The sequence below is a fragment of the Coturnix japonica genome, chromosome 8 (genome assembly GCF_054131305.1).
Source record: "Coturnix japonica strain WE chromosome 8, WE-NBRP24, whole genome shotgun sequence".
NCBI lineage: Eukaryota > Metazoa > Chordata > Aves > Galliformes > Phasianidae > Coturnix > Coturnix japonica.
This window is the reverse complement of record NC_140670.1, coordinates 5598105-5700598: the sequence shown is the minus strand read 5'-3', so window position 1 is coordinate 5700598 and position 102494 is coordinate 5598105. Positions and strand designations below refer to the sequence as shown.

The window sequence follows — 102494 nt, the reverse complement described above, 5'->3', positions numbered from 1 at the left end:
CAAATAAAACAGGCTGATCCTCAAGCACATTTAATCTTTCTTGTGTAAGTGGTCAAAATAACCAATTGCCTCATGGTGACATCAAGCATTGGACAGCCTGGAGATGGCACCTCTGGTAGCACAATGACTGGGCAGAAAAGGGTTGCTGTGTGTTATAAGGTGTAAGGATACGGGTCCAAGAGAAGTGGTTGAACCAGTCTGGTAGGCTGTTTTCCAAGGAGGTGTATCTGCAAAGGAACACTGGGCAAGTTTTTTATCTTGAACTATGACTTAACATGGGTTATCACAAAAGAGAATTGAACTTTGTTCACTTCCCTTTGGAAGCGAAGGAAGCTGAATCGAATCAGTTACTGTTGAGGAGTATCCACTTAAGATTTAGATGTATTTTACCTGTATTTTACTATCTACTTCAGAGATGCATCAGGAAAACCATCCTGTGTGTCTTTATTAGTAAGGAGTTCACTTCTGCTTTGATGCACGCTGTGCCTTCAGCTGGAAGTTGATGGAAAGTGCTGAATGTGTTAATTTCTTCCTCTCTGCAGAATAACTTGGCACACCAAATACAATAAAGATATTGTATAAACCAGCATTCAATCGTGGCAAGAAGTGTGTTTTGCAAAGGTCTGAAGATTCACATTTTGAAAATTAGAGGTTAGGAAAACTGCTTTGAAAAGCTAAAATTCATTATTGAATGATGACAAGGTTTGTTTTTAACAGAATGGATGGGATCCGAACCAAAGCATCATAGAAATAAAATAATAGGAGGTGCTGCATGTTCTTTGTGTAATGGATAAGGTCCTGAAAAGGAGAGCTAACTGTATCTTCAGAATGCCTGCACTGTAAGGTAATTATTCTGTTGGAGTTCTAAGCCATTCTTTACCTGTTGCCTTGAGGTATTTTATAGTAGAACAGCATTAATAAGATGTCTGGAGTACAAATATTGTAACTTAATCTATGTTGTGAATGAATATCGTATAAATGGAGTGGGATTTTCATTTGTAATTACTTGACCTACAGTAAATATGGGCCAGAAATTAAGGGACGTTATGTGGACAATCAGAACTTTGATTTTTGAGGAGAAAGGAGGTTTCTAATTCTTTGCTGTAAATCTCTGCTGAGTGGCATTTAGACTTCATTGACAAGGGGAAATGGTTGTAAGCTGAAGGAGGGAGGGGGAAGTTCTTTACTATGAGGGTGGTGAGGTGCTGGAACAGCTGCCCAGAGAGGCTGTGGGTGCCCCGTCCATCCCTGGATGTGTTGAAGGCCAGGTTGGATGGGGCTGCCCCCTTGGGCTGGTAATTAAATGGGGAGGTTGGTGGCCCTGCCTGTGTTGGGGAGGCTGGAGATTAATGATCCTTGAGGTCCCTTCCAACACAGGCCACTCTGTGATTCCGTGATTGTTGATAATGGCAATTCCCCGTGCTTTCGTGCTGAAAAGAAAATCACCTACTGATTAATTGGGTTCACCAGGCCTTCATTTCATCACCTCCACATGCACAAAACAGCCAAATCCAGTAGATTGTATTTAATAACGCAACCAATTTGAACCTTGTTTCTGCTATCTGAAGTTCAACCATTTGATGACAGGCAATCGTGAGGACCAGGTTTGCTTTTAAAATGAACATTAAGTACATAGTCAGCCAGAAAACAGATAACTCTGATTGTTTCAAGTTTTTGAAGTCTTAAAATTGTTTATCAGTGCGAAATCTGGAAGCAATGAGATGAACGTGCACTTTCTGCATTGCAGCTTGGGGCAGCTTTCTGACTGACAACAGGAACCTCCTTTGCCTACAAGGATAGCTTTTGGCTCTGGTAATTTGAAAGGTTTCAAGGCTAATCAAACTCTTGCTCGCTGTAAACAAACATTTGCCTCTTTTCCCCTCAAATCTTGATTACACGTCACCTTCAGATAGCCTTAAAATAAATTACTTTTAGATTGGCTTCTATTGCAGTCCAGTAAAAGCTGCGTGTAAAACTGTACCCATGAAAAATGATTTGTCAGTGGCCAAATAATTCATGTATGTGCTTAAATGAACGGGGTAAGGCTTTGCTGTTATGAAAATTTGTGGACAACATGAGGCAGCAGGTGGTCAGTGACTTGTGTGAGTCACCTGCTCAGAGTTCATGAGATTTAGGCAGTGCCTGTTGTGTATAAAGGTAAAACTCACAAGTGTCGGAATACTAGACCTCAGGGATGAAACCCACGCATGTTTTGGCTCGTGTCTGAGTATGTGTTAATTCCCTGTGAGTCTTTGTTTGCAGAAATAGCTCTCTATATATCCTTGCACTCCGATCTGATGGCCTCATTGCCACTCTCCTGCTCGGCAGTGTCTAGCCAATGATCTCAGCTGTGGCCTGCAAGGTTCACCCTGTCTGCACAAGGGATCGTAACTCAGCTTCCTGCTCGCTCTTCCAAGCCTCTACTGCATGCAGAGCCCTGTGGTGATGGTATGTGTGGACTACAGAGTGAACTGTTTGCTTCAAGCTCATCTACGTAAGGCTTGGGCTAATCAGAGTCCTCAAAGGGACTGCTTCATGTTAATGAGTAGGACGAGTCCCTTTGGCTTCAGGCAGCAGGGCTGGAGGGGGCAGGAGATGGAAGAGGAAAGTGTTAGAAAGGAATTATGTAGTTTTAACTGTGCAACAGGTTTGGAGAGCAGCTTCAAAGGATCCCATCAGGAAAACAGACACGGTGCCAGAACAGAAGTAAACAGAAAAGGCTGTTTAGTTGTTGCTGCATGACTCGGTAGGGACAGTGCATCTAAGAGAACTTTAGCTTTGAGGCACAACATGGTGTTGATTAGTGCAAATAAACCTCTTCAAGAGTCATCTTTCAGCAATTACAATCAGATGCTGCCACTGTAGCTTCAAAAGCTTCATTAGCAATCCTTACTCCCAGGGAAAGCTGCAAATCTCAGGTGCCCTGGAAGTTTGAAGCGACAGAGAACTCTCTTGCCTCGTACGTAAGATAATTACACATTCCTCATCAGGACAAAGAGCATTAAAAATCAAAATAGATCCTCCTGAAGAAAACACAGCCAGTGGTATAGACTGAGTGATGAGGATAATTTTCCTGTTGTGTGTGATGATGTCGGGGTACCCTGATGTTTTATTTTCTCCTAAAGGGATGATCTATTAAAAAATAGGTCCTAGATGCTGGAACCCACTTGAGCCAACTAGAGCAAGCAGCACAGGATATTCTCTGTCTCTACTGTTAGGCCCAAAGCGAGTCCAAGAGATGGTACTTCATATGTGGATCTATCCATTTACAGTTTTAGACTTAACTTGTAATAAACACATTAGGAAATAAAGTAAAATGGAGTTTCTGTGCTTGGCTGAAGGGAACTTCTGATAAGCGTCGTCTCCAGTGAAATTACTGGTAACAACGAAGAGTTGCCAAAAATACATAAATAAATACATCTATCTCAGGAGGGGAAGCTCTTAATGAGATTGTCCTTCTCTGAGTAATCCTGCATCCAGACCACCTCCTATGAGATTACCCTTTGAAGGAACAAACCTACTGAGAAGTCATGCTGTGTTACTGAGAGAGTTGTGTGAAGCAATTAACCTCGGGAACCTCAGTGCTGATTGCAAGTTGGTCCGGCAAGGAAACCAATGTACCAAACCAAGCAAGGACAGAGGCAAGGCATTACAGTCACAGTGCTGGACAGAGGGAAAATAACAAATCAAATAGTGCAACAGTGTGACTGTTCAGGATGAAACAAGGATGGTGTGTGTGTCTTCCTTCAGCGGTGAGTAAAAGGGAGGGATAAGCAAAGAAACGGATGCATAAATGGGTGAGTTCAGCTAGAACTGTGAACGGAAGCATTACAACTGGAAATGTACCAAAGGAGCAGGGCCTTTTCACTGCAATGGTATTCAAGGTCACCTTTGACTTTGGGTTTCCCTCTGAAATGGGAGGTCTGCTTGTCTTCACCATCATTTTTAATTGAATTTACATTCACTCAGCATAGCACGATAGCTCTAAAGACTGTTTCTGTCTGCTCATAATAAGGTTAAAACTCAATTAGTAGATGCAGCAACCAACAATACTTCACCACTTGTAGAGGCTCGGCCAGCACCTGCCTGTCTGCAAGTACCTGCCTAACACACATAACACTTCACAGGGCTGATGAGCCCCCTTGTGCAGCTTGGCAGCCCCTTTTCTGCCAGCCCCATCTTCTCTGTTCTCTGCTGTTTGAGCTGAGGAGCGCGGAATTGATGGATATCCAGGATGAACCCTGATATCTCGCAGTGATCCCGACCCGCCCAACATGGCGCCGTGGTGCTGCTGCTGTGGTACGGCGTTGCCGTGGGCGTGGCCTGGGCCGCTCCGGTGAGCGCAGCGCTGGGACCGCGCCCCGCCGCCCCGCCCCGCCGTGACCTCAGCGCGCCCACCGGCACCGCGCCGTGACGCAGGTAACGGCACCACCCCGGCACGGTTCGCCGGTCCCTCAGTGCGGCCCCAGGTCTGGCAGCGCGGGCGGGGGGCGGCTTAGAAGGGGTGAGGCCTGTGGGGGTCGGCTGGGTGCGGGGGGAACGGGGAGCCTGGGCTGGGCTGTGAGCCCGGCCTTCCCGCGGGGCGCTGAGCGGCGGCCGCCGGGACGAGGCATCCCCGGCGGCTCCGGGCTGCGGTGAGGGGGCGCTGGGAGAACGGGGCGCTGCCCCTTCGTGTCCTTGTGGGGATGGAAGGGGAGCGGCCTAATGCCCTGCGGCCTCAGGAGCTGCTGGCAGCCTGGGCTCGCTAACACTCATCGCCTTGCTCAGTCGTGTGAGGTACCCCCCTGGCCCAAGGCTTGCCCTGTAATAAATATGTGCCTGGGAGCTCCTTCCAGCTCTACTTGGTTGGACAGTTGTGTAGCATTGCCTCTCTATTCTCAGTGATCCCTGCCCTTGGAGGTGTTCAAGGCCAGGTTGGACGGGGCCCTGGGCAACCTGGTCTAGTAAATGTGTATGTTTGGTGGCCCTGCCAGGCAGGGGGGTTGGAAATACATGATCCTTGAGGTCCCTTCCAACCCGGGTCATTCTGTGATTCTGTGATCCACTGCAAGCTTTTGAGTGTACTTCATTCATTATTTTCATTGCTTTATTTCCCCGCTACTAGCCTCGTTCAATTAGAGTTCTTTTTTTTATCCAAAGAAGAGCTCTCAGAGTGAGCACCATGCAGTACATAGGAGATTAACACAGTAGTGGATGAACAAGCATTGGAACAGGTTCTAATGAGTATCTATTAGCATTGGTATCAGCGCTCTTTAGGTCTATGGAAGCTCAGTACTGGTGCTGGCAGTACCAGGAGAACATCAATACATGTGTGACTGTCTTCATAACATCTTTGTTTCATGTAATCTAGAAGAAAGCAGAACAAATACCTTGTTACTGGAAGTGTCTTGCTGGTTGTTTGATACCCTTTAGAAACCTGTCTGGAAGAATTCATGAGGCTGCCCTTGACATTACATCATGGCTTCGGAGTGCCAAGGTGAAAGCTGGCTCACATCCTGAGACACTCACAGTACTGCAGGACTGTACTGGAGAAATTCACACAGCTTTCATTTACTTTCACTGTTCTAAGGGTGCTTTGGTGCATTAAATATCAGGTTCTGGTTCATTGCTTCTTTCTTATTTATGACCTCTGGTAGAGATTTAATTAATATCTTCCTGTAGGTTGTTTCTTGCTCAGCATGATTCCATGTCAATCACTGTTTCCATTTCAGAGTTGATTTAGGAAACATAGCAGAGTGGAGCAATGGTAACAGCTTCTGCATGCTGTCCTGTGTGATGATTTTGGACTCACAGTCACAAGGCTGGGTGGGCTGGGTTGGTCTATGAACATATCAGGGGTCCCTGATATGCTTGGAATAAGGTCTGTGATAACTGTTTTAGGCACCTTTAGTCAATTAGATAATAATGCTATATGCAGAACTGGCATCCATTTTCAAATCTCCCTTATAATCTATTTTGCTGAGTGCTAGAAGACATAGACACATCTCCAGGCAGGCATTTTAGCAAGAAGAATTGTGAAATTACATGTACTTAAGAGGTTTGTCACTGTAATACAATGAAAATGTTCATTTCATTCCTTTTTATCTCAGCAAAGCACTTTAAATGAGAGCAAGTAACCCTTCAGAAACAGACTCCCACCCCCTGAGGTACCTGTGCAGATGTTTGGTGGTAGAGGATGAGATTGATGTGGAGTAAGGTGTACAAGAATAATTACAGGCAGGATGGGCCTGTATATATTTTTTTTCAGCCACGGTTCTTGTGAACTGTGCCTTGAATTTGGCTCTGTAAGAGGTCGCGTCTTTCTTCAGCTGCGTGACTGTGGTTATGGTAACCAGGAGCTCCTCTAAAGTCAATGATTAGCAGTCGTGTTGATTCCCAGAGACCTTGTGCTCAGGGTGCACGCGGTGCAAATGGTGTTGTGATGGCTTTTGCTTTGGGAACCAGGGCAATGTTACCAGTTACAGGACCTGGGACATGAGCTGCTCAGTGTGGGGGACAGACATCAGCATCACTTCCACGGCTATAAGTGTAGCTGTACTGATGGCCATGGAGTGGCATCTCTCCTGACAGTGATTTATGCCTACATGTGGGCTTGGTTGAAGAATACTCCAGCCAGAAACTTTTCACCGTGAGACTGAATGTGTCTGTAATTCATTTTCTGTGTTTAATTTTTTTTAATTAGTTTTTTTGTTTTTGTTTTTTTGTCTTATTAATAGATTTGGATCTTCCATTTAATAAACAAACATGAGTCATTTGAAGCTGTTTGCAGCCATGGTGAAGTGGCATGGCATTAAAACACTGCGAAAGCCAGACATAACTGGAAGGGTGTTCTCCCATGGCCGACGCTATGTCTCATCAGGAAGCTCAGAGCCATTCCTGAGTGGAAGTAATTCAAGTTATGTGGAGGAAATGTATTACGCGTGGCTTGAAAACCCTCAAAGTGTACATAAGGTGAGTGAAAAAGTTAACTGCAAATGATACTATTAGGTTGAGTAGAATTGATTTTTTTGGACTTCTTATAAGGCAAGTTAAAAACAGAAGAAAAGCCTTGTATGAAATGAAAAAATGTGAAACTAATTTCCCACATATTGATTGATCTAAGATGTGATATTGCAGCAAAACAAAGGTATGGAGGAGCCGTGAGCTCGGTGACCTGAGCTGGAAGAATGAGAAGTCCATTTGAGAAGTAGCGAGCTACTCAGAAACCTTCAGCTTTTTTCCACATGAATGTTGTTAAAGCAGATTGTGAAGTTATTAATCAGACCTTGAGAAAGAAATGTAATAACTTTAACTTTTTAGCTCATCATAATAAGTTTATATCAGAGGGTACAGTGGCTTATGGGCAAAATACTTGGACTCACTCTTGTTTAATAAGCTTTCTGCTGACAAGGAAGGCTCCCTTACGATGATACATGTATATTATTATCTTAAGAAGGAAATGAGAAGTTAGATAAATTCTAAGGCAAATGAGTCATTTTCTACTGAAGGAAGCAGTATGAAATGTATTACCAAATTGGTCGTGTGCTGCCTTATTCTTGAGGCACATACATCAAAATATCACTTAGAACTTGTTGCTGTAGGTCATACCATTTCTCTTTGATTCTTCGTCTTGTCGCTGCCGGTTACATCGGCAACCAGCGTAGAGCAAGGCAGTGTGTAGTGTGAATGTATTGATTTTAACGTATGAGGGGGCCTTCGCCTGGTGTTGGTGATAGAGCTTGTTACCAGCCCTTTCATTGTGAGCATGCTGTGCGTATGAACACGTTCCTAAGTGCTGCATCTGATGCTGTCTTTATATAGATATCTATTTAAGTTGCATCAACTTCTAGCAACCTTCTTGCCGAGCCTCCGGGAGCTGTCTGTGGTGCTGAAACGGCCGCGCCGCCGTGTTTCTGCGGCTAGGGAGCCTCCGTGGCCCCATCGCCCTCGTAGTGAGAAAAGCCGCCCATAGGACCTAGGCTGTTGTTCTGGGTGTTCTAGCTCTGCTTGCTACTATTCTGATCCTTGCGGATGGGCAGAAATGCTAAAAGTCCTACCGAGGATCTGTCCAGTTCATCTGACAGTTATCCCATAGATAATATGGATCCTGATAAGATGCTGCAGTTTGTAGGTTGAATGTCAGCAGATAAACCAGCAGAAACAAGTTGGCGGAGGGATGGAATTATGCTGGTGGAATGGGGGGCAACCTAGGGAGCAAGGCTGTGTTTTAAAAACGTCTGGATTATTTTCCCAGTTAATTGTACATAATATAGTCAGCAGTAATGAACTGAAGTAATCTGAGTTTGCTTGGTCTATGAGTATAAAAGAAAATGACTGACAGAATTACTTCACACACATTCATGCTTTAATTGTGGTATTGTTATTTATTTATTTATTTATTTTCCTGTTGAGAGAGGAGATTAATGCTGTAATAAGACATAATTTTTAAATTTTAGTTTCATCAGTGAATTTCATTTTTGGTTTCTTGAAAATTACCTGTATTGACAGAAGTTGCTTAGGTGAGCCTCTGAAAAAAAGAAAATGCTGAGAACTCCAGTCACTTTATTTTCTTAAAAGTAAGGAAGATGTATGCCATCGTTGTATGGCATGAGTTGAACCTCTGATTTTGTCATTCTGTTACAGAAAATAGTAATTTCATTATTTGTCCATTATGTTCTGCATTGTTCAGAGACACAACTTCTGCTAAGCTTTTAAATGTTACATTCTCCTTCCATTTTTCTTCCCCTCATGGATTCCTTCTTCTTATCAGCAGTGCTGTTTCTCCTTGTTAATGAGCTGAAAAGGTTTCTTTTACTTCTTTCTTTTCTTTCTTTCTTTCTCCACCCCTCCTCCCCCCCTCCCCCCCCCCCCCCCCCCGGGCTTTTAAGATCATGTTATTTACTTATACATAGAAGCTCCAGTTAGTCAAGGCTCCTCAAGTTATTTCCCCCTCAAAAAAGAATTGATTAGTTATGTCTTGCCATGTATGTTTATTTAAAACATTCTTATTCCTAAGAATGTCTCCTTTCTTTATATAGCATGCATATCTATTTGCTAATGTATATTTATTTCATAAGAGCTTCTATTCCTTGTAGAAATAAATTCCTGATGGTTTCCTTCTCTTCCTTGTCTTTTGAATTTTCCCATCCTTACGGTAGCCAAAACAACAATCAGGATAAAATGAAGTGGGCTTTGAGAAAGGCATCATTATTTCTGCTTGAGTTGTGGTGTCAGAGCCATAGATCATAAAGCAGAAGCTTGACAAGGCTCAGTTATAACTATCACATGATTAATTACAAATTGCACGGTTGGATGTTGAGTACATAATGTCTTTCATATTATCCTGTATGCAGCTGCTCTACCTTGAGCATGTAATCACCTTTTTGTTGTGTGTACTTGGAAAAAGGGTTGTTTTTTTCCTCTGTTTGACTGTTTGTTTTTTATGCAGTGATGCTCAGTGTGCATCTTTCTAAGGATTTACTCTCTTTAGTGCAGTTGATAAATATTATGTCACTAGGAAAAAAAGCCCAAAACACTGGCAAGGTAACAGATGTTTTAGTTGCTCAAGTGTAATGCTGTTTATTATATGAGTAAAATATTGCCACTTAATCACTTGAACTGTGTGGAGTTAATTGAGAAATTAAAATAGTGGTTAACTGCAGTAGAGATTCGCTGTCAGGAAAAAAAAAAAAAAAAGCAGAAGAATATATCATGTATCACTTATGTGCCACTTTAGATTTTTTTTTTCTTCATAGATGTGTTCTTCTATTATAAGTCATACCTTATTTTAAAGAACATCACTAATTTAGTTGAGAATCTTTAGATACGCCCTGAGACCAAGTTTATCTTCAATCTTTTCAGTCACTTGGTAAATGCTGTTGCAAGAAACTGTCGTTGATACGCAAGACTTGAGGACTATAATCTGGTATCAATCTTGAAAGGCACCACAGAAATTTTTAAAGGCTTTGATGGATGTGTGTCTAGAAAAAACTAATTTTCTGTAGCCAAATGATGTATTTTCCCTCCCCTCTGATTAAATGTCAAACCAGCTCAACAAATCAATAAGTTCAGAAATGCACTAAGAAATAGTGTAGCTTCCTTCTCTCCTAACTGACGGTGTCTTCATATTTAAGCGTTTTGAAGGGATTTATTTATATTTGTGAATTTGCACACAGAAAGGCTCCTGTGTTTACTTTTGACCCGGTAGCTTGTTGGGTAGGTTTGCTTGGATTTTATTAGCAGGTGTCTCAGCAGTCCACTAGTTTAATATTCAGTTTTTCAGTGGGCACATGCTGTGAGAGAGATACGGGCATTGCTCCTGGGAAAAGAAGAACCCTAAGATAAGCAAAACGCATTCTTGATTAAAACCTTGCCTGAATATCAAGTGTCAGATTTGTCGTGGTTCCAAATGTGTATTAGGAACTTACTAATATAATGAAAGTTAATGACTGAATTGCCAAAATAATTCCTCCAGTCTAAGTAGCCTTACTTTCAATTCACAGATATTGTATTGGTTTACCGTAGTCTGGGGTCTGCAGTCTCTCATACTGTGTGCTGTGTAGGTGTGGAATAACAATATGGTTCTTAACATGTTGTAAGATATATAGACAGAATACCAGAGGCAATGTAGTTGGACTAATAGACTCTTGAAGGCCATTCATAGGATGTTATATAAATTCGGACTTCTAATCTAATTGTGACAGGTAAGGTGTCAAGCAAAGAAGAGTAAAGATGGTAAGCATGACTTATTTCCTAAAACTAACCACCACGTATGATCCGCCTGTATTGATTAAATAAGGCGTGTACAAGTGAGACTGTATTACATCAAGCCTGTATAAGAGATGAGTGAATAATTAGATATGTTTATCATTTTTGTGAGGTGCCTTAAAAGAGTTTTTCTGGCATTGTGCTCATGTTCATGGAGGAGTTTGTGTTCACAGGTTCAATTAATGCTGCCCCCTCCTTCTGCAACTTAAACTTGGAAAACTGAGTAGGATTTTTCCCCCATAGGTTGGCCTGCTTGTAGTGTTCCTGAATGCCTTAAAGCCTGCAGAAATGTCAGTATAAAGACTGTCTTTATTCAGGAAAAAAATAGTTTTAGAAATATTTTGTTGTTGCCTAACTGGTATTTGTATGGTTTCTTCAAGAAAAGTTCTTAAGGACTGAGTCAACTTATTCACTATCTTAACTACTTAAGCATAATTAAAGGAATGGTTTCATTTCAATTATTAAGGTTTTCAGTTTTTGAGGCTTGATAACTCTTTATTAACAGCATGATATTATACCTGTTACTTGTTATGTGAATCAACTTTGCCATTAAAAAGAGCTGTTTGAATGAATAATGTATCAGAGTGCTCGTAAGTGTTGGAGTTTTCCACTGAATAAGCTCATTCTAAGAAGACAGATAAGAAGGCTTCCATTTAAGTGAAAACATGAGGATGCTGCAAAGGTGTGGAACATAGGTATATATATATATGTATATGTATATACTGGACTTAATGATCCTTCTTGGCACCCTCCCAACTTGGTATATTCTGGTCACTTCTATATATCATTGCTTATAATGTTACAGAGACAGAAATGATGTAGCTTTTATCCTGCACTGAATGTGCTCTTTTGTTGCTGTTAGTTGTTCTTAATACTGTTGTGCAGTGAGATACAATGTGCAGCTTGAAGTTGCTGCTTTTGATTGAAGCATTCACCTGAGGTAAGGAATTTTCTTCCTTCTCTGTCCAGTCCTGGGATTTGTTTTTCCGTAATGCGAATGCTGGCCAAACGTGTGATCCTCATCTACCAGACCAGTTGGAAAGAAAAGCATCATTTCTTCAGAGCCAAGGCCTGGCCCAAACACCAGGGAAAGCTGAAAAAGTTGTTGAAGATCATCTTGCTGTTCAGTCTTTGATAAGAGCGTACCAAGTAAGTGTACTATGGGGAAGGGGCGAGAAGTTCATTCCTTTGTGACCATCCTTTTCCTTCCTTTTAATGTTTTCATTTTTCTTCTCATTTTAACATCTGCCTTTTAAGATTTTTTTTTTCTCTACAACTTAGTTAGTTACTTGACCAAATTGAAATGCTAAGCAATAATTACCTGAGCTAATTTTGCATCTTTTGAAAAGAGAGTTGAGCAGTACAATCAGATATGTACAATAAAATAAGGACTCTTTTCACTCTTCAGCAACAAACCTTTCCACAATTCAAGTCTGTCTTGAGCTGGAAGCTGCTACAGTTCTAAATACTTCAGTCTTCTATAAAACAGGAGGATACGTGGTTACCTTCTCACACATCTAGTGTGAATGTTGAGGTTTTTTATATGAGCAGGATTATTTGTAGGGAAAGAGAGAGGAGAAATAAGGAATGAAGCAGAGACTGAATTTTGGCAGGCTTGAAGTACTGAGTTTAGGTCAGCTTTGATGAATTTCTTTTAGAGAAGCTATTCATCAAAATTGACTTTATTTCACACTCTGATTTTTTTTTTTTTTAAACCCTTTTATTAAATTAAGAAGTAGCGTAATTTCCTCTTTCCTCTGAAAGAAAAAAGGACTTTGGATGTGACGCAGCAGTTTTGGTTACACGTTTGCTAAGTCTACAACAAGTTTAAGTATTTCTTTTTGGTCTTGTGTTTAGTATCTTAATTTAATTAAGGGCTTAAAAACAGTGTGAAAACTTACTCTTCTATATCTATTGCCTTGTCACCGTTGATTCAGATGTGAATCCTGTTAATCCAGTTTTTGGAGAAATATTGTAAGGGAGTAGAAAGGTTTGAGGATGCAGAGAAAATACAAAGCTTACTTTGAAGTATTTCTGTGATAAACAACTCCTTCAGCCTATTAACTTCTTCTTGCAACATAATTTTGTTGAAGAATTGGAAAAAGTTAGGGAATGTTAAGCTTCTTTGATAACACTTGCTTGAAACTCATTCAGGGATTGCTGTTCTGTTTCCTTAGTTTAAAAGCATGTGTTATCTGACTGAAATGATGGAATAGAAATGTCTTTATAAATGGCAGGAACCTATGTGTCTGTGACAAACAAGGAGAGGGGATTACCTGAGGCAACTGTCTGTTTTTAAAAGGTATTTAATACCCTCTAAATTCAGCGTTGAAGGGATTAGATCAATTTGTGACCTTCCTTTGCCTGATAATGAAATGAAATTGAGAAAGATACAGAATTTTCATTTCTCAGACCTGTCACTGTTTTATGGTTTTTGTGGTAAACTGCTTTGTGGTCTGTTGAGCAGGTCTTCTGGAAAGGCAGCTAATCTATTGCTTTTCTAATGCAAAGCACGGGACGCAATGAAAGGATTTCCAGTAGAAAACGTTTGCTTAACAAAAATGAACACAGACATTGAAATGATTTTAAGTTGTGTATCTTGGCTCCTCTTTTATTTAATTATTGTTTATATGGAATCTGTGACTAGAACGGTGTTTCTGACTCCTGCTTTGATGCATTGTGATTTAGTGAGATGTCCATGGGGGAAAAAAAAGAAACAAAAAACACTGTTTTGATACAAGTATCAACAATTGTATTTTAATTTGAAGCTGAATTGGGTGTGGGGTTTAAAGTTCTAAACCAGTGCATAAAAGTCATGGATTTTTGTTTGATATTTGGAGCAAATAGTTGAAAAATTCAAGTAGGTATTAGCACAGAATCATCCCTTTTGGCATCCTGTCTCCACCACTAGCGCTGACTCAGGTGTTTTGGCTTGGCTCCTCTGAGTTTGTCTCTTCTGACCCTGAATGTGTCTTTTCAATATCATTTAACTCCTACCAAATGAAACCAGCTCAATTAATATATAAATGTTAGCACCTCTGCTAAATGTTACGTGATTAGGATGCAGCAAATGAGCTCATGCTGAAAATAACTATATTCTTAAACAGTGTTTTCATAAAATGACACAGAATAAAACTAATTAGTCTTGTAGAGCTTGGTAGATCATACAGTATGGCAGTTCATTATAGACAAGGGATAATTTTTCTTAATTTTTTTCTTGTAAGATATTACAGCAGTAATATAGAGTAGCCGTATCCATTTGACTTTGTTTCCTTTCATTTATGGTTTTTTTAAGCAGAGTTTAACGCTGTGGTTACTGCAGAAAGCCTTCTGGAGGTGTGGAGGATGGTGTATCCAGAGCCTCTGTAATAGGAGGCAAGCGCTTTGATTTGAGAAGTGTTGAACTGAGAAAGAAAAGTATGTTTTGTTAGGTTGAAGAAAAAAGAACATCCTTTTCAACAGCAGTAAAATGCTTCAGGAAGATTGATGCATTGATGCATTAGCCATGTAGATGGCTTGCAGAATGTTGACTTCATTTACAAGGCATCCTTTATTTTTGTTCTTGTCATGCCTCGATCTCCACTAGCTGATTTTCCTTCAAATTAGAAACACATTTCTCTGCATGTTCAAGGATCTGCAAAGGAGAGTGGAAATACCCAGTCCCTAAATTATCCTGCTCTAAAACAAAAAAAAATAATGAATCTTCTTTGCCACAAGCTGCAAATTGCTCTACAAATGATATAGTCCAAGTGTAGTACAGAAATACTGTAAATTTCATTTGATGGTCACAGTTACTGCATAGAACAATATATATTTTTAGCTGGATGGCTTTGTGATGCTTTGCAAGTTGCCTGTTAGGCATAATACTAATACAATATTTAATTATTTGTTAGAGACATTGACAACGATCAGTCATTTCTGTTTGCCAGTTTCACCTAGCTTTGTTCAGTAAAGCAAGATGCATGAAATTGATTGTGCTAAGGGGTGTCTATCAGGGGACAATCTACAAGCCATACTTACATGATATGCTGTCCTCAGCAGTAACTGGTAGGTTATTTAGGAGGTCTTTTGTACAAACTCTTAGTGTGAAAATGTCTCATGATCTCAACAGGATCAGGATTTAGCCCTTAACGTTACCTTTAATAACTGGGAGTCACTTGCATGAATCCTTTTGACTTGAGGAGATGTGTATATTTTCCAGATTAAAGAATTATGTGATTCGGTAGAAGACAGATTTGCTAAGCTTGGAAATGGAGCACTTAGAGACTGTTTTATCTCGTCTGATCAATCTGAAAGATCTACCTTTCTTGCTTTCTTGCTTGTTTGCATGTGTTTGCTCATGTGTGCTCACTCTCTTTTTTCATGTTTGCTTGTAATTTTGTGCTCGCTCATCCTTTACTCTCTCCTTCACTCTTACCCTCTCTATCTCTTGTGAAAACTGGGCACAATGGATGTTGAGTACTGTGTTTTAGTTAAAGACCAAACTGCTTCTGGCATGTAATATGGCACAGCGCTTTACGGATTTGCTCTTATGGGTTTTGGCATTCTTACTAATAATCTTCCAGCTAATACTGCAGAGCAGATGTAGCTTTGGGAGGTGAATTCTTTCCTGTTGATGACGCTGGAGACAGAATTGTTTGCTTAGTTCCACTCAGATAGACTTTGTGCTGCTGTAAACAATGAAGTGGCACAGATGTTGCCGTGGGCATCATTTTGCCTGTCAGAGCTTTATTACTCGTGATTCATGGGATGCAAAGAGTCTCAGAGGCCAGACTGAATTTGCAGGGCTGGTGGATCTAAAAAAGATGCCTTATTTCTGTTTGTTTGCTTACGAGTGGAATGGATTTTGTTGTGAAATCTTCGGCAAATACAGAAGGTATTTAGTATACAGAATACGCTTTTGTAAGTCGCTTCTTATAGATGAGCCACACTTCCATCCCTCTCTATTACACTGTGATGTAAATTATTAACATTGCTGTTTATTAATATAAAGAAACAATTAAGATGTTAGCGGTGTGAATTAAATTCTACTCCTGTGATCTGAATATCTCCCCGGAAAGTAGTAAGGAGAAAGTAGTCATATATTCATCAATTAAAAGCTTTTAATGAGATAATATGACGTAGGAGTCTCCTGCATAACAGAGGTAGTGTGAAAAAAAACTGAAGCACTTGTGTGTGTCTCTAATGAATTAATTAGTTCTTTCTTCTATAGTATTGTTGTGTGTTAACATAAGGCACTAATCTATAGCAACTTATGGTGTATGTTGACAGCAGCAATCGTGATAACTGAAAGCTGACTAAACTCCGCACTTCTTGGGTGTTCTTTAGTATCTTCAGTATCATTCACATCATAGACTGAATTCCCCAGGTTTCTCAAATGAGAGTAGAGATCGCTCTGTGATGTGAAGCAGGGCTCATGGACGCTGATCTTTTCACTCCTGATATAAATTTGTTTTTCATCAATCCACTTTTTAAGGTCAGTAATACCATATTTTGGTATTCTGCTTCTTGTGAAAAGAAGATTCAGGCAAAAATACAAAATAACTGCAATAGAAAATGATATAAATTATTTTCTGAACTTTATCTGGGGGTTCAGATTTTACCATCCATATCAGTTTTTTTTATTTAGACTTCCGTGTAATTCTACTTCAAGTTTTAAGCCAAACAAAACAAACCCCGCATTTTATTGTGTATTCAGCAGTTACTAACAGGGATAATATACTTATCTAGAGATATTAATGATGCCTAATACTTGTTCTATAGGGGCAAATTTAGCAAATCTGACTCTCTCTTGACTTTGCAGTGTTTGATTGTTTTGACTTCATGGCTTATCTACGAGCTTTGGAGAGGTAGCAGTGACTTATTCCCTTTGTCTGACTTTAATTAGCGTGATTTTGTTTTTCTGTCACTTTCTGTTTTCAGATCCGTGGCCATCATGTGGCTCAGCTCGATCCTCTTGGGATTCTGGATGCAGACCTGGATTCGTTTGTTCCATCTGACTTAATCACTACAATCGATAAACTCGGTGAGTACACAGCGTACCTTGTTACTTGCAATGGTTACTTGTCTTCTTTTATCTCCTTAGGCTGAGGTGATTGAATAAGACATTTCAGGAAAGCTTGTAACTTTTTTTGCTTGATGGTATCACAAAATAGTTACATATTTGAGTCTCTGTAAGGAGATTCAAACTTCACAAAGATAAAATTTCTATGCTGAGGTCACTGCTAAGGTTGCTGTGAGTTCACTTTCTGGTGGGTAATGGTTACAAACATAAAGTAAAATAAAGATATACATTCTTACAATTTTTAACACTGGAATTTATTACTAATCAAGTGTCAGACCAAGTTTCTGGTGACCTAAATCACTGCTGTGCCTTTGTGCTTGACTCCTTTTTTTCATCCCGATTAAGCTTCAGATGGCCCCAGACAAAACAAGCAATAAGCAGAATGGTGGATAGGGGAACGTGGAAGCGATTTCATACCTAAGTTGGATTCTAGCCTCTGGTGTTTATCCTTTCTTGAACACTTGAAGAAGCAAAGTCTGAAATTATCAGAAGAAAGCACGGGAATTACAGAATTCATGAATTGAATGTATTCACACAATGATTATTTGCTGGAAGAATATAATAAGCAGGTATCTCCTTTTGCAAGGGTTTTAAAGGATGAGGGTTTCTGCTTGTTAAGAGGGTATGACTTTAGGAAGTAGTACCGACTGGTTTCTTTATTCCTGCTGTACTTGAGTAGGAATTTCCATGACTAGGTTAGAAATGATCTTAATGTTGTCTGCCGCAGGAATCCTTGAGTGTTTCAGGCAGAAGAGCGTAAGAACAGCCTCAGATAGTACAGAAGGTGTTCTAATGTTTTATTTTCGTCTGCATTTTCCTTGTCCCAACTTTGTGGTAGGAAGTTTCTTCTGGGAGTTGCTTTTAAAATGCACATTCTGGAATTACACCGAGGAACTCTTCAATTTTACTAAGGTTATGGCTCTTTAAATATGAAGTGATGCTTGTAAATATGCAGTGCTGCAGTAGAAAGCACAGGTGTTGTATGTGTGCCTGTGAATGTTCTGTGTCTTTTTATGACTAAGGATGAAGAGTCAATGGAGTCTGGCAGACAGCAAAGGAAAAGAATATAGAATGGTAGCACTACTTTGTTTCCAGAGAAACTGTTTACCTCCCTCCCCCCACCTTTTTTTTTGGTGTTATGAAAAAGCAAAATTAGGCTTTACAATATATTGTATTAATTTTAAATACAATTACTGAAAGTGCTGGATAATAAGAGTCTTGCAGCACAGTCCTTTGGCCCGTTTCTAGCTCTAAATACTAACTTCTGTGGTTATTTAATCTTTAATTGCCTTTCTTTCTTTTATAATATAAAAATTAACAGAGAACACAACACTGTTACATGAGGATTTGGAAGTTGTGTGATGGCTTTTAGATCAGCATTCACGCGGATGCCTGCAACTTTTCCAGATTAAAAATAAAGATTTGAAGATTGTATGTATTTTTTCATTAACAAGACAAGTTTAAACATTGCCTCACAGAGTCTTTAACTTGCACTGATGCCAGTCTTGTCTGTGCTGTATTTTGGCCTTTGAAACTGCATGATGGTTAAATATTTTCTTTGATTGTATTCTCATCCATGGATTTTGTATAGCTCTAAATCAAGATGAGATATGTTTGAACACCACTTTGTTTTAGAGGGATAATCTGCTTTATAAATTGCTTTGGAAATAGTGCTGCACAGGTCATTTCAGTGTTCTATGAAACTAACTTCCCCATGAAAAGGCTGGGGAAGAAGTACCTTGATAATTCTACCTGAGTGTTTTGGTAGAGTTGCACTGAGTGTGTTCTGCTATTATAGTTATTAGTATAGGATAAATCAATCTGGTAGGCATTTAACCAACTGGTTAACTGCTTCTGTCTGTGAAAGCTCCTTCTTTTTGGTTTGTTTTTTGTTGATGCTGTTGTTTTTTCCCCACAAGGAAGAGATCCTAATCATGACAATTAGTCATTTCACTTAACAGTGAAGTACAAAATACAGCACGGTGCATCAATGAGTCAATGACAGTGTTTACATGATAAAATTAAAGAGTGTTTAAGAAAGAATGGTTTGTAACTCCCAATCAAACTGTAACTATTTAATGAACACATTTCTTTAAAATACAGAGTGAAGTGCATTATCACAAGGAATGCCTTCAAAATATTCACATTTTCAATTCTTAATCTTTCTCAGTATTTATTAAACTTCAGCTTCTGGTTGTTTGAAAAACAATTCTGATTTCCTTTTTGCCTTACACTTTGCGAATTGATAATGCACATGTTTTAGGGTTTTACGGCTTGCATGAATCAGATTTGGACAAAGTCTTCCAACTACCTACAACCACCTTCATAGGAGGAAATGAGAACAGTCTTTCTTTACGAGAGATCATCAGACGGCTGGAGGTCAGTATGACATCTTTGATTTGTGACTTGTTTTCTTCCCTGCAGAAATGAACTTTTTCCAATTGTAAGTCATAGAGAACTTAGCTGTCATTTATTAATACAGCATGTGTGGAATTCAGATGGCAGAAAAAATATCGCCTGTACTGTTTATACTGATGGTAGCTCCATTAGTTTCATCTAAAATATGTAGATGAAGGATAAGTATTAAAAAGGAACACACAGAATACTAATTCAGGCTATAGTTTTGCAAAAAAGAACTTAGATGGATTGAAACAAACAGAACCTTTATAACTTGTGTTTATTTGCTATCACAGATAAAGCACTTGCAAACAATACTTAGGATGTGCAGGGATTTCTCTTGGCGTCCTATCTTCAGTGAGACTTTCATCTGAATAAAAAATAGGAGGGTTGGGTGCCAAACTGATGAAAGCTCAGCTGTAGTTTGTAGATGGTGATGATCGTTGCTTCTATCCCCAGTCATCTTCTTTGAGTTTTGTTTTCTGACCAATAATACAGCTATGCCATGTGAAGCCATCAAATTGCCCTACTTGGAAAATCTAAAGGAGAATCTTTGAGTACAAAACTATTAAGTGTTATTTTGTAGAGAAAGCTTTCAAGTTAATGAGGCAAAAACTGCATTCAATAAAATCATTTATTTGCCCATAGGATTAGTGTGAGGAGAATCTAGGGGAAGAGGGGAGAAGACAAGGCTTTCATAAGTGTAAGAAAGCATAATTTTTAAGTTCTACTTGTTTTTTCATGTCCCATGAATTCCTAAAGCCTCCCGTATTGGTGTTTTTATACCCTAGAATACTTACTGCCAACACATTGGCTTGGAATTTATGTTCATCAATGATGTGGAGCAGTGCCAATGGATCCGGCAGAAGTTTGAGACACCAGGTGTTATGAAGTTTACAAATGAGGAAAAAAGGACTTTGTTGGCACGGCTGGTGCGCTCAATGAGGTATGCTGGGGTGGTGCTGGGAAGCTGTTCTGTGACTGCTGGCATGCACTGACACACGATGATGTTGGGCTCAGTAAACGTGGGATAGAGGCCAGGAGTTGAAATGAAACCTGGAATGCAAGCATAATGCAAGTTAACCTGGCTATGTTATCAAAGGAGAGCATGCAGTGTTAGGTTTATCAGGGTCTGTGTAGTCATTTTAACGTTCTGTTTTCTTCAATGGGGAGTGATGATCTTTAACAGACACGCAGATGTGAGTGGCAAATGTGGCGGTGTTTGCATTACCTGCTGGAAAAATACCAGGGAAAAATGTCTCAGCAGATTAGTGATACCCATGTCAGAACATTCATAGCCTGTTTCCAATATCAGGTGTCATAATAAAGTCCATTTGACCTCTAAGGATTCTATAACAACAACTTTGGGTGCTGATATTCTGCCATGCATGTATCTTTCTGGTAGCACATGCTCAAATGAAATCACAGTAACTGTGAATTCAGAGAGAATTTTTATATGAGCGGAATGTTGACATGAGTTTGTTTGGCTCAATGGGATACTAACAGTCTATCTGGAAAGTTGTGTCAAGATGGGACCAGATTTGAAGGGCATAATGTTATTTCAAGTCCAGTTTTTGCCCTCTGCCTTTTGAGGTGCACTGAAATGTGCTGGACTGATGCATGACCTGGCAGCAAGAGTTTTGTTCTCTGCAGTATATGAAAGCATGTCTGGAAGCAGCTCGTTGATTACTCCCATTGTGACTGTTTGTATAGAAATGTTTTATTTCCAGAGTCTGAATTAGATTATCTTCCCAGGCATGATATATATGTTAGCTGGTATGTTTCGAAACACATTGCATATCCCTTGATAAACACAAAAATTTTGCAGTATTTAAAGGCAAGTTTTTGGTTAAGTTTCTCTGTTCAAAGACGTAAAAACAAAGCGTCCATTGGAAGATAGTTTGCCAGGCATTTTCTTTGCCAGTTTTGTAACAGGATTGTCCAGTTAAAAGTTAAACAGAAATAAGTCACTGGTCAAGTGAATACTGTACTTGCCTAAGGTTGTTTATCAAGCTCTCAGTCTAAATAATCTCCATTTCTCCAGAAGCAAAAAAATTTCGCTGTTATTCCTGTTTGTTTGAACTATGGATGAGTCTGCAGTTTCTGGTGGCATGAAGCAGCCAAATGTTCATCTTTTACCAAATTAATTTTCTGATGTAAATGGAAGAAAAAGGTTCTACTTAATTTTCTATCCAGCTACCTCTAGCATGTGAGTTTTGTCTGAAAATAGACATGAAAAAAGGAAATCTGGTTTTGTGAACAACTGATTGTGCTTTTGAGAAGAGTTTGTAAAGAGACTTCATAAAGCGATATCAGTTTGCTTAGGGATGCTGTTATTAAAATCGTTCCTTCCAAGTGCATGCTTCAGGTACTTGAAACTGCATTTTAAAGCAGGATTTTTCTCGTTCTTTGTGATGAATACATGTAGTATTCCTCAGAATTATGGCATCATGTTTTAGCTGAGGTATTCAGTGTTTACCTAAGGAGAGTCTCTTCATTTCTCTTCTCAGTTTCATTTTGAAGATGTAGATGTCAGTGTTTTAAGTGAGGAATAATCCATGTCTTAATGGATTATGGCAGTGTTGTAAGCCCAGACATTGCAAAGATGATTTTATACAGTTATTTTAATGAAGATATATTCTCTCTGCATTTTTTATCTCCACGCTTGACAACATATGACTCTTTCAGTATTTGCTGAAAGGTCCTTTTTAACCACTTGCACTGCCTCTGGTCCAAATGCATTAAAGAATGAAAAGAATTGCCAAGGATTGATGTCTTTATCCAGATGCAGTTGGGCCAGAAATTCCAGTATCTTTGCTCTTGGCAAGTTACCAGCCATTACATCAGGCAGTTTGTGGAGCTCTGCTATTGAAATAGGCATGCTTTCTGCTGCTATTTGCTTTGGGCATTTAACTGTTATCTCCAGAAAATCCAGATTCTCTATCTTCTTCAATCCATAGAGTAGACTTCTTTTCTAGGAAGGATTATACATGGAAAAAGGCAGCGTTTAACTTGAGTTTTGAGCAAGGTGGAGACTCTTCTGCCTATCCCTATTGTTTCAAAATCAGGGTAAATACTTCTCAAATTGATGAGGAAGAAGACTTAATTCTGTCTTGTCTTCCTCTCTCTATCCCTTTCCCCAAAGTGTGACTAAGCCTATAAGCATGTGTTCATAGGTGTTTTAAAACAAAGTGATGTAATTTTATTTGCTAAATGATTTTAACAAAAAGTGTTTGCTACATTTTTGTAATACAAATACTGTTTCTTGTTTTTGTCTTATTTTTTTCCTTTGCTGAAGATTTGAGGACTTCCTTGCTCGCAAGTGGTCTTCCGAGAAGAGATTTGGTTTGGAAGGATGTGAAGTAATGATTCCTGCACTTAAGACAATCATTGATAAATCCAGTGAAATGGGAATTGAATACGTCATCATGGGGATGCCTCATAGGTATTGCCAACAGAAACTCCCCAGTGAATGGATTTAGTCTTAATGCAGGCTTTGAGCAGATGAATTTTATTAATAAAGTTGATGTTAGGGAAGCTGTGTAAGCAGGAGGTTGTTATAGTGAGCAGTGGCTATGCAGAAATGTAACAGACGTGTCAGTGAGAGCTACAGACTTCACAGGTGAACTTTCGCACTGAAAGCAAGTGTGGCAGCAGCTGGGATATTTATCCCATTGAGACTAGAACTGAGAAAGTAGGGCAAGGTAGACATACTTTTGCTGTCTATTAATTAAGAATTAATATTGTTAAAACTGCTAGATAACTGCAAAATTCGTTGCTAATAGTTGGATAAGTAGATGTTCAAAGCATTAGAAATGCACTGGAGATGGATAGAATGTTTTCAAGCTCAGTAGTTTAAAGTGAACTTCTGAACTGCAAATTTCTGACAGAGATGTCTTACAGTTTTAAATGTTTTATGCTCTTGACTGTTCAATTAGCATTTTTGTGACATAATTATTGTTTGTTTTCTTAGAGGTAGGCTGAATGTATTGGCTAATGTCATCCGAAAAGAGCTGGAACAGATCTTCTGTCAGTTTGATCCCAAACTTGAAGCAGCTGATGAGGTAAGGAGCTTCTTCAGTAGAGATATATAGAGAGATAAACATTCAAGGTAGTTTTCAGATGCTTTTGGACACAGAATCATAGAATTGCTCAGGTTGGAAAAGACCTTAAAGATCATTGACTCCAACCACAACCTAACCTGTCATAGTTGTTGTAATAGCATTATCAGCTGCTGAAATGCACTCTTTTTCTCTTGTACAAGGGCTGTCACTTGATAAAATTTATTAATAAATTTGAAGACCGTACTGTGCCTTTAACATACAGAAGGTGTCTTAGTTACAGAGCCTTTAAAAAATGAGTGAACTACACCAGCAGAGGTGATCCACTGTCACAACTGCTGAATTGCACCCTCTACTGCTTCCACCATTTGGTCTCTATTAAATGTTCAGCAAGTGTTAGTGGGCACTTTTTTTTATTCCACATGGAGGAATAAAATTCTAGACCTTTGCTTCTAACACACTTCCGTGTCAGATGCTGCTTTGTGAGACTGCTCATCTGCTGCCATTTGTTGTGCAGCAGCAAAATTGGATGGAATATTCATGGAATTTTCAACCATTGTACTGCCATACAACCAACATCCACCTCTGACATCATGAGCCAACATGTAAAATAAGAGGCATTACTTTTGGAGTGGCCCTTGTGTGTATGAAATGAGAATCAATACTTTATAGGTATCTGTGGTGGTTTCACACTGGCAGCTAGCTAAGTTCCATGATCGCTCTCTGACTTCTCCACTCAGCAGAGCAAGAGGGGAAAATGCAATGAAGCAAAAGCTCCTGGGTTGAGATAAGGGCAGGGAGATTACTCACCAATCACCATCACAAGGAAAACCAGACTCGTCATAGGGAGATCAATGTAACTTATTGCCAAGTACCAACAGACTTGAGCAGTGAGGAGTAAAGGCAAGCTAAACACATTTTCCAGTTGATCCATCCTGTTTGGCCTCCCCCACACACACAGCACAGGGGTTGGGGTCCGTGTTCAGTCCATAAAATGGTAGCGCATACTGATACTAAATTAGCTTGATCCGTTTCTTAGAATGAAGCCCAATTTTTAGATGTAGTTTGTATGTAGATGCAGTTTGTATGTACAGCGTTCCTGAGCTTTGACTACATCTTGCACATTAGGGATCTGGAGATGTAAAGTATCATCTGGGAATGTATCATGAGAGGATTAACAGAACAACAAACAAGAAAATCACTCTATCCCTGATGGCTAACCCTTCCCACTTGGAAGCAGTCGATCCTGTTGTGCAGGGGAAGACAAAGGCTGAACAATTTTATCGAGGGGATACCGCAGGGAAAAAGGTAAAGGTTGTTTAATGTTATAGTAATTCTCAGTAGTAGGCTATAAAGTATTTTTAATAAAAATGACTTCCAGTTTTGTATTGCAGTCTTCCTTTCTGCCCCCTTCCCAGAAGGGATACACGGTAACCCAGATAAAGGTCTAACTAGATAAAGTTTTCAACATGGTCCCTTAAGGGTAACATCAGAAAGCAGTCTTAAAACCATTTCATTTGAGAACTGAACAAGGGCAGCAGAATGCTGTCAAGTCTGTGGTTTATTGTAAAAATACAATGCAGGATGCTGTTATAACTTATTATAAAAATACGGTTCTATTTCATAAGCACTACGGAAACACAGAGCAGAGAAATCCTGCTGAGAATTGGAGTTTTACTTTCTAATATATGTGTGGTTTTGTGCGTACAATCCTCCATCTTAGGTTATGTCCATACTGTTACATGGGGATGCTGCCTTTGCAGGACAAGGTGTGGTTTATGAGACGTTTCATCTTAGTGACCTTCCGTCTTACACAACAAATGGGACTATTCATGTTGTTGTCAACAACCAGGTAATAAATAGAACATTTTCTAATCAGTTTGTATACTGAGTGTTGCATTATTATTATTATTATTATTATTATTATTATTATTATTATTATTATTATTATTATTATTATTATTATTATTATTATTATTATTTTGCTAGTGTATTTATTTATTCTTGTTTATTAGCTTGTTGTCCTGTGTGCTCTGTTCATTAGAATGGCTAGAATGTTCCTGAAAACAATTGCAGTATGTAGTAACTGACTGGATAACTCTTCATCACCTTGCTTCTTCAGGGCAAAAAGCTCATATAGATAGCCAAAATGAAAAGCTAAGACTACTGTTGCATAAGTGATTGTCAGAAGAAAACCAAAGTATTCAAAGCAAAGTAGAGGGTGACACCTACATCATTGTAATGGAAGTTCCTGGATTTTTTTAGATTGGCTTCACCACAGACCCCCGTATGGCACGTTCGTCTCCATATCCTACTGATGTTGCTCGTGTGGTCAATGCTCCCATTTTTCATGTGAATGCTGATGACCCCGAAGCAGTGATGTATGTGTGCAGTGTAGCTGCAGAATGGCGAAACACATTCAACAAGGATGTGGTTGTTGACTTAGTAAGTCTTGGTTTTCATAACATTTCTTTCTGTGTAGTATGTATAATTCTCTTAAGTATTCTGTGGCCTAGAAGACCCATTCAAGAAACATAGTTTGATTTGAATGACTTTCAGCCTCTTCTTTTTAAAAACAAAACAACAAAAAACCCATCTGCAATAATCGCTAAACATTTTTATACCAAATGCTTCTGTTACTCTGTAAAACTATGAAATTGAAGAATGTCATTTTACATCTTTCTTCACCAATGGAAACATTCTTTCCTTTTGTAGGTTTGTTACCGTCGTAGAGGGCACAATGAAATGGATGAACCAATGTTCACCCAGCCCCTAATGTACAAGCAGATTCACAAGCAGGTGCCAGTGCTGAAAAAATATGCTGACAAACTGATCGCTGATGGGACTGTAACACTGCAGGAATTTGAGGTACAGTGTATCAGTAGAGTTAAAAGGAACTTACAGAACTGTTAGCAGGAAGACACAGCTGTTAGTGCATGTTGTCTGCTTACAAACCTTTCTTTCATTACTATGATTGAGCCTTCACCCTTTAACACTTTCTGATCCAGTTCAGTTTGCATTTTTATGTAAAATACCAAAGTTTAAAGCTCATTGCCACAGAGGTGCAACTTCTGTCATTTGTGTTACTTTAACCCTGGCTTTATGATCTTATTAGGACCAAACTTTACATAAATGTATGTGTGTATTCCTATAACAAAGAAATGGAAAGTACTGTGAAATAATTAATACATATAATAGGAGAAAAAAAAATTGAATCCAAGATTAGTAGAAGGTGGGTGATATGCATTATCACCTGCTGGAGATGTTGGAAATAACAGCAATTTTTCATCTCCAAACCAGCAGTAAGATGGTGTTGGAGTGCTCAGAGGTATAACTTGTAGCTTCGTGTTCATCACCAAATGGCAGTTATAATCAGTCAGCAATAAAATAAAATAAAATAAAAACAACGATTTCCTTGCAGTTACTCAGATATTCAGATACTTAGGTTCAGACAGAGATAACTTGAAATGTTCCAGAAGGATGAAATGTAGGTTCTGATGCTCCTATTGAGCTAATTAAGTCTTCGCTTTGATCTTTTTTGAAAGGGAGTCCATAGAGTGCAGATGAAACAAAGGATCTTTTGAGAAGCTGGTACTGAAGTTGAACTAAAAATCATTCTGTTATTCATAAGAATGCTTACAGTTTATGCAGAACTAGGTATCTTTAATAGCTCTAAGAGTGGACCACTGCTGGCATGGACTTCAACTGGTTTCAGGATCCTGATTGGGTATTTTGCTGTGCAGACTAAGGTCTGCATTGCTGTTGATACTTCCAAGATGCAGTAGTTCAATCACTTGGATGTGGTTTTGAATTGAAATGTGGGTATTGTAGAGCAGTTTATTCTCCCTCAGAGTACAGTTCTCTATCCGTTACCAGTGATGAGTGTGACTCACAGATTCTTAACTAGAATGAGGCTGCTTTCTAGGTGGTTCTTTTCTAGTCTTTAGTAGTATCTGTGGACTGAAGTAAGATCTGGATAATGCTGATCTGGATTATATTCAGTTCTGTATTTAAGAGTACTGCTTGTCACGTTGTCTCTCAGTCCTCTCCTCTGTCCAATAAACTAATCAATTTATTCAGAGTTATGTGGATAGGCATTTTTCTAGAAGACAGTTTTGTCCTAGATAAAATGAAATGGTTTCCATAATTTTAAGTAAGTTTTGTTCTGAAGTTAAATGACTGCATGGTAGGTGTCATCTGTAAGATGCAAGGATGTTTTAAAAAGAACATTCTTGTTTTACAGGAAGAAATTGCAAAGTATGATAGAATATGTGAAGAAGCGTATACTAGATCTAAGGATAATAAGATTCTACACATTAAACACTGGCTTGATTCACCTTGGCCTGGTAAGGACTGCCCTTTTATATAACCGGCTGTTAATATGATTATGCTTCTGTTTTGAATCCTAAGTCTGGAACTCTTGTTTTATGTTTTATCAGCCAGTATTTCTTTAAAATAAACCTTTGTTTTGCCCACGTTAACAGTAACTGAAACATTCTGCCAGATCAACTTGAAAGAAGGTGCTTTCTTAAAGAGAAATGTGCAAAGTAAGATCTGACTCTTAAAAATCCATCTTCGGTTCGCAAGGAGGAGAAGAAATATGTCTCATCCTCTTTTTTTGAAGTGATTTAAGTGCTGTGGGTGTTTTATTGTCTACCTATGCCCACGCAGTTGGACCTCTTTCACAAGAAGTGGAAATAGAAATAAAGCAGATCATTTTGTGCCTTCAAGATTAAGTATTGTTGTCATGCAGAAAATGGGAATACAGTTGTCTGCTTTTGAAAGAACAGGTTTAGGCTGTTACTTAGAATATCTGTTAATTGCTGAGAGTTGATGAATAAATTGTATAAAGTAAAGAAATCTCTTAATCAATCCCTGAACAACTCACTAGATCTTTACTTCCAGGATTCTTTAATGTGGATGGAGAACCCAAGAGCATGTCCTGTCCTCCTACTGGCATTTCAGAAGACCTGCTGACTCACATTGGCAATGTAGCTAGTTCAGTGCCAGTCAAAGACTTCAAAATACACGCAGGTCAGATGGAATCTTGTTTCTTCTAGCGGCTGTATTTCTTGCTCAGATTTTGTTTTTCTGCAAATGAATTGCTATTGGGTGTTTTCCAAAGAGGAAAATGTGACTTGTATTTCACCTCTTTTACCCTGGGGGGAAAGGAGAATGTGACAGTGAAGGTTAGAATCATAGAATTGCTCAGGTTGGAAAATACATTCCAGATGATCAAGTCCAACCAAAACCTAAGCATACTATCATAACTCTAACAACCCTTTGCTAAATCATGTCCCCAACCACCACATCGAAACGGTTTTGAAACACAGGTTCTCACTGCTTGTTCTTTCAGTGTCACATTGCTTCTGTTTGCTAACTGCTTAAAATAGATTTTTCTTTGAGGGAGTTTAAACTCTTCGTAACATGCAGTTAATAATCCTTCAATTTGTCAAGTCCTTTTGAAGAAATGCTGCCTCTGTGCAGTATATTGGTGAGACTTAATGGGAAGTAAGGCATCCATCTCAGAAAGCACCATTTATGTTTATACAAATGCTAAAAGCAGTGTTAATTTGAGGTTCACTTAAGACACTTTTCTTGTAGGTAGGTAGTTTTCTGCTCAGAAATACATCTTGATCTTTTCAGGCCTGGCAACACTGCTGCTATGAAATGAGAATAATTTTAGTGCAGCTGAATGAACTCGGTGTGGGCAAATTCAGACAGTTTTCTTTTCAACTTAGCATTCAGTGTTGATAGCATAAATCTACCTTCTTCTTACAAAGTCTTAACTCTTGGTCTGAAGGGACTCAGTTCTGAATTTAGCATCTATTGTAGTAAAAAGCTAAATGTGCCTGTCACACCGGGGAACTCCTGGCGTTGTGTCAAACTTTTGAGTAAGTTCTGCTTCCTAGTCAGATTGGAGTCTAGCAGTTCTACAGGGAGCAAAGACACGTTCTTTCCCTGGTGGAACATGGAACTGCTTTGCTGGGGGATCTTTTTTCTTTTATTGACTAAGGAATGTACTTAGGATGAAAAGAAAGAGCTATTTTTTGTTGTTGTTGTTTTGTTTTCTGGGAAAAATCTCCAGATTCTCTTTAATCTCCAGAATCACCCATTGAGGATTAAAGTAATGAAACATGGTTACAAATAATGATAATAGGGCATTCCTAGTTATCAACTGCAGGCTTATTGAGCAGATACAGCTAAAGCTGAACTTTAAAACTCTTCTACAGATTTGCATGCTGTGTTGGTGATGCTGTAATTTTAAACTATATTCAGCCAGTAAAATTTAATATGAAAAATTCTAACTAGAAAGGCAGCCTCTCCTTATTAACTTGACCTTGACAGCAAGTATTATTTGCCATTATAATTATTCCATGTGGGCAAATAATTCTCTAACTTTGGTCTTCTAGATTCTTTTAAACAGCTTAAAAGGCCACAAGAGAAAAGAAATGGGAAGAGCACCCTCAAAGTGCTTTGACCTTCAACTAGAAAAAATATCTCCTGGTCTTTCTGGAAAAAGTGAAAGCTGATTTAGTTTTCTTGAGTGTTCTGTTGTATACTCTGTGGAAGAGACAATTTTCAAGATTTCTTAATTTAAATAGAGACAGATTCTAAGGGAGTAGTTTTACGTGTGTTTTTGTAAAAATTGGGAAAGCAACAAAGGAAAGAACAGGAAAATAGCAAATGGAATAGCTTGCTAAACACATCAGTGCAAATAAAATAGTGTTAAGTTAATGCCAAGAAAAAATGAGAGTGAGAAAGACAAAAGAACCCAGTAGATGACATTTTCAGTCTTACACAAAACAGTCCTTGGTGGTAGATATGTGAAAATAAATGTTTAATAAGTATCCGACCATGAGTCATTCTAATTGTTATCAGTAACTTCTGGTAGCCAATCTTATTTTCTTCTGATAGAGCAAGGCATGAACAAACCTTTGCTTAGGAAACAAGTTATTTTACTTTGCTAGCGATTCAGACCTAGAATAACTAATATGGTCTACAAAGTTAATGTCATTTTAATTTCACTACAGCTCTTCTGCATTTCATGAAGATAGTGGATCAGCAACTAAGACTAAAGGCAGCAATCTTTGAGTTGTCCTGATGGGTTCTCCTCTTCCAGCGCACTGTAGCCAGTGGGGAAAATAGTGTATGTAATATGTGAATGTCAAATATCTCTGAAGTAGATGGACTGGTTTCTGATCTTTATTCTAATAGGACTCTCCCGGATTTTGAAAGCCCGCTCGGAAATGACCAAGAACAGAGTTGTTGACTGGGCCCTGGCGGAATACATGGCTTTTGGTTCTTTTCTGAAAGAAGGGATTCATGTCCGTTTGAGCGGACAAGATGTAGAGAGGGGTACGTTTAGGTGAGTACTGAGATGACTGTTAAAAGCTGTCCCATACTTAAGAAACTTGTTAGCAATTTTTAAACAAAATGGTCTTTGGAGGGAAGAGGGAAGCTGAGGCTTTTCAATATCAGTCTTAATGTCATAGATTCTAGCAGTTATCTCCTGTGTCTGTAAATGGAGTATTTTAAAGAGTAGTATTTAACGAATAAATGTTTTTAGATATTCTCTTCCTTATCTGACTGAAAAGCAGAAATTTTTTTTGTCTGCTTTTCAAGTAAAAATTCTGCTACAATCCACCTGATTGCAGAAAAGTAAGAGAAGGGCGTTTGTTGCTACAAATACTTAAGTCTTGAAATACCTTTCTAGTGGTGGCTTCTTGAAATTCCACTGTCCTGTGAACAAATATCTTGCCAGTTGGTAAGGTTCTTCTAAATGAAACCAGATCCTTTGTACTGAGGCTCTTATAGACTGTGGTGCATGAATGAATAGTAAATCTCATCGCTTGATAAAATATATACAGTTCTGCTGCTTTACCTGCCTCTCCACGGAGTAAAATCTTAATGATGTATTTAATTGAACCCTTCGATGCGAACCCTGTTGCTGGGAGTGAGTCAACTAACAGCTTCACTAAGTTTAATTGTGAATGCTTGCGGGGAAAAAAAAATCTTGGCACCTGACTTCTGTCACGCAGTGCAGTGTTCTGTTTCTGTGTTGAGCTTCATTTGGTATCCAGTAACTGGACTTCTTTTTTTTTCCCCACTCACATTCTAATGGCAGTGTGACAAAATCCTTCAGACAAGGCAACAAAACAAAGCTGAAAACCTGGAGATTCTCCTCTTTCATCCTCCCTGATTTCAATACCAGGGTCTTATAAATGGCAAGCACCTCCTAGGGGAGGAATGCATGTTTATTGTTCAGCAAGCTAACTACCTAAATCTGGTGAGTGCTTAGTTAAGTCTAACATACACCTATAGACTTGTCTTAAGGAGGTTGATTCTTTGTATTCCCAGTTCTCCAGCTGGTGGAAGAGGATTTTCCAGACCTACTGCCTAGACTTTCTCAGCGCTTGAGATGACAATAGTTTGTTGCGCTCACAGAAATACAGAGAGAACACAAAACAAATGTTACAAATAAAAGCTATTTTGACTGACAAAGACTACCTGAAAATTAGTGTCCTACCTGGATTTTATTCTTCAGCCTTTAAAACAGAATTAAAAATGAATTAATGTAATGAGACTTGATTCTGTACCTCTCTGATGTTAGCAACCTGACAACTTTGTTACAACAGCAAAATGTGACTTGCATGTCTGTACACAAGGGCTGCTCTGAAAGTAATGCCTCCTACTTTATTATATTGGCCCATAATGTCAGAGGCAAATGTTGGTGGTAGGACAGTAGGGGTTGAACCTTTCCACCAGCATTCCATTACAATTTATTGCTGTGCCTTACAAAAAGGCATCTGACATTGAGTGTGTATGAAGCAAACATGTGGAACTGAATTCCTGTGTGGAAAAAATGGCACCCATTCACACTTGTTAATGCTTGCTGAATGTTTTAGAGACCAAACAGTGGATGAGAGCACCTTTCTACCTCTCTCTCTGTGTTAATCTTCAGAGGCTCTGCCTTTTGCTAGTTTTATTTTGTTGACTTCTAGGTAGATTTCAGAGCTCTTCTGCTAGCATTCATTATAGCAAAGGGAAGCACAAGAGTATTCAGTCTTCAGTTCTGTATTGGCAGCTATACAACACACAGTAGTTGTTACTAGTATAATAACTGTCCTTCTGTTAGCAGTCATAAAGCTGGACATATTGGTGTGATTCACTCAGTTAGTCTGCTCAGAGAGTTAATGGATTGCAGTAATTACTTCAGTCATCTCTGTTTTGATAGCGCTCCTTGGTGCCCCATTCTAATGCTGATTAATGGTGTTCCGGAGAACTGTAAATGGTGTGAATGGAAATAGCAAGAAAGAAGATGAAACTGTTTCAAGTGTTGGTGCGCAGATTAGATTAGGTTTGTGTTGGGTTTTTTTTTTTTGTGAGAAAGGTAAAGATTGTCCTAAGGAAAAGATTAATGACATTTTCCGCAAAGGAGAGAAAAATGTTCAAGTAATATTTTTCCCTTTTGATTTCTGTCAGTCTAAAACATTGCATAACGACCCCCCGCCTCCACTGCATTGCCCTCCTGTTCTGCTTGTGATGATGTATTTTGAATTTCCTTGAATGACGGATAACAGACTCGATTAGTCAGTGAAAGTCTGTATGCAGTAACTGTATTTAGACAAGTTTTCAACCAAACTAGTGTGTTATCAAAACCAGAGATAACTGTCGCATGCGTACTTTCTAGAATGTGGATTTGAAAGTTTATCTTTGAAAATAGCACTGTTAAAACCAGAAGTGTTCTCAGCTAACAGATTTCAACAACTCTTTGCAGCCATCGCCATCACGTGCTTCATGATCAAGAAGTTGACAAAAGAACGTGTGTTCCCATGAACCACCTCTGGGAGCAGCAGGCCCCCTATACTGTGTGCAACAGCTCCCTTTCCGAATATGGAGTCTTAGGTACGTCTTGGGGTAACTGTCTGAGACTTGCTTATGTTTAAATAGGTCTCAAGATGTAGGAATTGATGACTGCTAATTTTTTTTCCCCCCCCCAGATTTAGCTGTAAAGCAGTTAAGCTTCTTGGTCTACCAAATTTTGCGTTGCTGCTTGAGATTTCCAACCTTCAAAACAAATAAATGGCTCTCTCTGCTAGTGACATTTAAAAACAAACTTTGCTTTCAATGTATTTCAGTGTTACTGCATCCATGCAAAAATCTAGCCTAGCCTCATCTAAAGTGCTCTATTGAATATGCTGTACTGAGAAAACAAATCCTCGTTACAGGTGGCATTAATCATAGTGGAGTATGGTGCTGGTACTGGGCAGACATTTTAATTAGTGAATGGATGACCTCCTTCTGGCATGAGAAGGGTGGCAAGAGGAATGTGAAGTGCAGGAGAAGTGTTAATTTTATTATGTTATTATGTTATTGTTCCTATAGATAAATAATGAAATACAATTTCATACCCATTTCATAATTAGTATGAATGGAGAAGATGAAACGTTGTAAAGATGGTAATTCATAACTGCTTCCTTCAGGGTTCCAGAAATATTCAACCACATAATTATTTTTGCATATGCTCCGTGTTACCTGTTGCTAATAATATTAGAATTAACACGGTTTAAAACTGTAGGGTTGCAGCATGGGCTGACAAAGTGACATCTTAAGGTATTTTTCTTAGCTCCTATGCAGAATTGGCATGAGGAGAACTTTGTATCTCTTTGAACTAGTGTATATTATTTACATTTAAACTAAATGGGAGAATGAAAGAAAGGATATGTACAAAGATAAGAATTTAGCACAGATAGAAAGTGAAAATTTAATTTCAGGTTTCTTTTTTCCATGTGGTTGTTTCCAGTTTCCTATTGTTTCTCATATTTTTGGCCAGGGGTTCCTTAATTTGAGTGTGTATACAGTGCTTTTGCAGCTATTATGGGTAAGTGGTTTGAGATAATGTATACGAATTTGAAAGTGACAGACGTCTAAATACAATTGAATTGTCATTTTGTTCCAAAAACTGCCTCTCTATTGATTGCTCTGGGAAGTGTTGATATGATATGAAGGTTCTTATTGCAAGAAAATAAAAACAGAATTTGTGTTTATTTTTTACACCGAGGACAGGAGCGTACTATTTCTGTGCAATTCTGCTTCAGGAGATGTAATAACGGTTCCTGATATTTTTAATTGCTAAGAATTTTAAATCCCTCATGTATGAGATCTTCTCTAACAGTAAAGGGCATTAAATTGGCAGAAACAGCTGAAAAGAGGTTATTATTTGACTAAATCTGTTCTGTTTCTGGGTTGAAATGAGTTGATAATTAAGTTTGTGCTCCCTTGCTAACTTTTATCCAGCCTTCTTGGATATGTTTGTATTTGTGTATTGTGTCTGTACAGGGATAGCATGAGATATACAGTCAGTGTGTGAACATAGCTCCTAACTAGAAGAGACCTTGGAATTGTTATCTGTGTAGCTGCTGTCATCATGGTTTTAGTATCTGGAGGGGTGAGTGAGTGCTTGCAGTTCAAGGAGTCGATTCTTTATGGGTAGTAAAACAAGAAGGGAAAAAAATAACAATACTATTTTTCACGTCTTGTTATTTCTGCTGTGTAAGAAGGGTGTTACAGAGAAATAGTTTGCAGTCAGATGTTCTAAAGTATTTGGAGGAGGATGCAAAGCAAGAAAAGCACTAAGATTTTAATTTGTGACCGTGTAAACATGTCGTACCTCAGAGGCATTTTGGGATTTCCTTTTGTTTCTGTGAATTAAAGCTAAGTGGAAATTGACCTAATGGATTGAACAGCTCAGCATGATAAAACTGCAGATTATTTCCTTGGAAGATGGGTAAGCCAAGAGCTGGCAGCTGTTCAGAGCTGTGAGCTTTGCACCAAGTTATTGTTGAGCTGGTTAGGAACTCCTGGAGTGTAACCACTCCATTAGAAATAGTACTCTAACAAGATAGTTTCCTCTTAGCATACAAAGGCAGTCTTGTTATAGCTCAAACAATTGCTTATGTTTAGTATACGGGAAGCAATGAAGTGTTTATATTGAGGCATATTGTTTTTAAAATAGAAGACTAAGGTATTGTTTAAAATGTTTTCTTTGCAATACACTGGTAGGATGGAATGTGTAATGTTACTACTCATTCAAAACAACACTGTTTTTTGTTAGGACTAACAGATATTGCTGTCTGTCAGAAACTGGGTTGGGAAATAGGACAGCAATCAAGGAACAGGTTCTCAGCAGCACCTACATGGAGCTCTAAGGCAGAAGTCTTTCATTCTATAGAGTTAGCAACCAGATAGGTATTAACTTAAATTTGTCCAGGGCTATGCTCATGTTTTGAGAGTCTAATGTGCCTATATTAGTCCTTGTGCTTGGACTCTGCAGTAAGTGTAGCACATACTTGTCTTTGTAACTTCTCTCACGCTGCCATTTTATCTCTGCATTAACAAGCCATCTATGGCTGTTAGTTAATATTCGTGCCTTGAATCCTTTTGCAATCATACTGAGTTAAGCTGCGGCCTTACTTACGTCAGCTGGAAAAACTACAGTTCTTATGACTATGATGCAAAGTGCTAGGGGGAAAAACAGCGTATAATGCTGTGTAAGCTGCCACTTTGCTTGAAACCACCTCTTTCTCTGCCAGAGTGACAAAAACAGTAAGGGAGCACAGCAGGAACTGGCCTAATAGAAACAAGCATTTCTGCTATTCTTGTCATCTAGGGACTGTAATGAACTTCAGCAATTAAAACGTTAGTTTTGCAACCTTAGTCAAGTGCTGTATATTCTTCTTTTGTGTCTTCCTCTCTGTTCAGAAGATTACCAAACTATTGTGTTGGGTCTTGGTCCCCTGTGCCCTGATATGCTCCCAGCCCTAAGGGGCTGCTGGGAGTTAAGGAGCTGGCTGGGGGCTCTCCACCACATTTTGGGTAGTGCAGATTCTTTAGCTATTCTTCTTTGAAAGCTGCATCCTGAACCTGATTCCCATGGCACTAGGTTTCCTCTTAGCTTCTGCCTGTTCTCTGGGTGTCTAATTATATAAGAATTAATCCTTCACAATTACAAAGTTTGCATAGAAATGTGAAGAAATGTTCAGTTCTGGGCTCTGCAGACACAACAGTACAAGTCACTGCAGCAGTGATCTTAGAAATCACCTGGTAGAGGTTATTAGCACACAATGAGCAACCAGATAGGTAGTGAGAAATGGCATTTTTTTTTTCCATATAGAATTTTAGGGGTGATTTCACTTTGTGAAACAGAATTGTGTGTGTGCTTTGACCCAGTTTCACATTCACTTATAACTCTATTCTTTTCTGAAAGCACTGCGTTATTACTGATAACTTGAAGTCAGGACTTCAGGTTTTTCTTCTCTACAAGTCTAGATTACACCATTCTTACAGAGAGCAGCATATGCACAAATAAGCCTTGAACATATTGCATATTTTTTCAACCATGTCGCCCAATCAGTAGAAATGGTCTCTTAATGCTTGCGTAAAATTAGAATGGGATTCTATCCTACCTAGGGAAATCTGTTTTTCAGATACCTTTGGGAATGTGCGTTGAAGGAGTTGTGTAGATTTTTTGTTTTAATGTTTGCTTTGTGCCGAAAACAATAGATTGACACAAATGAGGAGAACAGAGATATAAAGTATTTTGTATGAGTAAGGCCATTCAAGCGGTTAGGCCGAAGGAATGGTCAGCAAAAGCCATGCAATGTCTTAGAGATGTTAAAGCTCAAAGACAGTCTGGCGAACTTCTCAGTCTTTTGGCCTCATAATGTACCCGTTTCTTTTTGGTGAGAACATGAGCATATGCTGGTGTCATGGATGGACTGTTCAGAGTTCACTCCTGAAGCTAAGTGACTCAAAGATTTCATGCCACTGAGATGATAAACAAAATGCCGGGCTGGAATCACTGAGGAGTATGCTATGAAGACTCTGTAAGTCCAGTATGTTAGAACTTCCAAGAATACACAATCTCATTTGGAGCTCTGGTTGCTATTTCTCTTGTGCAGTTAGTTTATCCTATCACTGTCCATCTACTAACCTTTCAGGAAAGTTTGCACACTGACCATGACTGAAGAACCTGGCCCCCAGACAGAAGTTAAGCTAAAGCAACTTCAGCCTCGTGCATAGATTACCAGTGTCAAAATGTCATGTAAAATGTTGGAAGGATGTTCTTGTAGTTAGTGTTAAGAGAGGAACTTGTTTATTAGTTATTAGTTTTGCTGGGTTTTTTTTAAGTCTTTCTTTTCTTATCAGGTGTTCCTTTTCTAACTCTCCTGCTTATCTGGTTCTTAGGTTTTGAACTTGGCTTCGCTATGGCAAGTCCGAATGCCCTGGTGTGCTGGGAGGCCCAGTTTGGTGACTTCCACAACACGGCGCAGTGTATAATAGACCAGTTCATCAGCTCAGGGCAGGCTAAGTGGGTTCGTCACAATGGGATTGTTCTGCTCTTGCCACATGGCATGGAAGGAATGGTAAGGGACTCTGACTCTGATAGTTTCACAATGATGGTCAACTAAACTCCACCACACCCTCAAGTCCCATCCTCAAAGGAAGAGCAGGAGGGGAAGAAATAATGATGAAATAATGATTTAAAACAAAAAAAGCTTATGGTTTGAGATAATGGTAATTTAATTGAAGGAAGAAGGAAGAGAAAAATAAGCAGAGGCCATGTAGAAAGAAAGCAATTGTTCTCTACCTCACATTAGCAAGCAGTGCTTTGTCACATCTTTGTCACATCCAGGGCATCAGAGATAGTTCGAGAGGACAGATGTTTTCATAATGAGAGCCCCCTTTCCCAGTTTTTTTGGCTGAGTGTGATGTCCTATGGTGTGGAATGTTCCCTTTTTTTAGTTTTGGTCAGCTGCTCTGGCCATTTCCCTTCCTCTCTTCTTGTCCGCCCCAAGCCTACTGGCCTTAAGGGATTTGGATGGAATTTTGGTGCAAAGCCAGCACTACTCAGCAGCAGCCAAAATAGTCGTATCCCAATATCAATACTGTTCTAACCACAGGTATGGAGCACGGCACTGTATGGGCTACTGTGAGGAAGAATAACTCCATCCCAACTCCATTACTCTGTAAAACCCACCACTGTTGTGGGGATTCTGTGGTGATATTGAGGTGGAGCAGGGGAAGATGCTATTTATCTGTTGGACTGCTTCATTGCTACAAAGATTAATTTGGATAGATGTGACACTGAGAACTAGAGGAAATAGGGATATATTTCTGATTGCTTAGCCTGGTGTTCTGTGTTGTGGTGTGTACCATGTTATACGGAAAAATTAATCTGTTAATGGATAGCAGCACATGAATACTAAGAAAAATTGTCTGGTTTTGCTGTGCATTCCCTCTCTCTCCCTAAGAAAATACCTCTTTAGAAAGCTGGATTCTTAGTGTGCAGTAAAAAAATGTGTGTCTAGCAGCACTTAGTTTTATTTTGCATGAAGCATGTCTCTCTTCTGGAAAGGAAAATGTTTCTGAGAGCAGCTGACTCCCTTCTTTGGTGGCTAGCAGTGGGGAATGTGCCGTGTCTTAGAGGGAAAGATCATAGGCTCTAGGTATAATGTACACAAAGTTCTTATCAGCGGTAGACTTGTTTTTCAAATGTTGAAATTATTTTTCAAGGTTATAAATGCACCATGAGAAGCTAGGGTAGCGTTCTTCTCAAATATATTGACATGTGTGAATTGAAGCATGTATATTTCTGGTTTTCTATTAAGAACAGCATCATATGCCACAGCAGCAGTTTCTGTCAGTAAAAATACTCTGGATCCTTTCACTACTAACTGCTTCGTTTCCATTCTCACAAACAATTTAGTTTTATTTCAGTTCAGTTATAATCCCATCCTCAAATGCTGGGTTGCATTCATATGCTATGAATGGCTTTTCATCCCCATGCGTGTGTATGAAATGAAAGGTCTCGTGCATTTCACAAGAGATTTGATAAATATGTATCTTTTTTTCTTTTTAATATGAATCAGGAGGGACAGCCTGAATGTGCCCTCAGCAGGGAAGTATGGTCCTCTGCAGAGAAGCACTCAGCTGAGAGGAGTTGCTTCTCTGCTATTTACAGTACATTAGTCTTTCTTTTCCCATAACCACTTGGCAGCTAAGACTTGCCCAGCACTTCTGAAACATGCTTATTTTGCTGCTAGTGTCAGGTACTTTTAGAATATTTAAGAATCCCACCAGGCTGTTGGAATCTGTTGCCTTCTCAAAGGAGCTTTCCATTACAGGAGTGTTATTCTCTCTGAACTACAGTGTTGGGGACAGAATGATTTGGGGAAGGGTTCATAATGGGATATGGATCCCTTCACCTCTAGGTCACGCGTGCACAGGCAAGTTGGCTGTGATTGAAAGACTCTGCTGCCAAATGGCTCCTTGGGGGCTCATCTGGAAGTAGCTAATGGATTCAGTATAGGTCTCACCAGAGAGGTGGCCACAATAGAAACAAACCCGACACCATCCCAAGTAGCTATAGCTGGCAATCTGACTGGCAGTGTCAGCAGAGAAATCAAAGATGGATGTGAACACTGAGGCTCTGGATTGAGGTTGTTGCTGGGGTAACATGTGTGGGGGTAAGTTAGGGAAGCCTCTCATGTCACTCCTGTAATAGTTTTTTAGTAACATCCAGCATTCTCCATTCAGTTTGGTTGTGAAGCAGTGTTTTTGTACATGTTAAGACTGTACTCAGTATAGGATTTTACAGTTTTAGGGTGTCATAGCAGTGATTTTGAAGAGCATGCATGACTGTTTTGACACCGGGAGTTGTGATAACACACAAAGACACACAAAGTAAAAAGCATCGTTAGCTTAGAAGCCATGGAGAGAGTTGAGAGGTGTAATAGTTCGTCTTCAGGTTAAAATACTTGGAGATTGTCTCCAAAATGCAAGTCTATCCTAATAGTAACTGGACAAGCAAAGACTGCCAGCATTAGTGATAAATAAGAAAGCACACTGCATTCTCCTCCTCACAGCTTTTTCTCATCCATTACTAATGAGGAGATGAGAGGGGAGATAATGTTCTATTACACCTCTTATTCTTGATATCGTCCATGATCAGCATGCACTTTTTGCTAGTAAAAAACTGATCTAGCAAGATTTGTGTATTAAAAGAAATTACCTTGGGTAGTTCTAGTGAGAAAGCAGATCTGAGTGTACATTGCTTTGATAGAATGCAAAATAGCTCTTGAGGCAGTAATTAATCACAGGCTAATTTGGCAGTTATGCTTACATGCATTTTGATCTGTTCTAGCTGAAGCATTCATTAAGGTCATCTCGTCCTGCACTGATCACTTAACAGTGCTGAGAGAGATCCTGAGCTTATGCTGGTTGCTAATATAGCAAAGACTTTCAGCAGCTAACTATGCATACAGGTGTGGTTTTCCCCCAAAGAAGTGAAAAACACTACAGTACTCTAAAGCACAGTGTTTCTCCTCCTGACTTTCCTCTTTCACATTTTTGTCCAGCGTTAAGTAAGGGCTTTTTTTAATATATCTGGATAGACCTACTGCACTTTCATGGTTAAAAGCATTGGAAATACATTGAAACCTAGCCTTATCCTATTAAGGTGTTCTATGGGAAACAAAGAATTGCAGTCCTTCAGTGTATCCTTCATCTCTTCACTGCTGCTACCAATGATTTGGGGGCAGATGTGCAGCCTGGTGCAGAGCTGCAAGGGTGAATGGAAGTACTTAAACAGCGAGTGGTCTAAACTGATGTCTAACTGCTGATTTGGCTTTTTAATGTTGTTTTAAATGATGTGATTACCAGGGTCCAGAGCATTCATCAGCCAGGCCTGAAAGGTTTCTGCAGATGAGCAATGACGATCCTGATGCTTATCCAGTAAGTAGATTTGCCAAAAGCCCTGTTCCTTTTTTCTTCCCTTCACTTTTCAGAGATTTATTTTGACTCAGGCTGTGCTGGCTTCATCATTAGAAAAATCATTTTATTGCCAAAAATCGTGCTGTTATTTGCCACAGAAGAGAAAAATCAGAGTGTTTGTTTTTGTTTGTTTGTTTAACCTGAATCATCCTTTTTTTTTTTTTTTTTTGGTTTGGAAGCAGGATAAGATTTGGCTACAAGAGTTAATGTAACATTAACTTGATCCCAGTAAAAATAACAGTAGTGCACAGTCTAGGCTGTTTCATCTTAAAGATGAGATCATAGACAATTAATCTCTGGCAGTGTGATCTCTTTATGGCTGTTCCTCAGGGCCAGTGATTCTGCCCGTATATATTGCTGTGCATACTGCAAATAAGTGTCTCCAGCAAATTTCTAAAGGAGGCCGTATGAAACTACTCCTGGCTATTTGCACTGGAGCTAAATTGTACTGCTGGGAGCATGACGGTAGGGCCAGCTTCTAAATTTAATTCAGCTTGGACCTTCGTAGTCCGATCATTCATTTCTACAGATAAAATACGTGACTCTATAGGCTACTGGGCATCCACTTCCCACTGTGGGTTTTCTAAGAAGCACTGTTAAAAATAATTGAACAGCTCATCGATTGAAAAATAAATGTGCACATTTCAGTTTGGGCTCTGATTTTGTTACCTTTGGAGTAATGATAATTCCAAAGCAATGTGCCTTTTAATGTAAAGGTGGTTTTTGCCAGTGTACTGGCAGAATAAAGACCTGTTTGACTCAGTATGTGTAAGGACAAATATAATTGCATGTAATAAGGAAGTTGTAAATACTGTCATAGGGGCTAAATAATTATTTGTAACATGAACCAGGATGTGACTCTGTTAGATGCTGCTTCCAGCTACACTGAGATTATGATAAGATTATTATAAATATATGCTTACCTATATCCATTTGCGCATTTGTATATGTATATAAAACATATATATGTATAAAATAAATACAAAATATGAAGTTTGTGTACTAAGGTGAGAGCAGGGCTCCTACAATAAATAAAGGGAGAGGGTTAACTATACTCTCAAAAATTAAATTACTGTTCTAAATCTTTCAGAGAGGTTCTATTTTGTGCCTTAGGCTTACTGAAGTCATAGTTCTCCTCATCCTTCCTTCACAGACTTCCCAGCTTGCTGAAATTAAAAGAAATGTTTTGGCTTTATTTTTCTGTAGTAAAATCATGAGTGTTTCATAGGGATGCTTCCCAAGCTAATAATATAATCTCAACAGAGCTCTGCTATTTGAGCTTTCTGAGAAAGGGAGTTGGTGAGTCAGAAATAGAAAGATGACTTTCAAGGTGGTTTTTTTTTCATCTTTTTTAGATGTTTTTCTAATGGCTTTAATGTCTCTCAGGAGCTCACCGAACAGTTTGAAGTTTCCCAGCTGTATGAATGCAACTGGATTGTGGTGAATTGTTCAACTCCAGCCAACTACTTTCATGTCCTCAGAAGGCAGATCTTGCTGCCATTCAGGAAACCGGTAGAGTTACTCTAATGGACTTCATTACACTAGGTGTATTAACCATTGTGTTAAGAAAGGATCTTTGTTTGCACTTGCTGTACTTCTGAAAGGAAAATGAAAGGTGAAAAGCCTTAACTGCACACAGATTAAAGGTGTTCAGTTTGGTGGAGTGAAACTTAACTCTCACTTGAAGTCTAAAACTGTGTTTTCAGCTTTACTTCTTTATTCCTGTGCAGTCCATTAGATGCGTTTGTCAAGGCACTGTGTGGCAAACAAATTGCATAATTACTACCTGCATGTCCAATTGCTTGTGCTTCAAAAAGCCTTTGTCTATTTGTGTAAGCACTGACTGCCGTCTTGAAAACAGGCTCTTGGTGTTTGGAGTCATAATGCTTTCTCCACTCCAGTGCCAGACCCTTTTTCTCTGTGCTTTTGGAGAGAAACCCACACAAAAACTATTGTTTGCTATTCAGATTAATTTGATTCATAGTATTTTCATTTTGTGTCTTTTGTATGAACATTGTTAAGAGTATTGCAAATAATAACGTAGATAAAGCATTTTTGTTTTGCAGTTAATCGTTTTGACACCCAAGTCACTGCTGAGGCATCCAGAAGCTAAATCCAGTTTTGATGAAATGGTGTCAGGTGAGTGGTGTAAAAGTGTTATATATCAGCTATACCAAGTTATATGTCAGATATGTTCTGGTTTCTGCACCCCATAGATGGAAGGAATAGGCTTTAATCACAGTGTGCCCATTTTGAAAAGCCCAGGTTCTACTTCTTTCTACTGCCGCCATTTCTGGGGCTGAGTTGTCAAACCAGAGATCAACATGAGTTCATTGCTGCAGTGTGTTCAGAGCTATACACTACTACCCAAAGCTGCTGTTGGCAGCACCAAGAGATAATGTAGTCACTGCAGATATGACATCAAAAAATAAAGGAGTAGATCTTGCCTTGTGCTGGCTAGAATATATTAGAATGGCATGAGAAAAGCATAGTAAATGATGAAAAATAATTGCTCATAGTGAGTGTGCTTAGGTGTGGTGGTCTGCTTCAGATTCTAGCTGGTGTCTTGATTGCTGTCAGAAAAAAATACCTGCTCAGGTTTTTCAAGGCATGTTATAGCGCATCAACATATGGAAATGTTGCAGTGTCACCTTTTGGTAAGTGAATGAAGTTTGCTTTTCAAGCAAATAAATTTTTGAGTTTCAGTTACTGCTGAAATACTGTTTAGAATGAGTCCAATTACAAATGTGTGCATTGTGACTTGTCTCTTTGTTTAATGAGAGCCCCCTCTACTTCAGGAGTAGGAGGAATAACCTTCAGTAGTTGCCAAAGCACTCAGTTAATATCCAATTCTGACTACTTTCATGTTCCTACTGTCTTGTTGACAGCAAGAAGTATTGCTGACTCTCCGCTCGCTTTCTGCTTTGTTTTGGACTGAAAGCTGAGACAGCTGGCCCAGTGAAGCACATATTCAGTGTTTTTTAATGATGAATTCTGCTGTTCAGTGAGACAGGCTAATTCTGACATAAATCAGTTCCTTTTTGCATGTTTATGTTGCTGCTGTTCTCCCCCCAAGATAAATGGTTCTTCAAACAGTAACTTATTCTCCTAGTAAGTGGGTGTGCTTATTCAGACTGGGAGGTCATGCTGCTGCCTGCTACCTTGCAGCTGGTTAATGTGGAAATCATTTTAATCAATCATAGCGAGGACCAAAGAAAAGGAATTTCTAGACTCTCAAGTCCTCCTTCATGCCAGTGCAGGATCACTGTCTTTCATACCTTCCATTTTCATATATCCTCAGCAAGCTGTTATCCTGGGTATACCATAGAGGAACAGATTCCTAGCAGTCAGTTTATGCATCTGAAAAAAAAAAAAAAAGAAAGAAAAGAAAATAATGAAGTTGAGATTAAATATATATATATACTAATTACTAAGTCAAAAAAAGAAAAATTTAGTGATTCTCCCCTGCCAGATTCCTCAGTGTGTTAGTTTTATATGGTGTTGTTTGATAGGTGTTATCCCTTGTCCACTGTAGGTCAGCTGTCCTGATTCTGTTCCCTCTCAGCTGCTTGTGTTCCCTTACACTCCTTGCTGGCAGAATGACGTCAGGAGCTGAAAAACTGGAATGTCCTTGGCTCTTTGCAGTGCTGCTCTACAACAGCTAAAACATCAGTGTGTTATCAGCATTGTTTTTCTCCCAAAGCCAAAACACAGCATCGTACCAAATGCTGTCAAGAAAATCAACACCATCCCAGCTGAAACCGGGACAGTCAGCTATCCAATCAACTGGAAATTAAAGCTCTAAAGCTCAACACAAAGCTAAAATATAATTCTCTGTTAATGTATTTCTCCATCATCCACTTTTACTGAGAGTGCTTTTCTAATTATTGCTCTAATTAGGTACCACTTTTCAACGTGTGATTCCGGAGAATGGACTGGCAGCTCAAGCACCACATGAGGTCAAGCGAGTGATTTTCTGCACAGGAAAAGTGTATTATGATCTTGTGAAAGAGAGAAAGAATCAAGACTTGGAGAAACAAGTAGCTATAACCAGACTTGAGCAGGTGAGCTCCCTGATCCTTCCAAAGACAGATGCTGGGGAGGCATTTAGCAAGGGCTCGCTGTGTCTTTAAAGATAGCTCTTGCCAGAGATGATGTTGGTAGCTGACTTTCATACAGCACTTTGCAGCTTACAATATACTGTCCAATATACTGTCAAGGTTATATGAGTTACCTTAAAGAATATAGGCAAGTAGTGTGATACTGAATGGTTAATTACAATAGTTGGTTATAATACATGATAGGTGAAAAGATTTACTACCGGAGGCTAAAGCCATATAAGAGAAAGTTTTGCCAGTTATGAATCTCTCTTTCCAGATCTCACCATTCCCGTTTGACCTGCTCAAAGAAGAACTTGAAAAGTATCCAGGCGCTGATCTAGTTTGGTGTCAGGAGGAACACAAAAACAGTGGATACTACGATTATGTCAAACCTCGTTTCCGCACTATTGTGAACCACACTCGACCTATTTGGTATGAGACAGATCTCCATCTACATTTCAGTTTTCTGGAGAAAACAGTAGTTGTAAGAAATACATTCATTCAATTAGCTTTGCATTTACGGTAGGTGATTACCTTGAATCTGCACATGCAGCTGTTGAAGGAGCATTTCGTTGCCAAGAGCAAGCTATCTAATTATGAGACAGTGTAGCTGTCTGCTGTGGTGAGGTGGAGAGAAGATGCAGTGAGGGAGAAAGAGGTGGAAGCTGACTGGAAGGTGTAACTGATGGTACAAATTAGATTTGATTATATTTTTTTTAAGAAAAATTGAATAATAATTTGTTCAGATCTGCTGAGTTGACTTGAATGCATTTTAGCAGCATGCTCCCGTACTGGTTAGTGTCAAAATAATCTCTCTTCTTGCCTCATTTGTCTGCCCAATTCTTTTTGTCACAAAGGTATGTTGGCCGAGAGCCTGCTGCTGCGGCTGCCACAGGCAACAAGAACACACATCTGGTGTCACTCCGAAGGTTCCTGGATACAGCTTTCAACCTAGAGGCCTTTGAGGGAAAGACATTCTAACTGCAGGACACTGACTCATCTCTATCTACAACTGTCTCAAATTTCAGCAGCCAAATGAAGAATTAAAAGTGAATGGGAGAAATGCTGGAAATTATGTAAGGATCCAGCAGCTAACATCATTACTGTACACTTTTCTCCCAGTTTCTAAGAAAAAAAAAAAAAAAAAAACCCTCTAAAAAAGCAATTTCCACCATTCTGTGTCACTTTTCTATTTAGACTGGGAAGTCTTTGGGACTCTGATCGCAGACTGGGCATTTTCAAATCACTATAAGTTGGGCAGGCATGGACAGCATGATGCAACTGTGCACATCCCCAAAAAAGAGGAAAGTGAGTTTGGAAGCCATTAAAGAAACAAGATGCATGATTTGACAGCAATTTCTAGACATAATGGAGAAGAGTAATAAAACCAAAAAGCAAAGATGCTGCCATGACACTGATGGATTATGGATTACTTAGGTATGGAAATATACTGGGTGTGGGCACTAGAAGGAGATGGTAAGCTGATGTGACGAGGCTCGAAGCAGGGAGTCAGGGCTACGAAGTCAGTTAACTGTGGGTGATTAAAGAAGTGGTGTGGATTATTTGGATATAAGATAGAGGCACCACAATGAAGCTGACCTCAGCTGTCAGAGCAGTGGCACCCCTACAGGAGAGCTGAGCAGCAAAGTGGCAGATAGATGAATTCAAAGTAAGAGATGACAGCACCAATTGCTTCCATTCCTTTGGGTGTCTGATTTGATGCCTTACGGTATGTAGGAAATGGGGGGGTCCTGTGAACATCCTCATTTTGGATGACTTCCTTCCCTTGTCAGATGCGCTGTTCCATCCACTCCAGGAGAAAGAGGGTGAGCCTTTTGGCTGCAGATTCTGCAACACTACAGCCTGTGTAATGGCAAGAGACTTTGTCCTTCTGCAGAATGGCAGAGGGAACTGCGCAGTTAAGAAAATAAGGGGTGTGGCAGGAATCAGAGGAATGGCTGTGCCTGCATCGGGGCAGGAAACAACAGCAAGCTGCGTGAGGGCCCCCTGACCCTGCAGTGCCTGAGGGTTGTGCTTGATCTATTCATAACAAGTGACTGGAAAACACATAGAGTAGACCTCTGTTTCCAGTTCCCTGTCCTGAATGTTCTCCTGGGACATGCTCTTGTTCCTGGAAGTAAGTTCTACCCTACCATTGCTGTATTGGCTGTGACATAATGAGGTTTGACAGTTTATGCTTGATGGAAATAGTCAAGTGATGCTGAAAAGCATCTTGTCAAAGTAAAAAGCTCTATTAAAAACTTGGATCTGTGATCACAAGCAGGTTACCAAAAGAGGATGTGCACCTCATGCTGTCCCTTCACTTGGATTGGAGATAGTGTGGTAAAAATAGAATATACTCTCATATCAGAGCGTAAAATCAGTGTGCTAAGGTGCTTTCATGGGATCCAGAACCCAACTTAGTCTAATGTTTATGAAAAATCAGTGGCATCCTTTTAAATCAGGCTGGTTGCCTTGGGCTTTCTTCTGTCATTGAAGCTAATTCAATCATTTGAAACTTAATGAACTTGGAAAATACTGCGGTTGACAGCAGTGAAGATGGTCTCCTGTCCATTTCTGCAGTTCAAAACATGACGCTGATAAGCTGTAACCATCGCCCAAAGTATTTTAATGCTGCTATGAATCTGTGTTTTTGTGGCAATAATTGAATGTGCCTAAATATCGCTGGCACTGTTCATTGTGCTCTCAGTCTGCATAAAGCAGGTCAGTGCTGCATGAGATACGATAAATGCACTTAGGCTGCAGCGTATGCAGAGGTAGGAAACAAAATTAACATAGAAATTTAAGCAGTGAATGTCAGGTTTCCATTTTCATTGTGTATCACAGATCGTGGCATAACAGTTGCATAAAAATTCCATCAGAGAATGTAAAAATAAAACAAACCAAGCCGAATCAATAAAATATGTAAGAAAGGAATGCTTTGTTATGCCTGTTCTGTTTGACAGCTTCTCCTTTGAAGGCTGCCATTAGCATCCATTCACGTTGCAGCCATGTGTTGCTTGGTCCAGCTTTTTCCACTGGCACACGTGACTTTGAACGTGGTGTAGAATGTGAAATCCAGGCACACTAAAAAACTGTGTTAAGCCAGAAAGTCATAGAATCATAGGATGGCCTGGGTTGAAAAGGACCTCAAAGGTCATCTAGTTTCAAACCCTCTGCTATGGGCAGGGTTGCCAACCACCAGACCAGGCTGCCCAGAGCCACATCCAGCCTGGAAGTACCTTTAAAAGTCTGCTATTGATGTGTGTATTGGTTCAGCAATTCATAAGGAGGTAATTTTAAGGACTCCTCTGCTGGTCAGTGCTGGAGTAGCAGCAAGGGGAGGCGGGTTAGGGCACCAGGTGCTAACGAGTTCCTCAGCACAGGTGGCCGCCTAATTACGGTTGATGGAACAGGCCTGTGTGGAGGTGGCTGCTTAAAGCTCAAGGCTTTGCCCCAAGCTCCTGGCTTTACTTTCACTTTGTCTCCTTTCATCTTTGTTGAAAACACCCCCTTTTTTTGTCCCGGAAAGGAGGGCTGTAGTTGGGCCCCTGGTGATTGGTGGTGGGGCAGAGGACCCTGCCCAGGTACTTGAGGTTTTGCTCCTGAAGAGATGCGAGCTGTGGTGTTACACTGAAGGAGGCTGAGGTTGGCTGTTGCAAAAGGTGCTCTGGACAAACAGGAGGCTGCATATTCCCAGCTGCTGGTGTTTCTACAGGCAGGTAAGAGACAGGGCTGGTGGGAATCGGCCTCGGGTGTGGGGATTTGTGCTGCTTTCAGAGCTGCTGGGGGCTGTGAGGCCTAGGGCTGAGCGCGGTGTGATGGGGGCTTTCTGGTGCAAGCAATGGGCAAAGGCATCTCAGGATGCAGAATATTGCTGTTTGAGGTGTGAGAGCGGTTGGTCTTGTGTGGAAAAACAATGAAACTGTACTAATGAAATCACAGAACGTTTTAGTGCACCAAATCCCTGCAGATGAGGGTCGTTTCGCATGCATCTTTCTGTCCTTCTTGGGCGCTAAACGTTAACGAGCAGAGTAACTACAGCCAGAAGGTATTGAAGATTTCTGTTAGTTCTGGGTATTTGGTATTTTTGTGCTCCTTTTGATCATTTAGTGCTGCAAAGCCCAATTGTGAAGCAGCAGGGACTTCGCTGATGTAAGAAATGGGTGTGCAAACCAAGGGTAGAGATTAACTGCCTTTGTTTTGGCATCATCATTGCAAGGTGTAGGAAACACCATGCAGGCTGAAAGGAACTGAACGCACCTGAAAGATATATTTGCCTAAGTGTCTCCACTGCTGTGGACAGCAGAGGGATAAAGTCACCTAAAGCACCTTTTCAGTGTTGATTATGTTGGGAAGGTTGAATGGAGGATGGTTTTTGCTGTGCATGTCATGGCCCAAGCCGAATCCCATTCTATCAGACCTGTCATTGTTGCATCTGGACTGAAACGCTGTAGCTTTTTAAGTCTAGAACAATCTTGTCAGTGCAGTGAAGTTATATTTTACTCTGGATCTATTAGTCTCTGACACTAACAATCAGTTTTGAACAAGTCAAAGTGTGCTTTTTCTGGTGTAATATATCTGACAAAAGCATATACATAAAATATACCACAGAAGCCATCTTCCTTCCCCTGAGCAGCTTAAGGTATCAAAAGAACCATAAATATCTTGCAAATTTACACCCTAAGTGCTATTTCATGCCAGCATATTTTGTCTAAATTTACTTGGAATAAATGATTGGTTGATCAGAATTTCAAACTATTGTTGTCTTAGGATTGATGAAGAGCTGAAGCTCTGTGTTGCTTTGGGATTCTCTTCATTGCAACAGCCCACTGCCTATTCAGAAGGAAAGATAAACAGAAATAAAGCAGCGTAATCTCCAGTGATTCTAAATGGTTCCTAGTTACACTTAGATAATTAACTTCTCCCATGATGTGTTTGTTTAATAGATATCTGGTCATATGTGACAGCGTTTATTTAATGCCTTCTGTGCTATTTATACCACGGTACACCCTGCTCATTATAAACCAGACATTCCTTAATTTATTTACACACACACAACACGTTCTGAAGCTGTTTAGACAAGGTTCTACGGGCTTTGGGAAAATAGATCTGAGTCTGTGTGTCAGCCTATGGCTGTATGTGAAGAGCTTCTGCCAGCAAAATCATATGTATATATATATTCTTCATTGCTGGTCTGAATCCTTACATATTAAAGATGTAAGGGTGTGCTATCTGAAGTGTGATTTTCATTTGTTTGACCTCTCAGCTCTCAGGACCCTTTTCAGACTTAGCAGTAAAACTGTTTTTCATAGTGAGGGCAATACTGTGCAATGTGTGTGCTCAGCAGATCTGTGTGGGTGTAACTTCATGGTGCTTATCTCTTTAACATCTGCAAGGGCTGTAACTTCATGGATCCTATCTCTTTAACAAAAGCCAATGGGAAGTGAATGGAGAGCTCTGTGGCGTGTTCTTGTCCTCAGGGTTTATTTCAGAGCCTGTGATGAAAACTGATGTGTAAGACTTTGGTCTTTCCTGAGTGTAGGTATGTCTGTGTGTGTAGGTGGGTTAATATATATCTGAGTAGTGCCTGTGTGTGGGTGCAGAATAACTCTCTGCCTTACGAAATCAATCAAAACTGGAATTTGAATGGCCACCTTCTGAGTTCATCTTAAATTAGTGATGCACCTTGTCTCTCACTTGAGTGAGCCCATCCTGAGTAAATGGCTCTTGTAAATATGATCCTTGACAGAGCAGAAGCAGCCTGTGTGGGGCTTGTGATGCTGCTGCATGTGTGAAGGCATTGGGAGCGATGGTCAGGAGTGGAGTCTTTAGAAATATGCTCTTCGTGTGAGGAGAAAGCTTCGTCTGTGTCTTGTTTTCTGTGTTGCTGTTTGGTTTCAAACAATATTAAAGAGCTTAAATTAGGAAAGTGACGCTCAATGGAAACCTCAACTGCTTGGTGGAGATGCCTCTCCCCATCAGTTACAGAGGTTGCCTAGGGCAAGGCAGCTCCTAAACTGAGAGTTTCAATAAAGCATCTGCAATTAAACGTGACAAACAGCCTTTGGAGTTGTGTTCTGTGTGAGAAGTGGACTGGGTGCTGCTGTGCAGCTCTTGTCTGGTACAACTGCTGTCATCTTCCCTTTAATGCATCAACTGTTGTTAATTTATTCCTTGATAGCTTTTCTTGGTTTTATTTTCCCTCCCGTTGTGAAGAAGTTACTGGAAAAACTCAGATTTTGGAGCATTTTGCAGTACATAGGGGAAAGTACATGATAAGCTCAATCACATTACAAGAGATGGTTACTCTGAAAGGCAAACTATTTTAGTTGTATTGTGTTATTGTGCCATTAGTACCATTTGACTGCCAACCGTGTAACCGTGGGGCTCCAATCAACAGGAGCCTTTCTGTGCTCTCCACTGCAAATAGCGCCGAGGAGAGGAGGGAGAGAAGCTCTCAGTGTTACAGTGTTTTTTTCAGTGATTAAAAATACTTGAGATCCATTTCAGTGATCTGAAATGTGTCTTAATGAGACAATTAGTCAAACCCTAAAAGCCACGCGGCAATTTAGTTGGAGGAACTACTGGAATAATTTGCTGCTGCTGTTTTCTTTCCCCTGGTTTGACTTCATCACAGTGGTCCGACTGAGAGTCACTGCAGAGAGGGCTTGCAGGCTAGGTCTGCTTGTGCAGTTGTACTCAAACAGCTGTGATTATCTGCTGGGCAAATAATCCCCTTAAGAATGAGGGAGAGTTTGAGGAAAAAGTGGTTATTTCACACATTGAAAAGAATATCGATGTAAGTACCTTTGTCCAACTGGCTACTCCTTCAAATACCCAGTGCCATGGCAAGTAACCACAGTTAGTGGATGGGGGATAGGTACCAAGCCAAAAGGTCTACTTAAAACTTTGCGTATTTTTCCTCTTCTGTTGCAAAAGAGCAACTTGTCTTGAAGTTTGTTGCTTCTCCTTCATACCTCAAGCCTCACATCTCTCAAAGCTCATCCCTTCCAGCCCCTGCAATTCTGTGACTCCGTAACTAAATGTGGGCCAAGCTGAAAATGGTTCTGGCATAGAACTACTTGCTAAATGCTTGGTCAGTAGCATTTTTTAAATCACAGAATCACAGAATGACCCGGGTTGGAAGGGACCTCAAGGATCATGTAGTTCCAACCCCCCTGCCTGGCAGGGCCACCAAACTTCCATATTTACTAGATCAGGTTGCCCAGGGCCCCATCCAACTTGGCCTTGAACACCTCCAAGGACGGGGCATCCACAACCTCCATGGGCAGCCTGTTCCAGGGCCTAACCTCTCTCCTAGTGAAGAACTTCCCCCTGACATCCAACCTAAATCTACCAACATCCAACCTAAATCTATCCACTTCTAAATGAAGTGGAGATTGAGGTGTTGATAAGTTGGGAGCAAAAAGGAAACCTCAAAGCCTACTTACTGAGAGAGATGGGAAGAGGAGTAAGCAGTGTTAAGTTTTGATATCTTGAATATTAGTAGTGATAACATGCGGTCAGCTTTAACCCTGTGCTTAGAACCAAGCTGGCTTCCCTTCTGGCCATACCTGTGGGCTGTGTCTAATGATGCAAAAAGGTTTTTAGGTATTGTTGTGGCCAAGAGAAAACCAAATTGGTACTTCAGATTGAATATGTGTGGATTGATCCTCAGCTATTACTGACTTTGATTATCTTTAGCACAGCAAACTCTGGAAGTTGAAAGACTGCAAGATAGCCAGGAATTTTGTTCTTTTAATTAAAATCAAATTGTTAGAGCTATATGTGAGTCACAGTTCTATATGAATTTGTGGTGTTCTGAGTGCTAACATATAACAGGTTCTGGAAAAGTATTTGTATATACTCTTAACTGGAAGACACATTAGTGTTACAAGTAAGATTATCTAGAGCTCAATTAAGTGAAGCATAAAGAGCCAACTGTGTCCTAATTTGTTTAACACTTGTGTAATATAAGTAAATTTTCAGACTGAAAACCAAGGGAAAAGAGAACGTGAACCTGTAGATCAGTAAGCATTTATCACTGCTTCTCTAGCTTCTTCACAAAGTGGATCCAACTTGCCATCACCTCCTAAAGCACAAAAGCACAATTTACGTAGATATCCAAGTCATTTTTTTCTTTATATTCCTACTCCATATTGTGGTGTCCTTGTTGCATTGGATTTCACCCACTGTAGTTCAACCCAGTGTGGCTCTACTCTTGTTAGCTGCATAGCCTGAGGTTGATTCAGTTTTAATTGAGGTTTGAAATGGAACAGAAAGAGAATGCAGCAGTGGAGGTGATTCAGCAGGCGGTAATATAACACAGGTCTATGAATGGGACAATGAAAGGATATATTTTGTTGGAAGAAATTTCAAGGAAGAGCAGTGCTGGAACCCTCCAGTTACTGGTCTGTGTCCTTCCTTGTGGGAAGTTCAAACCAACCATGCTGTGGTGCTTGAAGAACAAGCGATTTTAATCAGAGACTTCAATGAGGGACTTTATACTTAGGAAATCCAGGCCAAGGATGTTGCAGTGACAAACAGTCTCCACATCAGTTCTGTAGTATCCCAGTCTGGGATCTCCTTTAGAATCATTTGGTGTCCACCTTCTTGCACAACAGCTGGAAAAGGGCAAAGGAGCAGTGAGCAATACCGTGTTGCTTGCTTTGCTGTGAACTCCTGGTATATCCAAGTTCTAGTGCTTATGGGAGCAAGAAGCAAATAACAGTGTTAATGTAGCGAAGTACTGTACAGAACTCCCCATAAATCCTATCAGCTTTAATCTCTGGCCTCTCTATTATTACGTTAATGGATCTCCTTTGAACGAAGCCTCTACCCTCCGTCATTTCTTGTTCTAACAGTAAAAGGCAAGAAATTCATTATGTACTTGTATTTGCTATTAACTGGTGCAGCAGCTGTAAGAAACGCAATGTATTTATTTGCAAGTACCATGGAATAGGACTGAATTCAAAAGCAATCTCTGATAAACATTAAGATGGTGCTATAGAACAGCTGGAACATTAAATGAACAACCTTGATAACCCAATTGTTCATTGACGCATAATTCATTTCGCTTCTGCTTAAGGAGTAATTCCTCAGTATGTTCAAAGCCCTGACAATTTGTGAAGCTTAGAATCGAGCCAAAAGGGACAAAATCTTACCTTAACCTATGTATTTCTTTAGCTGAATTAGGTGTGTTTTGGGTTTATTACAGTACTTTGTGTTGCCGTAAACTAATCAGAGCAGGGGGAATAAGAGAACTTGTTGGTGAAGCAATTCCAGCAGCACACAAATGCCACATGCTTCTGCATGGGACTCTGTTGATTTTAATTTAGTTTTTTGTTGTTAAATTTGTATTATTCCATCATCTTTTATTCCTCAGAGGAAGCAGACTCCTGTATACTTAACATTCAGGCTCTTGCCTTTTACACGTTTGTTGGCTAGGTGCTAAGGCTAAGCCAGTATATATCGCTCAGAAAGGTAACTTAACCACATCCACCTGCAACAGCTGCTTTGAGTACTGTAATTTAAGCAACCCAAAAAAACCCCAGCAAATGGCTGAACAGGGAAGGTTTACAGTTTGGATGTGGTGCATGATTTGGTGGAGGGTTGTTAGTTAGGGTAGTATAGTCAAGTTGCAGGGTACGAGCACTGAGGTGTCCGAGACAGCACTTTTTGCTGTTCTGTGTGTGACATGGAGGCTTTATGAGATTGTGTGTGTTCATTTCAGGCTGAAAACCCTTTTAATGGAGACACAAAGAGGCCATGAGCTCATTCCGATGGCTTTATTGGCAGCATGTTGAGCTGAAGTAGTATTTTCCAGCATTTACTTCACATCAGATACATATATTCATATAGATACACATAAACATGTTTCCATAGGGCACTAGACTACTGAACCGAGCAGGCTATAAGTAAACACGTTTGTCATAAATCTATACTATTTTATAAAAATAAAAGTATCACTAAAATATTTCTGAGTCTTCTGTCCCCCACACTGCAGTCCAGGCACAGGCTGCAGGCTCTCACACCCTTAACTATATCAGTTTTGAAGTCAGGTTTTACTTTGTTTTGTTATCGCACAAACAAGTTTATATAAGCACCTAAGGAAGCTATCTATTTCCTGAAGTCCTTAGTAAATGCAGTGCAGCATGGGCTGATAAAACATAGGTGTAGGGGACTCTGTTAGCTGTGAAGAAGCACAGTCCCCACGAAGCTCCTGCTGGCAAACTGGGAATGCCCTGGGCTATACGTTTTACTTATCTTAACCTTATGCAAGACTGTCCAGTCTAAGTGTACCAGGAGCTGAGCCTGAGGTTTCTTAAATAGGTACCTATAAGTATTGGTACCTCTCAAGCTAGGAATACAAAATGTAATTATACATTTAATTAGAATCAAATTAATAAATAATCAAGTAACAGCTCACAGCATCATATACTTGTAAAGTATGGCCATAATTGTGAGCAGTTGTATGGAAAAAATGGTGTGATTGTAGTGCTGTGTTTATGTTAAAAGAGCAGAATATCTTTGTTTAATTTTGGGCCGGCTTTTATGTGCTAACTTAAGAAAAAGGAACCCTATCACTGTAAATCACTGTAGCTGATTTGCTCCACTGTAACTGACTTGCTCTGATTGATTATTAGGCCCACTGGGCTTTCACATGTGGCACAGATAGCCTTTATCCAGCAGAATGCTTAATTGAATGAATGTGACTAGAAAGAGGGGATAAAATAAGCATGGACATGCATAATCTACTGGGTCAGTATCTAGGTTTCTTAGACAGAAGTGCATTGCAAAAGGTGATACATAGCATCTGATATTAAAATATAAAGTATAAATCCCTCCCAAGTGGGATGATGCAAAGCTGTTACGAGTACTGGTACTCTTAAACTGGTATTTATCGCTCTATCTTAGAGACTTCCTTATCCTGCAAGTTTGCCTCCTTATTCTAGTTATTTATTGCTCTTTGATTTTCTGTGGTTGCATGTAGCTCTCCTGCTGGTCACACTGACAGAATTCATTCCTATGCGAACAATAAACAAGATTTAAATAGAGTTGAATTGTACTTATGCTTTGTGCTTTGCTTCTCTGTCAGACTGGATTTTGCTCGCTGTCAGAAAGAAATGATCAAGTCAATTCATTACAGACAAAATTCTCCTAATTCTCTTTGATGGATTTTATCTCCAAGGTGCTGCTTTCAGGATGGCACTGTACTTAAGGTCAGTGCAAACCAGAATTAAGTGTAAACCATTCTGCAGCATTTCTGATAGAGGGGAACGTACAGACCCTGGTCTGATTTTACAGAGGTCTGTTGCTCTATCTAGAAATACACAATGGCCACTATTAAAGATGGTCTGCTTTTGTAACATTGGAATTAGTAGAATATTAATAGTTAGGTGTGCTTTAGCATTTCATCCATGCCATATACAAACTTTCAGGGTTTTTCTTTTTAAATAAAGTGGCATAAGTCAATTATAGTTAGATTTGATACTACAATCCTACACGCTTTACTGTCTCCTTCATTTCAGCCAGTGAAACCAAACCTTCCCGCTGATCCTCAAGCATGACATGTAAGATTTCACATTTACAAATGCTAGCAACAGTGTAAAAGAAATGGTGTTTTTGTTCTACGCTAATATATCACTAGCACTATCTTGCCTTAGAACAACTATGTCATTTATTCCTTCTTACGGTGGATTTGGTATAATAATTCCCAGTGCATCTCAGAGTTTGCGGTCACTCTGCAACTGTGTGGCTTCCTCTTGTTTGGCAAGTGACTTTGCTGTCGAAGAGCTGCATTTGTTGCACAGATCTCTGATTTCTAGGAGACTTTCTTCCACGGCTTTTGCAAGCATGTCTGAAGACGTTTCCTTACAGTCTTTAAAGCTTGAAATGCAGAATAATATATGCTCTGGCTGAGGATTATAACATGCCCCATAACCATCGGGTACCACGGGCCCGTAGCAGCAGAACATTTCCATAGTCGTTGGAACCTGGTTGCAGGGAGAAGGTAAGGAATGATTTCTGATTAATCAGGACACCTGAAATCAGCTGCTTAGGAGTAAAGTAAAAGGTAAACAAATGCTTGAAACGTGGCATTTGTGGCTGGTGACCCTGCTCATAGCAGGGGTTTGAAAATAAATGATCATTGTGCTCCTTTTTAACCCAGGCCATTCCATGATTCTATGATAGAGAATCCCCTCTGTAGAACAGCAGTTCCATCAGAGGTCTGGAGCTGGTGCTTGGAAGGTAAAGGCTGCTCTGTGATCTCAGTATGGAATCTGGCTGCTCTGTTTGTCTTCTGGTATTTAAAATCTGGCACAATTATGAAGGGAACTTATAATTCACTTCTTTATTTTTCATTTGCTGTAGGTCTTTAACAGCTAGATGCTACGTTTCTGGTAGGTGTGGAATTTCTAAGGCTATATGCAATTTTGATCCAGATCAATATGCATAGAACTTGTCTAAGATTTTCATTTTCTTGAGGTTATCTTAAGGTTATGTTAAACTTGTAGCGCAAAGAGTATAATTGATTATAGGAAGTAGCATCATCCATCTCAATATTAATTTACATTCTAATTCTAATCTTCATTAAAAGTGATGCAGTATAAAAGCATATTTTAATGCGTCTGGGTGCTATATTTCTATTACCCCTCAATTTAATCATGGCATAATACAAAAATGAAACTCTTTCTACTAGAGAAAATAAAGGATGTGATAGAAATCTATGCTTCAGACTTTGTGTACGCGGGCCTTCACAAATGACATTTGGCTTTTTAATGGTGTAGAACAAGCCATTAGTCCTGCTAATAGAGCCATAGAATTGTCAGATAAATTTGCTGTGCAACAGCCGAAGGCCATAAAGCTATTCAGAAACACTCTTTGCTCACGGATAGTTTCTTGGAGAATTTATGTAGTAGTGTGTCGGTTACATTCACTCATGTCCCAAGCCTGCAAACATTATGACAAGATCAAATTACTTATTAAGGTTTTATGCTGCAGCGTGATATTGTAAGTCTTTTCTGTTGCACAGATCCAATCTATGCACTTGGGTTTGTGTTTTTTCAGTACATGAATTCATATACAGATTTCTTCTTTCATTAGCTCTGCTGCTTCGTGCAATGAAACATTTTATTTCTAGGATGTATGAAACAAAGGACATTTTGTTATTCAGAAGATTAAATATATGTCATGTTTGTTCTTAAAGTATTGTATTGGTACAAAGCTGTAAATCCATAAATGTCTAAATCTAAGGTGCATATCTGCATGGTTTGCAGTCTTGCACAGAACAACTGAAGGCTCTTGAAGATTCCAAACGTGGCTCCTTTCAAGAATAAAGTGTCCCCATAGTGCTGGGCTTTTCCTTCTCAGAGCGGTAGCCTGTCTGACTTGGGTTTGTACTGTCCCTGGTATAAATAGGTCCTGCTACAGCTGGCACCTATCATTTTCATTGTGAGAGACAGATTTTGGCAGAACACAGATCAGTTACTCTTTGCTTAGCAATTAAATAAGGAAAAACTCACCTGGCTGGTTGAGAGGATGAATCTATTGCTTGTCAAATATGTCTCATCTGTAAAGATCTCTGGCAGCTCCTTGAAGTGTTCTCGTGCCACCTCTCTCAGCCCTAGTAGGTGATTGTCTATTGCCATTCCAGTAATAGCCTGTGTACGACAGGATAGACACCAGCAATCAGCTGAGTATGGAGGTGCATTCCTGGATGCTGCCGCCTTGTTTTCTGATTGACTAACTTAGTTTGAGTGATGTGATGCCTGTAATATTCAGATATTAGTTGGAGTATGTATGTTGTTTATGCTCAGTAATTGGTTGTTCACGAGGTGCTTCGGAGTTGTGGAAATTAGGAAGGGGATGATCTCCAGATATATTATGTGTTGATATTATCTGGAATTCTAGATGCTCATCATTTCTCAGAACAGAATATGATGGAATGGGCTTCCGAAGTTGCTGAAGGGAGCATAGGAGATAACAGAAATCTTTAAGTGTGTTTTGGAATCAGCTGTGCATCACTTGGGTTATATTTCAAAGAAGAAAGCTCCACGCTTTCAAATGAGAGCAAGATAATCTTTTGATGCCTTGCAGCATGGATCTCACCCTAGAAATATATATCATTCAATGACAGTAGATCCAAAGATCTAGTAGATGTCTACCACCAGATCTATTAGGAACAATTTAATTTGGATCGGACATCTGGAGTCTTTCTTTTTCTGCTATACCTCAGTGCAGGGCCAATATGAAATGATCCCAATTCATGTATAGAATGGTTATATCTACCAGTGTTCCATCACAGTGTACTAGCATCTCCCACCACTTGAGGGGTAGGATTAGGGATGCAAATGTCTTCTATATTTAATTGACAGCCCAAGTGCTCCATTTTCCCTTCCGCTGGGCTTTCATTGCAGAGCTGAATTATCTTTATTTTAGCCTTTGTTAATATGAGACAACTGAAAACAACAGCTGTGGAACTGCACAGAGGGCATGTTGGTGGCCAGCTCTCAAGAACTAACTGCTCTGAGCCTGGAGTAAGCCTGTCCCCTGGGGACTTACTGTGCTTGTGTTTCTCTGCTTTATCCAGCTATCTGGCGCTATAGATTTAGGGAATTCGATTAGCTTTAAGGCTTTTTTTCTTGCTAGAAAATGTGATTGAAGAGGCCAGTGGGATCACAAGTCTGTAGAGGGAGCAGACGGACAATTAGTCAAACAGTACATTTCCAGGAATTTGTTTCTTTGGAAAACGAAGTAAAAATGTTGGCATCTGAAGAACAGCATTCAGCTGCTCCAGCCAGGCAGGAATTGCCTCAGATGCTCGTTCAGTTTGGGCTTACTCTTGCTGGTAAGGGCTGATTTAAGGATGGAGCTTTAGTTCATTCCTAGGTGGGAGGCTGATGTCCTACAGGAAGGAAATGCATAGCAATGGATGTTATGCTACACTGACAGCAAAGCAGACACCCTTATTACACAGGTCCCTTGTAACAAGGGAAACAAGTGACCTGAGAGAGAAGGTAGAATTTAAGAGAACACAAGCCTGTTTCCCCTCTTGAGGGGGGAATTAGAAGAAAACCAAAATCACAAGCTTGTTCTTCCTCTTGAGGGGAGAATCATTTCAACTGGCAATAAGTGCCTGAAGCACAGGGCTGGGAGTGCATAATCTTGTTTGGTTTATTAAGGAGTAGACACCCGTTGGTAAAGGGGCTATTTGTTCATCAGCCCAGACGGAGCAAAGATGCTGCAAAAAGTAGCATACATCAAGGCGGTGTATACGTTGTTTTTCTCATAGAGGAAAACTGACTTTGGTAATCAAAGGAAATATTTTGCTATCACGCAAGATTTATAAGGCTGTTAGCAATGACATTTTTGCAACATAGATCAATGTCATGTCTGAAGAGAGGCCGAGACAGGCTAACAAAATAAACCGTGAGTCAACGCATTGGAAAAAACTGTGCTAAATTGAATTTTAGAGCTCCACATTTAAGATAGCAATGCTACTAGTAAGCCCTAACAAGGGGAAATAAAATCATTAAATTGCTTTTTGCTTTATGAAGTAGACTTTTTTGTTTTGCTTTTCTTAGGAGCTATTACATTGCAGTCTGTTATACCCAATTTAGTCAGACCGTGGAAGCCTTGCCCCAGTTTAAAGACACACCAGTTAAATTCTGCTTCTGACAAAGGAAGGGGATCTTGGTAGAATACCTACAAGTATTTTTAAATTTAAAATGAGTTTATTTTCTTGCTGTGATTTTAGTGTTTTCCTATGAGCTACAATTGAGGCTGAATTTTATAACATTTTCTAGAACTGAAATGATTTGGAGGGAGGATTTTGTAGGAGATAAACATTTTTAAAGCAGAAAGGCACAGAAACTCTACTGGTTGTGACCTACAGTACTTTGTGCTCATTGTGCAATTATTCTGAGATCGTTCAGGTGAGATGGTTACCCCAAGGTAAGACTTGCCTCTGTTTTAGAGATCATTTTGAGTCTCAGCTTCAAAAATGCAGTTTCCTAGCATTGAAACAAAAACTGCTTTTCTTTTCAGCTTATTTAATTTCACAATCCTAGGAAAAAATCCCACCTTAGAGCAACATTTCACCTCTCCAGTGCTCTGACTATTCCTCTGGAAGTTAATGATTTCTTGAACATGTGAGTATTTAATCAGCGATCAGCAGTGTGGGTTTGTTAGGCAGTGATCTGAGGCAAAACCATGGGTAGAAAATTCACTTAACATAGCTGGTTATTAACGTTTATTAATTTCACGAGTGGTTTGACTGAGCTTTTGGTAGAGGAAGCCTGCACTTTGTCTTGGCACAGCGTGATACAAAACATTACTTAGGCTGAATTGTCTCACGTTTAATCAGCGGAAAATGAGTTGTTTTTCATACTAAACTGATTTATTCAGTGGAAGGTCCGCCTTTCTTTTGTTAGAAATAACATTCAGGTCTTCAAAAGGGACCTTAGTCTAATTACTTCCTCTTTGCTGATTAGATCTGTTACAAATTACAGTTTGGGTCTGCTTTTCAGTATACAAGCCCATCTAATGAGCTGTGCTCCCAGCTTCTGGTCACAGACTTAATCTAAGTGACTGCTTTTGTCAGATGAGAGCATCTCACCTCTAGGGAAAAGAAATGTAAGAAAATGTCCACTTTGTTCTGGGGAGGGCAGGAAGTTTCCAATGTTTTACAGCTTTCGTGAGCTTACATGCAATATTATAGCTTATGGTTCTAAGTACCTGTAAATGTGGAGGGTCTAGATTTTGCAAGTGCAGTTCTGTCTTTCACGTATTACACAGCAGCGAAGTCAGTTGATTTTAAGCCTTCCTGACTTTTTGCCTGATCAGTTGTTCTGTTGCTGTTTCATCTTAGAATAACCTATTGACACTTGTCTTGGCTATCTGTGTAGATAACATTTCATGGTGGTCACAAGGAGCTTACTATAGAAAGGTTTATCTCATCTGAGTAGTGTTCTGTTTTGCAAATCCTTCAGTACTCATTATATTAAAAAGAAACCCACCAAAAAGCAACACAATACCAACAACATAAACTCAACAACAAAAAACCTTTGTTATGTTTTGATTGCAATCTCTTTAAAGCCACTTCTGAACTGTTACATCGTACAGTGCAAAGCTTAATGGAATCCTAATTCATGGCTGAGACTCCTAACTATGACACTAATACAAATAATAACTGTTTCACTGATGCACGTTACCCATGAATGAGATGGATACAAAGTGTTATGTTCTATGAAAGTTCAAGAGCAGTGAGATAATGATAATGTGCAAGAGTGGAGGCTTGCCACTAAGCTTTCTGTAAGATTTTAGTTTTAATCCTTACCAGGAGGTATTTTTTTAAGTAAGATTGGTTAAATATGGCTTTTTGGAGTTGATGTAGTTAATGATTGTATCCTCATGCTTCTATTGGAAGGTAAAAAGAAGTTCTTAACCAAACACATCAGCATTCTACTTACCAAAATAGTGTAATTAGTTTGAGCTGCAATTGCATCCTTAAATCTCTGCATCTTCTCAGAATCCTGTTGGGGGAATTAAAATGTATCTCTTATTGCCTGAACTCTCAAAGAGATCGTATTTTCCATCAATTAACTGGCAACCAAACAGCGAGCACTCTCAAATGTCTTTGCTCCTTGCTCAGGTGAAAGTATTCTTCATAACTGAAAAGCCAGAAGGATTCAGTGTCCTACTCAGTAACCATGAATGGTTGTGCATGGGTTGAACAAGGCAGTTGGTGGTTGGTTGTTTGAGGCCAGAGCAAGATTTGTGGTTCCGTTCCATGGATTTGGGGCATGTAGATTATTACTAATTGAATTACTGCATCTGAAGTAAGGAAATAATTGCTTAATGTAATTCAGCATTTTCAGAACAGCCGGGCCTCTTTTCCAAAATGCTTTATCTGGACAATGGCAGTGATATTAATGACAACTATTACTGGTATTTTACTAGCTGGTCACAAAAAACCGAACCACTCCCCTGCATGAAAAGGCATCTAGAATTTTTCAAGGCTGTTCTACCCTCCATAGGTGCCTCAAATTGCAGATAACAGGCTTGTAAATTTCAAGTCCTGTCAAAAGTCAGGCTTTCATGCCAACAGAACGATCTGAAGAAATGTTGCCCTGCTGTATGTCAAGGCAGAAGGTGCAACACTGGGAGGCTCTGAAACAGCCAGAAGAGACTGGGTCTCCAGATGAACTGGGGGCCTTCAGCTCCTGTAGATGATAAATGGTCTTTTTAACAAAGAATTCATTTTGGAAGCAATTCAAGGCCACCATCAGGGACCTTCAAATACAGAGTCTGATATTTTTTTTCCATAGGGCTAGAGGCAGGCCTTAGTTCCATTATACAGATTAAATTACCACGTGCAGTCTTTAAATCTGATTAATTTACAGCTAGTCCAGCAATCTCTGCAGTGTCAGATGCTGCCTCTTTTACAGCAAGTGTCAAACACATGAGATATTTCTTCTGCTAGAGAATGAATCTGATTTGATCAATCTGTGGTGACCGTTCAAGCTATCATTTGAAGAGAATTCTTATTAGAAAAATATTTTCACCTTGATTTAGATTAATGGCTATTAGCAAAATAATGTTCTGAGGAGTCCAAGGCTTCTTAAACCAAGTGATGCATCTCTTTATAAAACATATATATGTATCAGAATTAATCCCATCCAGAGGCATTCTGTAGATCTAAAGAAATCATCTCAAAGTAGTTAAGTGAATGTTGTTTCCATTGGTTCTATGATCATCATATATATGTGTTTTGGATGGAGAGATGCTAAAATCAAAACAAAAAATTTCTGTATTCTTTAAGTTTGTGGGATAGAACACTTGCCAGCTGTTTTAAATGCCCTTTGCATCTCTCAATAGACAAGGGCTCATGGATTGGTTTGCATTATACTTGTAGTGTTTGTTTGGTTGTTTTCAAGAGCAATGGAACATCATTCTCACTATTTGTTACTGCTAAAGTGTGAAGCATCAAGATTTAGAGGGTTAGACTGAGCTCCTCCTAGACTGGCTTGATGTGTTTCTGCTTGTTTGTTTGAAGCAGTACAGCTTGGGATGCTGTCAGATATTGGCAAAGTCTTACCTTTGAATGGTAAGACAATGTTCCCATGTAAGATAATATGTTGAAGGTTTGGGAGACCTGCAGAAGTTGTTAAGTTTTGGACCAAGGAGACTGGAAAGAGATTATTGGAGAGCAAGGATCTGGCAAAAACATCCCAGGAGCACTCTGGCTCCTTCTAGGAGTGCAGGCATGGGGTTGCCGCTGGGAACCTGAACGTAGAAGGAAAGATGTTCAGAGTTGGCAGCAGCTGATGGAATAGCAGAAAGAACCTTGTTGTGGGCAGTCAGACAGGACTCTGATAACAGCATTTTCTTGCCTATTACATGGTGGCCACTATTATGTGTAATAGCATGGTCGCATTCTGTTCTGAATTACTCACTCAACAGAGGAAATTACCTCTGCTTTCCTTTGAGCTATTGTTATAACACTGGAGCTTTTCAAGTCTTCTTCATTGAGAGCTAAACTCTAGGTATGGTAACCAGAAGGAGGTCAAAAAAAGCCATGGAACACTGACTACTCCTCTGGACAATTTTTCCCCTCATCCTTTGGGGTGTTAGAGCTTGGTTTACACCATTTCAGTAATTTATGCTTAATTCTACAGTCCAGCAGTATTTCTATTGAAACTATGCTAGATATTGAAGAACAGCTAGGCTGGTTTTGCTCTGCAAAATAGTTTATGCTGTGGCTGCCTGTTGCAACCCAACAGCCACCTGGAAATTCCCTGTACGGCAGTAAAGTGCAGTGAGTGGAAATGGCACACAGTGAGATGCTGAGGGAGGCTCTGCAGGGATGATGGGCACAGAGCTGTTCATGCAGCTATAGTTTCAGCTCTGTCAGCTGCACCTCTTTGCACAGCCATCTAACATACAGAGTATTCACTCTCCTGGCAAACAGATGGTAGCATCTCAAAGAAAAGTAAGCTTTTAGTTTTGCAGAGTGATGTCAGGGCAGTTTGGAGCATTGTTTTATTATGATTTGTTTTATCATGAAAGCTTTTCCATCTTAGTTCAGCCCTCTTGGAGGTCCCCCTGAAAACTAAGTGTATGTGGCCGAAACATGACTTCAAAATCAAGAAGATGAGCCACAACACATCCACTGGAATGAAAATGTGAATTTATGCCACATCACACATTGTGACCTGCCACTGGGCTACCTGCTGCTGCAAGGGAGCAGCCAGGCATTTATAAATGGAGTAGCAATGTAATAACAGCCATGAAGTTTCCATGTTCAGCCTAGATATTTAGATCTGGTGATAGGTCAGTTGGACAGCAATGTTAAGTCTAATATCAAATGTTGTTTGTTTCAGTGTCATGTCTAGGCCCTAGAATCCTTTGTATGCTCAATTAAATCAGCAAGTATTCAGATTAATAGTCGGTTTGCACAAAGAGCAAAGTCCCATGAGACCAGTTGCTCTGTGCTATGCCTTTATGTTCTCAGTTAACAGTTAAAAAGTGAGAGGAAGGGCATCATGAATGTATTTAGTTGCTTAGGGTTTTGTTAGGGAAGGCAGAAGGAGCCGGACCAACATACCGACAGAGCTGGCTTGTCATCAATCATTGCTTTCACAAAAGCAAATGCTTCTGACGTAGCAGACCTAATGTTGTCGACTCTGCCCTCATCAAATCGGCGTATGGAAGCACTTTCATAGGTAGGGACAAGTCTCCTGTGGCACCTGAGAGAACAAAGTAAAAATAAATCCAAAGGATAATTATTTTCAAGGAATCATAAAGATTAAAAGAAATACAAGCTTGGTAAATTTTATTGTTACAAGTATGATTTAATATTTTATATAGTATTCATCTGAATGCTGATAGAATTGTGTAAGAAACTTAAAAAGATGAATGCTTGCTCCTCTCTGATTTGAGGAGCTGCATGCAGCTGTTCCTATTTTAGTTATGCATTGCCAGTAAAAAAGAAATGGCTCGCTGGTGAAAGCGAGGCGAGTAAAACTAAAATCTATGAGAAAGATCTCAAAGAATGTTTTATTTGTACTGCATCATAAAATAATGGTCTAATTAATCACAAGAGTGAAATATGCTTTATTTACAAACTCAGTGCGACAGTTGCAATAGGAGGAAAACACATTTATTGAGACTGAGCTGGAATGACAGCCTGCACTGCAAATAGAGCATGGGTTGTTGTTTAATTGGGATCCAGGTATGGAGCTACCTTGCCTTGCTTCAGGAGACCTGCTGTGCTTCACCTGCTTTTTGTGGAGTCAGGGCTTTCAGTTACCTTATAACTGTCTCTCAAGGTTGTGGTGGTGGTTTTGTTGTTGTTCTTTTCACTTCTAAATATGTGGAATTTAAATTACAGCTCAGATCCGGATGAAAATCTTAGACCAGGCTGTTGCTGGAGTTTGGTTATGGAATGTGGAAAATGGGTGTATGACGAATGTTTATAGTTAAACAAAATGTGTTAGGCATCTGTTCATTTTGGCTGGGTAAAGACCACTTCAGGCTTTAATTTGACATGATAAATAATTATTTGTGTAATAGGATGTTCTGCAGGAAACCATGCAACCAATCTGTAGCCTGGAGCGTTAGCTGTTCTGACAAGGTGGAAAGCAGCTTTTAACTTCGATGATACCATGGAAATTAGAGGATATGATCAAATTTTGGGATGCCTCTGGAGAAGGAAGTAGAATTGCTTACTGCCTTGTGTAGGAACTCTGTTCTGAAATCCTTCTGTAGTGTTTTTTTTCCCTGTGGCCGTTTAACGCCTTGCATATAGATGCAGTGAACTATGAGTTATTGCCATGGCTCCTTCCAAGCTACCCACAATGGCAAGGGAGTGGTTCTAACAGAGACTTAGACTGTATTCCTGTTCGTGTCTACCAATCCCTGATACATCTTGTCACCTCTTTTCTCTATGCTAAGCCCAAGACTACTTTGGGGATGTTGATGGAGAGGTCAGAAGACAGGTACGGGACAGCAGAGTAAGGAGCATGAAATGGAATGAAAGCAGGGAGAACTCTATCTCAGAACTGCGTAGTAATTTCTGTTTTACGATTGCTAAGCAAGATTAATCATTTCCATGCAGCAGGCATTAATTTTTTTTGGCTGCTGAGAAAATAGTGGACACTGTGTAAACAACTGCAAGATCACTTGTTGTTGTGGTTTGAATTAACCTTACCTGTAAAATGCCAACTGCAGTGCTACTTGAATGTAAGCATCTGGGCTGGTCTTCTGTTTCTTAATGAATTCCTTTCCATAGTGCACAAACTTGTAGGCAATGAAGTCCAGATTTTTCACTATCCTGGAAAACAAGAAGAGGCAGTTAAGGGGGGGGACGTGGAAGACTCTCATGTTCCATTATGCTCTGTGGATAGAGCCTGGAGAACCATTCCTGCTGTACCCACAGAGGTAAGAAGGCTCCTGCTCTGCAGGCAGTTCTGGCCTTTGGTAACTTGTTCCTAGTAGTCATGGTTATTCACATGGGTTCTAAAAGGGGCTTGTAATCTGTCTGTTGTTGTGAACTGTGGTGCTTAAGTCCTTTTGTTTGTGTTTGAAATGGTTTTGTACTGAGACTGTGGTTTAGGTTGGATATTAGGAGGAAGTTTTTCTCCCAGGAGTGGTGATGCACTGGAACAGGTTGCCCAAGGAGGCTGTGGATGCCCCATCCCTGCATGTGTTCAAGGCCAGGCTGGATGTGGCTTGAGCAGTCTGTTCTGGTGGGTGGTGATCCTGCACAAAGGAGGGCCTTGAAACTGGATTATCACTGTGGTCCTTTTCAACCTAGGCCATTCCATGATTTTATGTCTGCTCTTCTAGGTTAGTTTTCTACAGAGACTCCATTTCAGTGTGCAGACCGATGATCTAAATAATTTGAAACAAAATCTCTCCTTGCCTTCTTCCCCCTGATCATGCAAATCTTTTACAGTTTGGGAACAAAACTGGAAGAATTAACCTTTGTAGGAGCAACACGTGCATTTGTTGGATGTAAGCAAATAACATTTTTGAATTCAAATTGCTTATTCAAATCAGTTGTAGGTTACTGCTCTATACATACTTTCCCGTTGCTTTGGCCTCTGTTTTAGTCAGGTCAAACCCATAAAATGCACCCACATAAACAGAAGACCTGTACCATTTGCATCCTGTGCAAATAAGGACTCCTCCCCTGCCCTTAGTGTTTATGTTTTCTACTATTTACATGAGAGGAGAATGATGGTAATACAATTCGAGAATACCATGAAGTAGCCCCAGCCTGTGAGTGTGCTGTCCTGCAAGGAGATACTAGGTGTGTCCATGCTAGATATGTTTGAGAACAGGAGGAGCAGAAGGGTAGGGAGAGAAAATCCACTCTTGCACAAATCATGCTGGGTAGCTCCCGGCCTGTAGTTGATGTTGAAAAAAGTGAGAAGTATGTGATACCTTTGGAGTTTTTCTGCTGATGATGCCAAGTGTGCCTGAATTTCAGGGGAGCATTTCCATCTTAATCTCCGTGGAGCAGGAAGCTCGCTTACTGAATCCGCTCGGAGTAGTTTCTTGGAGCTTTCTTTCCTATTAGTACGTGAGGACAAAAGAAGGCATTAAGGTCACGGTAAAAGTCTGCTTGTCAAGTGTGCATTTTTTAGTGGGTAAATTACTAGCTGGACTTAGTGGCTCTTTGCTCCAGGGGAAATTGCAGCTGTCAGAAACTTCCCAGGGCTAGAGCAAGAACAGTACCTGTACTGAAAGGGGACTCACATGTGCTTGAGCAGGTGTTCAGTGCACTGCACCAGTACGATGCCATCGAAAGGGGAATGTTCACACACAGTGCCACAGACTCCATCTCTTCCTACCACAAACTGCAAGACATGAGGTGAATAAATGCTGTTGGAGTAACCTAAAAGATCAAGATTTTAGGCAACCTAGAAAGTCATGTTATTATTCTGCTATGGTTTTCTTATTGCTTGCATCAGGTACTTCCTTGAGTTACAGATACTTGTTGTGGGAGACTTTCTTGTCTTGTGAATGGTATTATGCTGGATCCCTTTCAAGCTGCTCTTCTGAACTGAGTCTCATAAAAATGTGAACTTCCAACTCTTTCCTATGTGCTTCAAAGTGTTCCCTTCTACAAGGACAACTGAAGATGTTCACCACGTGCAATATCATAGTACTGTAAGGTTTTTACCTGCATAGGTTTGTCATACCAACGGTTGGCACCGTTTTTATGGTAGCCTCCTCCGTGTAGCAGTTGCAACGCCATGTTTGTATCGTTGAGTTCAACCCCACTCGGGCTGTCCAGGCACACCAGACATATACATCGTTCAATCATGTCAAGAGAGTCGCGATTAGTGGAGTCTAGGGATAAAAGAGCAAAATGTTCATGTATTCTTACCTGTAGTACAGGACTGGCCAGGAACCTTGCTGCCCTGGTCAGCATTGAATATCTGACCCCGTCTATAACACGAGTTGGTGTCTGCAGAGCTCTGAACAGCAGAGTAACCTCAATGCAAGGAAACATTACATCAAGGTGTTCATTTACATATCGACTTTTGCTTGTTTCTGTGACTCTTTAATGTGATTCAGTAACATTCACTTTCATATTCTGAATGTACATATGAAGTATAATACACTTAATTTGGATATAGCAGTGACAAAGTTGCCTTAACTTTTCTTGTTTTTCCTGTCACTGATCTTTTTTTGTTCCAATGTAAATAATCCCTGGACTGAGTATATTGCCATTGTCATGTGGAAAAAGAAACATCCATTGATAAGGCTGTGAGATTTAGGTTTTGGACACAGTTCTGTTCAAATCACATTGCCACCTGCCACTTTTTCACTTGAGTGCTTCTGAATAATATATAACTTTTCTAACTCGCTGTTTCTTTTTCTTGTCCTATCTCTCTTGCTTCTGTGGGTAAAGTACAAAGATCAACGTATTCCTCTTTGTTTATTGTGTCTGTATGCATTTTTTTTCCTCAGATCCTTTAACTCAAATATTATGAAAGTAAAGGTTTGCAGTGCTTCTGAGTTTAAGGCCTAGGATTTGCTTAATTTTGAGGACTTAACACAGCTCTTAATGGAAAGGATACAAGTATGGAACTTAAAACTAAGACTTGCTTTATTCAAAAGCACATAGCATTGTTAATTGCTATTAGATGGGTGTTAACGAGATCAAAGGAGAAAGGGCTTTTAGACGTTGACTTAAATTCCTTCCACTTTCATCTAGTTTTGCCAGATTTTGGTGAAAATATTTGTTTGAGAATGTTTTTAACTAAAGATGTGAATTCAGGTTGATGATAATCTCTTGCAAATTGGTGCTCAATCTCAGGAGACCATTTTAGCTGAAAGAATGGGAGAAGTATTTAAACAGCCCTTGTGTTTGAAATAGCTCTGTATTTCAAGCTGTAAGTATTCTTTATGTTTTGCTATTACGGAAAGAATGTTTCAAAGCAAGAAAATGTGTACCTATGTGAGTGAGTAACGTTGGCTAGTGAGGAGCTGGGAAAAAAGGTATGCTTGATATCTTCCAGGATCAGATCCGGTACAGTGGAAAAAGAGCACAAGTATGAGAAAAGGGAAGATAATGAGAAGGAAAGGTAAGGAATAGCAGTGCTGTGAAAGAAAAAGAGGAGGGCTGTGACTTCTTAGAGGTTATAGAAAGATGACATCTTTTGTTGTAGCTGACAGGCCATGTGGGGAGCCTGAGCTTTCTGCACCAGATACTGGTGGTCTACGTCTCATATAGAACACTGCCTCTGTGAATTGTCTTCCAAGGCATTCAGAAGACTGATAAGGAATAGTACATCTCCCTGTGCTCTTGGCCATAAAGTTCTTTTAGTACACAATCCTTGCTGGGCTGAGAGTAATTGTATTTGTGCCAATGATGCTCTGAGTACCCAGATGCAAAAGCTGAGAAGATCTGCATGAATGGAAGTTGATCTGTATATCTTAGCTGCTGGTATTTGCGGACAGGCAATTCAAGGAGAATTTGAGTGGTGATTTACTAACTGCTCACAACTTGATCAGTGTCTTGTTTTCTGTTATCTGATGGCTTTATAGATACTGCGTTGTAGCTGCTGCCCACGCCTTACTGACAGTTACAAAGCCCTCTTTCTGATGTATGACTTCAGGGTAGCTTGGCTCTAGGTATTAGAGTGAATAAAATTCAGATCTGCTAAAAGCAGAAAAGTAGTGAAAATATGTCCTTACAAGAAAAAAATATGCTCAGAAAACTGATTAAACACAGACAAAAGTATCACATAGAGCCAATAATGAACTGTGCAGGAACTCAGAGCCATGACTTGGGATGCAAAATAAATATTTCATTAGGAGTTGAATCCAAAGATCATTTGTATTGGAAGGAATCAGAATAGCACCTGAAACCCTGTAAGACATTTCTTTTCCTTGCTTCTTTCTAATGCATGTAACTGACTTGGCCAATCAGCTTTTGCTTTGTTGGGGTTTTTATCTTAAAAAGGAAAGGAAACATAATGAGAAGATCTGGATCAAATTCAGATTTGGTGTGCATAATACAGCAGCCCTATTGTTGTATGAATTCACTTCCTCTGCTTTGGAGGTTGGGTTGGTTCTACAGTCTGAATGCAGATAAAACACAGTGTTTGTAAATCAACAATTGCTGGGGTTATTAGGATGGCTGTTCCAAAAGTAATGTCTATTTCTTTTATATTGACCCAGGACATCAAAGGCGGATGCTGGTGGTATGGCAGTAGATATTGAACCTTCTCACCAGGGTGACATGTTGTTTCTGTGTGATGGGTGGCAGCAGAGGGGCAGTCTGACAGAATAGCATCTGACATGGAAGTGTGGATAAGGCAAAGGTGAGGAATTGAATTCCTCCACGTGGAAAAAGATGTCATTCATTGACATTCATTGATGCTTTCTAAACATTTATGGAGACATAACAGGGGACATGAGCAGAGTAAGGCAGTGGACTGGTATGTTTCAGCAGTGGCAACTGTGATATGAAAGACAAGTCACGTTCTGGATGGCCATGCAGGTATCTATGAGCATAGCATGCAGGATCTTGTTCATTGCTGGCAAAAATACATAGCTAACGCTGGTGACTATGGTGAAAATAGTGTTTTTTAGCTGAGAATTTGCTCCATCAAATTGTGTGATTGTTCTTTTTGCTATTGCATCTATGGGAATAAATAGGGGGTATTACATTCAGAGCAATCCAGGTACTGCTCCTTTGAAATTTGCTTTCTGCACAGTGAAATTGCCTCACAGAATTACTATCTGTGTAGACAGCTTCTCAGCTCTAAGTAACTAAGAAGGTAAAGTGGGTTAATACAACAGTGAAAAATCACTACTCTTTTTGGCACTGGATTTACTCTGTTGAATTCACTGACTCACAAAATTGAGTTCACTGACTGCAAGTCTGGTATTTGTTATAAGAACTAGTAATTTTATTGTCTTGCTCGAAGTACATTGTAATCAAAGGGTGAGTTATTTGATGTGAGTGCAAAGCAGTAAAAAGAGATAAAATGGTAGGTGTGAAATGCATAGAGTATCCTTGGTATCTAAGCAAAAGGAAGATGCTAGTTGTCTTTTAACCCAGGCTCAATATGTGTAGTGAGTGGAAATTAGAAACAACAAATGGACATGAGAACAAAGAAGAGCAGGCATGTAATGAAAGTGTTTATGATCTAAAGAAAGCAAGGTGTTGTGTGTTTTTTTTGTTGTTCTTTTTTAAATGCTTTCATTTTCCTAAGGCTCTGGCTATGGGTTTGTTGAAGCTGGTGATATTTCATTGGAATACCTCTGGAATCACTGGATAGTGGTTACAGCTTTAATGATGATTACATTTTAACCAGCCAAAACAGGGCTTAGGTATTCTATCTTATGTATCTATTGATTAGAATACAAATCAATCTCCAGCAAGACCACAACTAACTGGAAATCCTCTGTTCTTTAAAAATACATGAATTGAATCTCACAGAATGACTTGAATCAAAGAATGTCTAGGGTTGTAAGGGACCTCGAGGGTCATCAAGCTCCAGCCTACATTTCTGCCATGAATGAACCCTGTGATATAGGATTTTAGGTTACATAATGTTTTGTGATGAAACTGGACACTGTCTTCAGTTCCACCTTAATTCATCCTCATGTTGATGTGATCTCAGAGAAGCTATGACACTGAGGAAATTCCATCTATCTATAAAGAACATTTAGAAGAAAACTCTGAATCGTACAATAATTTTTTTTCCTTTTCATAATTCACAGGATCCTTATACCAAAACATGTAAATATTGAACCCAGTCGGAGAAGAGAGGTGGTAATTTTGAGTTTTAATGCTGATTGTTCAAAGTTATGACTATCATCTTTAAGGGCAGAACATGCACTAATGCTTGCAGGTAGAGGGGCTGGCTTTTACTTGGATAACACCTTCGTGAGTCATCAGGAGCTGGACTCAGCCAGGAAAATGCATGCAAATCTGAACTTGCACATACGGGGCAGGAGCAAAACGATGTCTGCACGTTTTTCTGCTCTTCAAGGAGTAATATGTGGTCAAGTGCACTAATGAAGGCTGCTGTTTTTGAAGGTTCCTCTTCTAGCCTTGTCTGACATTCTAAGTTACTCGTCATGCAGCTCCCCTATGATGTTGCCTTAACCTCTCCACATCTGCCATTTTGGGTTATTTCTCTCAGATTTGTTGGATTGGACCTTTTTATTCTGCTTATTACTTGGGAGGTACAACAAACAAACCTTTTGCTGGATGGGCAGAGAAGTGTAGAACTCCTAAGAGTGAGAGCTCTGCCAGCAGGGGGTTTGATAACAACAGCACCTAAGCAGTTAGACAGGGCCTGGTTGTGCAGAATTAATGAGCTTAAAAGAGAATGAGAATCTCAGATAATCAGATTATTGCTAAGAGTTTTGGAGGAATGATGTCCAGTGCCAACCCAAAGAGGTGAGATTCTTGGACACGAGTGCATTTTAGTTCTGATGAATTATGTCAAACTTTGCAGCTCTGAATATCTAATTTCCCTGTTCACAGAATGTGTCTCATCGCTTTAAAAAAAGATCAGACAGAAGCTGCCTCTGAGTCAACTGTCTAACAAGGCAATATTTCTGAGCTTTCTTAATTGTGAGTGCACACACACCAGAATTCATCAGCTCTAACATTCATGTGTGCAGGGAGTGACCTCCACTGTGAACTGCTCTGGGTTGGGAGCTTGTTATTTTACTAGGGGGAGAAAAAAAAAGCCATAAGATTTTCTCCATTATCATTCTTTAAGCTACTGTGATGCGAACTGACATTCAGTGTAAGGAGATGGGATGTAAGATCTGTGGTTCCAAAGTGGATTTTAGGAAAGCCAGAGAATCTTCTGGTTTATGTATTCTGGTGTCATTCATCAGTGAGAATTTTAATAACCTCTCACTATTTCTTGGCTTTGGAGCCTTTCAGAAGAATTACAGTTATAGAAGAATTACAGTTATATTTGGTGTCTGCTGTTCAACTGTCACATCTACTGTTAATCTAAGAGTAGGTGTATATAGTTCTATGGATAACATCATTGTAAAAAAAGTCCAGCATCCAGGACTGCTGAATGTTGCCTGCTGCTGGAAGAGAGGGAAAACTAGTCCCAGATAATGACCGTTGTCACCTCTCTTAGATATTTACTTAAGATTTGGGTAAATCAGTCTTGATAGTTTCTTTCTCCACTGACCAGAGAGAGTGCACAGCCAGATTCAACAGATGCTCAACTTTCACATGCATTTGTTAGAAAAGGTAGAATATATCTGAGAGTTGCCAAAAGCTAAGGAGGTATATCATTCCTATTGGTACATGATGGATATGAAGAAAGAGACGAATCACAAAATCAGATGTAATGCAATTTATGTGATGAAGAACAGAGAATAAAGCGAGCACTGTTTACATGGAGTAACACTTAAAAGTACACAGCCACAAGGTCAAACTGCATCTGCTGCTTTCCTTGTAACGTCCATCTGAATGATTACAAGCATGAGATATCCTCCTGCCAGAAAAATTCAGCAGTGAGGCTGCACATTCAGTCTTATGTTTGCTGTAAGGTTCACTCCCAGCAAAGAAAGGCAATGATGGTGAGGAGGAAGAGGGGCAAGAAGATGAAGAAGAGAAAGCTGGGATTGCTGCTGCTAACCTTTCATAAGGAGTGTCCTGGCCTCTGCCCACTCTGTTCTTCCGTCAGTCGTCAGCAAGCCAATTGGAGGCAGCATTTCCTCTTCGTTCTCTGCCATTCTGGAGATCTTTTGTAACTGAGTGAACAGATCTCCCTCACTGAGACGACGGAAATTAATGACAACGTCCAAAACAAAAAACTGCAAAAAAGAAGTCAGAACAGTCACAGATGAGTTGGATCATTACTGGTCTGACATTTTGCCTTCACTAGGTATCCTTAATGTGCTGAAGTCCTGCCTAGAGAGCCAGGCCTGAGGACCACAGAGAACAAAACCATTAGTTCTCAGCACTGCTGGGCTTTGACAACACTGGCTGTAGGGGATTTCACAACTGTGTTGGATTCAAAACATTTGCTATATGAATAAACCAGAAAGCATCTGAGGAGATAAAACCACAAAGTACATCAATAATTTGCATGTTGTTATTTGTTTAAAAAGAGCCTGAAGAACTTCCTATTGAGGTGAAGGACAGGACTTCCTGAGAAAAGGTGAGCATTTAGCCCTTTGAATAAAGGGGGCCTGCAGGCAAAGTATGCTCCAGCACTACACACTGGCTGAGTTATATGCTGCTCTGCCCAGGCAATGTACTCTGCAGCCAAGGGGTTTTAGTGTTTGCGGCAGACTCAGATTTCTAACACTTCAGTATTTCTGCCTGCTCCTGTGCTAACTTCTGCAGGCATAGCTTAGTCCCCCCTGCATGGGCAGGAGGTATGTATGTCATTCATTGTGTGCCAAGACTTGACTGTCAAAAGAAGAGTGTTTCCAGTAAATGCATTCTAATAAGATTTTCTTCCTCTGTGGTTTCTTCTGTTTAATAAACATTTTTGTTTCAGGGAGAAAGCAAATGAATTCTGCCATGTTCCTCTTTTCTGCATCACCGTGCTTGGAACATAACGTGGGCTAAAGACAAAAATGCTGCAGAAGCATCTTTTGGAAACATTGACAGTGAGTGTTTGGTAAGGAGAGAGCTCATACATAGCACGCTAATCGTGTTTCTGAGCAGTAATTAGATTAAGCTCTTCTTGAGTGAATTTAAAGAAAGTAAGAAATATAGAAAGGCATTAAAAGAGAACACCCATTTACCTGATTGTTACAAGCAACAATGATGTGCTCTGGTTCTGGCATTACACAGCTTTTCTGGGCCACAAGGGTGTCTTTGGTATGTCCTGGAAGACGATAGGAAGAAAAGAGTCCATAGTATTGCTTCATACAGAGAGGCTGACCAGACAGCTGTCCACGAGCAAAATCAACAGGTAAAGCATGGCTGGAGAGAGAGGAGGAGGAAAACAAAGCCAGAGAAAAAGAGGGGAGAGGGGGGAGAGAGGGAGACAGAAAGGAAAAGAAATCTAATCTGTCCTTTGTTCTGTTACAATTAGATCAGGTATAACACAAATTGAATAATAAAACGAGATTACAGTGTAAGGGAAATAGATGAATTCCTATACCAAAGTTAAATACATCATTCCTGGCAGCCTCATGCATATTCATTAAGCGGTTGCATTATCATTTGTTGTTGTAATGGAAAAATAGCAGGTCAGGAGCAGCTTTGCAATGGAAGCCTCCCAAGAAGGGACCCCGGAAACTTGCCCAGACAGAAGCCAGCAGCAACAGAATGGCTGGAAACAAATGTAGCACCTTAAAAAGTAAAAGCACCGATGAAGTTCAGCACGAATGACAGCAGCCCTGCACTGAGCATGCGAGAGAAGGTATCTCTTCAGTCCCCAGGTCCACACCTGATGAACAGAAGCAGCTGGGGCAATGCAGAGGTCACATCTGTTTTCCAGAGAGCCTCACTTATGTGCTGACCATTACTCACATCTATGGGGAAATAAATGCTGAAAAGCCATTCCCTTTTTAATGGTAAGTATGTGGAAACCACGCTTCCTAAAAGGCTTCTTTAGTGGCAAGAAAAAAACAAAGTGTTATCACAATTATGGTTATGGATTGTAAAATATTCCACTGACACTGCATCAAGAAATAATGGTTCTGCCACTCAGGAGAGGCTGCAGAAACCACAGGGGGAAGAAAACGTTGTGATGGAGAGGTTTTCCCTCGGCAAGAAGGCAAAGCTTCAGGCCTGACAGAGAGGGACCAGAGCAAAGCATACGAGGCCAGGCTGGATGTGGCACTGGGCAGCCTGATTTGGTGGTTGGATACTCTGTAGGTGGCAGGGTATTGAAACCAGATGATCATTGTGGTCCTTTTCAACCCAGGCCATTCTGTGATTCTACGAAAGCAGAACACTAGGAGGGTTGTGGTCAAGCAGTGTCACATCTCATGCTATTTTATCTTGTTTAGCGGCCCTTCGGAACTTCAGTTCCTGGCTGTTGAAGTCTCTGTATCGCTTAACTTCCTCAAAAAGTTGCTTAATTTTTTTGTTTCTCATCAGAAAAATCAGGTATATTAGTGTTTCCCGTTTTGTATAATGCAGAAATCTCCTATTTAACACATTATTTAGCATGAGGACTGAAGGGTTTTAAAAAGCATCTATAATAATCAAAAATAGTGAATTAGTGTGGTAGATTTAGATTAGACAATCTGTATTTGCAACAGTTAAGAAAGGGATTATTGACGTTAACTGATGAGACTGAAAAATCTTATGTTGATCTAGATGTGTAAGATCTTGTGGCTGTCTAATGGAGCAAGTTAGGCTTGCTTTGAAAGACTTTATCCTGACAAGTGCATGGAATATCTGCACAGTTAAGATTAAACACCTGGGTTTGGAACTGTGTGCTTTTACATGTGGGATGACCCAAGAGAAGCCATCAGTAGACTCACTGATGTATGTCTTTAACAGCAAGAAGTAGTTAAAAATGTTATGACTGTGGTATCCTCATAATTGTACATGAGGGCTGATGAGCAACTGTTACTAACAACATGAGGAAACTCTAGTGAGAGCTTAAATGATTATTGATCTAAGGGAAGCAAATCTGATCACAGCAGTCTTTGGCTCTTGAGTAGTAGGACCTGAATAATAAGAATGTAAATTATTCTTTGGTTGAGCTAAGTGGCTTCTCAGATGCTGTTATATAAAGATGCAACCAAGTACATTAATATGCAATAGTACCTCATTACACATCAGCAGTGGTCTATGCGGTTCCATTGCGTATCTTGGACAAGTTCACAACTTCAGTAAGTGCCTCTTCCACATTCTCTGAATAGCTGCCAGACTTCTAAAGTGAGAAATCAAACAACCCTTTCCCCTTCTTTTGTTCTTTTTCTAATTCATAGAAGATAGGAACTACGCTGTTTAAATGTAGATTTTTGTTTTCCTCATCCAAATAAGCATTGGTTATAGAATATCACGTAGGCCTGTTGTATTTCCAGCCAGAAAAATGATCCTTTCTCCACTTACAGTGCAGTGCCTGCTGTACTTGGCTCTGTGCTACTTCTCCTCTTCAGGAGGCAGTGAGCTTGGCTAAGTGAGGCTGAAGAATGTAACATGCTGTCATAAGCTCTCACTGCTGCTGTGAGCTACCTCATGACTTTAAATATAAGGGTTTTCCTCCTGTGTTTATACACAGAAAGCATCAATAGAATATAGAACTTTGTTAGTTTTTGTCACCTACTGAAGCAAACGGTCTGTGGTGAGGCACTCACTAGTTATGTTAGGTGGGTTGTCTGTGTCCTATGGGCTGCAATGCACAAGCGATGACAGCCAAGCATCAAAAAGCATCTTTCCCCAAGCAGTAATAAAGTAGTAAGCACATAAAGAATCCCTGAAGCAGCCATGCCAGAGCCCCGGCCCCTCCAAATTTTGGTGAGGCGTGATGCCGCCTGATCTTGGGCATGTTAGAGCACCCTTAAATCAGAAGCCCTGTGGATACTCAAACTGCAGCTCCCCTTCCAAGCTACTTACCTGTCTAGTAAAGCTTTATAGTCTTGCACGCCGGAAATAAGGTTGGCAGCAAACCTGCAAGTAACAGATAGAACTGCCATCAGTCTTTTGTCATTCTGTGACGCTGGACTGTTTCTGCAGGACGGAGGAGAGCCTGAATGATTGATGACGCAGCATGAGGAAGAAAGTCTTCTGGCTTGGCAAGAGAAGCCCCTTGCCTACAGCCAAAACCTAAATGAATTAACGTCAAGAGAAATATGAAATCCTAGCGATGGTCCCTTCAAATGGTTAAATTACCAGAGTAGGAAGCCTGGAAGCATTTATTTAGAGAATGGGAACAGAGGCTGAATATCTAATAGAATCCTTAATGTGGGTTTCGATATCTATACTCATAAGCTGTCCAATTTATTAGAGTACTTCCTCTCCTAAGGAGATATTCTTTCTGCGGTGCTGTAGACAGGTGTATTATTTCCTGACGCTGCCGTTTGTGCTGTGTCTGAATGGGCAGCTCTGAGAAAAATATTTCCTCATTAAAGCATGTGCATTAGAAAATGCGAAGCAGAAGTTCTTAGAAAGCTGTGTGCACAATAAATTTGGTCAGTAATGAATGGAAGCATTTATAGTTGTGTTTAAAGTAAAGAGATACACTGGCTGTCTCTGCAAAATGTGAAAATAACAAATCGTCTTCAGGGTGCTGGCTGTTTTATAAAGGCATAAATTCATACGCAGTTAATTCTTTCAGTAATGAGCAGCTAGAGAGTGCTAAAAGCAAAGAGGAACACTGCGCTATATGAAAATGGATTTGATCTGGTTTACTGCTTAAAAGGAGAAAATCTTTCAGTGAAAGCTGAAGAATGGAATCCTGTTCTGTGGGTGCCTGGAGAGGTATATTGTGTGCTTGGCTACTTGGCTACCTTTTCCCTTTGGAAATGACTCTCATTTCAGTTCAAAGGAGAAAAGTCAAGTCAGGAAAGATGGGCTCAAGGGAAGCCGTGCTCCTGGGGAGGAATGACTTCTGAACTCTTGTTCCTCAATCTCCTGTGTTTCTGGTGCCCTTTTGGACACCTGGCAGAGTTTCAAGTTGCAAGGTGGGTAGGTATTGTAGCTATGGCGTGTTAGAGATTGCTTTCCTTTATATGTGTCAGAAATCAGTATTTCTTGTTCTTACCCAGAAATGGTTTATTTGAATTATACAATGAAACACATAGCAAATATTTATTTAGAATGATTATAAATGCTTTTTCTTTTTTTCCTTCTCCTTTTTTCTTTTTTTTTTCCTGGCAACAAACATAACAGTGATGACACATTTATTTCTGGATCTCAGTATGAGCAAACCAATTCTACAGGGAAATCATTTCGTGGTTACAGCCCTTATTTTTTTAATGAAAGTCGATTGTCTCTTTGCAAAAGCTGTGTATTTTAAATGCTCATTCACTTAGCAAAAGCTGCAAAGTCTTAGTGCATTACCTTAGCTGGTCATTTACATCCTTGAAATTCTGACGAGCGAAGATAATTGCTGGGCTGGAGTTGACTGGAAGAGCCAAACGGTTATTGAGGTACATGTCATCCAGCCAGTAGTTAAACACCTGAGGGAGGAAAAGAGACACACAGCCTTAAAGCTGGCAGTGAGCTGTAGAGAGGCAGTCAGGGTGGGGGTGCTTGGTGCCCCCAGTGTCAGGCGTGGGCTTTGATTAATGGAGCCACTGAGCATTTTCAGCCTGGGCTCTGTGACCTCAGCTCAGCTGAAATCAGCCGCAATTCCATAATCCCATTTTTCAATCAATGGCAATTTACAGTGTGTTCCATTAAAGAGCCCCTTATTGTGGTGGTTTAGGTATGTTGTTTGCTTCTCTCTACATGAAAAATGCATTTGAGTACAACGTTATAACTCCTGAATAGTGACTGGGATAAATTTAAGAGGCAGACAGAATTTGACTTAGTGGTAGCATTCATCCAGGTTTGTCAGTAATGCCTGTCAGTAATACCAAGCTGCTCTGCTGTTAGCTATCAGATAAGCATCCTGATGCAGGACAGAGTTGAGAAGAGAATTTTGGTGATCCTAATGGCTCGGCCCTGCAGATGCTGGCATGTGAACAGGGCCTCTGGAGGATTCCCTCTATGTCTGTTGACACAAATGCAATTACTGCTGCTTGATCCAGACAGACATATGTCTTAAACAGTTTATATTAAAAACAAATATATGTTCACGGCCTGCCTTTATGTTTGAGAAGGGTTTAAATTATCGTTGTTTGGAAAATGGGGGATTTCCTAAAGAAAAAGATGAAATGGTCTGTCAGATTTTAGCGGGCACATTTTGCATACAGTAACTATACATAACAATGAAATTATGCAAAAATAATTACAGATGCATGCATCAGTTGGAAAAGTTTTCCTCTGAGATATTTCATTGCTGTTAGAACAGATGCTTCCCCCACAGTCTCTGGAGTCTTCAGGAGAACAGACCAGAGCTGTACTCCTGGCAAGTCAAATTCTAAGTGAAAACCCCTGTGATTCTGATTAAGAATCAGATGTTTAATTTTACTAAGTAGTATTAAGGGTTGAGATGTTTCAGAAAATATTTATATGTCTTTCCTCTGTAAGTTCTGTGCTGTTGGTGGTTAAATAACCAGCTTTCTCTTCGTGTTAACAGGAATGCTATTTAAGAAACAGTTAGTTTAGCTTGAAAATGGTAAAGTCTTGTGATCTGAATAAGAATGAAATTGGGCAGTATCTAGTGAAGCCCTCATAATGTGGTAACAACTAGAAGAGATATTAAGCTCTGCTTTTAAACTAGAAACACTGCGAGCACTGTAGCCTTTAATTCTGACTACAGAAACACGTGGTTAGGTTTTCTAGGGGTAACACAGCTGATGAGGTAAGGGAAAACAACACTTCACTAACACAGCAGCAAGTATACAGGATGTCACCGAATCCATGAAGCCACCGAGTGTCTCTTCCTTGCTAGAATGGAAGGTCTTGAATAAGAAAATGTTGCTTTTATATATATTCTTACATGGTAAATGCAACCAGGACCAACTGTGATTTTGTGCAATGACAGAATCTCCTTTATCTATGGCTTGTTTAATTTTCCTGTCTTGCGAAGAAGAGGCCTAGACATTCTTAAAGGCTGAGGTCTTGGCTTTGCCTATAAGCTAAGAAATGTGTCTGTATATGTTCTACAAATAAAATACTTCACAGTACCTACATATAGTACACTTTGACAATGAATGTCAAACAGTAGTCTTGCTTAAAAGGGTAATTCCTATCCTGAAGTACTGCATTCTGGAATAGTTTGAGTGGAATAGGCTATGGCTAGATGGATTTAACAAGGTACTTTTTATATTGCTGTATCAGAGTTCATTTTTCATATGACTAAGAAACTCTGAATCTTGTTACTGGAGAGAAAAGCTAGGAACATCCAAAAAAGTTTGTAATACAGACCTTAGATTAGATAATAAGAGGAAGTTTTTCATAGAGGGTGGTGACGCACTGGAACAGGTTGCCCAAGGAGGCTGTGGATGCCCCAGCCCTGCAGGCATTCAAGGCCAGGCTGGATGTGGCTCTGGGCAGCCTGGTCTGGTGGCTGGTGACCCTGCACACAGCAGGGGGTTGAAACCAGATGATTATTGTGGTCCTTTTCAACCCAGGCCATTCTATGATTCCTATGGGTAGCACTGTCACATCAATCCTGAGACACATTAATTCTCAGTTATCTCAACTAACTGTTGACCTGAAACTGTAACAATGGCATGGATTTTGTCCTTGCTTGCAAACCTTAGCCTAATATGTCTGAAATATTTGTTCTCTTTGGTAGAATCAGGTAAGATTCCCGTTCTTGCAGAGCCCTGTTCAAAGAAAGCGGTGATCACATATGCAACATCATGCAGCATCACAAATGGTTTGTATACTTCCAAAACATTAGTTATTTCTCCAATCTGCATGTGCTCACCCAGTTTGTCGTCTTTTCCCTTCTTTCCTGGAGGATTAGCTGCAAGGATTCCCCAAGGCCTCCTGCAACTCCAAACTGCTCCACGATGCTCTTTGTTTTTCTAAACTGCTCCTCTGGCACCAAGTGTTTCATGCACTGTAGGTACATCTGTAAGGTCTGTTGCAGTGGTGGGACTGGAAGTTTTGGTACTGCCTGATTATTAAAAAGAAAAAAAATCAAACTAGTAAGTAATTCTACTTGTTCCCAAGCTGTGTGTGATACTGCATGTAAAGCAATGCAATGCCAACTCCCTTCAGTGTTTGGGTCAGCTGCCTCTGCTAAGTCTTTCCCAGTACCTTACCTATCTGCTATCTGCAGCCTACTTACTGAGGGGGGGGTGAAAGTGGGGAAAAAGAAAGTGTTGATGCTGTGCAAGTACTGTTCAGCAATAGCTAAAACAATAGTGTGTTAGCAGCAGTTAATTGCAAATCCAAAATACAGCCCCATATGGACCACTATGAAGAAAATTAACTCCACCCCAGCCAGAGCTGCAGAGGAGAGGAATCTGGGGGGGTCCAGCAGTGGTGTATCAATATACGTTCTTGTATAAATATATATTCATGTACCTCTCCACAAAGCAGTGGATTGGAACAGGCTGGAAACTTTGGTTAAGGCCATTGCATTTCATAGCTTATGACAGTTCTGTTGTTGATAACATATTGCATCCCTCTCTGAATCCATTTATTCTATTGTAGCAATTGAGACACCTGATCACTGCAAATGTAATTGTGTGACTTCAGTAGAGTTTCACTAGGTCATGAAGCACCTGAATTTTAGCACGTAATATACAGTTGTACAAATACTGAAGTGCTGCTACCTGTCTAGTAGTCCTCTGGCCAATGAACATTTAAATTGTAATCGGTCATTTAAAAGTCAGAGGAATTTGGGGGCAGTGGGAAGATCAAGCTATGAAATAATCCATGAAAGCCAGGAAATTGCAAGAGGATCTGATGTTCTAAGCATCATTCCTCAAAGAGATAGGCATATCTCCCAGCTGAAATAATAACTGCCATGTTATTTAGCTGTGCTTGTCTGCTCATAACTAGCATAGACCTGTCATGTCACTCCTGAAAGGGAAGAGGTAACCAGATTTGTGAATGCCCTTGTATTCACAACTGCACGACTGAACTATGTGACCTTAAGAAACTGAAATAACTCCTGCAATTACTTAACAAACCTACAAGAGAGGCAGAGGGTGTCCTCTGAGCTCAAGTCCCAGCTCTGCCTTGTGACCTCCACAGACAAGTCAGTGCTGAGCTACCTTTTCCCTGTCTAGAAGCTGAAGATTACAGATACTCATTAAAAGAGTCGTAAGATGGCCTGTTTCTAACAGAGATACAAATCCAAGCTTAGCCTGGGTCTCAGAAATAGAAGAATGGTAACTTTTCAGTTTCAAGTGATGTGTATTCAGGGAATCTGTTCTGTCACTTGGTCAGAGGAAATAAACGTGCCACGTTTCTTTTTGACACCTGAATTTGGCCCTTCCTTTCTGGGTAAGGCTTTTGCACATTTTGTGACTCTGCTTAGAAAAAAGGCTTTACATGCAAGAGGCTTAGATGACTAATGAGAGACATACACATCTTTTGAACCAGCTTGCAAAGGAGTTATGATAATCTGATAATTCTGCACTATTAAGAAACAATTATGAGCCTTTTCTGACTGCACTGTAGTGTATCTGCTGTAGAGCAACATTTCACTTCCTAGTTTTCCTCAAAGGAAGTAGGGAGGAATAATGTATATGGACATAAGAAACACCACTGTTAGGGCCTGATTGTACGCTGCTGTAGGGTAACTAGTGCTCCCCAAAATAAAGGTAACAGCTCTAGAACAGAGTTTGCTTTGCGGTTGTTATAATATACAGCATCAATCTTACAGTCAGCTCTTAAATGTAACCTATCTTTGTTTTGGGGTTTTTTTTCCTCACAAACAGACACTTACTGGCTCATCTTTACAGCGTGAATCTTTCTCCTTCTTCTGCATGTCTTTTTCTAGTACAGGCATTCCTGCATTTCCTTGGAGATTGTTGAGGACAGAAATTGCAGTCACTCGGGGGGCTCCCAGAGCCTCACACCTCTGTTCTGGAAACAGAGAAGATTTAAAGTCCAGTCAGTACCCATTATTTATAATGAAAATGTACATAAGAAGTATTCCCTGTGCGAGCATACACAAGGCTCAGAATGCAAAATTGTAGTACAGCATTCAGAACTGGCTAATCCAAACCCTATAGAGTTTGGTCTGTTGGTCCGTTAATCCTATTACACTATAGGTTTACTTATCTAGAACAATCTTATATGGCCTCCCTCTGCTGTTTTGAATTACAGTACAGTTGCACAGACCCAGGGAGGTGCTGTCACCTGTGTGTTAAGGATGTGGAGGCTGCAGAAAGGGGGGGGGCTGGAAGCTCGAGGGATGTGGGTGCTTTAGGGCAAAGCTTCTGCCCTGGGGGACCCCAACAGTGTGCCTAGGCAGGCTGGCTGTGGGGGGACTGAAGATGGAGGCACACGCTGCCTTTCAGCTGCTCCACTCATTCTTTCCAAATAGCAGCTACTTATCCAGGAGGATGGCTTCAACCTGCCATCAACATCAACAGTTAAAGCAGAGTGAGTTTTGTGTGTGTGTGTGGACAGGTCTTGGCATGTCACAGATGTTCCTTTGTAATTGTTTTGCATTATGAATATGCAAAATAGAAAGTGTATGTTGACTAAGTAGGAAATAGAGTAATATTTCCTCTCTGAAACCTTTAGGACTACAAATTCAGAGCACTTCTACGTTACGATCATTTCTTTAGCAGCTTTTAAATGCAATTTAGATTAAAAATAAATAAATAAGGGAATTTGTGAAAGCAAAATAAAGAGTTTTGGTTAGGGGTGGGCAGGCAGGGCTGTGTGTTATGCCTGTCCAGAGAAGCTGGCTTGGCTGTTCCAGTTCTGTGGCCTCAGCACATCTTCACCAACCTGTACGTTGCCATTGAGGCTCTGTGCTGATGCCGACCTATCTCTGTCCTGCACTGGCTGCCAGTGGGGCTGTGCTGTGGGAAGTAGGTTGTGTAAGGCTGACAGGCATCCCTGGGGTGCTGCAATGAGCCATTTCATGTTGATCTGTCATCTGCTCAGGATTTTAACTCAGACAGGAGCCCGTTTCCCTCACCAAAAGGCCACATTAACCCGCTGTGCTGCTCCGCTCCCTCCTGTGTGCTACACTGGTCTCATTGCATTGCACTGTGCTCTGCCCAGAGCAACTCTGGTTCAAAGCACTCCAAATAATGGACGTGTCCTGTAGCTCATGGAAGATGGGGGTTTGCTCCCATGTGTGCAGCTCCCCAGCAGCATTCACAACAGAGCAGCCATTTTGTCTTCAGGGACTGTTTCACCCTAGAGGAAAAATCTTGTCGCTATCCTGCTGTTTGTTGGGACTTTTGTTCTCTCTCTCCTGACGTGTTTGTTTGTTTGGTCTTGTCATACTGCAGTAAATATCACCAACTCTAGGTCCATACTTTCTCTCTGTGAACAGTAGTGCTAACAACCAGCCTGCTTAGGTGGTGCTGGCGGAGTGAACTGTGCTTTCCTTTGTCATGTGGATGAACTGAGGCTTTGTCTCTGGTTTGACAGCTCCCAGCTTAGCATCACACCCAATCCTGTATTTGCTTAACACTCAACAAGGAAACTGACACAAGGGCAAATCCGACCGAAATTCAAGATGACTTCAAAGTCGCTCACTCGGATGGTAGTGAGGAGTGTTGTCAAAGTTATTAGAAAAAAAGAAATTAATCCCAGCTGTTTTTATTTACAGCTGGCTTAGTTGGGAAGGCCGGGGTGAGCAGCTTAGCAGGATGGCTGTGCATCCCAGCAGCCTGGGGAGCCGGTGTCTGTCCCGACAGCTCGGAGCAGCAGCTCAAATCCACAACAAAAGGCACTCTCTGATCTCTCTGTTAGCAGATAGCAGCAAGGGCTGCTGCTCTAAGCCTGGATGATAATGCTCCCGTTCTCTATGCATGCTGGACCTAGGAGGCAGCCTCCAGTATATCACAGAAAGTCACTGGGGCACTGTCTGTTGGTCGCCCTCAGTGTTATCAGGAATCTCTACTTAAAGTTATCAGGAATCTAAGAACAAGATTTGTCTTACCAGGAATGCGAGTGCACCGAGCATGTTGCAGCCACTAATAGACGGCAGTGACAGGAGCCTCCCTCCCATCTCCATGAGCCCCCCACGGGCCACAGCAGCGGCGGGACCCGTCGAGGACCGCTTCTTCTCTGCTATCGACGCTCCCCGAGCCCTTCCTACACCCCAACCCTGGGCAGCCATCGTCGCCTCCCCTCCCGACCCTCGCGGCGGGGTGGCCCCGTGGGTGCCTTCAGTACAGCGGAATCCGAAGATGGGAACCCCGCTGTGCTCCGCTCCCGCTGCCAGGCACCCGGTTCCCCCCCGCCCGGCTCTCGCAGTCACGCCGTCGGGGCGCTCCGCCCGCCCGTACCTGCGGCTCGGTGCCCTCCGGCGGCTCAGGGCGGGCGCGACGTCTCTGTCCAAGGTACCTCCGCCACAGACAGGTCCCCTCTGGGCGAGGGCGTGCGGAGCGCGGCTCGGCCCCGACGCCGCCTGGCTCCTCCCCGACCCGCGCCCCCGGCACCGCCCGGCCCGGCCCGGCCCTCCCGCCCCTCCCGCCGCGGTCGACACGAGCTGCTGCCTCTCGGGGCCGATGCCGACGCCGTCACTGGCGGCAGCGTGCCCCGTGCCTGCCGTGTCCCGGCGGAGCCCCTCGTCGGGGCAGTCGAGAGGCTCCCGGAGAGCGCAGGGAGCCCCTGAAGGCTGCGGTTTCCGCCGCCGGGGCTGCCCAGAGCGGGGGCTGCCGCGAGGGTCGGGCACCCACACGGCTCCTGGAAGCTCCGGGGCCGAACGGGGCGGGAGGCGCTGCCCGCGGGGGCGGCTTGGCCCCGGGGCGGCGGCTGGCAGCCACTGTGCAGCTGACGGCGAAGCGGCTGAGGGAAACGGGGTTCCGTTCTCACCGCCGCTCCGTCGCCGGCCCGGCCGCCCCGACGGCACTGCGGCGCGGCTCCGTGGCGGAGACGGGAGGCGGCTGTGCGTCTCGCGGCCCCCGAGGGGCAGCTGAAAGCAGTTCGGGAGTCGCCGTGGCCGTTTGTGTCCGTTCTTTTCTACCCCCGAGACTAGAAGTCGTTTGTTTTGTTTCCTGACGAGGTAGGAATTAAAGCAAACGATTTCTTTTTATTTCGAGAGAAATGTACGGAGCCAAACGTGCCCTCAGGTGCCGCTGCGGTTGGATCGAAGGCTTTCGCTTCCTGAGAAGGAGCGAACGAAAAACTTCACCCTCGTTTCTTTGTTTTGTTAGTTCCTATCGGGGCGTGCACAACGCGATCGGCGCGGCGCTCAGCACCAAGAAAAGAGTTTTCCGGGGTTGAATATGTAACTGCTGGCAACGTAAGGCTGGGAATATGTGTTATATGAAATTGGAAAAACTAAATTTGTGCGGGAGTATGAGACCACGGGGGACGTTTTTGGGTGATCGGCGGTGAGCTTGTAGGGCAGCCTCGTTCTCTCGGACCCGTTAATCTGTGTTTTGAGGAATGAATGAGCACGTTTAGTGCAGGGCTTCTCCCCGGGAGGGTCTGGTAACCGATGGGATCGGCGTTATCGGGAATTGGCAGCAGAGGGGTTACGCTGAGCACAGCCGAGCTCCCTCCCTCCAGCAGCCCTCAGCAACGTAACAAAGACAATCGATCCCCTTCAGTTCCATTTATTCAGATTGTATTGTTCTGGTAGTTTGGACTTGAACATAACACAGCATATTGCACTTACCGGAGAGCGGCACAAGAAAAAGTACAATGCTTCGGTTTATTCCCAAGGAATGATAAGATACTGGGATGGTCGTTGCTCTTCTTAAATATATGAAACCAAGCGAAAATCTAAGTATATGTACACGAGATTTATTAAGTCCCTGAATATGCCATTCAAAATTGTACACGGATTTTTTTTTTTTTGCTTTACTTTTCTCCTCCCTCCCCCCAGTTTTTTCTTTACAGAGATATACATTATGGCACGCTCTGTTTCAGCTCGAGCAAACTTTACACAATCACACTCCAGCTGGGAGGCTGCTTCCTTTTTTCAAGGATGCCCATGATCATTCATTATTTATTCCACCCCCCCCAGGATTTCTCCCACCCCTCACCAAAACGCTGAAGGAAATACTGATTAAAATAAGTCTAGAAGAAGAAAGCCATTACATCATGACAAAGGCTAAACTGTATATATTGCACATCAGTACAGAAATGGAATGCAGTAACGCTTTCATTCCCCCTGTCCCCTCTCCTTCGCATCCCCCTTCATCCCCAGTCTGTGTGGGAGGACCTAACTGTACTCATATTCTGACGAGTCTTCCTCGGACACCTCTGTCAGGTCCCTGCGGTATGAGTCCGTGCCATTCTCCTCCGTGTCACCCACTGGCCGCAGGCTTTTGCCCACGCCTCTGCGCTCCTCCATTTTGATGGTGTCGTAGAGTCCCTTAGGTCCTTCTTCAAGGAGGATGTTCCTCTCCGAGTGAGAGGGTTTCATCTGGCAGACGTTTTTGAGGAAGATGAGAACGGGGGCGTAGAGCACGTTGGCGAGCCCCATGCCCAGGTTGAGCTGCACGAAGCCCATGGTGTGTACAATCTGGCCGGCCACGACGGGCCCCAGGGCGTACGCCACACAGTAGGAGATATCTGCGATGGCGTAGACGCTGCCGTAGACGGAGACGTGGCGCACATCCACCAGGAAGGCCAGGGTGGGCAGCAGCGCCGTGTCCACCAGGGCGATGCCGAAGCAGATGCCGCAGAGCGGGATGATGACCTGCCAGAAATTCCTGCAGGCCGGCACCAGGCAGGAGCTGGCGCCGATGATGGCCATGCCCAGGGCCCCGTAAAACCACTGAAGGTGCGGATAGGCGGCGGCCAACCGGACGGTGACGTAGACGCCCAGCACGTGGGGGAAGAAGGCGGGCAGCCAGGTGAGGCCCACCTCCCACTCGCTGGCCCCCATGGACTCCTTCATCCAGTTGGCGATGGTGGGCTCCAGGAAGGCCAGGGGGATGTTGCAGGTGGCCAGGGCCCCCGCGACCACGGCGATGTAGGGGTCTATCATGAGGCGGTGGATGGGGGTGCCCACGGGCATGTTGGCCCTCGCCCCGGCGGCGCAGGGCGGCGCCAGGGCCAGCAGCAGCAGCCCGTCGAAGAGGCAGACGCAGGCCAGCACCAGGAAGGGCACCTGCTTGCCGGCGAACTCGTAGAGCACGCCGCCGAACGGGGGCGCGGCCAGGCTGCCGAAAGAGATGCAGGCCAGCGCCGTGCCCAGGGCGCGGCTCCGCGCCGGCTCCTCGGAGTAGCGGTCGGCGATGAGCGCGATGCCCGCAGTGTCGGCGAAGGCCGAGCCCAGCCCCTGCAGGCTGCGCGCCGCGAACAGCGTCGCGTAGTTCCCCGCGAAGGCGAAGGTGGTGGTGGAGAGGAACATGACGGCCAGCCCGGCCAGCAGCGGCGCCTCGTAGCCCACGCGGTCGATGATGGTGCCGCTGAGCGGGTTGACTAACAGCTGCAGCATGGCCTTGGAGGCGAACAGCACCCCGATCTGCACGTCCTCGTTGTCCCCCGTGGCCGGCGGGTACCGAGCCGGCAGGAGGCTCCGGTTGCCGCCTCCGCTCTCGCCGTCCCCGCCGTCGCCCCCGCCGCCGCGCACGGCCGCGAAGTACTCGGGGATGATGGGCACGATGACCATGTAGAGCATGTTGTCCAGCAGCAGCGCCACGCACACCACCAGCAGCAGGAGCCGCCGCTGCCGCCTCGCGTCCCCCATGGCCGTGCCCAGCCGCCGCCGCCGCTCGCCCACCGCCTCCGACAGCCGCGCCACGGCGGCCCGCGCCCGCCCCGCGCCCCCCTCCTCCGCCATCGCCTCCGGCGCCGCCGCCGCCCCGCAGGGGGGACGGGGGGGCGGCCCCGCCGCCTCCGCCGCCCGAGCCGCCGCCGCCGCCGCCGCCGCTCACCTCCCGGCGGCCGCCGCCAGCCCGCGCCGCCGCTGCGAGGCGGCTCCGAGGGGCCGGCCCTCCATCACCACACTAATAAGCGCCGCGCACGGAAACCCCACCCGCCCCCGCCGCCGCCGCGCCGGCCCCGCACCCCCCCCCGCGACACACACCCCGCCCGCCCCCCGCGCCCCGCCCCGCAGCGCGGCTCCGGCGGCGCTTCCCGGCCGCGGAAAGGGGGCTGCGGGAGCCGCGAGCCCCAGGGCTGCCGAGGGGCGCAGCGAGGAGGCGTCTCCGGTAACGAGGCGGGGGTTCGCTGTCAGCTTTCGCTGCCTCGACGGCGCGCAGCCCGCGGAACGCCGGGCGGTTCTGGCAGCGTCCCGCAGCCCTCGCTCGTCCCTTCCCTCGGGGCCCGGGCGGCGGAGGGGCAGGCGGATTAGCCCGACGGGCGGCCGCCGCAGCTCCGGGCGGCGTTCCCGTGTCCCCGCGCCCCGGCCGCACCGGAGGGGTGACCAGAAGCCTCCGGGGTCGGTGTACGGCGATTGACGGCTCGGCCGCGTGCGCTGCGAGCCCCACAGGCCGCTCCGACCCCGCCGGGTCCCCGGGAAACTGCCACCCTCCCCGGCCGCTTCAGAGGACGCGGAGAGGAGGGGAGGCTGCCGCCGTCTAACCGAGAGCTGCCCGCACGGGCTGCCCTCTCGGACACCCTCGCGGCGGCGGGGCCGTGTCACGCAGGGAGCGGCGGGACTCGGGGGGCGGGGGAGGGTGTCTGTAACTGGGAGCGGGGCCACTCGAGGCCGCCCCTCCCCGGGGTGCCAGCGCTCCCTCCGCGGGGGCCGCTGAATCTGGACTGGAAAGCGGAGACCAAAGCAGCGCCATCCTCCTGCGTGCGTGCGCGGTTGTGGCACTCAGACAAATACCAGAGCGAAAACCTCAGCTGTGGAGGCATGATGTACTTGCTGTGTTTGTCTGGGCAGCGCTGCAACTGGAAGCCCTGCCGAGCAAGCGGCCCCACGTGGCGCAAAGGCTGCGGTGTATGGAAGATGCTCTTGCCATAAAGCAGTAAATGTTGGTGCTCCTGGAGCAGAAAGGACACGTGGGCTGATCCAAGGAGGGTGTCTGCAGAGCTCTGTGTGAAATAACCGGATCTCTCAGACGAGCGGTTGAGGAGTTCAGGCGCCTTCATTTGCTTGCGTAGCTGGGCTTGCACTGCTGAAAGGGAGGTGATTTATCTGTCAGTTGCTCTCTCTTGCTCTGTTGCAAGAAAACTGTCTGGATGACCAACGAGACATTAAGATGGATCTCTACGTGGAGTAGCATACAGATCTGATTGTACTTATGCAGAAAGAGAGGCTTAAAGCACATTTAATAGTTCCCCAAGACAGTGTTATTAGTTTATTTCTCAATGTAAAAGTACAGGAATGCACCACTGACAGTAGGGATGGGGCTCTTGAGCTGGGACTCCAAAGAAGCCAGTGTTCCACCGCTCCTGATGCCTGCTTAGAGAGTAGAAGCGAATGAAGGGTCTTAATGGGAAGGGTACTGACCTGGAGGCCGGGGCTGCAGCGTGTGGCAGCATGGCTCGGGACTACTTGCTATCAGTGAAACTGACCTAGTTGCACTATCAAGTACTCAAGCAGCCAAAGTCTGTCCTCAGGTTCCATGAGCAGAGCCTGAAGAACAGCCTGGGAACTTGTCTCTGCGAGTCATGGGAGGAACAGCTCCCGGGATAACTGGGAAGCTCTTGAAGGATGTGCCTCCTATTTGGGATGGATGTCACGTTTGCAGTAAGCGCTAATAGGCTGGGGGCAGGTATGACTTTGGAGGGTTGCTGTGCTGCAGTCAGGAGTATTGGAATCTTGGCTCTCGCTTGATGAGGCACTTTATTTGATTAAACTTTCCCTTTTAATCAGAGATATGGCTATTTCCCGTCTCTAAAATGGAATCCGGCTCTGGGGGTCATGTCTGGATAATAAAGGGACTGGTTCTCCTGTCTCAGGGGAGCCGATATCGAATTTATTTCCATCAAGGGAAGGCATAATTATACTTGTAAAATGTTGCATAATAAATTTAGCCTTCCTAGTAAATCAAATCAGTGGATACCCTTATCTACAAGAGATGCGTCATCGCTATGTGAGCTTCTTTGACTAGACAGAACTAATGGGGAGAAAATGGACCTTCAGCTGTGGTCAAAGTTGGTGAACCCACGGTAAATTAAAAGTTGCAAAAGACCTCCCCGGTGTTTAGCTTAGAAACTTCTATTTGGGGTGGAACTATATGGTGAGATGAGATGCTTTGGGATGACTGTTGGTTTTGATGCTGTATCAGGGTGATTTTACAGAGAGAGACAGAATGAGAGACAGAGAGAGAAGCACCGACTGCAGTGATGCACTCTGCTGTCAGGAACAGACTTAAGTTAATTGGATGTCCTTAAAAGTCTTCCTTCCACAGGAGAGAAACTTTCTGATTTGAGGAGTCCAAACACAATGACTCAGAAAGCTGGAGTTCCTTGTGTCTGCAAAATATTAATTTTCTTAATAGCCCAAGTACTTAATGTCTGCAATGGACTGCTTGTCCTCTTCAGGGTACGGCAAGAGTTTTTAGCACTTAGTGCTAAACTAATTATGTGTTTCTTTTCTACATCATTTCTGATCAAAAGACCTGCTGATCTGATCCTGTTAAGTAGGAGAGACTCACCTACTTGGATGTTAAAAGCTTTAACAGTGCGGTAGGGGAGAAGGAAGAAGAAAGAAGGTTAAGTCCATTTTCAGGAGCTTCATTTCAAATGCGTTTTTGTGCACGAAGTGGTGAGGCTGTTAGAAACCAACAGATTATTGCATGAGTGGGATTACTGAGAAAGCGTTGGTTTTTTCACCTTAGCCGCTAGGTATAAGCCATATATTGTGTCAGTGGCAGCCACGCTTCCTGCTAAGCACCAAAATCAAGGCAGACAGGCAGACGGGTGCAGGCACAGGAGCCAAGCAGGAGCTTTCATGAGCAGAGGAAATACAGAGTCCTGGCAGATGTTGGATGATCCCATGGCTGGCAGTGCTAGTGGGGTGGCGCAGTGGGGTCAGGCAGGGCTCGGTCCTGCTTGCAGGTCTGTGTGACAGCACCATGGGTACGAGCTTCAGCCCTTTCCACCAGCAGGGTTCTTGGTGTGAGCTCTCAGACACAGCTGTCTGGGAAGGCCAGGCCTGTTGTAATTCATTCCTGAAGTCAAAACTTCTTGTGTGGTACAGAAGTGATGAGGGATGGGGACTGTACGTGAAATGCGCCCATCCATTTCTGTAAAAGCTGTGTTTAATAAGCAAAGCTTCTCTTTAAAAATGGTTGCCCTTTTTTTTTTTTTTTTTAAGGAATGGTAAATGATCTGTTTTGTTTTTATGTTTCACCCATACTTCATGCTGCTTCACTCCTTGGCAATAATGCTTAGAGAGAGACAGAAAAATGGATGAGAAAGAGAAGGGAGAAAGTAATTCAAGGGTTTATGCCCAGGCTTATGGCAGCTCTAGCGATACTCGATGTTCTTGTTAGTTGTAATAGACAGCTGTGAAGTTAGAGTTAAAAGATAGCTGTTATATTGTAGTGGCTTCCAGCCCTGAAATTGCAGGGCATGCCTCTACTTCTAAATGGCTGAGCCAATGGAATTTCCACTTCCCCCCTCAGAGAATACTTTGCTGTCCAATAAAATTCATGGCTTGAGCAGTCTCCTAATGTTCAGTCTGAAATTTCTTTTCCTGCTTTCCTCCTCCTATGCTCGCGTCTGCTTTATGTGTCACCTTAATCCATCCTTGTCTCTTCTTTCTATCCTTCAAACATCTGATCTGTCAGTCACAGGCTCAGCAAGGACTACAGATGCTGCACTGGTATCCATCTGTGAGATGCAAGAAGCTGCTGTAAGATCTGGGAAGGTGCTTCTCCTCTCAGTGCTTCTCTTTGTGGTACTTTGGCATTGTTTTTGTCTGACTGTCTTCCTTTGCTCCTGTCAAAGTGTTTTGGAGCCGACCAGACAAGTATACATATTTTTTCTCTAAAGTTACCCAACATTTTCAACTTTGCAATGGTAAAAATGCATGTTGTTCTTGTTCCAAAAGCCTTCAGGTTTGTGCCTGCACTCATTTCTCCTCTGATTTTGCAGTGAGCTGATCCTTAGTGTGTTTCCCCACTAGCTCCTCATGTCTGCTCACATTCTGGGGCTTTGCTGCAGCCCAAATCAAGTTCCTCATTAGCTCCCTGTTGCTTAATTGCCTCTCAGAGCTAAGACAGCAGGAAACACATCTTCCATACTCTCAGAAATGGTTTCTGTTGCTCTCAAAGCAGTGTCAGATTTGCAATCTGATTTGCTGACAGTTTAAATGCGGGTTTCCATCATGCTGGGCACTTTTGTCACATTGGCCACAGAAGAAGGATATTTCGAATAACCTGTCAAGTGTTTTGGTTTGGTAATCTGTAAAGGGATCAGCATCATCCCAAGCAGAAGAATTGCGTGTGAATGCTTTACTTAAACAGGGAGGCAGATCTCTTTGCAGAATATATTATATGTGACATATACCAGTGACAGGATGCAAATCAGATTTCGTCTTCATAATATCGAAGTGAAATTCCACTGTCTGTTAAAGAAAGCTCTGGCATCTGGCAATTTCATAATGACTTACTACCAAATTGTCACAAAGGAGACAATTCTGAGTAAAGCATGAAAGAGGCATCGGTGTCTGGAGACAACACAACACTGCCGTGGCTCCTACTGCTCCAGGTGATATAGAAGATTGAGAGAAGATAAACCTTGAGTAATTACACTGTGCCTTAGATACTTATTCCTGTGCCTAGAGTGTAGGCCTGCTAGGTTAAGGCTGTGGGGTAGAATTTATTACTGCTCTTGCTCATCTATTCTCATGGCATTCTTTTGTTCACAAGGGGTTACATTTGTTAGAAACTTTCTTTACCTTAAGATTTTTAACATCTCTGATATTTCAACATATATTTCACTCTCAGCACGAGGGTGCCCTCTATTAAAATCATTAGAGAAGGGTCTTGCGTTCCCCTTTCCCCCTGAATTGAAGGGGGCTAGGTCAGCAAATGGAATAAAATTCTTAAGAACCACTGAGATTCATGGGCACATTTAGTAAGTTTGTGCTTAGACGCTGTAGCAAAAGCTGTCTGGAGAGTTTGCAGATCTGAGGAATGTGAAGCCTGGCTGCTAGTCATGCAGGACAGGGAGGTGGGAGATGTACCCGGGAGGATGTCCTGAGAGAACTCTTGCTCTGAGCCCTGCTGCTGGTGGGTAAATGCATGGGACTTGCTGTCAGAATGTGATGGGTCTGCTGGTGTCCTGGCTGTATTCACAGACAGGGTGGTTTTGTAGGTTAGAGTCAGGATCAGAACTTGTGTTTTCTTCTGCAGTTTGGCGAAGTGGGCGAGTTCTTTCTTTTCTTCCCTCCCAAAGCATGTTAAGGGCTGAGTTTTCCTCGAGTTTGAGTGAGATGGTGGCACCTATGTGAACATCTTTCTTGGTGGACATATCTAATTCACTTGATGTTAAATGCAGCAATAGAATGAAAAGTACCTCTGATCTGTAGGATACCCTAGGAGTTTTCTAATCTTTGTATACAGGCTGAGGGAGCTGGGCTTGTTCAGCCTTGAAAAAAAGAAGGCTGCAGGGTCACCTTTCAGTACATAAAGGGAGCCTACAAACAGGAGGGAGCCAACTCTTTGAAAGGGTAGATAACAACAGGACAAGGGAAAATGGTTTTAAGTTGAAGAAGGGAAGATTAGGTAGGATATCAGGGGCAAATTCTTTACTATGAGAGTGGTGAGGTGCTGGAGCAGCTGCCCAGAGAGGCTGTGGATGCCCATCTGTCTCTGGAGGTGTTCAAGGCCAGGTTGGATGGGGCCCTGAGCAACCTGGTCTGGTATTCAATGTGGAGGTTGGTGGCACTGGCTATGGTGGGGGGGGGGGGGCTGTAGCTTGATGATCCTTCAAGTCCCTTCCAGCCTGGGCCGGTCTGTGATTCTGTGATATCAGTTCTCACTCATACGAGTAAAAAGTGTTTTTCTACCATCTACACACTGCCTGAATATTATGTGCTGCATGTTGCATGACCTGAACTGTTTGTATGGAAAAGAAGGCTGTTTTGGACATTATTTAAGTGGAAGGGAAATGCAGGGAACACACAGCAGCAAACTAAAATATGTTGAATAGATGCTTTGAATGAATATACCTCTAAGCAGAGACAAATAGGAACACTTTGCCTCCTGAGGAGGTTTTAGGATTTCAATGTGTGTAAGTTCCTACCAGTGAACTTAAAAAGGCACTTTCCATTTCCTTGATTGCAACTACATTTAAGAAGACAGCACTTGAGAATGAAGAGCAGGAGGCAGTGACCTTGCCTTACCCACAACACAGGTGGAAGCCATCTCCTCTTACTGCTATGTAAGTCTGCTCTTGCTGTGAGGCTCCTTTTGATTTCAAGGCAAAAGGCTGCAGCCCCCATGCAGGAGACCATCATCCTGCATCTCTCATGGTGTGTGAAAGAGAAAAGGCACCTGATTAATGTCCCTGGTGCTGTTGTAAATCAATCTGCATGTGCTTAAACAAGTTACATCAGCCTAATGGGAAAAGATGTGCTGGGACAATTAAAAGAATTAACCCAGAGCAGGGAGGTCGATACCATGAGATAATCTGTTGCTGGAGCATGACGACCAGGTGCTGTGGCACTTCTGGCAGCTAAATTCCAATCTCTCTCAGGAGGAGCCTAATGTGTTTCCTGAGGATCTGGCGCTGGTGTTCCTGGGCTCCCAAATGCTTGAAGACCAATAAGGTTTAGTTATTTTTATTATTTATCTTTATTGCTCTGAGGTGGAAAACAGTTGTGTGTAAATGTGTGTGTAAATAAGTTGGCTTGTACCTTTCCAACTGGAACTGGAGCATAAGCAATGGTATGCAATTGATTGAAGTGTTTTAATACTGTTTAGGTAAGCTTTTCTTCCTATTCACTGACTCAAGAAGGTTGTCTTGCAATGTTTTATGCTTTAGTGATTTGCCTAAATCAAGAAGTAGAAATGGTTACCAGTGGAAATCGGAAACTCACTTTTATTAGATTTAGATTGCAGTGGTCGCCATGGAAGATTTAATTCTTCTTTATGAAAAGAGAGCGAGAGTAAGTTTGTTTTGTTTCTTTTTCTCTCTACATATGGAAAGTCAAAGTGACAGTGTGTCTGCTGGGCTGATATCCTTAGAGTGTGCAGTGAAAGCTCCTACTGAAGTTTAACAGAATTGCACAGGAGTCCTTGGAAAATGGATCCCTGTCTTCCCCAGCTGATACTCATTACCTGAAACTGGTTCAGCCAAGCCCTGTGTGAGTTAATGAAACTGTTGTGTGTGGGTATATTTCAAAGAAAGGCAATAAAGCCAAGAGATCAATGGATGAAGCAAAGGGGCTCCCACAACACTGTGGTTATGGTTTTTACTTTTGCTGCAGCTCTGTTATCTTCCTTAAATGGAAACTTGTATTTCTAAGCCACCTTTGTTCCAACCTACCCCAAAGCAGGACCAGCTGCATCAGGGGGTATGCAGGGACTGCTCGTGTGAGGGTGTGAGGTGTTTGTGGGAACTCCACCATATATCTCAGAGTGTTTGGCACTGGTATTATGAAGTCACCAAAGCCTAAAGAGTGAGGTTAAAATGCTGTCAGTGTTGCCAAGAAACTAAGCGATCAGCTGGCAGACCTTTCTTTGCTAAGTGCTTCTCTTGGGTGAATGCAAGTCAGCTCAGAGCTGGCACGTGATGGGGAAGCAGGCAATTAATCATCTAAGGGTACAAGCATCTCCTATGCCTTGCCCCAGTAATGAAGCTGGCCCAAAGCTTCCTGTAGCTTGAAGTGGAATCTACTTGGTGCACAATCTATGTGGCTTGTTCTAAGTGCTCTCCCTGGTTAGTGCGCTTGTAAATGTAGCCTTCTGAGGTCCAAAATGTTGCACTCCCCAAGTTATGGGGACAGACATAAGAAGAGGACGAAGCAAAAGGGAGCCTGTATGGAGGTCAGCCCGATTCCTTTTCCTGATGGTTGTACTTTGCTTCAAGCACTGGTTCATGTTAGTGCGCACGTTTGCTCTTCTGTAATTGCCTACCTTTACCTGATGGGTGGCAGGGAAGCTGTCTGTCCTTCTGTGCTCCCTCTTACATGTATGAGTGAATTTGTTTGCATGCTGTACTTAGAGACGTTTTTGGAGGACGTGCTGAAGAGGATCTGAAGCAAAGGAAGGTTCTTGCTGTCCCCGGGTACTGGTACTATGAAATGCTACTGTGAGATAACAGAAATGAATGGTAACCCCATTTTACCTGCTTTGTGTTCACTGTTTTGGAGTCTCCAGGCAGTGAAGTAACACACGAGGTGAGGTTTTGTGGCTGATTCTCAGAGTGCCAGTTACGTTTAAGGAACTAAATTCTGCTAGTGAGGATTGAAATGTGGGTGTTTTTTGCTGGTTGGAGAGCTGTTCAAGAACTGCGAGCTGTTGTGTAATAGATCTCCACTGGAAAACCCTACCAGGACAGGGTAGAGATTAAGGGTTAGTGCAAACCTGGCTCTGAACCTACCCTAGCAGGGATCCAGATGTCTCTGTGAGTGCAATGCCTTTAGCAAAAATCTATATTCATTGAACTTCTGACCCCAGTCTCTGAAGTAATGCCAAGTATGTTTAGCACACATACAAATGAAGTGGAAATCATTATTGGCTTGCTCGTGACCTGCTGAAATATGGTGCCCCTCCGGGAGCTCCGTTTGCATTTTCCTCAGTCGCTTTGGGCACTCAATCTTTCAGTAGCCTCACGTGTTACAGATTGAGCATTGCTGTGCTTTTGTTCAGGGTTACCTGCTATTGCCTGCTTACTCCAGGCCTTTCTTTTCCTTGAATTTTCTCAGGCAGCAGTAATTGGACTCTTGTGTTCTCCCCCACCCTGTGTTTACACTGTGAGTGCTGAATGGCTCTTGACACAACCTGTTTGTGCCATGTTGCCATGTTCGTTCTGCCTTCTCTTGGTGCCTTCATCACCCAGATAAAGGATGTAGGGACTTGTGGGCTTGTGCAGGAAGCTGCACAGATACAGATGACTTGCAACTCTAATGGCAAGGCTTCTTCCAAAATGGAGTTTTATTTCTCTTCTTTTCCTCTGCATGCACATATGGCACTGGTAAAGCTTTTCTTTGAATGTCCACCATGAGAATCCCTTTCTTCTCATCAATACAAGAAGCTACAAAAGCTCACAAACCTTAATGAATTACTTGACTGAGAGACAGGGAAATATATACTTTCTTTCTCAAGCAAATCTATGAGGTTATTCCCAGCTTTTCTTTAACCTTTTTTTTTTGTCACGAGAGAGCTCTTTGTGCATGACAGACAGCTGGAGCGGTGCGTGCCCCATGGCATCCCACTGCTCAGGAGTGTGTATCATCCCTGGGACCAAGGTGAGTGGGGCAAATCTGGAGCAGAGCAGGAGGGAATCAAGCCTCCTGCTCAACTAGACCATGTAGAGGAAGGTTTCAAGGCTCCAAGGTTTTCTTTTGTGTCAGTGTACAGGTATAGCCATCTGGGAGATACTTTCAACATAAGCTTGTGCTTTCAACATAACCCACGATGCTGTGCAGTGTACACAGGGCGCTGGGTTGTGGACTGCAGGTAACTGAGATGACCTCTCTCACAAAACTTGTGAATGTCCTGCCAGATTAATGAATATGAATGCATCCACAAAGTAGTATGGAGACAGTATGGGAGCAGCAAGGTGGCGGTCTGGCCCTTGGTTTTGATGGAAACCCACAGAGGATCCAGCCAACTCCTTGATTGCTCTAGTTTTGTCTTTTCATTGGAGGTAATGTAAGTGGTGATGATCATGGCAACCTATTTCTCTGAATCCATCCTGAATTTTTGAGGTGTTGCTCTGCTGCTGATGTAAAGCAGAATTGCGTGTTACCCACACTAATGGTAAAACCCGCCCTGTGGGGATCAGTGGGGTTATTGCTACTGACTGCAGTGATGTCTGAGTTCTCTTCTATCCTGAAGGAGGGATCAAAATCTACAATGACCTTTTAGAAATACTCACCAGTCCTTGCATACTGCAAGTATACTGTATAAGTAGTGTATGTATTACTCAGTGCTGTGAGCTGCTGCATCTGCTTGGTGTCAGCAGTCTGCTTTGGAGGTGCTGTCACTGACTTTGCTGCTGTTCTTGTGGTTGCACGCAAAGGGGCTGCCACGATTCCAGTGCACGGGAATATTCGCTGTGCTGGTGTCACCCAGCACATGATTTCTCTATCAGGCTCTGGTGAGCAGCGCAGTTCAGGGCTCTCAGAGCAGATTTGTAGCAATTTAATGCCACCTTCTGGCTGCGAATGTAACAGCAGAGATGCTCCTTAAAGAATGAATTTACTGCTGTCTTGGTAAACTGCCATACCCAAGTATCTAATTTCTTTCATAACTTTCTTGAACTCTTCTATATTAATACTTACACTGAGTAACATGTATGTTTTCCCTTGCGTTTAAATGGAGGAGGAGGATATCTTCCTTCAGGGATGCAAATGACTGAGTGACCTTAGAAGAATGCCATCAAAAAAGAAGGAAGTGACATGAGCTTCCCATATTGCTCATTAACCCCCTGTATAAACTGTTTGCTGGCTGTGATTAAGGTCAATAGAGGGTGTGACTGGAATCGCTTTGATAGCACAAGGTTAAAGGATGCAAAATGTCGAAGATGCAATAGAATTGCTGCCAGTGTGGTGGTGGGGGGAGAGATCTTCATGACGGGGCTCTCTGCTCGTGACTCTTTCCCCAGTAGGGGGTGCGAAGCTATCGCGTATTGAGTGGAGAAAAAGCCTTTCGTTTTCAGCCCTAGATCTGGTTATCCGTTGCCTTTTGTTTGGGAAGTCTTAGACAGCAAAGGAGGAAGAGAGCATAGGAGATGCCGAGTGTAAGCAGATGGAGAAGCATTATTTGATGGAATTTCATCTCCCTTTGCACATATGCCAGTTGCTATATGAGATGCAGCCTGGCAGGGAACGGAGTTCCTTCAATTCACTATAACTCTCTTTTGTTTACTAGTTAGTATTTTATTGTTACCGACAGCACAGCATTCACTTTGTTTAACTTCTTCCTCATATAGGAGTTCTCTTAAAGTTATTTACTTCAATGGGGATTTTGTATGGGAAAGCCTTAAGTTTGTATTTTCTAAGCATTCTTAAGGACCATCATAGAGATTTCCTCTCTGAGGGTGGTTAT

General features: G+C 41.8%; 4 protein-coding genes across 7 annotated transcripts; 1 reads left to right on the top strand and 3 right to left on the bottom strand.

The window, feature by feature from the left end:
- Positions 1–4304: 4304 nt before the first annotated feature.
- On the top strand, positions 4305–48143 carry OGDHL (oxoglutarate dehydrogenase L). Of its 3 annotated transcripts, none has more exons than XM_015866064.3 (23): positions 4305–4419; positions 6717–6951; positions 11716–11895; positions 16669–16771; positions 19074–19189; positions 19999–20153; positions 22506–22652; positions 23181–23271; positions 24397–24576; positions 24992–25120; positions 25534–25713; positions 25984–26136; positions 27512–27614; positions 28174–28302; positions 30487–30637; positions 33050–33177; positions 37519–37697; positions 40996–41067; positions 42493–42618; positions 43173–43245; positions 45007–45170; positions 45484–45638; positions 46064–48143. In XM_015866064.3, exons 2-23 carry the CDS (start codon positions 6745–6747, stop codon positions 46185–46187), a joined length of 3045 nt encoding a protein of 1014 aa, XP_015721550.2. In that variant the 5' UTR covers positions 4305–4419; positions 6717–6744; the 3' UTR covers positions 46188–48143. The 3 variants fall into 3 exon arrangements, with proteins under 3 accessions (XP_015721550.2, XP_015721549.2, XP_015721551.2); XM_015866063.3 differs by having other exon boundaries at positions 4367–4469; XM_015866065.2 differs by having other exon boundaries at positions 4367–4504.
- Positions 48144–53236: 5093 nt separating this feature from the next.
- Positions 53237–54058, bottom strand: C8H10orf53 (chromosome 8 C10orf53 homolog). The gene is given in 4 exon segments (XM_085554929.1): positions 53237–53298; positions 53718–53762; positions 53765–53833; positions 54049–54058. Coding segments are annotated over 4 exon segments (186 nt in total).
- A 924-nt stretch (positions 54059–54982) lies between these two features.
- CHAT (choline O-acetyltransferase) lies at positions 54983–87862 on the bottom strand. 2 transcript variants are annotated; one of them, XM_015866066.3, is made up of 15 exons: positions 87699–87862; positions 85166–85305; positions 83189–83380; positions 80707–80825; positions 79261–79314; positions 76485–76665; positions 75365–75542; positions 69406–69575; positions 68979–69079; positions 68664–68792; positions 67426–67548; positions 65821–65962; positions 62684–62746; positions 58736–58873; positions 54983–57205 (listed from the first exon to the last, which is right to left on the bottom strand). In XM_015866066.3, the coding sequence occupies exons 2-15, from the start codon at positions 85226–85228 to the stop codon at positions 56936–56938; spliced, it is 1923 nt and encodes a 640-aa protein (XP_015721552.2). In that variant the 5' UTR covers positions 85229–85305; positions 87699–87862; the 3' UTR covers positions 54983–56935. The 2 variants fall into 2 exon arrangements, with proteins under 2 accessions (XP_015721552.2, XP_085410009.1); XM_085553883.1 differs by having other exon boundaries at positions 76485–76567; positions 87699–87780.
- A 1095-nt stretch (positions 87863–88957) lies between these two features.
- On the bottom strand, positions 88958–91277 carry SLC18A3 (solute carrier family 18 member A3). The gene has a single exon (XM_015866068.2). It carries the CDS (start codon positions 91151–91153, stop codon positions 89585–89587), a length of 1569 nt encoding a protein of 522 aa, XP_015721554.2. The 5' UTR covers positions 91154–91277; the 3' UTR covers positions 88958–89584.
- Between the last annotated feature and the right edge of the window lie 11217 nt (positions 91278–102494).

Bases quoted from the DNA above. Each gene is read 5' to 3' on its own strand.
- OGDHL (XM_015866064.3), top strand. From the start codon at position 6,745: ATGAGTCATTTGAAGCTGTTTGCAGCCATGGTGAAGTGGCATGGCATT. The intron at 25,121-25,533 runs GTAATAAATAGA...GGATTTTTTTAG, and splicing joins ATGTTGTTGTCAACAACCAG to ATTGGCTTCACCACAGACCC. The intron at 42,619-43,172 runs GTAGAGTTACTC...TTTGTTTTGCAG, and splicing joins TGCTGCCATTCAGGAAACCG to TTAATCGTTTTGACACCCAA.
- CHAT (XM_015866066.3), bottom strand. From the start codon at position 85,228: ATGCCTGTACTAGAAAAAGACATGCAGAAGAAGGAGAAAGATTCACGC. The intron at 76,666-79,260 runs GTAAGTAGCTTG...CTCTCTCTCCAG, and splicing joins TATAAAGCTTTACTAGACAG to CCATGCTTTACCTGTTGATT. The intron at 57,206-58,735 runs GTGAGTTTTTCC...CCCTGCAACCAG, and splicing joins TCATCCTCTCAACCAGCCAG to GTTCCAACGACTATGGAAAT.
- SLC18A3 (XM_015866068.2), bottom strand. From the start codon at position 91,153: ATGGCGGAGGAGGGGGGCGCGGGGCGGGCGCGGGCCGCCGTGGCGCGG.